This window comes from Eubalaena glacialis, chromosome 3 (assembly GCF_028564815.1).
Source record: "Eubalaena glacialis isolate mEubGla1 chromosome 3, mEubGla1.1.hap2.+ XY, whole genome shotgun sequence".
NCBI classification, from domain to species: domain Eukaryota; kingdom Metazoa; phylum Chordata; class Mammalia; order Artiodactyla; family Balaenidae; genus Eubalaena; species Eubalaena glacialis.
The window spans coordinates 80,281,135-80,420,904 of record NC_083718.1 but is presented as its reverse complement, the minus strand read 5'-3'; the positions used below and the strand labels follow the sequence as shown (position 1 = coordinate 80,420,904).

Here is a 139,770-nt window from a genome sequence, read left to right as displayed (position 1 = left end):
AAGCCTTATTATCTTCATATGGTTTTGCCTTCATCCCCTGATAAACTCATAGAGCCTTAGAGTTGAGAAGAATCTTAGAGGTTATCTATAACCAACCTTTACCCAGAGAGAGAATCACTTCTATAGTACTCCTGATCCTGACAATGGTCAGCCAGCTGCTGTGCAGGGTATTCAACTACTTCTAGGACAGCTCATTTCACCACTAGACACCCAAGTAATTAGAAAATTCAGCCACCTGCTCATTCAACAAATGTTTACTGATCATGTTCCCTGTTCAGGCATAGTGCTTGGCACACTGGAGGTTTAGCTGTACAGGGCTCCCCACAGGCCTTCTGCATTCCCGCCTTTCCTGTCTTTGTTCACTGGCCTCAAGTAACTTTCAGTTGAGTTTCTTCTTCTCTAACATGGAGATAATAATACCTATCTCGAAGGGTTTTTGTGAGGATCAACTGATATAACATGTGTAGAAATGCTCTGGAAACCAAGTGTAATATAGGTAAGGCTTTCCCCTCATCTCTCCAATTTGGGGGGGTGGTGGTGGAGATGATTCCACTATCATCTTTTAGATTATATTTTATACATACAAAAGAATAGTTGTTATATGTGTGTTATAAGATATAATGAATACCCACAAATCTACCATTTAACCCAATAACTAGAACATTACCAAGAGCATCCACTTTTCTTCCCCATCCCATCCCCAAACTCTCTCCAAAGTAACTACTACTAAATTTTGTGTTTATCATTCCTCTGCTTTTCAAAACGTTTTATCATATATACCCAAACAATATATTGTTTAATTTTGCTTGTTTCTGAAATTTATGAAAATGGTCTCAAATACTTGCAGTGTTCTGGGATTTCTTTTATCATTCAATAGTATGTTCCTAAGATTTAGTCAATCCAATTATACATACTTTGAAGCTTCATCTCCTTGACGTAGCCTCTTCAGATCACAAGAGCACAAAGCGATGCTTCCCACTCTGAGCGCCTCTAGTAGTCACTGTCTATTTTTAAAATGAGCTGAAATTGTAGCTTCACTTTTCCTATATCTTAAGTGGCATCACCCTAACTAGACATAAACTCCTTGGAAGGCAGGGAGGTGGCTTATCATGGTAGGAGAGCACTGAATGGGCGGCCTGGGTTCCAATTCCGGTGTCACCCTCACAGGCAGTGTCCTCGGCCTGGTTCCTTCCCCTTTCTGAGCCTCCACTTCTTTCTTTACTTTAACAGGAGGGTTTTTGCGAGGAACTCCTGAGACAGCGGATACAACGCGCTTCGTAAACTGCGAATTAATATTCACGTCACCGTTGGGCCCACAGTTTCCAGAGGGGCCTCTGCAAACAGGGCCAGGCCAGCGGCGCTCTGGCTGTGTCTGGGGACGGCCGTGTCACCCGCGAGGGCAGGGACCGGGATTCTTCCTTTCTTCGGGATACTCCAGGAAGCACCATGGCGGGCCGTACTGTTAACGGAAGCTAAACTTCTGTGAAAACTGCCAACAGGCGGGAGGGCGCTTCCTCCCCCTGGAATTGGGCAGGGCTCGAGGCAGTTGTATTCACGCATGCGCATCTCCTCCTCGAGGCCCTGGTGAGACCCAGCCAAAATTGGTTCGCTCCGCTCGGGTTTTTTCCATACAGGGGCTAAAATCTTTTCTGTACGCATGCGTCTTGTGTAGGCTGCGGTTGGCTGATGGTCCCATCCGTCATCGGATGAGCCAATGAAGTGAGCCTCAAGATCCACTTCCCGCCCTTCGGTGGGGAGCCCTGGGAGTGGATTTGGGTCTTTGTCCGCACTCATGGCCGTGCGGACCAAGCGGTTGAGAAAGCAGCCTGGGAGCGGGCAGGAAGCTTGGCTCACCCGCTGGCGACCGACTGTCTTATTTGCTGTCATAGCGGGGAGGGTGAATGAGAAAGTGAAAGGGTCGGTGTAAAGGGCGCCGGGGTCCCCAGGGGTCGTTGCTAGTCAGTCATTTGTTGAGCACCCACTGTATGCCAGACGCTGCCCTAGGCAGGCGCTTTGGAACGGTGATCTCTGCTTCCATGGGGGCTTACAGCCTAGTGGGACAGGTTAAACAAGTGCTTTTATTGCCTTACACCTCCCTTCTTCCCCTTCGCCTTAGATGGAGATTCTCCTCTTCGCGAATACTAAACCAATTCAAGGTCCCCACCCGGCACTGGGTGGCAGCGCTGGGATTGGGCACCAAGGCGCCGAGGCCAGCCTCCGCTTCCAGCCGAGGGCGGTGACTGGGGGTGAGGACTGGCGCTGCGGTCACGTGAGGGCGAAGTTTAGCGGGCGCGTGACCTCCGTGTAGGCGGGGCCCTTCCCCTCCCTCTTCCCCTCCCTCTTCCCCTCCCTCTTCCCCTTCCCCTTCCCTCTTGGGTCCTCGGCGTCGTCACCAGCTTTTATTGGGCACATGGCGGCTGATGCGCAGTAAATGGGAGTGACTCTGGGCGGCCACACTGCGAAGGCGGGGACCTCAAGCCAAACGAAGTGCCCGAATGAGGCCTAAGAGCTGTAAACAGGTGGAAACGGGGACGAAGCAAAGGGGGGTGGGGTGGGTAAATGCAAGTCAATCCAACTGGAAGCAGTAAAGCCTGGGCTCAAATGAACTATACCTATTTGGGAACTGCGCTGTGGAAAGAACCTGAGAGCCACCTTTTCCTTTTGGGCCTAGGGTTTACCAACTGAAATAGAGTAGGGCACTGGACGTGCCCCCTAGCCGGGCAATGACACTGAATGATTTAAGTTTGCAATCAGAAACAAGCAGTCTATTGGCTCAGTAGGAGCCACTTTGGAGCCTGGGGTGGGGTCGCCTTATGTCCCTTTCACATCCGCTTGCTGTTCCTGAAACAAGTTTCCACAATCACAAGGCTGGAAAAGTTAGCCCATGGGACTGAGGGGTGAGTCACAAGAACATGAGCTGCAGGGAACTGCTTGGCCTCCTTGGCTGGAACAATCAGATACCACCCTTTGCTTCCCACCTCCCAAGAGTCACCTCTTTGGGGATAGGAGCCCACTGGGTGCTAATTCTTCAGTGGAGTGATAACTAGGAGAAACTGGAATCCACGCTCCTCAGCCCCATTCGATCTGGTACTGGAAAGTAGAGAAGCTGCAGAAAGTTACCACGCCCATGAGGGGAAAAAAACCCTTTGTAGTTTGTAGCGCTCAGTTTATGAACTGCACTTTCACATGCATTATCTCATTTTAGTCTGACTGAACACATACTGTGTGCCAGGCACTGAGCCAGACACAAAAATGGGTGAGACAGTGAATTTTTAAGAAGAGCTTTCAGTCCAGTTGTACAGAGAAAATAGAAACTAGGACCTACAGTTTCAGGTAGAATGAGGTAGGAGCTATAAAAAAGGGGCAGATTCCTAAGACACTTCATAAGAGAAGGATATCATAGCCAGCTGGGTAGGATGGGGGAAATCAGGAAAAGTTTAATGGAAAGTTGTAGGAGTAAAAGCTTGAATGATAGGAGAGTTTTCAAAGAAATAGGCATGTAGAGCCCTATTTTTTGCCCCTATACTCAAGTAAGTTAATCTATTTTCATGTCTTTGACAAGTAGCAGTAATAAAAATAATAACTAACAGTGATTGAGCACTTATTATGGATCAGGAATGGTTTCAAGTGATTAATTTGTAACATTTATTTAAATCTCACAGCAACCCATTTTACACATGAAGTGACTGAGTCTTGAAGAAGTTAAGGTACTCTCTAGGCTGATGTCTCACAAGTCTTCTCTTGTCTCTGGCCTAGGCATTGGCCTGAGCCCCAGCTTCATTCTTCCAGCTGCCTACCAGGTAGTTCCTCTGGAATATCCTCCAGGTATCTAGTAAAGAAGTGTTATCTCTCCTTATCAGAAGAAAACCAGTGACCTCTAGGGTTGCACCGGGTCCACCACACCTGACTGTGCAGTTACCCCTGGGGAGCAAAACACTCCTCCCTACCTTCAATGCCCCAAAGAATGCATCAGTGAGCTTTCCCTTTTTCAAGGTTAGCACAAGCCTTGTGAGTCAAGGGACTTCCCTGGTGGTCCAGTGATTAAGACTCCGCACTTCCACTGCAGGGGGCGTGAGTTCGATCCCTGGTCAGGACCGGATGCGGTGTGGCCAAAAAAAAAAAGACTGATGAGTCGAGCAGGCCTTTAATGAAGTTAGGAGATCACAGATAAATACATTTCTGGTTTTTCTGATCTATACAACTCAAACTCTTATGCAGCTTGGGGCCCTCTATGAGTCTCTCCTTGCCCCGCCCTCCAGCCTTTTTCCATGGTCCTTGGAGTTCCCATGTCCCAAGGACGACGACTTCACAGGTGACCAACACTATGAATGGCTTCCCTCTTCATAAAAACCTTCTCTCTACCCATGGGGTGACCTCATCCTGCTGGCCTGGACAGGATGACCATCTATCAGTACCATATGAGGGCTTCCACGTACACCTCCAACTCAGTTCATCTGAAACGAAACTCATCTCCTTTGGACGTATCTGGTGGCCTTATCTGGCGCCACAGCACCACCATCCAGTCAGTAGTACAAGCACGAGTTTGAGAGTCGTTGACTCGCCTCCCTTTCCTTCGTCCTCTACCCTCACCAGGCAGTTTCCAAGTCCTGTTATTCTACTTCTTAAGTATTTACTAAATTCATCCTCTCACTTGCAAAGGACCCTGACTGGACCTCAATTCTGCCTGCCTTCCAACTGGTTCTCAGCATTACTGTCTGAGGGAGCTTATACGGGCAGGAAGCTTTCTGAAGTGCAAATCTGATCAAGTCCCTCCTCTATTTAAAATCCTTTGATGACCAAATATCTCCTGCAGAATAAAATCCAAATTACGGCAATCAAGGCCCTTCACAGTGAGGTTTCCGCCTACCTCTTCAGCTTTCTCTGCTATACCTTTGACCCATACCACAGTATTTGATTTCCTGAATGCACCATTTTCTCTCCATACTTTACACGCTATTCCGGCTACCAGGAATGACTTCCCTGCCCTCATTTGTACATGTCTTCCAAATCCAGCTCAAATACCTCCCCTAAGTAGCCTCCCCTGATCTGTACTGGCTCGGATCTCGGTGTGCCTCCTCCTCTGATCCCACAGCCCACTTACAGCCTTCCTACATGTCATTTAATGCAGCCTGCTGACTCAAGTGTCAACTGTTGCTTCACTTCTCTCTTGTCCCCGCTTAACTGTGAGTTGAGAGGCAGGAGCTGTCTTGTTCCTCTCTATATCTCCAATACCTAACAAAGAGTTTCACACACAGCAGGTGCTTAATAAATGTTTGTTGCATTTAAGACAGGAGGATGGCATGACTGAAGACTCAAAGGGTCTGTCAAGGAATGGACTGTACTGCCTGGTTGCCCTAGTGGCCAAGGGATGTGCAGTGGAGTTGCATGGACTACGCCTGGAAAAGAGGTTGTGTCCGTTCTTTGAAGGCCCTGGGAGCCCTGCCCAGGAGTTTGGGCTTATTTGGTGGGCAGTAGAGAACCATGAGGTGCTGGATGATCACTGCTATGCCAAAGATGGGAGGATGGATTAGAGAAGGCGAAGGCTTGGGTTAGAGAAAACAGGTAGCTATTAGCTCTGTCTTCCAGTTGATGAAACAGTGGCTTGGGGAGATGGTGACTACCCAAGGCCACACAGCTGGTAAGCAACGGAACTAGGAGTTGAACAAGTTCTGGACTATGCGAAGTCCAGAGATCTTTGTACCACACCACAGCGGGTATGCAGTAGATGGGGCTTCAAGGTTGTCCCAATGTGAATGGATACTCCATTAATCAGGATAGGATAGGTTATATTGCAGACACAATTCTGAAATCTCTGTGGCTTAACATAACACACTTATTTGCCATTCACACAAAGTCCACTGTGGCGCTGGACATCACCTTAAGGCAGCTTAGCCATCCAGGCTGCTTTGACATGCTTCCACAGTTGCCACGATAGGGAAAGAGCACTTGGAGAATCACATACCAGCTTGATTTTGGAAGTGACACACATTACTTCCAGTACGGTCCACTGGCCAGAACTAGTCTGATGACCTCACTTGACTACACAGGGACTGGGAAATACAGTCTTCTATGTGTCCAGGAAGCGGAAGAGGGCAGGAAATATTTGTGGGCAATAGTAATGCCTACCCAGGACATCAGGAGCCGATGCCTATAGAGAAGGAGGGGTGAGGCCAAACAGTCTTGAGTGTATGAGATGTGCAAAGGAGAGAGGTTTTGCTCAGGATTTGTGTTAGGTCAAGGCTGTTCTAGTCACAGGCAGCCAGCAGGGGAACCTCATCCGGAGGATAGTACCTTCTTAACCCTTTCCTGCTCAGCATCTTTCACCTCTGCTCCAGCTGAGGGAGAAGTGAAGCAAAATCTGTAATGACCCTGAGAGGGAGGCAGGACTGGTACAGATGACTGCAGTTTTCAGATGAGGAACCCAAGGAATGAAGACATTCTGTGATGTGCCTGCATACGCAGCAACCAAAGCATTAAAACCACGGTTTGTGGATTTTAGGCATTTGCAGGCCTGTCGCCACCATCCTACGTGGGCCCTTCATACTCCATCTCTGCCTCTGCAGCACCTAGCATGGGCCTAGTACAGAGGAGTGGCCAAACCCTGTTAGTAGTGAGCCAGGCCCTCCCTATGCACTTCCCTCCAGAGCCCCTGCATCTGCCCTACAGCACCGCTGTGCAGGGCACACGGCTATGGGAGCAAGAGCCACCAGCCCCTGCCAAACCTCTGCAGAAAGGCACCAGGTGGGGAAGCCCTTTGGGGTATGTGAGGAAGGCAGGGAGAGGCTCCTGGCACTGTTAGAGGGTGCTTCAAAAGGGAGGGGTAGGGCAGCTGCCCCTTCGGGAGGGAACTCTGGGGGGGCCGTGAAGGTGGAATCCATCTGTGCCTAACATAGTGCCTGGGCAAGTTTCTGCTGTGGAAAAGTTTTCCGTAGCTGAAGGTCCTCTATCACACTCCTCCTCCTCCACGCACACTCCATCTGTTCCTGACCTGGCCTTGAGTGGTATTTGTTTTTCTTGTGTCCCAGGATCCCTCCTCTGGCTTCTAACCAGACAACCCTCCTGAGTCCTGGGGCTGCTTCTGCTTCTGACAGAGCACCTGGAAGAAATTCTCACCTGAAAACCCCCTCTCAGACCTCTCGAGTGTCCGCCCGGCAGGCTAACCGCCCTTCTTTCCTGCTGAAGTGGAGCTCTGGACTCCCACCCTGGCAGGGCCACACAATCCTTCCTTCCCCTCCTCAGCCGACCGCACCAAAGAAACCAGAACCCAGGCCGAAGTATCAGAAACGTGTATTCTTTTTCTTTTAATAGTAAACCTCTTTACAACAAATATAGTGAAAGAGTTTTCAAACAAAACTCATAAGAATCTCGAGGACTTTGTCTTTTCTTATTGTGTAGAATACTAAGAAAGCATCACCATACAGCACAAAAAGAAATATTGAAAACAAATCAACAGTCACACACTTGGACTCGCCCTCCGCAGGACCCAGGATGAGCCCTAGGAGTGTGGGTGATTGTCGGGTTTGAGGATGGGGCACCTCCGGGCCTGTCTCCCCTCCCTCTCCCTCCCCCCTTCCCTCTGGGACTTGAATGGGGAAGACAGAGAGAATCCAGATTCTCCATATAACACTCCAGCCCCCCTCCCCCCCTACAAATCCCATTCCTTCTACCAACTGCTTAGGGGATGGAGAGGCGGCAAGAGGGGAGATGAAGCGTTCCCAGGCTCCATGTCTCCTCCCCTCTGTGAAAGCCTAATTTCACCCCCCAGCCCACCCCAGGGGATTCCAAAGAGTCAGTTAAAAATATATAGATATAGATATTTCTAGATACACTTTTACATCATTTCTGTCTCTCCAAACAAATAAATAATCAGCAAGAGAAGGTGCATTACTTCCTTCCTGTCCAAGGTGGGAAGGGCTGGATAAGGGTCAGGGGTCAGTCTCGCTGCATTGAGTGCACTGCTGGGGGGAGGGGAAATGGTGTGTTCCACTGGGGGGTGTGTATGTGTGGGAGGTCCTCTTGCCCACTATCCCTGAAAGCTGTGGGAAACCTGGGGAGTGGAGGGGCATTGGATGACTCCAGTGATTACTTTGGCAAATGCCCAGTTCTTCGGAGGAAGGAGTGGGTGGAGGCAAATTTGGCTTGTGAGAGGAAGAAGAAATGAAGTCCCCACTTGAGGTCTGGGTTCCCAGAGACCCATTCATCAGGCCGGCCAGGGGCCCCTACCCCCAAGAGAAACCTCGGGATACTGAATTGCAGAAATGTCACATATTCATTCACAGATCACCCCCTGCCCCCAGGGATAGAGAGAAAAGGACACACACACATCCACACATGGTAATCAAAAGCCAGGTTTGCCATTACAAGGCAGAGGGCAAAACTGGTGAATATTGCACCGTGAACTGCAGGGGCCCTTACCCCGACCCCATGTTTAATGGTGGCCAAGCCCAGCCTAGAAAGGTGGGCAGACTGATGGCGGGAATAGCCTGAGAAGGGAAGGCCAGTCATTCAACGTTTATTGAGCACCTATCATTCACCTTTCACCCAATCAGCATTTGTTGAGCGCTGGCTATGTGCCAGGCACTGGGCAAGACTCTGGGGATGCATGCATACATGCACAAGACTACACCCTGGCTTCTTTCAAGGTCCTGATCAAGCCTCATCGATTCTTGACACTCCCTCTAGGAACGTGCAGGAAGACTGAGCATGCTGTGTGCCCAATCAGCAGTTGGGGGGTAAGCTGTAAGGAAGGATCACAGCCCAGGTGAGCAAAAAGCTGCAGAGAGGAAGAGGAACTTGAGTATCATCCTGAAAGCAGGAGGGGGTGTGGGGGGAAGAGGGTACTCCAAGAAAGGGAGCTGGGTATAAAGGCCTGGGCACTGGGTGAACAATTGTGCGTGGAGCTGCGGGAGAGGTAGGGCTATAGGGAGAAGCCAAGAGGGCCAAGTGCCAGATCCCCAAGTGAAGTACAAACATATGAGAGCTGAGGGTGAGAACAGGGGATGCAGCAGGGAAGAAGAGAGTGGGGCTCAGGAAGGAGGGTCATGGAGCTGGAAGCCAGGGCTGTGTGGCTGCAAGAAGAGCCATCTGTCCCTCTGTAAACACACACTCAGGCACACACACACACACACACAGGCACACACACACACACACAGGCACACACACACACAGGCATACACCCTCAGAGCTCAGTTCACACAGATTCACACACACATGCCCAGACGGGCTCAGAGACACATAAAGGTACACCCATGCAACCATACACACACACACATAAATACAAAGGTACACTCAGACACATAAATACCAGATGCCCTCATAAACACACTCGGGTACCTGTGCGGTCACACGTACCCCTCTGCTCTGGTTTCCTTCCCTGCATCAAGTGTCGGAATACTGCAAGCGGCTGGATCGTAGAGGCAGGCAGAGTGTCTGTCGCCTACCACAAAACCGGGCCTTGTCTAACTCTACTTTCCCACCAGGATGAAACCCCAAGGGAGCACTGCACCCCTTGGGCAGAGGGGCTGGGCTTCTTATGTGAAGGAGTGGGGCAGGCCCCAGTCTGCCTGCCCATGTCACCCCAGGACAGGCCCCTTAGGGCAGGGGGTAGTAGTGGATTGCGGGCCGGGGGCCTGCCCCCTCCAGTTTGATCTGTGATCCAGCCTGGGGTCTCAGGACCCCACGCTTTGGCTGCCCCCACTGGGGAGGCAGTAGAGAGGGCGGACTTGGGTGGGGGGGAGGGGAGCAAGAACAACAGCAGAAAAATCTCATCTGTACAGTACGGGCCGTTTGAGTCATTATTATTACAATATACTTTGACAAAAATAGAATCTCATTTCATATCAATACAACAACAACAAAAAAAACAGTTTCCTGGACTGTTACACTGCTAACGTTTTCCAAAGGTTGCTATTTACAATTACAGTAGCCAAGACAGAAGGTGGGATGCGGCCTGGGGGTGGTGGGACAGGAGGTAGCGAGACAATGAGGGCGCCAAGAGCAGGGAGGTGGGGTCAGGAGCGGAAGGAGCTGGGAGGAGGGCTGGGGAGAGGGGCCAAGGAGGAAAGAAGGGAGGCAGGCCTTTTGCGGACCTTCTCCATCCCCTCTCCCACCCTCACACACCACCCCAGTGTCCACTCCTCTGGGTATGTGTACGTGCAAGGAAGAGCAAGTCCCCTCACTCACGCTAGTCCCTGGATGCAAGGGTTTCCAGTCCTCAGGCACCCCGGGATGCCTGAGGCCGTCTCCTGCTGAGCCACCTCACTCTCCCCAGTTCTCCCTGCGCTCTGTGGCCAGCTTTACAGGGCTGGTGGCAACTGAGGGATGGGGAGCTATTGCACTGTGTATCTTAGAGAAAGTGCTGGGGAAGGGAGGGGGCCCCCAATTCACCCCCTGCCCCAGCCCTTCTGCCCCTCCTCAGCCCTCTCCTCATGGCTCTCTTTCTCTCCAACTGTGCTTCATAGGGGCCCTACCTCAAGCCCCTCCCCTCCAGCCTCAATTCCCAGGCAGCCTTCCCAGCCCCAAACCTCAGCCAGCACCCGCACACCCTGGAGGTGCAGATCACACAAGAACCAGTTGAGAGTGTGTGGTGTGTGTGCAGGGGCCTCCGGGGCCCAGGCTTGGGTATTCTGCCCCATGTGCCTGTGGCCATAGGAACAGCCAAGAAGCAGAGACCTTCTTCAGAACCTCTGCCTCACTTTCCCCCTGAAACACAAAACCACCCATGAGGCCGACTTTGGGGTTTCAGTCTATTGTAAGGGGTTTTTGTTGTTTGGTAGTTTTTGGTTATTTCCCTCTGTCTGGGGGATGGGGTGGGAGGGCCCCGCATGCAGGGCTCGGCACCTGTCCTTTCCCAAGGCCTATCGGGCCCCCCACCCCCTCCTGCAGCATATGTGTACAACGTGCAAAGTGTCCCCCCCTTCCCGCAAAAAAGAGCCCCCCAGCCAGTGAAACTGGTGGGGGGTGCAGAAAGAGGGGATGGGAGCATCCCCCTCTCCAAAGCGAGAATCCAAATTAAAAAAAATATTATAATAATAATAATATAATAATAATTATACACAAATGTAACCGTCAACAGGACACGGAGCACAAGAAAGGAAGTGGGGGTCGAGCGGGAGGAGCCCAGGACAGGGAGGGGTGGGCGGTGAGATTGTCAACTCTTCATCAGGGAGGCTGAGAGGAGGGGAGTGGGAACCGTCACTTTAATGTCTGTGAAGAGAGGAGATGGAGAAGGGGGTGTGAGGGCGTGGCCCAGGCTGCGGGGTGTGTGCCCCCCACGTCCCTCTCCCAGTAGGGCCAGGATTCTAGTGGCAGGGCCAGCTCTGAGGGGGGGAAGTCATTGAGCAGAAGGACTGATGCTGCAGGGAGGGGAGATGGGCCCTTGGTGGGGGTGAAAGGGTGTCGGTGCTACCCCATAAGGGCTGATGGAAGGGCTAGCTGGCCACAGGGCCTCTTAGGTGGGACCTGAGACAGGCTGGGGGCATATGGGCCAGTCCCTGGGTGTAGCAGACAACGGCAGACCGGAGGGGTGATGCTACAGTACCCAAGTATCGAGCCGCATCCTCTTCACAGCTGAGCCCTCAGCCTCAGGCTCTGGGGCTGGGCGCAGCAGGCCCAGTGTGGGCCCGAAGTCTCCCCGTCCATCATCCCGGTCCCCCGTCTCATAGGAGGCCCCAGCCGGGCTGCTGAGACTGTCGCCAGGCTCAGGGCGGGTAGCCGGAAACACAGCTGGAGGGGGAGGCGCAGGGCTGCGCTCACGGCTTGGGGACACTGGTTCCGACTTGATGCTGATGTGGGGGTGGGTGGTGACCGTGAGGGCAGCACCCACGTGGGGCAAGGGGCTGCCGGGGCTGGAGACAGGCAGTGGGCATGAAGTACAGGGGACAGAAATAGAGGAGGTGAGGGACAGAAAAAGTGATGGGAGGTCACACGACAGGGAGTGAGAGAGGACAGAAAGTGAGAGGATGGGGGTTGGGGGTGGGGTGAGGCAAGTGGATGGAGACAGAGGCAGCAGGAGAGAGAGAGGGCCAAGTGAAGGGAAAAGAAGGAAAAGAAGTCACATGAGTTGTCTTTCCATCCCATGTCGTCTTCTGCAGAGCCGGGAGGGCCCCACACCCCACCCCAACCCCGGGCTGGCTCGGGGAAAGGCTCAGGATGGCTCTCCCAGGCCTCAACAGGGGACTCCAGGGCTGCCACTTAGTGGCTTACGTGCTGTCCAGTGATGACAGACAACCTCAAAGGGATCTCAGCTCTCAAGAGGCCCCTCCTCTTCCCACCCCTCAGCTCCCCCTTCCCCAACACTGGCGGGGGGCATCCCCCGGGACTCACATTAGGTTGCTGAGGGACACGGGGACCAGGTGGGGCTGCTGCTGAGGTGGCGGCTGGGGCTGCTGGGGCGGCTGGGGCTGCGGCTGGGGCTGCGGCGGCTGCGGCGGCTGCTGCGGCTGCTGCCAGGCGGTGACACTGCCTAGCGACAGCCCCCCAGGCGAACTGAAGGCCGGTAAGGAGGAGAGCTCTGCACTGGTCAACTGGTAATCTGCACGGGGTGGGGAAGAAAGTGCGGGTGAGCTTCTTGCAGTGGGAGAGAGGACCGAGGCTCCCATGGGGGAGCCGCCTCCAGGACTATCAGGATGGGGGGAGTTGTTAACAACAGATGTGAATAATCAAGTAAGCCCATACAAATTCAGTGAAGATGGCACTCAAAAAAACGCAAATCTTAATAACCACGAGGTGCTGTTTTTTAACAGGATGCAAAGAGAGGTGATTTTTTAAAATAGTGTTTAACTTTTTTTTTTTTTTAACCATGTGTAGGTATCACTTTTAGAATGTCAATTTTAAAAAAGAAGGCAAGGGACTTCCCTGGTGGTGCAGTGGTTAAGAATCCGTCTGCCAAGGCAGGGGACACGGGTTCGAGCCCTGGTCCGGGAAGATCCCACATGCCGCGGAGCAACTAAGCCCGTGCGCCACAACTACTGAGCCTGCGCTCCAGAGCCCGCGAGCCACAACTACTGAGCCCGCGCGCCACAACTACTGAAGCCCGCGCTCCGCAACAAGAGAAGCCACCACAATGAGAAGCCCGCGCACCGCAACAAAGAGTAGCCCCAGCTTGCCGCAACTAGAGAAAGCCCGCGCGCGGTAGCGAAGACCCAAAGCAGCCAAAATTAAAAATATAAATAAATAAATTTAAAAAAAATAAAAAAGAAGGGGAAAAAAGGTAGGTAGGGAAGGTCTAGTATACGTCTAATTGTCATCTCTTCAACTGCCAAGTCTTCAAGAGCCTTTCTGAGATTAGAGGGGAATGGTGGGAAATGCTAGGTGAATGGCGCATCTGAAGCAAATGACTGAAACTACCATTCCACCTTCCTCAAAGTCCCTGAGTCTCCTGAAGACTGTCAACACATAAAACAGGCAGAAATAGGTAGCAGCAAGCGTTCGGGCTGCTGTGCCCACAAACACAGAGGACGCACGTCTGCCACCCAGAAGGGCCTACAAGAGCAGAGGGGCTGTGAGAGAAACAGGCCTGCGGTGCAACTGGCCAAGGTTCTGGCGGATTTCCCCATGAGGTGGCACTTGTTGTTTTCCAAAATTTCTGTCTTAATGAAGAAACTGTGATGTTTGCACTGTCACAGAACAAACAGAACCATGAAATGTTTCACAATTTACACAGCTCTGTTATATAAGTTTCATGCCGCAGCCTGTTTGGGACAGTTTAGAAAATGCCTTCCCTGAGGAACACAGGCCGACTGCACCGTGGTGTGATGAGGAGGGCACACCCGCCAGTCTTCCCAACGCTACACCGCGTGGCTCCTACGTGAGGGGCCATTTGCTCCAGCCCTCTGTCTTTACGCAGGGAAGACAGGATTATCTGTGCAATAGAACAGTAAGGTGAAGGGCATGAGCGATGGGGTCAAACCTCCTGGCCACCTCCACTTACAGTCCATGCGACCTTCGGCGAGTTACTTAGTCTGTCCATAAACTGGAGGCAATAATCCTGCCTGCATCACTCAGCTGCTATGAGGACTGAGCACGTTAATACACATGAAGTATGTAGAACAGTGTCTGGCACGTGATAAATAATCAAAAGATTTACCTGCTGTTATTATTAATTTACAAATGAGGCGGCTGCAGCCTCAAGTTTGAGGAACTCTCCCCAGGTCACAGAGAAAGCCAATGGCAGAGCTAAGACAAGACCCCAGGCTTCTTTATTACCTTTAAATCTCACTCTATAGATGGTCCACGCTTGCCTCTGGTCTCATAACAATGTTAATTAGCCAGGAGTTTTGAGATGCTTACATTTAAAAAGCAGACCAAGGGCAGACAGGGGCCCCTACGACCAACTATTTACAACATTCATTTTACAAACAAGGAAACCAACCCTGAACAGTGCAGTGTTGCCCAATGTCCCCCAGCCAGTGAATGGCAGGGACTCAAACCCCAGTCTTGCACTTTCCCACCACACTCCAGCCCTGTCTACCTGGAGATTTGGCTCCCCAGCAGGCCCCTCGGTCTGCTCCTAGAGCGACCACAGCCAGACCTCTGCAGCCAGTGTCAACAAGGGGCCAGGTGCGTCCCTTATCCATATTACCACAGGCAGATCACCCCCAGCCGGAACCTGGACTGGGGCCAAGCACTGTAAACAGTGAACAACTAAACAGCAATGTGTTCATTGGGGATTTGTTTATATATGTAGGGTCACCTGAAAACACCTGCTGTTTAAACCGAGGTCTGCTTAACTACTCCTGCAGCAAGAGGAACTGGAGCCCTTGGTTTCTGAGAGGATGTGAGAAAGCCCAAACACTTCCCAGCAGGGCTCCAACGGCAGGCCCAGGGTCAGAATCTGCTTTCACACCAGACTGACAAATAGAGTCTGAAATCTGGCCTTGCTGAGCGCCTGTCCCAGGTTCACTGACACCCACTAACCTGCCTCCTGCTTCACAGAGACTGGTGGAGGACCTGAGAAGATGGCAGGAAACCACCACCATGGGATTCCCAAATAAACAGCAGCTCCTGAAAAGTGGCCTGTGCTGCCCTCTACCAACCGCCCCCACTGGCAGGGCTAGAAGGGCCTCAGAGACCTCCTGTCCCCCCACAACCCACAGATGAGAACTCCTACTGGCCCCCGAAGGTGCGGCCATCTGAAGCGGTCCTCTCTGAAGCTGCCCAAGGACATGATAACTTGGGAGTGGGTACACACATGGGAGCACACACAAGGGACGAGGGACTTCACAAGACACCCAGGTGATAAAATCTGGACACCGACCCACATGCCAGGGTCTGGCCTCTCAACACGAGGCAGTTCCTCCAGCTCTCTTACCTGCCCCGAAGGGCTTTCCCACACACAGGGTTGGGTTCTGGATTTTTACACACATGGAAGAGGTGGGATTTTGTGGGTATTTGTACTGGTGTCTGGGACCTACCTAGCATGGTTCAACTCTGGAATGTGGGCTTGGGGAGTGGGGAGAAGTTTAGGGGTCTTTTGGTCTAGTCTGATCTCACCACAGAACAGCCCTGATGCAAGCCATTCACAGGTGAGAAAAGCTGGGGAACATCAGAAGCCTCTTCAGTGGGAGAAACAGACCAGGTTCCCAGCCACATCGATGCTCTGAAACAAGGTGACAAGGCATTTCCGCACTGGGAAGTCCTTCCTGACACAGCAGCTTGGAATGCAGGCGAGAATGGCTGAAAATGTCACAGACTGTTCCTGGGAGGGTGTGAGTGGGTGACAGAGGCCAGGACAGCCCTGGGGACCCAGGACGGCCCAAGCACTGGGTGTCCTTTCTGAATTTTTCTACCCAGAGGTCTCTCCCATGTCTCCAAGTGACTCTTCACCTTCAGATCCCCTCCCCCACTTTCATCAGACCTCCTCCTCCCTTTCCCCCTCATCATTCGACCAAGCCAACATCAGGGTAAGAAACCCTCTTCTTCCTCCTCTGCCCCGCCCTGGAGTCCCTACTTGGCTTTCCCAGGAAGCTGGATAAATCTTCCTGACCATGCTTCCTCTCGGGCCTCCTCAGCCTCCCTGTCTCTCTCTGTCTTTGTCTCTCCCTCATTCCTTCACTCTTCTCTTCCAGGAAGCCTTGCTGACCTCGGCATGCTCCCCTCCCCACTCCCCGACCTTGGTCAGCCCGAGTCACCCAGCTGCTCAACCCACCTCAGATGGGAGCTCCCCAAGGACAGGGCTTTCCTTCTCCATTAGGTCCTATTTAAAAATAAGGGATACTCATACCCACTTAAATTTGATTTTCAGACAAAACAATGAATACTTTTTGCACAAGTATGTCTTTGAGACAGTTCCAGTAACACCATCACCATGTGAATGGCATCCGATGTTACTATTTACTAAATCTGGCAACCTTAATTAGGTAGGGGCTACCCCAAATCAATGGCCCTCCTCAGATTGGGGCATCCCCCAGAGAATACCTCGTGTTCCTTCTCTGGTCCCTCCTGTGCCCCAAGGCCAAGTGCACACAGCTACATGTCACATGAACACTCACCTGTGTTGTAGGCGGTGGGCATGGAAGAGAAGGGGAGGCCCTGGCTGAGTAAACTCGGTGTTGCCACGGAAACCACTGGGGTGGTGAGCGAGTGGGTAGACTGGGAGACCCCAAGGCGCTGGGCATTGTTCTGCAGGAGAAAACAGTCTGTCAAGAGGTGGCAAATGGGAGGGCTGCTTTACCCAGGCCCCCCATTCCAAGGACAAGCTGGGGTCCCTGAATCTCAAGGCCCAGGAGGGATGCCTTAGCATGGAGGCCCCGCAGATACACAAACACACACTGGTGCATTCACAGAGACACTGAGATCCATGAAGAGAGACATGCACACACAGATTCACTGATGCCTACACACATGCGAAAAGGAAGGTACATATGCTGGCCCTGTGGCCCCAACACCAGCCATGGCCCTGTCTCCATTCTTCTCCTGGTTAGTCCCCCTAGAGTCTACCCTCCACCCGTCACACTGCAGCACACGCCCTGGTAGAAGTGTGCTAGCATCTGTGAGGGGAATGCAGGGCTTGGCGTGGCGTGTGCCTGCGTGTACGCACACACGTGTGTAGGGCTGTCAGCTCCATCTGCCGCTGAGTCACTTGTTTATTCCAACTTCACGCTGGGGCCGTAACTGCCGCCGTGTTGGCCGCCAAAGCCTGCCTGCCTTTTCCAGTCTCTCTGGCCTCCCGTCAGGGAGTTCGGGAGGGAGGAGCCCCCGCCCCACCCCTGGCTGAGGGTGAGTATGTAAGCGTGTATATGTGTGACAGAGGAAGAGCGCTGCGTATGCCTCTGAGTGTCTGTAAGACAGGCTGCGTGCAGGAGGGAGCACCAGGAGACAGAGGGAAGCAGGGAAGCCCCCGACCAAGGACAACTCTGGCCTTGCCTTGGGCCTCAGCTTTCCCTAGAAAACTGATTTTCCTGTCCGGCTGGCATCCCTCCTAAGGACGTCTCTGTCCTGGGTGGGCATGAGTAGAGTCAGAGGGCAAGCGCAGTCCAACCCTCAGTCCAAGGGCCTAATCCAGGCACCCTGGGATACACTGAGATGGGACCTCTGAGGCCTGAGGCAGGCCCACTCCACTGGCGCACGTGTGCGTGCACGCGCACACATACACACACACACACAAAGGTGTGTCTGCATGAATGCAACATCCCATGAAAACATCCACGGACACTCAGGTACATACACATGCATATGAGCCCCTCGCCCCCACCCCGTTCATCTCTGCACCCCACTTGGCACTGAGCATAGCTCTTGGCAAATAACCAGATAAACAAACACCACACACTACACACACAGGCGAAAGGACAAAGGCACACACATACTCCATGCTGGGGGACCGCAGAGCAATGGGCTAACCCAGAATTTAAAGCCACAGCAAACATCTCATAGCCTCACTTACCAGATCTAAATGGTCCTCAGTCTGGGAGCAGAAATAAAACCAAGGGGATGGTTCAGTCTCTGGCCCCTGCCCTCCCCTCACGCCCCTGCTCCCACAGCCGTCTACCTCTTTGCATCGGAGCAGGATGGCTCTCCAGCCTAGAAGGGCAGAGCTCTTCACTCTCCTGACTGATTTCCAGAAGATGCTATAGCCCAATGCCCACCAGTTAGGAAATCCTCACAGTCTAATCCTCATCCCTCTGCTGTAGAGGCAAATCCCTCTGATCATCCTCCTATCATCATTAGGGAACCTTCTCTCCCACCTCCTGTCCCTTTTTACTGCCCTTGAGACTGGTACTTCTGTGTTCCAACCTCTTGTAAGGCCCTTCGGGAAGGAAGAGCTCATAAAAAGCCACGATTCCACAATCTCTCTAGGGAAGTCCTAACTGCTGGTTATCTCTCCTGCTAGAGGTCGGCTCTGTCCTCCCACCCTACTGCTCCCCACTCTCCCATTCCCCAGCCCCTGGCCCTCGGTCCAGACACCCAACTCACCAAATGATGCATTAACCCCTTTCCTCCCTGGGAAGTGATGACCCTCAGGTCAGGCTTGCGGCTGGGGGCTCCAAGCTGGGCGCTGTGGGTGGGTGGGGGCGGGGACTTGGCAGGGATGACCTTGTTTAGGCTGTTGCCGTTGGCCACGGGGAGGAGGCCAGGGGAAGCCCGGGCACTGACGTAGCCGTTCCCTGGAAAGGTGAAGAGATGAGGGTAAAAGGAAAAACATGGACCCACCACTTAGCCCTGTTAACTGCTCCCAAACCAATACTCCTGTCACCCAGAACTTCTCAAAGCCATGTTCAGACTTTGAGTGGCTACTGAGTTCTCTAATTTTCCCCTAAAACCACCCTGTCTTGGGAGTAAGGGGAGAACACTCCTTACTCCTCAATCATCGGGTTCATCCCCCTGCCTCTAAGCTACATGTGATGGGACTGGGTAGTAGGAGCTGGTCTCCAACGATAGGAAGTCCAGCACCTGCCCCCAACTGGGCCCATAATGACGCAGGTTGGAGAAGGGGGGTGGCAGCCTGGAAGTTGAGACTCAGTGTGGATCCTGGTCACGAGGGCAAATCAACCACTCAGACTGCTCCCCTCGCCTTGAGCTCGGGATGCTGTGATTTGGATAAGCACATGACAAGATGCCTGTAGCTCTGGGAAAAAGACGAGCCATTCACTTGCAGTGCTGGTGTTACTGGAACTGGGGGACTGATGACATAGCTGCCACCAAAATTAGACTGGTGATAACAAGCAGAATAACCATCTTTTACATTTGTTCCACACTCCATAACCAACACAGGGCCTTCACACGCGTATCATCGTATTTATCCTCACACTAACCCTGCAAGACGGACAGGACATGTATCATTAGCCCTATTTACAGATGAGGAAACACCTGCCAACCGCTGGTTGGGAGAGGTGCGATGACTTCTCCAGGGCCACACAACCACTTTCTACGTGTTGTGCTTGAGGGCCTAGAAGTATCACCGTTCCCTTAAGGTCTGCAGGCACTTCTCTGGCCCTTTCCTTGGAGAGGGAGGGGTATTCACCCATTCCCCCTATTTCCTGCCCCAGTACACAACTGCTGCCAAGGAGGTAGTACATGGTTCCTGGGGCCAAGCTGGGGAACTCTAAAACCCAGAGATGTGGGGGTGCCCAATGTCAGAAGTATCACCTCGCCCTCTGCCCTGAGAGCACACTGCTTCCCTGGAAGTGTGTGGCTGCCTCCATCCCAATTCCCGGATCACTCCGGGAATGGCAGGAATGTTGGGGTGACGTCAATGGTGACATTCGAAGTCATAGTCACCAGCCGGACAACGGCACAGGGCAGGAGGGGCTGTCAGCTGCTGGGGGGGCAGGGTGGCATGGAGCGAGCAGCCTTTCTTCTGTGATTCATAGACGTGTGCTTACAAGTGCACATCTAATGTCTGGATATTTCCGTAAGAGTGAGAAAGTGTCCGTACGTGCGTAAGTGCGTGTGAGTCTGTGCCTCTTATCTGTCGCCGATGTCAGATATTCCTATCTTCCAGATCCCAACCAGATGCCCCCCCCTACTGAACTGGAAAAATCTGGAACCTTTCCTCCAACTAGAAATGTTGGTCAGTTCTCAGAGTTTGCCCAGAATTCCCTGAGCCTACATCTCTGCCAATCATCCACACCAATCACTGCTACAGACAAAAAAATCCAGGGGCTTAAAAATCCTCAGACACTACATCCAGCTCAGGCCCTGGGATCTTCCTCTCCCCTAATCTAGGTCCCTCTCGGTCCCTGGAACACCTGAGGCCACCAAGCAGGCAGACCCTGGCCCTCCCCCAGGCAGAAGGGCAGCTTTACTCACCAACAGGGCTGGGGCAGGCTCCGTTAGCACTGTTGAGGTCTCCCCCCAGCATGGCTCCTGTACGAAAAAGAGAACCATAAGCCGACAGGACACCCTCTTCCAGAGTGAGTCCTGGGAACTGGACTCACTGGGAGCCACAGTCCTTTCCCTCTGGAACCACACACATGGGAGAGTGCTGTGGTGGGTGAAGGGAAATAGTCACTGTGGAAAACGGAATCCCAAAGTCTCACTACACCTCCCTGCCACGTCACCTACCCACCTATCAGATCACTTACCTGCGCTGGCTGGCCGCTGAGGCAGGCCGGGAGATACACTGTTCCTCTGTAGTGCTGGCTGCTGGGGGGACAGGAGCCGTGGGTCCGTGAGGGATGACGTCACCAGGGAAGGGGTGACCAGGGAGCCGCTGGGATTGCTGAACTGCAGTGAGCTCTGATTGGACACGGGCACCGTGACGGGCATGGCAAAGTTGGGGGCCGGGACAGCTGACTAGACAGAAGATGGAGAGGCAGGGTCAGGCCAGGGTGACCCCTTACCCTGGACTCACTTTGCCTGGGAGGGCAGGCCAGGGTTCCTCTAGTCTCTGGGCTGTGCGTCCTTGGGCCAGTAGCTCGATCTCTCTGCTCTGGAACCCCCTGGAGTCATGCCTGCCACTCCCACCAAGGAAGTATGCTGGTTGGAGTGCTTTGGGATCCAGCTCTGGCCCAGAGAATGAGAAGAAGGCTCTGCTCACTGCAGAGAGACCCGGGGACACCTGGAACCCCCCTAGCGGAGGTGGGTTAGTCCTCAGCCAGGCAGGACACACAGAGAGCAGGTTAGAGGCCCTGAGTACAGACCCAAACTCACACACACAGCTGTTAAGGATGAGCGCGTGGGTCGGGGCGTCACCTCACTTGTCGTCTCTCATCCGTCTGCCTGCTGCAGAGGGCGTTCACCCACCTCACTGCCTTCCCCTTCAGCAGGAGTCTCTGCCTCCCCTTGACAGTGCTATTGAGTATGTTGGGCTGGGGGTGTCAGAGCAGGCCCAAAGGGGCCTCTCCCCAAAACAAATCTGGACAAAGAGCACATTCTCTACTTTCCTGTCATCTAAGGATCTCAGGTCATCTACACACTTCTTGCTGGTGAGGGGGACACTCCAGGCCTCTCCTGGCTTATGCTCCATCCAAGATGAGTCTCAGCAAGGGTCATGGGTTTATCACGACCAACGTCAGAGGTTCCTCAGTGGTCACCAATAGCCCCAGCATGGCTCAGAGCAGAACATCCATCAGAGGCAGCCGAGGGCCGGGGCGGGGCGCGAAGCCACACCATGCACCACAGGGAGGCTCTCCTCCATGCGACTACTCACGGCCAGTCTATAACTCTGCATCATTTTATCAAACTCCTCGTCTATCTTTTTATATTTCTCCTCCGTCTGGGGGGTCAGGGCAAACACCTCGTCCACCTCAGGGCTCTCACAATCCCTGTGCTTCTTGTGCAGCGCCTGGGGGGGAAGGGGCCGGAAGGGGGGGCCAACAGAGAGAGAGTGAGTGGGGCTCACCCCATAGCGCCGGAAGAGCCCGTCGAGCTCCTCGCTGGCGCGCCGGTACTTGTCCTCCAGCAGGGGGCTCTGTTCCAGCGAGTCCTCCCCGTCGGGCTCCGGGCTGTCGCAGCCGTTGAAGCCCTTCTTCCTCAGGGTCTGTAACCGCACCACTACCGTCAGCAGGGGTGAGGGTCCTCCCAGCCCCGACCCCCCCGGGCATTCCTTCCAGCCCTTCCCTAAGACTCTCCTACTTCCTCACCACCTCATACCTCAGGGTTCCCAACATCTCCCCAGCCCCCTCCCTCAGGGTGACCCTCCCCTCCTAGGGCACTGTGTGACTGTGTGGCTGGTGGGGGGAGGCATCGGAATACAGGGTCACGTGGAAGGCGAGCCTAACCCAGGGAATACAGCCGGCACAGAGACACGTGCTTCCAAGGTGACAGGTGGGGTGGGGGGTTTCTGGGGGATGAGCTGAGGGGCTGGTGCCCTGAGGCAGCCTGTGCCTGTCCACCCTTAGGTGAGCCCCAGCCAGAAGGCATAGAGTGCTCTTCAGCGCAAGGTCGTCAGGGCTGACTTTGCCCGGCTCAATTCCTGGGCTCTGCTTAGAAGAAGAAGGGGAAAGAGAAATCGAAATGGAGACAGAGAGGTAGAAGAGTAAGAGGGAGAAAGACAAAACATTTCTTTGCATTTACTGAGTTCCTACCATGTACCACCTTGTACGCTGTCCTAGAGCAAAGGCCACAGCTTCTCCCATGCACCCACACAAAGTAGGGGATGCACACCTGGTGGTGTGGAGGAGACCCCAAAGCTGACCTCTCCATGCTCAAAACATCTTCACAGACACTTGTTTTGTCTTGAAGATGAATGTGAATTTTACATTCTAGTCTAGAGTAAATCTGTTTTCTCTAATATAAAAATAAAGGAATTTCTTCCACATCTGTGGAGTGAAAGTCTCGCTCCAGGAAGGCAGGCCTGTGGCTTCCCAGGCACCCTTCTTCATCGGCACAGGTCCCGTACCCCCAGTGTGAGAAGCAGACACTGGGCTGTCTCATTCAATCCACACAACACCCTTCAAAGCAGGCACTGGCCCCATTTCGTGGAGGTGGGCACCAAGGCTCTGGGAAGCTAAACCACCTGCCCAAGGCCACACAGCCAGTAAAGGCCAGAGCTGGATTCCAAAGCCCACGTCCTTTAATGGTTTACAATGTCAGCTCTCTTTGAAACAGAAAATAGAGCCACAGGGACCCACAAAGGGACAGAGACAGAGCAGCAGAGATGGAAACAAAGAGGGAGACAGAGAAAGGAAGAGTCAGATGCAGGAGCATATCAAAAGATGGAGAAGGAAGGAAAAGAGAGCGAAAGAGAGAATTTGAGAGCAGACAGAGCAGAGATGTCATGTTGCGCCTGACAGACATGAAGAAAGCGGCTCAGAGAGGGCTGGGGTGGGACTGGGCTGGGTGGGCAGCCCCATCTGACATCTACCTCACTGCCCTCCTTCCTTCTCGGGCCCGGGGTTTGTAGGAAAGGATGTGGGTTTATGTGTGTGTGTGCACAGGTGAGGGGGCTTCAAGGGGCAGGTGTACATGTGTGTGTGCACGGGCAGGTCCAAGCGTGCATGCTGCATGGGCACATGGTGTGCAGTTGCAGGCGGGGGTGGGGTCCGCGTGCGTGGGCCCACCTCGATGATGTCGGCGTTGGTGCGGCTCTCGTGCGGCTCATTGTACTCCGTGTACTTGAGCAGCACCTTGTCCATGTCCGTGCTGGCATACTGGAACAGCTTGTTGGAGTGGTTGAAGATGATGAGCGCGATCTCGCAGTCACAGAGCACGCTCAGCTCGTACGCCTTCTTCATCAGCCCGAACTTCCTCTTGGTGAATGTCACCTGTAGGTGGGCGTGTGGGCGGCCAGGTCTGGCTCAGTCAAGGTCTGCCCAGGAGTCCCACCTACAGGAAGCTGGACATAGCCAGCCCCTGCCTCACGGTAACCCTGTTCTCAGGAGCCCCTGGTCTGGGCAAGGAACAGGCCAGCACCCCTCTACCAACACGTGGCCAAGACACAGCCCAGGGCCAATTCACTGAAAGCAGAGAAATTCAGATGGACAGAACTCCACACCTCTGTGCTGGGGGCTATAAAGAGGTTAGGGAGGGAGAAAAGAGGAGCTTCCAGGCGCTTCCCTTGGGGTAGGAGGAGGGGAAAGATTCATCTTGGGAAAGGGGAAGTGCCTGGGTGCGGCCTGAGGTTTGCATATTGCATATGGTAGGGGCTCAGGTCTGCCTGGTTGCAGCAGCAGATGAGTCTTGGGGTTCTAGGACACAGGGTCCTAAGAGCTGCAGGGAGGTGGGGATTCCTCTTCTCCCAACTCAGCCCTTGCCCTTCCATAACAGACTCCAGAGCCCCCTTCTTCCGGGAAGCCTTCTTGGAGTGGCTGGAAGTGGAGTGGAGGCAGAGGCCAGCTCCCTGCCCTCATCCACTCCGTGAAGCTCCAGGATCCCCTCACCTGTCGGTTCCGCTCATCGGTGATTCGCTGGATCTGAATCTTTTTCCTCCCCATCTTTTCCGGGGATGCTCAGTGCCAGGGAGGGGAGGGGATCGCTGGGTGGCGGGTCTCGGCACACCTTACACTGTGCTCATGAACAGTCTCGGACCAGCACTCAGTTCATGGTCTGCAGGACACCTTCTGCACAGCCTCCTGGGTGGGGAGGGTCACAAGAGGACTGTCAGCCCTGGCAACCCTCATGCCTGCTCCTTTGGCACACGGGCCAGCCTCACAGCACCCCTGTGAGAGGCTGGTAGCATCTGTGCCCCATCCACAAACTAAGGAAATGGTGGTGACCTGAGGTGATGGCATGCCACAGCCAGGCACAAGATGGAATTCACTCAGGGCCCAGCACTCTGCTCCAGGCTCCTTCCACACCATCACTGCTGCCCTCAGGTTCTAGGTCAGACAGAACACAATCAGGGAGCTCCCTGGCTCCTAAGGGTCTGGGTTTTAGAGAACGTCCCACCCCCTCACTTCTCCCCAGAGCCCACCAGGAGTAGAGACACCTAGGCTCGCCAGCTGCCCCGCTGGCCTAGGATGGTGGTTCCCATACGGAGCCCGGTGCAGAGAACGTGCCGAGTGAACACCCGCTGAGGCTGTGAACAGCTAGCCTGGTGTACCTGCTGCCAGAATGGGAGTGTGTCTGCACCCCTGGCTCAAGAATATACCAGAGCAGGTCTAGAGCAGTGGTCCTCATACCAGACTCATGGAACCCTGGAGCCTGGAGTCCCAAAGTAGGGCTTGGGCTGCAGAACCCCTATCTCCCTTTAACCAGGGCTCCTCTACCCCAATCTGTTTTACTCAGTGGGCCTTGGCCTAAATTTCTGCTTTGAAGAAAGGATTCTGCTGCTTTAAATAAACAAACCAACCAACCAACCAACCACCCCTCTACACCAGAGGTCAGTAAATTTTTTCTTTAAAAAGCCAAATAGGGACTTCCCTGGCGGTCCAGTGGTAAAGAATTCGCCTTCCAATGCAGGGGACGCGGGTGTGATCCCTGGTTGGGGAACTAAGATCCCACATGCCGTGGGGCAACTAAGCCCTCGCACCACAACTACTGAGCTCGCGCACCTCAACTAGAGAGCCCGCGTGCTGCAATGAAGAGCCCACGTGCTCTGGAGCCCACGCGCCACAACGAAAGGCCCCACGTGCCGCAACTAAGACCCGTTGCAGCCAAAAAAAATAATAATAGATAAATAAATATTAAAAAAAAAAGAAGCCAAATAGTAAGTATTTCAGGTTTTGCAGGCCATACCGTCTCTGTTGTAACTGCTCAACTCTGCCACTGCAGCATGAAAGCAGCTGTAGACAACACATTTAAAAGAACGAGTGTGGCTGTGCCCCCAATAACACTAGATTTATAAGAACAGGCATGGCCAGATTTGGCCCATGGGTCACAGTTTGCCAACTCCTGCTCTAGAGGAGTGGGGCATGTCTAGAACCCAAGCTCAGTCTAAGAGCACTGCCTCCCAACCTTGCTCAACTCAGAGCATGTAGAGAAAATATAGAACCAGTGCCAGACAGGAAAGAGGCTGCTGGCAGCCAGGGGGACACAGGCACCAGGTGGAGGGATCCTTGTCTCAGTACACCTATAAACCCATCATGGCCCACTGGGTGAAGAGCTCCAATTAAAGAGCCAGGAAGGGAAATGGAGGCCCCGCACTGTACAGCGTGAGGTACCACAGGATGGAAGGAGGCACAGGGATGGCAGCCCAGCCTGAGCCAGAAAAGGTGCATGCTCTCAGGTGTGGGTAGCACCTAAACAGGCTGGGTGAGCCCCTGGGGACTGGAAGGGCCAAGGATGGAGGCACAAGATGACCCCAGGGCCCTTCTGGCTCTGTGATTGCAGAGATGGAATAGTGGGAGATGGTGGAAAGGGGCAGTAGGCATGGGGCCCACGCTTTCTAAAGCCACTCTGATAGGGTCCTGGGAGGAGCCCAGACCACAGAAGCCCAGCCCTCCTCTCCAGAGTTCCCCTTCCACAGAGTCCCTGCCAGAGAGCCCACTACAGAGTCCAGGAAGGTGGGCTCTCACCTCCCCCCAACCAACCTGGGCAGAGGGTGGGTGTTTGACGACAGAGACACCTGTAATTAGGAACCCCCTCCCCAGCCCCCATTTCCAGTGGCTGCTGAGTTTCTCTAGCCTTCACATATCCACTCAACCGTGGGCCCCAAGGTTCCATAGTAGATGCCAAAGTTCAGCCTTGGCATCTTGGCCATAGAGGGAAGCAGAGAGGGAAGGCAGGCAATCTATGGACTTGGGAGGAGCCAGGAATATCCCTCCCCACCCTTTCCCATTACCAGGACTTTCCCTCAGGCTTTCCCTAGCCCAGCTGGAAAGAGAGCTTCTGCTCTGTCCAGGTAGCTTCAGAAAACAATGTAGCCCCCTCCCCACTCCTAGAAGGACCCTCCACACCTCCCTCTCTCTCCCCAGGGAGAAATCTTCAAACCCTCTTCCCTTCTTCCTTATCCTCAAGGTGCTCCATGGGCCTCGGGCCTCCTACTGTCCACCCTCACACATGCCCTAGGACGTCACCATCACCAGCCCAGCCAACCCTGAGTTGGCTGAGCAGATATCTGGACCCAGAACCAGCTCCAGCCACTCCATCCCTCACCTGTGACCCCGATCTCTGCCAAACACGCCACTGCAAAGGCTCCAGCCCGAGGAGTTCGGCTGTCCCGCCTCCCAGTGTAATCCAAAGGCTGTATTTTCCAGAGTTGCAGTGGTACGGGTTTGGCAGAGAAGTGGGGGAGGGCACACTGAGGGCAAGGGAGGGCTAAGAAGAGGGCTTTTTAAATGGGATTCTCTGGCCTGGCCTTGAAAACCCCAATCTAGACTGGTAAATGCAGTCACTGTCACCCTCCTCTGGCTCACAGTATCCACCTTGCATCCCTCCCCCATTTTACTATCTCCTTCTCGCCACCTTTTGTTCATCAGCAAATTTTTGCTGAGAGGTAACCTCTACCAGTTTATGGCCAATGCTATCTCCTCCTTGAAGTTGGGAGAGATCCCTCTCTTTGCTCTCATGATCCTCAGAAAAGTCATTCCTACAATCTAACTTCATTCCTTTGGTTCTCCCAAGATTACTGACTCTCAGAGCATTTTGTTCTTTTCTTTCTAGCACTTATCATGATTGTAAATAATTACAATTCTGTGCTCTATTTAATGCCTGGCTCCCCTATGAGACTGAAGCTTCATGAGGGCAGGAACCACATCTGTATCCTTCACCACTCTATCCCCTGTAAAGAGGAGCTTGGGAAATGTTTGTTGAAAGGAAGAAAGGATTGTTTCATCGCTGTGACCCTGTGAGAAGTCCTTCTTGTGGTCTAACTTCTGTTGTAGGACCAGCTCCTCCCACTCTATCCTCTGTGGAGATAGAACTCTTCCTCTCCCAGCTGCGCCGGCAGCTTGCCTGTTTGGACGCCACCTACCCTCCAACTACCCCTGCTACTCCAGTCCTCAACCCTCCCTACCCTCAGGTTGGTTGGTACAGAGGGTGAGACTCTAAAGTCTTCTAAGGAGCAGCCCTCAGCACATGGAGATGGAGAGGACTGGGTTGCTTAGGCAACTGTCACCTGGCAACCAGCTCCCTGGCTGATCTCCTACACCACCACCCCCACCCCCGCCTCATGCTGGGGGAGCTGGGATGCTAGAGGGATCAGGGCTGAGAAGACAGGGAAGCCACAGAGACCCACTGAGCATCCTCTGACAGAGCAAAGTCAGGGTTAAAAAGACCAGGCCTCATCTATACCCAGTAGCCCAAAGCACTTTTTATGATTCCATGCTCCCACGGCGCCTTCCCCATTGCCACTCCTACCTCTGTGCCAACACTGCCAGAGGAGGAGATGCCCCTACCTTGGGCAGTCCTTCCTCCTATCTAACCAGGAGCCCTCCTACAAAGGAGGCTCAGTCTGTACTCATCTCTTTCCCCTTCTGCTATCCATTCTACACTGTTGCAGTCTTGGAAAGCTTGGGGGCAAGAACATGAACTCAGCCCTTACTTTGGAAAAAGAGGTGGCTGGGGCCTGGGTGGGCACAATGAACCCTAAACTGACCCTATCCAAGATATGGAGGCCTATCTTGTCCAAGCTTCCCTCCTATCCAATTAGGGAGATTTAAATGAACACTTGGACCTCCTTAATTAGCTCTCTTCCTAATTACCTAACCAACTGCCAGGAGCCAGAGGCCTGGGCATCTGTTATCCAGATGTGAGCCTTTTCTTCTTCGCCTGGGCCAGCCCCATTCCTCTTCCCCTTTCCAGCCTGCTCCTCCTCTAGGAGGCCCTCCCAGATGATTGACCTGGCTTTTGGCTGCTTCTCCTGGAGGCCAAAGGTTTGGGAGGGCTTAGGGCTGCCACAGAGATGGGGTTATCCAGGATGGCCTTCCTGCTCGGATGGCCCCAGGGCCCACCCAATCCTGACCTCAGGCCACAGCTGTGACTCCTTGGGCTGGCAGCATCTCTGTCACCAAAAGTACCCCCTCGAAGCCTCCAGCTGCTTCTGATTCTGATTCACCTACTCGGAGTAGTGCTGGCAGGACAGGATTGGGCAGGGTGGACCTCCTGCGGAGTAAGTGGGAGCAGACAGAGATAGGGCCTCCCCCAACAGAGACAGAAGGAGCAAAGAGGGAGGAGGATGGCAGCTGGGCTGAGCCCCAGGGAGACAGGCGCAGACCCACCGTCTGTGGAGAAGGGTGGTTGCAGAGAAGCCTTTGCAAATGAGACAGGACACAGGGCAGGAGGCTCATCTGACAACACTCTTGACAAGGAGTAGAGGCTGAGTGAGGGGACCAGAAACGGTGGGGGTTCCAGAAGGACGCCACGGACAACCGGTTTCCTCAGCTGGGCTACAGACCCAATAGGAACATGTGGGTTGTACTGACATGCAAATAAGGTGCAAATAACATATAAAACGTACCCTAAAGGGGATCTTGGTTTGGAGGGGGCATGGGAGAAGGAACAGGCTCCTGCCTCCCCCAGTGTAACACCACTTGGTACCTGAGCAATATTCAAACCATTCTCGGGTTTCAGAATGATGCTATCTCAGTTCCTGTGTGAGGGTGGCCTGGGGCCAGCGGGAGGAGTTGGGGGGAGCGGTCAGGGCAGCCTCCTGAAGCTGCAGTTGCAGCAGGGCTGCCCTTCCTGGGGGAGCTGCAGGAGAAGCGCCTTCCAGTAGCTAGCCTCCACCTCCTCTCTCCTGCTGTTGTCAGGGGACTACCTACCTCCCCTTCTCCCCTGCACCCTTCCACCCATTATCCATCCTCTGTCCCAGTGGCCCAGAGGTTCAGAGGAACTGCAGAGCATCTGCTTTCAGAGCTGCCGTACCAGCGCAGGTCAAAACAGAGCAGCTGCCCAGAGAGGCTGAGTGAGCAGCCCTCGTCACACAGCATCGGGCTTCAAACCCTGCTCTTCCACATAGTGAGAAACTCTCATTAAGCAGGCCCTTCATCCCTTCCTCCCAGGCTGCTCAGGGCTGTAGGCTGTGGACTGGAGGGGAAGGCAGGAGGTGCTGGAGACAGCTGTCATCCCTCCTCCCGCCCCTTCCCTGTAGCTGGGCTGCAGGGCATGAAATAAGCAGCAGGCGCTGGGGGAGGGGGTGACAATCCAATCCACCTGTCACCCCCACAGTCAGGCGGCCTCAAGCAGCCTGCTCACTAACGAGGGAGGAGGCGTGGGTGAGGCAGACACAGAGGGGGGTGGCAGAGGGGGACAGACACACAGACACAGGAAAAGAGACAGAGAAAAAGAGGTAGAGAGTCCAAGAGGAAGGCAGAGTGAGGGGCAGAGGCGGACAAGGAGAGGGCCAGAGGAGAGAGGGAGAGGCAGGAGACTAGACAGAGACAGAGATTGAGAGAGAAGTGGGTAGAGAACAAGAGGCAGGTTAAACAACTGCTTGCACGACGCTGATGCTAGGCCGAGCACGTGGGCGAAACTCGACAGGACTCCAACCCTGTCCTCTGAAATCCTGCAGTCCTGCCAAGAGACAGACAAGGGAAGGGCAGGGCCCACCTAGGACAGGGCAGGGAAAGGCAAGGAGGACCTCAGGGGCCAGGACTGAGTCCAGACCTGGCCGGGGATGGAGCATCTCGGCTCTTGAGGCTCTGGCTAGGTCCAGGCTCCAGGGCAAGCAGGCCCTGAGAGTGGGCAGAGGTGGGCACAAGGCCCAGCGGCCCTCTCAATGCCCTGGGTACTGCCTCCATTCCTGCCTCACCCCAGGGCTCACTAAACTTCCAAGCCACTCACTCTGAACCGCAGCCCTCTACGCAGAGACACATGCTGAGGAGCTCTGGAAGATGGGTGGGAAGGTAAACTCAGTGACCATCAAGAGGTGGGGCCCAGGCAAGAGAGTCCTGGGGTTCGCAGCCTCTGGAATCTACACAGAGAGCCCTTCCTTCACAAACACTGTACTAGCCCTGAAGTGGGGGGCGTCACCCTCCCCTCGAAGTCTGGGCAAAGGCAGTGCTGGGGTCTCACGCTGCCCCTCTCCCCCACCGCCCACAGTCCAATTCTCACACCCCCCAGCCTGCTCCCCACCCACTGCTCCCTGGCTCCTCCCTCTTCTCCATTCCCTCTGCCCCCTCTTTGCTCCCCCTCCCACAAGGCAGCCTCTTTTCATTCGCCCCGAAGTTCTTCTAGGGTCTGCTCTCAAAGGCACAGGCGGGTCCCCATCCCCATCCTCCTCCTCCCTTCAAAGTTCTGTTTGGCAGGCTCACTCCCCAAACCCCTGGTTCCCACCATCCTCCCCTCCCTCGGGGACTCCCCTCCCCCAGCCCAACAGCCTCAGGGTTGGGCAGGGGCTATTTTTAGTCTGGGCACTGAGCTAATTTTAACTCACCGACAAGGGACCTGGGGGTGGACTGTTGGGCTGGGGGGAGGGAGAGAGGGCCAGTCCAAGAAAGCTGGACCTGGGGCGGGGGTGGTCTCAGGTCCCAGGCACCCTAAGAACACAAGCGGAGGCCGGCACTGAAGCCTTCGCTTAAGGGACAGGAATCGACTTGCCAAGAGGAGCACCCAGTGTGGGGAGCAGGGCTAGGAGCCCTCCCTCCAGTTTCCGCTGGACAACTCTCCCGCGCCCCACCCTAGGCTTCCCGCCCTCTTCTCCTTGGCAAATCTCCTGGGATGCGGCCAGCCTGTTCTCTGCCCAGGAGATGCCTCTCCAGTGAGGGTCTGTCTCCTGAGCCGCCTCCACTGCTTCCCCACCCAGGCTTGTCCTTCCTGTAGTCTAGCTCTCATCCTTCCTGTAGCAGCACTGAGGCTGTATGGCCCCCTACAGAGGCAGCAGCCACACCCCCACCCCCGACCTCCAGCACTTCTCACCCCAGCTCTGGCCTTCCCCTGGTGGCCTCTAGGCTGGCTCCTAGGAACCACCCTTCGCCCACAAGTTCCCAGAGCCACCCCGCTGACCTCAGGAAGAATCTGGGGGTAACAGGAGATTGAGTCCTAGTAGAAAAGGGGTAGGTGAGGTAGGGTAATGAACAGCCCAGGGAAATACGGGGACTATGGGTAGGGATTCTGGATGCCTGGGTTCTAGTCCCTGCCCTGGCCCTAACTCACCGTGTGAACCTGAATAAGGCACTGCCCCCGCCAGAGTTCACCCCACTGGCCAGTACAATGGGTAGGTGGAGTGGACTAGGTACCCAAGTGCCCTTCCAGCCTAGACATTCTGTTCCTATGCTCTTTATAGAGGCTCAAAAGGAAGGGAGGTCAGGACTGTGTGATTCCATGGAGAGATAACAGAAGAGATGGTCCAGTTAGGTCCCCTGTCCTCCAGCTTAGGAGGGGAGGGCAATGTGGAGGCCAGAAGAGTGGAGGAACAGGCCTGATGAAGACGGAGGTGCTTTCGGAACGATAACCTCCACAACAGATGGCCAAGGGTTGACAGAGGCTCATGGTCAGCCAGGGCAGGTGCCAGGCAGGGCGCACAGGCCCTGGCAGCAGAGATTCTGCCAAGTCAGTCCCCTCACACACCTGGAATGCCTATCAGACCCAGGGCTTGGGATCCTGCTTCTGGTTAGAGTAGTGACTGGCCCAAGGTCACTGTCATGGTCATTAGTGGGGCCAGCTCTGGAACCTGAGCCTGAGCCTTGCTTCATGCTCCACCCAGCAGGCCAATCAGTAATGACTCACTACTGCTCATTTGCATGGGGATTTGCATAGTGTCTCTGACGTCATTCCATCAAGTTCTACTTCCCATTCTAGGACCTGGGACACCCCCACCCAGCATCCCTAGGCAGTTAGGGACCCCAAGTGGAGTTCTTGGCACCTCAGGTCTCCAGTCTCATCCTTCTTCTGCAGAAAACATTTCTGAATTGATCTAGTGGTACTGTCTAGAGGTCTCAGTCCAACTGGGTCCTCCACTCTTGTCCAGGTCCCCTGTCCAGGAAGGGATTTGAGGGGAGGAGGTGTAATTATGAGGAACAAGTAAGCACTGCAGCTAGAGGAATTTGATAAGATTCATGGGGTAAAGTGTGATGGCTCCAAAACTGCCTGGGGGTTCCTCAGGAGAAAAACCCTATTCCCCTCTTTAGTGCCAAGGTTGGGGCAGCAGTAGGATATGAGTGGACTGTCCTTACTTCCACCTCTATCCCCACTTCTAAATTCCACTCCCAAAAGTGCAAAACGAGAGGAAACAGCCTAGTACAGCAGGCGAGATAGATGTAAGACTACAGAGAGGACTTCCCAGGCTGAGTCTTTGAACTCAAAGTAGTCTCTGGGGCTAAAATTTGCTTTGTTAGAAGTTACCTGACTAAGCATGGGCAGCTGGTAACACTTGGGAGGGCATGGCGGCCCCAGCATTGTAGTCCAACTAATGGGAGCTAGAAGACAGCCAATCCCCTGCCTACCTTGAAGAGGTCAAACTGACCTCTGTTTGTCCAGTTATAATACCTATGCTTCTAGCTGTACCCTCTGAAACTATGAAGCCAAGCAGGCAGTGGTCTCCTATCCCGGGAAGTCCTTCCTGCTATCTAACCACCATTCCTCCCACTGCAGCCAACCCTTCCCTGCAACCTAAGCCCATTCCACTCATCTAGATGAGAGTGGTGGACAGGGGCCCCTGGCCATCCGAAGCCTCGGCTGAGAGGTGGGGCGGTTGGGACGGTTAGTGTGTCACCTTCCACCTCCCCACCCAACTTCCCTCTGGGGTCTCAGGAGACAGAAGTGAAAGTGGCAGCTGGGGCCTTGGGGGCGGGTCAGCTTGAGAGCCGTTGGGGTGAGCGTAATGCCACCAGTGCTGGGTCTGGGCTGCCTGCCATTGCAGCAGGCGGGCTGGTGGTTAGATCAGGAGAGGGACTGCCCATGGAAATGAGGGCTTGGGAAAACTGTGGAGCATGGGCCCCTGGCCGAAGGAAGAACAAGCTGAAGAGGAACAAGTGGAGAAAAACAGGCAGTAGACAGTCTCAGAAGGGCACTGTATTCCAGGGCAGTGGTCTGTCCCCTTGTTTAAAGCAGCAAGATCCTTTTTTCCCATCCACAGAACAGGGGCAAGGCTGCTCTAGCTGAAGCAGATGAAGGGGGTCCAGGTCCTGATTGCTGGAACGTGAGAGCAAGGAGAGAAGGGAGGAGGCCTGAGGCCTGGGCCCTCAGACTGGACAGCACCAATTCCGATGGAAGGGAAGGTGGAGGATGAGAATGTGAAGCGTTCACCTACAATTATAGACAGCACTGCCCCCCACAAAGAGGCCAATCCAATCACGGAAAGCAAATCCTCCTAGAGACATCATGACCTCGGGAAGCCACCGGGGATTTAAAGGGGCCGCTCAGGGTGGCAGCTGGATCTCCTTCTGACTCGAAGGACAGTCCTCTAAGCCCCTGGCAAGGGAGGGCTGGCAGTGCGGCTATGTGGGCCTGCTGAGGCGGCCAGCCAGGCAGCTCTTATAGGATTAGCTTGCTGCTTTCAGGAAAGGTGCCAGGTGAGGCTAAGATGCCCGGCCAGATGGAGCCGCCCCGACCCCGCCACACTAGCAGGCAGGGCGGGGAAGTACCTACACACACCTAGTACTCAGCATTCTCTGCCATTCCTATGGTCAGGATTTATCCTTCCTCTGAGTGGGAAGTCCTGCCTATTGTCTACTCTCAATCCCTCTGCTACATTTTACAACCAGGGCCCCACCCCAGGGAGCAGGTGAGGAGGCCAAGGGGTTCCTCATCTCTGCTCCCTGTCAGCTCCCCACCCTCTGGGCTGACAGGTGGGGGAGACAAGAGGGAACAGCTGGGCCAGGACACCTGTCCCCACCCAGTCAGCCTGGGCCCCACAGGCCTGCCATGGGGTATGCATAGGGGAGTCAGTAGAGAGGCAGGCAGCTGTGGGGGATGGAGAAAAGGGGCTCAGAGGTCAAAGAGAGATGTGCCTGGGGAGGCCTGAGGCAACCCTTTCAAGATCAGCCCTTCCTCCTGGTCTACCCCCAACCATTAACACACGCATGCTTTAAAGGTTTGAGGTCACCTGCTCCATCCCCTTGCCTCCGTGTTACTCGATCCAACTGGAGTGGGAAGACTCCACAGAGACCAACCCTCCTCTCCCCACCCACACCCACTCCCGCCCGTATGTCTTCCCTTGAGATTTGAGGATGAGCTCTCTCTTATTCCTTGTTCTCCCAACCCTCAATCCCAAGTATTTGCTGGCAGGGGTTGGGGCAGGGAGAACATGAGAGATAAGTAAGCAGGCAGCCAGAGGGATCTGGTAAGACTCTGGGGTGAAATGTGGAGTGGGTAGGTTCTGAGACAAGGAGGCAGCTGGTTGGGGAGGGCAGAGCTGGGCTCAGCTTCCCAAGCCCGTCCCAGGGTCCTCTCAGGGCCTCCTAAGTCCCCCTCACATCAAGTCCCTACCCAGGACACTGCGTGCCTCCACCCCACCTTCTGGACCGCTGCCTTAGCAGGCAAGTCCAGGGCCAGGTTGGAGCTGATGTCTGGAAGAAAGGATGCAGCCACTTTCCAAGCACCCACTCTGTGTTGAGTACCACACGTTTTCCCATGGAACCTCCTTCCTTTTCCAGGGGAGGCATCTCTGTTTCATAGAAATGGAAACCAACTCAGAGATGTGCAGGGACATGCCCAAGGTCACCAGGAATAAGTGGCAGAGGAGGGCTGACTGCTGAGCACAGCGCTTCCCCGCACAACTTGGACTGAGAGCAGGCAGGTTCTCCCTCCCAGCAGTAACAGCACATTCCTTCCAGGGCAGGTTCCCTAATATCTGGGCCTGGGAGGCTCAAGTCAGCCATGCCTCTTGCCTTTGCACAAGCCCAGGACTCTTGTGGCTCAAGTCTTTCCTGATCTAGTCTCTCTCCTCATCCATCTCATACGGCAGCTTTAGGGGGGTACTAACTGGTACCCAGGAAGGGTCTCTGAGTGTCACTTGTTCCTGCCTACATACCCCTGCTTTGGGGGCTTCCTCCCATGGCACTCAATCAGAAGACAATACCTACTCAGGGAACCAAAGCATGTTCCCCCCCATCTTGCCACCAGACCCTAATCCTCTGCACTCCTGCCAGGGAATCCTACTGGGCTCGTTCTTCCCTTCAATGTATCCTCCTCCTCTTCCCAGGTCTCCCTGGGCCTCCTTTTCCACTGCCCCTCCTGCAGGGCAGGATCCTTCCCTTAACCTTAGACAAAAGCCCTTAACACCTCCTAACTGGGAAAGCTTGAGCAAGTCACTTAAATCTCTGACTCAGTCTCCTCAATTACAAAAAACAGTGTGGAGAAAAATAAATGAGTCTTTCTATGTTTCCATGCCCAGCACAGAGCTTGGCACACAGGGACACAACAAATGGAAGTTTCCTTCCTCCAATCCCCAGGGACCTCAAAAGTTTTAGTTTTTGGTCTCCAAAGTATATTGGAAAATAGGGTAAGTGGGGTACTGCCCTTGGGTAAAAGTGCTCGTGACCAGGGGGCAAAAAAAGTTCCTTCTCTATATGCTTCCCTGGTCTCTCCAACTCCTAGGGGAGTGGCCAGAGCACCCAGCCAGAGGCACCAAGCCAAGGTCAGTGACCAGGCCTAGAGCCTGGAGCCTCCTGGGAGGGTGAGTTTAAATGAGTAAATATGGTCCCACCTGGGTGAGGCCAGCAACAGGCCAGAGCTCCATACAAGTCCTTCCCTTCCCAGCCTACAACAGAGGGGAGAGAGATCAGACAATAGGCACAACTGCCACCCCCCAACCCCAGGCTATCAGGGTCCTGTGCAGAGTCAGTGAATGCATCCCCCTGTCTCCACACCAGGCAGGACCAGCCAGAGAAGCATGGCTAGGCTCCCAGGAAGGAGAGGTTGTGGCCACAGCCTCAAGAAAAGGACAAATCAGATGCAAAGGGCCTTGGGGATCACCCAGGCCAGGAGTTGGCCCCAAAATGCTTGAGGGCTCAGATGTAACCTTGATACCTCAGAATGGCCTTGCTTATCTGGGTGAGTGGGGAGGGCAAAAGAGACCAGTGACAAACCACCAAAACACCCAGGTGCTCTGCTCACCACAAGGCTAGGTGAAACTCCTGTACATCTGGAAAGCAGACTTACCCAAGGACATGCGGTTCGAGTGAGGGGCCGAGGCAGGCTGAGCCAGGGGCACAGAGAGGGATAAATGGTGGCGGAGGTGGAGTGCTGCAAGGGGCAGTGAGGGGAGTCAGCCAGGGCTCCCCATCTCACACGCCATGCTCTAGGTCTAAACTCAATCCTTCCTGCTCCAGTCAACACTCCTCTCTTCAGAGTTTTGCATGCCTCGGCCTTCTTGCCTCCAGTCCCCTCACCCTGTCCCCAGTCTCCAATCTTTTAATTATCTTTGCCTTTCGCTACCCCCACCCCCTACAGGGTGCAGCTGCTCCATGGGTGTCTACACACTCGTGTGTATGTGCTGCACACCTCCATGCATGTGTGTCACTAAACGCTGTGGACCTGCCAGGTGCATCTGGGCATGCCAGTCTGCATAAGACCCCCACCCCACCCCCGTCAGGGGAAAGGAGCCCAAAGGCTAGCCATCCCACAGCTCTCAGGACAAACTCTCCTCAGGATACTTTCAGTCCCAGGCATGGGGGGAGAAGAGAAAATAAATATTACAGGAGCCAAACAGCACCATCCCCACTAGGCCAAAGTTCAAGGCCTTTCAGCAGAGCCACCAAGGGCCACTGGCGAAGAAAGTATTTTGAGATCCCATCCTTCCCAAGCCAAGTTAGAGCTCTCTCTCTCTCTGCCATCTACCTCCACTGATAAGTTCTTCCTGAAGTCTAAGCTCCATTCTGCCTGCTGCAGTTGTGGACAGACAGGGGGTCATCAACCACAGAAAGGTGTTCAGCTCCCAGAACAGAACTACCAGCACCTAACACCTCCCCCTCACCCCATGAGTAAGTCACCAAACTGGGACAGAAGGACAGACGGTTGGCCGGACTCCGGCCCCATGACTGGCTCATAAAAGTCACCAGAGATTACAGTGATGCTGAGGCTATGCTGGCCCTGCCACCATCTCCTCCTTCCCTCTAAAAGGGAGATAATTGCCTCAAATCAGTTGGCCTCAGAGAGCCTGGAGAGTCCCAGCTATGATCGCAAGGGGTGGGGAGAACCCGTCACCACAGTGCCACAAGACCCAGAGTCTGACCCTTGAGGATGGATTCTAGGCCCATGTCTGATCCTCATACCCACTTCCAGAACCCAGGTGAACACCAACTATGACTTGTTCCCAAGAGGTCAAGGCCTCTGTTACACATCCCCCACTGACTTCCCTTCTCCAGTAAGGCCACCACCCTCTGGACTAGAGGGGCACAGAAGCAGGGAGCCTGGCTCTAAATACAACTAGGGAAATGCTGGACCCACCCATTTGTTCCTGACTCCTCTTGCCCCCACAGAGGTACAGAAGTGGGTGGCAAAGTGTCCAACACAGGGCCCTCCCATACCAGGCCAGGGTAAGCATTGAGATTCTGGACCAAAGCCAACTGGGGAGGGCAAGGGGCCCAGCTGGCCAGAAGAAGAAGGTTGACAGGATGAGCAGAGGGGCAGGCCTCTCTGGGGGCACAAGGCCCAGGGATACTCACAGCAGAGAGACCTTCCCAGGGCAGGGTTGGAGAGGAGGGTGGGAGAGGCTAGGTCACAATCAATGAGGGCCTAAACCCAAGGTGTCCTCTTTCCTGTCCCCCTCAGAGGCCAGGAGGCCTCTCCCAGCTTCCTTGCTACTGGTCCTCCAGCCCCAACCTGGGGAGTCTACCCTCTGCCTTCTCCCCTCATCACACCTCCCAGGAAAGACCCAGGAAAGATTTAAAAAAAAAAAAAAAAAAAATCTTCTGGAGAGATTACGTAACAGCAGCCAGAAAGACTATCATATCTCCGAGCCTATGAGAAGAACCAGGAACCAAGAGGGGCAGAGCTGGGAAGCCCAGGCTCCTCCAGTCCAGGGACAGCAGGTACAGAGTAGGGTAGACAACGGGCAGTCCCCGCCACCCTCTCATGTCCTCCACTACTCTATTCCAGGCACTGGGCACAGCAGACAGAAGGTCTAGCCCAACCTCTCATGCCCATCCCCCAACACAAGGGTCCTGCTTCTCCACTTGGACCAGGGCCTCCAAGGGGAAGGATTGTGTCTTCCTTCCTATGGTCTCTCCCTGCTATGAAGCCATGCCTGAAAGAGTGGTGGTTGGACTAAAGCTCTGACACAGATTTGCTGTGTGACCTCAGATTAAAAAAAACCACCTCTCTGGCCTCTAAAGGTATATAAGTGAAAGCTCCCCCTTCTCCCAGAGAAACCAGAGACCCCGCCCTTTACAAATGCACATGCACATACATACATATACACACAAATACACTAACACACACAGGCTGTGTTGGGGGAGGGGTGGCAGGGAAGTTACAACAAAGAGAATATGACCACTGAGACCCAAGGGTCCAAATGTCTGCTGGGGAAAGTGGAGAAAGAGCTACACATAAGCTCTACTGAACCCCCAATCACTCCATATAAACGGGTCTTCAGCCACCCTCACACTGATCCCACCCCACCCCCATCTCCTGCCCAACACACTGGGAAACCACAGGAAGGAAATTCATTCCCAGGCAGGCCGTGGGAGCTGGGACAGCCAGGCTAAGTCCTGAGGCGGGTGTGACCCGGCGGCCACAGGCGGGTAGACATCTGTGAACACTGACATGTGCCTTTTTCAATGCTCTCCTTGACTACTAAGACTTCTCTGTTGGGGGTTTGGAGGGGAGCGGGAGGTGGACAGCTCCCTAACTTCAAAATACCCAATGTTCTGCTGCCCAGGGCGCCCCTGCTATCTCGAGGCCAGAGCAGCCCAAGGTCACCGCCCCAGACGGTAAACTTCCCATAGTCCAGGCTGGCCCCTGAATTGCCTAGGAGACCCACGGAGGGGATGGGGGAAGGGGCAGCAGAGGGCCACTCCCCCAAACCAAAGAAACCAGGCCTACAAGGAGACCTCAAAAGGGGGCTGGGCACTGAGAAGGGGGACACAGGATCCACCCACTGTACCCTCCCCCAACCCATCAACAATGGGCTGCTTAAGAGAAGGCAGAGAGAGTCCCCCACTCAAAGGACAAACCTGGGATAACCGAGTCAGTGGTTCCAAGGGTGCCCACACTCAGGAGCCCTCCTTTCACTGGGGAGAGACCTCAGGAGGCTACTGAGAGATAGGCTTCAATCACTAGGGGAAGGGAGACCCTGTAAGACCAAACCTGATAGGAAAGGGGCTAGCACTGGGGTGAGAGACTAGATGCATCTTAGCCTCCTTGGCCCTCCCTCCCCAAAAGCCCCCCAACACTCACTAGACCCCCACTCCCAGCCCAGTTCAGCCAGCCATAGGTGGAGAGAAGGACTGGAGAACTCTTGCCCAGATGTTGAACAGCTGCAAACTTCTGGCCGGGGGTTCTCCACCTGGGGCTGCTGACAAACCAGATCAGGGGTCTCGGGAGCGGGCTAGGAGGTCCCAAGGAAGGGTCCTGCGTGCCCACCTCCGTGGTGACTCCGTGTCCCAACTCCACAGGCGCCGGGCAAACCCGGGCCCCGGACACACACACACTCACACACCCCAACCCACCACCCTGGTGTCATCTGAACAACATCCCCCCTCCCTCCCCCGCTTCCCAAACAGCTGCGGCTCCCCCCGCCCCCACCCTCCCGCCGCCCTCCCAGGCCCCCTTCTGCACCATTTCGGGCCAAGGAGGAGGGAACAGGCGGCGCGAGGAGGGAGAGGGAGGGAGGGCCGGCTGTTAAAATGTCAGTCGCTCCCGGCTGTCACCAGAGACCCCCTCTGAGGATGGCGCCCCTTCCCTGACCACTCGGGGATCGCCCTAACCCCCGGACACCAACAGACTGGCGCGCCCCCAAGCCCCCGGTCCCCACCCCGACCCCAACACCCAAGGGGATTACAGCCCACTCCACTTGTCCCCCACAGCCGACTCCCTCACCCAAACAGTCCCCCATATAATCTCCCACCAACGCCACAAGAAAACAGCCCGCTCCGCGAGTTCCTCCCAGTCCAGAAGGCCACCCCATCCCACCCCTCAGGGGGACGGTCTAGACCACCCTCCACCCCAACCCCAGGACGGGGTGGGGGAGGGGGCCTCTTAAAGCGGCAGGCTCATTATTTTTCTATACTCACCGGCCCCACTGGGGGAAGGGGGGTGTCACGGCTGGGAGGGGGTAGCCCTCGCCCCTAGTCCGGGGGATCTTCAGCACCTGGAAGCCGCAGCTCCGGGCGGGGGGAATAATAAATGAGGCCGGCGTCCGCGCGGGCCCTGGGCGGCGCCGGGGGGCCTAGGCCCCCGTCGTGGGCACGGGGGCGGGCAGGCAGGCGGGGGACCCGGGCCGAGCGTCCGAGTCGCCTCGGCTGTTGTTGATATTTTGCTTCCTTCCTCCTTTAGGGCTCCAAAGGTAACTCCTCCAGCCCCCAAGAGTCAAGGCCGACGTAGGCACAGCTCAGCCTAGCTTGAGGGGTGGGGGGAACAGGGGTGATGGACAGGCGGGGGGCCAATGGGAGGAACCCGTGGGGGCGTGGGGGCGGGGCCGGAGTAGAGGCGGTCCCGGGGACGCGGCCCCGCCCCTCGCTTTCCTCGGGCCGGTCGAGCCGGGCCGGGTCGGCCCCCACCCCACCGCCCTTCCAAGCTAGGCTGCGGCGCCGGGAGCGGCAGATCCCTCCGCCAGCCGGGAGGGAGGGAAACAGCGACGGACAGAGGCAAAGTAGGCAGGCGAGACCCAGAGGCCCCTAAAGGGATCGGCCCGCGCCCGTGGTGCCCCCGCTTCGAGCTGGCTGGACGGCCGCCTAGCACTGCTGCCACCGTGCGCTCGAGGAGGTCCCTTCCCGGGAGCTTCCTCGGACTGCGTGCATACTCTTGCATACACACACACACGCTACCTCGACAGCTGCCCCCATCCCCCAAGGCCCAGGAGATTTGGGAGGTGGGAGTCTAAGTAGATAAATTAAGGGTAGACGCTAAGTGTTGAAAAGATTCCATCCCCCTCACTTAGGGTGTGCCGAAGCTCCAACTTAAAGGGACACGTTCATTTCTGGGGGGTTACCTGGAGAGCTCGCTTGCTCCCTCTACCTGTGACAGGCCCCCTCCCCTCCCGGAGCCCGGCTCGGCAGACGCCCAGCAATTTAAAGCGACAGCTCATAGTTCGTGGGTGACCTAATCCCCAGTGCCTGCGGCCCCAGAACTCTTACAGCCGAGGGGGGCAATTTAAAGGGGTGTGACCCTAATTTCCCCCAGCACAGGAAACGCCCAAAAGCATCTTATTAAAGAAGCAGTAGTAGCTGTTTTAAAAAGTTTTTAATTCCTGTTTGCTCCAGGGTGTGGTGAATCTTCTCGTGCCCTGCAACAAGAGTGTGGGTGCCATCCTACTGGACAACTGACCCATCAGACTTCCTCTCCCAGCATCCCTGTTACTCCAACGTCTGCTTCCTACCTTGAGCTTGAGGAAATGATGGAATCTGGCTTAGATCTCAAAGAACCTTGCAGAACAGAAGGGCCCTCAGTTCTTCACACACCCTGATTTCTATCTGGCTGGGTCTGATTTACTGGACAAAGACTCAATTCTAGGTTAAGGGCTGAAGAGACGAATATATCCCGGAAGAGGCAGCATGTTATGGTGATAAGAGGCATCAACTTTGGAGTAGTCAAGCTACCTTGGTTCAAATCCTTATTCCACCATTTATTAACTGGGAACACAGGCGCGTTACTTAACTTCCCTGTACCTCATGACCCTCATGGGTAAAATAGAGATGATGATAATAGTACGTAACTCATAAATTGGTGTGAAGATTAAATTAGTTCATACAAGTAGATTGCTTTGAACAGTACCTCATGCTGCATTATAATAATTCAAGGGCTGGACTGTCAAGACCCCCTTTAGTCCTATTATCTCATACAAGCATCAGCGGAGGGAAGTTCAGTGGAATTGCTTTGCAAATAGGTTGGGGGCTTATCGTGTATGCTGTAAGTCAGGAAGCCAGCAAGCTCCTATTTCCTTGGCCTCAGTTTCCAACTCTTCCACTTGGCCCCTCCTTCAGGAAACCTGATTTAAAGTGTCCCACTTTGTCCCCAAACATAGCTTCTTAGTTCCCCATTAGATTTGAGAGATGGGGCCCCAGCACCAGAAGATGTCAGTCTTCCCTACCAGGCAGGGCTAGCTTGCCTGAAGGACCTCAGTGTAGGCAGGGGGAGCCCATCTGCCCTGTCCCCAAGGACTCTGAGAAGAACAGAGCCTTGTGCCAGGCCTGGGGCTGTGGCAATAGCAGGATGGGAAAGTGCCCCCCCCTCCCTCAAGTGGGGAACCTCCCCTCACTTGTGGCCTCTATTTTTAGTGCTTCCCCAGGCTCTAGCTGGAGAAACCGTTTAGTCATCAGGGTGTTTATTTTCCGGCTGTTTCCGACGTCGGGAAAGCAGAATGTTGAGACTGGAGAGATCCAGGGCTGCTGGAAAAGACTTCTTAGGAACAGGCCTGGGAACTCAGCCTTCAAACCACTGGGTCCCAGATCACAGGAAAAAAAAGTGGGCAGGGGGCAGCCAAGCCCCCAGGACACTGAGAAAGCTGGGTTCTCAGCCTGCCTCCAGTTTTGAGGCTCTCAAGCTAGAGACCCCTCTGGCCCCAGCTCTATTGGAAGGATTCTCTCCAAAACCATTAGCAGCCCCAGAACAAATTATTTCCCAGGGCTGATTCCCAGAAACCCCCTCCCCAACATCCTACAGATCTGAGTGGTGAGCCTCCAGCCAACCACAGCTCCAGCCAATCTCAAGCCCAAGGTAGGTTTGCCAGGGCTGTGATTGGCCAGCTGGTCCTCCCTGCCTTGGAATGTTGGGTCCTAAATAAAGGAATGAGGAAGGAAGGTAGGTGAGTCACCTAGGAGGGTGTTAAAGGGCCAGGCAGAGCAGGAGGGAAAAAGGAGGGCAGGGAAAAGCTCAGTGGGGGAGATGGAGTGTCCTGGACCCTGAGATGCTGAAATGATAATCCACTAGAAAACAGAGTAGGAAAGAGTAGGAGAGGCTGACATTACAAGTAGAATAGAATTTACATATACATGTATTTATAGAGAGAACTTCATAGGAAAGGAAAAGTAACAAACATGAGGTCTTGATTTCCATGGAGAACTAAGAAAGGATCTAGGGAGTGTTGCTGGAAGTTAGATTATAATAAAGACTTCCTGAAAATGACTCACTACATCTTTTTCTTCTAGCCCCTGGACTACCCATCCCAGGATGTGCCAGGTGGAAAATGCCTAGGCAGGCTCAGATGTGGCTGGGTCTCATTTTTCCTTCTCTCCCTCTGACTACCAACTCAATCTTTCTTAGAGAAAAGTCAACTAATGTTGCTATAAAATCCCGTGAGTCGGACAGATGCCCACCAAAGTCCTAAAAAGTGTGTGTAAACTCCTCTGTACAGTATCATTTTCATCAATTTACATGGCAAAGGGACATCAATAGCTCCCTTTATTCACACCTCCCCAAGCATCCCTATCCAACTTAATTTGGAAAGGTCTTCCTCATCCACAAGGGCTGCTTCTCTCCTGACTGTTGTTTCACAACTATGGGAAGCCATTACCGCTGTTTCAGCCTCCAACTGGCTGCTTGGTTAACCCTCTTGCCTTCTCCACAGTCATTTGGACAATCTCCATCCTCACCTCCATCCATGTCATCCTTTCCATTGGGCTGATCATTCTTCCTCCCAGTTTTCCAGTAATCCCAGCAAAGGCCCCCAATCTCTCCCATCTTCCACCTCACTTGTGAAGGGAAGGGCCATCAGCACGGGTAATATACTGGTGATCCTTCTGTGTACATATTCTCCATGTGGACTTGTGTGTCTTCCTGTACCTCTGCTTCTGTATAGTGTTCTCCACTCTGTGTATCTACCTCATCAGTACACACTGCATTGTACTGATATTTTTGGTTTCTAATTTACTCTCCTTCACTAGATTTTGAGCTCCTTGAGGGCAGCAGTTTAACTCAACTTTGAGTCTTCAGGGCTTTTCAGGGCCTGGCAGGGAATGTGCTCAGCAAACGTCTGTTTCATGCATCTGTATATGTGTTTGTAGCTATATATCTGAGTTAAGATTATAAAAACGTTATTGAACACTTCTAATTGTCTATTGATAACTGTGCTAGTCCAGGGATGGGGCTCTGATCTGGGACCGAACAAGTCCCGCTTTGGGCGGGGGCAGGGTGCGGGGCGGAGTTGGGCAGAGAGGTGTGCAAGACTGCGTTGGCAGAGCTGTGCCCCAAGCTCAGTGCCAGGGTGCCTGGGGCCAGGCCCAGGGCAAAGGGCAGACGCCCCACCCTGGAACTGAAGGAGGTAGGGAAGGGGTGCCTAACCTGGGTCCTGGGTGAGTGCCCCCCCCCCAACACGAGTTCCCTGCCCCCGGCTGGGCAGGATGTGGTGGCAGCTGCAGGAGGGTGGGCAGGATGTGGGGGTGGGGGCAGCTGAAACGAAGCCTGACAGTCGTCTCCCCAGCTCCTCCCTTCTTCCCGCTCCCCACCCCCCACCGCCCCCTCCATGTCACGTGGTTCCAGCCCGGGCACCGACGGACTATTTCCCCCTTTCCGCGGAAGGACATAATTGACATTGCAAACTTGAGTCACCACCGACTTTAGCTATACCACGCCTTTTTGTTGCCCCATAGCGCAAGACGGAAAGTTTTTAAAATACACATTTCTTTAAAGCCTTGATCGCTAACCCTGGAGTGGACCCTTTAAATGCAAATGAACCGCCCTCCCGCTTTCGCCCCCCCCACCCCCACCCCCACCCCAACTTCGCTCCTCGTGCCCAGACTCCGCCAGCTGCCATTGACGTCACGCGTGCGTCAGCGTCGCCAGCCCAACCAGACGGCACGTGGGGGGAAGAAGGTGGCCTTAAAGGGCCAGACGCTCTCGGCCTGCCGGGTTAGTGCTGTGAGATTTGGCCTTGAAAAAGAGGAATGAAATGGGAGGTGGGGAACTCTGTTGGAACAGAAAGAAATGCAGGATAGACGTTAGGAAGGACTTCCCAGAGTAGGACGGACAGGCCTTTCCTCTAGATTCCCCAGAAGTTTGGGTATTTGCTCCTGGGAGAGAAACCCAGGAGGAGCAGAACAACTCTGAGGGTAAAGGAAACTTGGCATTTACGACTCGCGCAATTATAATTTCAGCCTTTCCTCTATCCCTGCCCAGCATGTCCACAGCGCAAGGACTTCGGTCACTTCGGGATCCTCAGCACCAACAAGGGCGTAGTAGATACTCAATTTAAGTATTTGTAGAATGAATGGAGTACAGTGCAAAGCCACCTTTTTTAGGAGGCTTTCCCTGATTGCCCCACCCAGCCACGCGTAGCACATACCCGAAGCTAAAGGCAATCTCACTCTCTTTTGAACACCCACGGCGTTTAATGAATTTACATCTTCCTTCCAGGCATTAGCGACCACAAGGGCAGTGGTTAAGAGCACAGAACTTGGAATCACATAAACGTAGGTTCCAGTTCCATTTATATAGTTTACAAGCTGAGTGACTTTGGACAAATCTCTTCATCTTGGTTCTAATAACTGTCAAATGGGGCTAATGCTACTTAGACCACAGATTTGTTATGAGGATTAAATGGGACAATTTTTGTGAAGTTCCTGTATGGTATCTAATGCACAGTAAGCACTCGATAATGGCGGAGAGCAGGTTTTAAGATGGCCATCTCCCCCACTAAACTTCGAGCCTCTTGAGAGCAAGGAGCTTGCGATACTAATTTATTCCCAGCACCAGCACAATGCAAGGCTTATAGTTGGTGCTTTTAAAATGTTTGTTGAATGAATAAACATGAATGAATGAGTATTTCAGTATTTCCTGAAATCTGACCTCCAAACCCACCCCTGAAGTTGTTACCAAAGGGAGAAAACATTACAAGTGCCCCCTCTGGCCCCAGGTTTTAAGCTCTGTGGTAGAGCCTCAAGGTAGAGTTGGGGTGAGGCCCTAATCTCTGCGGTTGAACCAAAAGTATTATGCAAACAAGCCACAAATGATTGGTCTGCAATGGAGACCTGAAGGGGCCCTCCCCACCTCTCCCCATCCCCAGCTGCTAGAACCCTGTCCCAGCAAATCCAGGCTGGGCATCTGCCAGGAACACAGGACACTAGGGAGCTAGAAGAAGAGAGCTTCTTGCCCCTTCAGAGTTTCTCAGCCCCAACACTAATCCATCTTTGGCCTTTTCTTCCCTGGAGCCTAGTCTGTCCCCCCATCAATTCGTTTCTCCATCTCTGCCTCCCATCCCCCACTCCAACCCTCATTCCCTCCACAGCTTTCCAACAGTTATAGTGGAGGGCGAGGGGGACACAAGACCTCCTATCACCTGATTCCAGCTCCTTGGCCAGAGGAGCAGTAGCCACCTTGTCCTGGTTCAGCCTGTCTTGAAGCTGCTTATCGATCTGATTTTCAATATCTGTCACCATCTCTGAAGTAGAAGGGCTGACAGACAACAGAAGGGACTTCCTGCCAGGGGAGGAGCTATGAGCAGAAGGCAGTGGGAGCCCTCTCCTTCCTTGAAGACCAGGAAGATGTGGTGAGACCCTCCTCTGGCTGAGAGCAAACCTGTCAACCCAAGGAACCCTGGGGGGTGCGGGTGGGTTTCCCCCACAGGAATCTCCCATCGGCCTTCATGCTGGCTCCACCCCCTGCAGGGGTAGGGTGCCGCCCAGGAGCACTCTGTGTTCCAGAAAACCCCAAAATAACCCGCCTTAGCTGTCCGGCTACTATTTCTGTCCATCTTGTTTAATTATTCAAACCCAAGTTGGGTAGTGAACTATAAAAAGCTCTCCTACTTGGGGACCCAGGAGAGCTGGGAGACTCGCCAGGTTGCAAAAGCAGCAGACCACAGGGTTTGGGTGAGGTCACTCAGTCCAGCCTCCTGCCTGAAAGTTCCATCTGCTGTTTGCTGGCTTCCTCTGCTAGAAGGCAGAATCCAGGCCTCCCTCCCTAAATCTCCCTCATGCTCTCATTTCAGCATCCCTCCAACCCTGCCGTGCCTGGGCTCCAACCCTGCCGTGCCTGGGCTCCAACCCTGCCGTGCCTGGGTTCCACCCCGTCTCCCTTTACTCTGCAAGTATTTCCTCTCAGCCATCTCTTTGCTGACTGCTCCCTAGTCCTGGTTCTTAACCCACAGGGAATATTGTCAAACCCAAGCCTAAGGGACTGAGGGAGGTGGGGTGGCAGGGAGTGTAGGTAAAGAGGTCAGGTCAGGTGGAAACAGACAGGGAGATGGACACCATGCCCTGGGAGGGCACTCTATCAGCTGGGGGCTGGGCAGCACTGTTCTGGGTGGGGCAGGTTCCTGCCCACTGCAGGCGCTGACCCTCTTCAGGAGCTTCTCCTGGGGACTCTGACATTGTAGCTGATCGGATGGAGGGAAGGCAGGAGGGAGGACTTTCTTTCTTTTCTGGACCTGGTCTTCTTCTAGTTGGCCAGAAGTCCAGTGTCAGTTTCCATTGAAACTGAAGCCCAGGGCAGGCTGAGTGCAGAAAGCAGGATTCCCCTGGGGGCCATTTCGGTGAAGCCCCTCCCACCACAGACCTTTCCTGGAAAGGTGGTAACAAGGGGTGTGGTCATGGTTGCTGGGGCAACATGGGGTCATCCCAGTGACCAGTCTTTGGAGGTGGGGAGTGAGGGGATTGGTGTTAGTGAAGGGGAGACAGGCAGTTAGTTACTCAGTCTGAGCAGGAGGGGCTGAAAGAGAGCCTAGGACAGCCACTGAGACCCCAGAGACAAACACACGTGGATGTGGAGTTATAGGATGACAAACGACAAGGGGCCTTGAGCCTCAAGAGGGGAACAGACCACATGGGGCAGATCCAGAGACCCAGGGCAGAGAAAGCACAGCAGTGGGGTGAGATGTCCAGTGTGGGAGGGGGAACCAGCAGCTTGGCAGAAGCTAGGGATAGGGAGGGTGGCAGGACTTTCCGAGAGTCAGTGTGGGACCTGTGTGTTAAAAAAGAACCTTGGGTTTCACACCTGGGCCTATCTGGGGGCTTGTTCCCACACATTCCCTTTCAGCAGCAGCAGCAACTCCTGGCAGGTCCAGCCTGGCTCTCCCTGCTGTGGCTGCTACTAGAGCTACAAGGGGAGGTTGCTGAGGTAGGGAGAAGAGGCACGCCGTTGCTAAGCAACCAGAGGCTGTGTACCTGGCGGCATAGGAGGGGGCCCTGGCACCGTTTGTAGGGGGCAGGGGAGGCAGGGAGACAGTAAAGGAACAGGGTGGACAAAGCTCAAGGCTCCCTCTCCCATCCTCCTCATGATGGTTACAGAGGAGAGATGTACTTGTCACTCCACGTGTTAATGAGTGTGTGTATGGTCCTTCTCCAGGATGCTATGATTGTGTGTGTGCTTGCCTGTGAGGTACTCATCAGACTATCTCTTTTTTCTTTTTAATTAATTAATTTATTTTTGGCTGTGTTGGGTCTTCGTTGCTGCGCACGGGCTTTCTCTAGCTGCGACGAGCGGAGGCTACTCTTTGTTGCGGTGCGGTGCGCGGGCTTCTCATTGCAGTGGCTCCTCCTGTTGCAGAGCACAGGCTCTAGGTGCACGGGCTTCAGTAGTTGTGGCTCCCAGGCTCTAGAGCGCAGGCTCAGTAGTTGTGGCGCACGGGCTTAGTTGCGGCATGTAGGATCTTCCCGGACCAGGGCTCGAACCTGTGTCCCCTGCATTGGTAGGTGGTTTCTTAACCACTGTGCCACCAGGGAAGCTCCAGACTATCTGTTGAGGGCTGTTGAGGGTGGGGACGGGAGGTAGGGGACAAAAGACCAGGTCAAGCATTTTTCATCAGGTGATAGAAGGGGTCAAGGATTTGCCCCATCCACTAAAAGGTAGGAGCTTCTGCAGAACTGCAAAGGCCGGAGGGTAGAAGCTTGGCAGGAGTTGGAATGCGAGGAGAGGCTGGCTGGAACCTGCACTGGCCTCCCAGTCAGGCGGAGGCTCTGCAGAGGAGAGGCAGCCTGGCAGCGGGATCCCTCACTCAACCTGGAAGTTTCAGTGTTCTCAAAGCTGAAGTTCCCCACGGTATTTCATTATTTTTATTCTATTACTTTAAATTTATTTTCAAGTTGGCTGGAGTTTGACAGAAGTAACCATCAATAGGAACGACTCTATTGTTTCTCCTTTGAGCCCTGTCACCCACCCAACCACACCTCTAACAGGTCTATCAGGAAGCAGCTCAGGCCTTCATGCAGTGTCGACACAGGGCCATCACCATTCTTCTGTCGCTTCCCCCATTGGCTCAGCCCCTGTCCCCAAAGAGCATCTTCATTCAACAAGTTTTACTGAGCACCTGTGACAGGGAGCTGGGGAAGTGATGAGGGGTGGGCACCGTGGTGGTCCATACCCAGCTCCCTGTGTGGAGTGCCAGCCTGCCCGCTGGTGTCTCGCCAAACTCTGGTTCTCCCATCGCTCTCCACTCACCCATGTTGCACATACTGGTTAATAACTGCTTGTGGTCTGTCCTGGCATGGTCCCCAAATTCCACAGGGAACGGGGTGTGCTTCAGCCCCCTCCTGCTCTCAGTAAGAGCTAGGAAATTGCTCCATCTCACACACTCCTGACTTGCCCCTGGAGGGCTTTGTTGCTGCGAAGACGCAGGGGCCAATGAGAGGCCACCTTAGTCCTGATCCATGAGAAAGTTAAAAAATTGAGGATAAAAAAGGTACAAGCTTGTTTTGTTTTCATTCCTGCTTGATGCCAGGCACTCTGAAAGTCATTAGAAGCACTATTCTCATCCTCCAATAGCCCATCTGACATAGAGTTATCATCCTCATGTTACAGATGATGAAACTGAAGCTCAGAGAGGTGAAGGAACGTGTTTGTATTCATACAACAGGTGACTGTGGGATTCCAACCCAGGCCTGTCTGTGCCCAGTCGGGTCAGGGACAAAACGGTTTCACTGTTGCCAAAGAAGAGAACCCTGACGACGTGGTTACAGGGACGCTGGAGGGGCCCAGGACTCCACATGGAAGGGAGACCCCAGGGCGTAGTTGGGACTGTATCCTCATGAATTCAGGACTGAAAGTGCCAATGAGGGAGAAAAGGGCACTCAGAGACCCAGCATGGTCACACAGGGACCTCAGAATTGCTCAGGTTTAGAGAAAGCCTGGGGAAAATGCTGAGTCAGGCAGGTCTGAGAGCCAATCCCAGCTCAGTCATTTCTAGCGGTGTGACCTTAGGTGAGTCACTGACCCTTTCTGAGCCTCAGTTTCCTCAGTGATAACGTGAGGGTGATACTCATAAAGTACTGCAGAGATTACAGTAGTTAGTGTAAATAACGTATGTATGGTGCCTTGCTACAAAGGCCCTCTCCTTCCATCCCCTACAGAATGAGAGGGTCACATGTAACCAAGGCCAGATTCCAGAGTGGTGCAAATCTGTTGGTATAGTACCAGGATGCTCAAAGCCTGGTAGAGGTTTGTGGACCATCTTAGAGGTTTCTCTCTTTCTCTCATGGCAGGGGGTGGGGGAAGGTCACGTCTGGAGCAAAAGTGTTGAGAAAGGGCCAAAAAAGGGTCCTCTGCTGGAGCAGGCTGAGTAATGGTGACAGATGACAGAGGGAACACAATTCCCAACTCCTGTTTTCTACCCGTTTCTCTCCTAAAACAGATATTTAAAGTGGAAATGAGAGAACTGAAGTTCTGGAAAGGTGAGAATCAAATCTACAGCCCATTCGTTCAGCAACTTCCTGTCTCCACGCCGTGAAGTTCAGCAGCGCAGCGGCGCAGAGGGAATTTGCACAGATGGTTGTGGTGGCATGGCCCCCGATCTGTGAGGAATTCTGGAGAATAGAAGGGGAGCCAAAGACTGGAGGTGAAAATAGGAGCTTCCAATTTTTAGGGAAAGACTTCCTTGGCGGTCCAGTGGTTAAGACTCCGTGCTCCCACTGCAGGGGGCTCAGGTTCGATCCCTGGTCGGGGAACTAAGACCCCACATGCCTCACAGCCAAAATAAATAAATAAATTAATAATAATAAGGAGGAGGGAAAGATAACCCCCACCACCATTTTGGAAGGTGAGAGAGGAGAGCAGGGGTCATCAGGAGCTAGCTGGGGTTTGCTAATCCCTGACCACTCAAGTGGGCACAGGCATCACCTGGGAGATGGTCAGAACTGCTGAGACTCTCGACCCACTCCAGACCTACTCATCACAACTTGCATTTTTTTTTTTCCTTTTTTTTTTTTTTTGGCCCCGCCGTGCGGCATGCGGGGTCTTAGTTCTCCAACCAGGGATCGAACCCATGCCGCCTCCATTGGGAGCATGGGGTCTTAACCACCGGACCACCAGGGAAGTCCCACAACTTGCATTTAACAAGATTCAGAGGTGATTCGAATGTACAGTCAAGACTGAGACGCGCTTATCACAAGAAAAAAAAAAAATTGGAACTACGTGTGGTGATGGATTGTGCTGGTCATTGCACAATATATACAAGTACAGAATCATCATTATGTTGTACACCTGAACCTAACATAATGTTATATACCAATTATACCTTAAAAAAAGAGAAAGAGAATAAAAAACAGACAAGAAGCACTGCTGTGACCTACTGTTGGACCCTCTATGAGGTGAGTGAATTTTTTTTTTTTTGGCCATGCAAGCGCAGCTTGTGGGATCTTAATTCCCCCACCAGGGATCGAACCAGTGCCCCCTGCAGTGGAAGGGTGGAGTCTTAACCCCTGGACTGCCAGGGAAGTCCCAAGGTGAGTGATTTTTAAATGTGGCATCAAAAGCTAGGAGTTCGTTCAAGGAAGGGCCCCTCCCTCCATGGAGTGTAGTGAGGAGAGGCTCTGCCTGGGACCCAGCGGCTTGTTTCACTTGTTTTAAACAGTGGGCTTCCAAGAATACTTTTCCTTTGAAGAGGCAGGCCACAGCTAAAAGATGTTTGAAAATCTTCTATGCCCTGTTATGGAATATCTATGCTATGGAATGCTGCACAGCCTTACAAAACATGGAATGGATCTGAGCCCACTGACACACATCAGTCTCAGAAATTGCTCAGTGAAAAAAGCAAGTCTCAGAGCAATCTATATAATAGTAGGTCATTTATGCAAGTAAGCATAATATACATAGGTATATGTATATTAATTATCTAATGGTTAGTGGCTTTTTCATTCAGGGTCTCACACTGTCACACTCTGATAGGGGTTAAGGTGAAAGCTTCCTCACATGTCTGGCACATGGGGTGGGAACACTTAATCAGGGTGGGAACACTCAAGCAGGGGTCCGGAAAAGCTATGATCTATTCCCTCTGTAGTCTATCTTTGTGGTCTCTCCAGCATGGGGGCTTCAGGGTAGCCAGACTTCTTACAATGTGGCTTACGGCTCTAGAAGTATGTGTCCTAACACAGACAGCCAAGGGGAATCAATACTGCTTCTTATGACAAGCCTTGGGTGTCACCTAGCACCACTTTTGTCACACCTTAGTGAGACAGGCCCAGAGGCCTGCCCAGGCTGTGGGGTAGAGGACAGAGCCTCCACCTGAGGGGGTGTGGTAAGGTTTTGGAAGAGCATGTGGGATGGGAAATGTTGTCATGGCCATTTTTGGAAAATACATTCTGCCACAAAAAGTTCATATACATAAATGCAAATAATATATAGAAAGAAGGTCTGGAGGGATCCATACCAAACTATCAATAAACCTTTCCTCTGGGGAAAATAGGTTGCAGATATGTTTTAGCTTACCTTCATATCTATTACTTGAGTCTTTTACATTGAGATACAATATACATTATTTTATTTGTTTAATGAAAAGGAAACTGAAGAGAAGAAAGAAGTAAAACTTTGCTGTAAGCCTTTTATAATAAAATTATTTAATAGATTGGTATTTCTGGGGAATGTTGTATAATGCATCTGAATTTCATGAAAGCATTTAATTAAGTTGATTATAATATATTTAAACAAGATGCAGAAATGTGGACAGCATTATTATTTTATTTTATTTTATTTATTTTTATTGGGGTATAGCTGTTTTACAATGTTGTGTTAGTTTGGACAACATTATTATTATTTTTCTGTCTTTATTAAGATATAATTGACATATAACATTGTATAAATTTAAGGTGTACAATGTGATGATTTGATACATGTATGTATTGCAAAATGATTACCACAACAGGGTTAGTTAACACCTCCATAAACCTCACATAATTATCGTGTGTGTGTGTGTGTGTGTGTGTGTATGTGGTGAGAACATTTAGCAACTTTCAAGTATAGAATACAGTATTGTTAACTGTAGTCACCATGCTGTACATTAGATCCCAGAATTTATTCCTCTTATAACTAGAGGTCTGTACCCTTTGACCAACATCTCCCATCTCCCCACCCCCCATGGATAGGATCATTCATTCATTTAACAAATATTTATTGAATACCTATGTGTGTTAACTGAACAGCTATTCCCAGAACATTTTTGTTCTGAGTCCATTTTGAGGGACATCTCTGGTAGTTCCATCCATTGTCTCACCCTTTTTCACATATTTATCTGGAAAGAGAAAAGCCAGGCTTGGTAAGGAGTGGCATGTTGGTGTAAAAATACTTCAATATATTAGGTAAGAATAGTGAAAATATTCAGCCTCACTCTTCCAGTTATCTATTGCTATGTAACAAACCACCCTACAACTTAGTGGCTTAGGGGACTTCCTGATGGCGCAGTGGTTAAGAATCCGCCTGCCAATGCAGGGGACATGAGTTTGCGCCCTGGTCCGGGAAGATCCCACATGCCACAGAGCAACTAAGCCCGTGCACCACAACTACTGAGCCTGTGCTCTAGAGCCCGTGAGCCACAACTAGTGAGCCTGCATGCCGCAACTACTGAAGCCCACGTGCCTAGAGCCCGTGCTCCGCAACAAGAGAAGCCACTGCAATGAGAAGCCAGCACACCGCAACGAAGAGTAGCCCCCGCTCACTGCAACTAGAGAAAGCCCACACAACAAAGACCCAATGCAGCCAAAAATAAATAATTAAAATAAATAAATTCTTAAAAAAAACAAAAAACAAAACGTAGTGGCTTAAAACATCATCATCATCACAATCATCACCATCATCACCATCATCATTATCATTATGGTTCTGGGCTTGCCTGAGCTCAACCAAGCAGTTCTGTCTTAGGGTCCCTCATGGGGTTGCAGACAGACAATGGCTGGAGTCCTCCCAAAGGCTTCCTCACATGTTTAGTTGTCAGCTAGGACCTCAGCTGGGAACGTCAACTGGAACCTACACTTGACTCCTCTGTGTCACCTTGGCTTCCTCACAGCATGGCAGTAGCCTACCAAGAACAAATGTTCCAACAGGACTGCACGGAAGCCATATCATTTGTGACTAGCTTTAGAGGTCCCAGAGCCTCACTTTCAGTGTAGTTCTAGGCCTGCCCGGATTCAGGGGAAGGGAACATAGATGCCAGCTCTCAATGGGAGGAGTGCCAATGCCATGATAAGGAGAGCATGGGGGCTGGGAGAGTTTGTTATGGCCATCTTAGAAAATATAATCTGCTATATTCAGTAATTATCAAAAAATGAAAACTAAACAATGACGCTTGTAGTTTTCAAACGAACAATGGATTCGGTTAACACAGAGTCAAAGCCAAGTCCTTCTGTATCAGGCCAGATGGGCTAAGTTGTGCTGCGGTGATGACCACCCCCCAAATCTCAGTAGCTGAAGATAGTAAGTCTCAGTGGCAGACAGTGCCTGGCTGTCTCTCCAGGGTGCCACCAGCTGGTGACTCAGCTCATGACACTTGTCACACATAGGATAGTAAGGGGAGGTTCTGCTCCATGTAGTCACTCAGTAGTGACCCAGGCTGGTGGAGGCTCTACCACCTTGTAGCTGCACTCTCTGGACCACAGATACCAATGAGGGAAAGAAAGACCAGAAAATCACATGTGGGATTTTTGTTGCCTGTGAACCTGAAAGTGACACACTACACTTCCTCTCACATTTCATTGGTCCAAACTGTTCATATAGTCCTGTCTAGCTGCAAGGGGCTGGGGAATGTAGCAGAGTAATTGGGGTTTTCGGTGAGCGTTTAGTGGTCTCTGCCACATCTTGTGTAACCCCAACAAGGCCATACACGATCTGTCCTTCCACCTTATCTCTCAAACCTTTTCTCCAGATATCCACATGGCTTACCTCTTCACCTCCTTCAAGTCATTGCCGAGATGTCTCCTCCTCAGTGAAGCCTCTCCTGATCACCCTACTGAAAATCGTAACCCACCCCTTATTCCTCTCCTTCACCCGTGCTGTTCCTTATTCTGCTTTTTCCAAAGTGCTTATTACTTCTTTTTTTTCTTTAAATTTCTTTATTTTTGGCTGCGTTGGGTCTTCATTGCTGCGCGCAGGCTTTCTCTAGTTGTGGCGAGCAGGGGTTACTTTTAGTTGCAGTGTGTGGGCTTCTCATTGCGGTGGCTTCTCTTGTTGCGGAGCACAGGATCTAGGTGTGCGGGGTTCAGCAGTTGTGGCACACGGGCTCAGTAGTTGTGGTGCACAGGCTTAGTTGCTCTGTGACATGTGAGATCTTCCCAGACCAGGGCTCGAACCTGTGTCCCCTGCATTGGCAGGCACTGCGCCACCAGGGAAGTCCCTACTTCTTTTTTTTTTCAATTGAAGTATAGTTGATTTACAATATTGTGTTAGTTTCAGCAAAGTGACTCGGTTATATATGTATATATCTATGTTCTTTTTTCAATTCTTTTCCATTATAGTTTATTAAAAGCTATTGAATATAGTTCCTCGTGCTATACAGTAAATCCTTGTTGTTCAAAGCGCTTGTTACTTCTAACATACTAAAGTATCTGTCTTTCTTTGCCTTGTCAACACTATGAGGGCATCAATCTATGTCTGCTTTGTTTAATGACAGAACCCAAGTACCTAGGATAGTGCCTGGCACAGAGACGGCACTTAATAAATATTTGTTGAAGGACTGAATTTTTAAAAATACTTGCTGTCGGCAAGGTCGTGGTAAGACTAACACTTCTATGCCCTCTTAGTGGGACTATAAATAGGTGTAATAGAGTTTTAAATAAACTTTTAATTTTGGAATAGTTTTAAATTTACAGAAGAGTTGCAAAAACAGTACAGAGAGTTCCTGTATATCCCTAAGGTAACATCTTACATTGTTGTGGTACATTTGTCAAAACTAAGAAACCAATATTAACATATTATTAACTAAACTCTAGACTTTATTCATTTTCACCAGTTTTCCCATTGGTGTCCTTTTTCCTGTCCCAAGATTCAGTCCAGGGTACCACATTGCATTTGGCAATCTGTATTTTTTAAATGTGTGTTCCTTGCAGAGGAAGGGGCCTTCTTATGCTACACTGGGAGTGGTCGGAAGGCAACTGAGAGGTTTCGCAAGCCCCACGAGGGCAGATTTGTGTTGATTTGCAAGAGTCAGGCTGGGCTTCATTCTGGATCAAGGAGTACTGGCCCCATAGGGTGTACCAGTTTTCTCTCACCTTCTGTGCCCTCTTTCTTTGTTAATTGATACAGATTTTCTGGAGGACGTTAGGTCATATGTAAAAAGTGCCTTTAAAAGGTGCCTACCCTTTGACACAGCAACTTCCCTTCTAAGAGTATAGTCCAAGGAAATAAACCCAGACACAAAGATTTAGGTACAAAGATGAATCAGGAAGGAATCTTTGTAAATAATAAAACATGACGCTGAGGAATTTCAGCAAGCAGGGATTTGTTGGGAGATGCTGATAGCACTCAGGGCTGTAAGGAGTGAGATGACTTGACCTGGGAAAGATGACACGCTGACCCCTCTAGGGATCTCAGTGCCAGAAACTGGTGGCTGTCTCTCGAGGGTGCTGCCAGCTGGTGACTCAGCTTCAACTGGCTTTCCTTCCTGGGTGCCGCCCTCAGAATTCAAATTCCGATTGCAGAAGGGAAGGGAGTCTGTGTCTATTCTATAGCCTTGAGCCCAGTGTCCTGGTCAGGGGGAGGCAGATTCTGCTAACCATTAATCCCACCAGTCATTTGGAGGAAGATAGGATCAGTTCCTTAAAGGAAAAGACTCAGGACTTCCCTGGCAGTCCAGTGGTTAAGACTCTGGCTTCCCCTGCAGGGGGCACAGGTTCGATCCCTGGTCAGGGTACTAAGATCCCGCTTGCCGCATGGCTTGGCCAAAAAAAAAAAAAAGACCCAGAGAGAACAATGCCAACAGAGCCCCCTACAAGGGATTTGCAACATAACATTCTTCTATATATCAAAACTTAACCCTCTAGATGGTTATTTTATAGTGGATGGATTAAGTATAGATGGTTATTTTACAGTGGATGGATTAAGTAAATTATAGTATATCCCATTTAATATGGTGAATTGTTTACAGTATTAAATGGAAAAAGCAGGTTACAAAATAAGATGCATAGTGTGATTCTAATTACAAATATGATTAGAAGAAAATACATCAAAATGTTACAAGTAGCTATCATTTGGTGATGGTATCATGAATTATTTTAACCTTTTTTTGCTTTTTAAATATTTTCTAAATTTTCTACAATGAATATGTATTATAATCTGGAAAAACCTAATTTTTTAAAATTTCATGCTCTTTGATCTAGTAATTTCTGTCCTAGTATTCTAAGGAGATAATTAGAAATGTAAATAAAGATCTTATACCCAGAGATATCCATTGCAGAATTATATAAATTAATGAAAATGGAAAACTGTCCAATATTATGGGAATGTTAAACACATGAACTATATGGGCTATTTATAGACATTAATAATGTTTTTGAAGAAATTTTTAAGACATAGAGAATGTTTTTCACAGCTAAATGAATAAAGCAGACTCTAAAATTGCATGTATAGTGTGATCTCAGCTACTCCATTCAGTCCCTCTGGTTTAATTCAACAGTACCAATGTGGGACTTCCCTGGTGACTCAGTGCTTAAGACTCTGGGCTCCCAATGCAGGGGGACTGGGTTTGATCCCTGCTCAGCGTATTAGATCCCACATGCATGCTGCAACTAAGAGTTCGCATGCCACAACTAAGGAGCCCACAAGCAGCAACTGAGGAGCCGGCCTGCCACAACTAAGACCCGGAGCAACCAAATAAATAAATAAATAAATGTTTTTAAACACCCCCCAGAAACCCCAGTGCTAATGCATTCTTTTTTTTTTTTTTTTTAATAAAGTTATTTATTTATTTTTAGCTGCGTTGGGTCTCCCTTACTGTATGCGGGCTTTCTCTAGTTGCGGCGAGCGAGAACTACTCTGTTGCGGTGTGTGGTCTTCTCATTGCGGTGGCTTCTCTTGCTGTGGAGCACAGGCTCTAGGCATGCGGGCTTCAGTAGTTGTGGTGCACAGGCTCAGTAGTTGTGGCTCATGGGCTCTAGAGTGCAGGCTCAGTAGTTATGGTGCACAGGCTTAGTTGCTCCACAGCATGTGGGCTCTTCCTGGACCAGGGCTCGAACCCGTGTCCCCTGCATTGGCAGGCGGATTCTTTTTTTTTTTTTTTAATAAATTTATTTATTTATTTATTTTTGGCTGCACTGGTCTTTGTTGCTGCACACGGGCTTTCTCTAGTTGTGGTGAGCGGGGGCTACTCTTCGTTGCGGTGCGCAGGCTTCTCATTGCTGTGGCTTCTCTTGCTGTGGAGCACGGGCTCTAGGTGCACAGGCTTCAGCAGTTGTGGCGCGCAGGCTTCAGTAGTTGTGGCTTGCAGGCTCTAGAGCACAGGCTCAGTAGTTGTGGTGCACGGGCTTAGTTGCTCCGCGGCATATGGGATCTTCCCGGACCGGGTCTCAAACCCATGTCCCCTGCATTGGCAGGCGGATTCTTAACCACTGCGCCACCAGGGAAGTCCCTGCTGATGCATTCTTATGTCACATGACTAAAAGTATTCCCTGTAGAACAGTTCTTCTCAAACTGTCTGTAATGAAGGGTGACATCTTAAAATTTCCCATCTGTTATGGACTGATATTTTCGTGAAATACAATAAAAACTAGTTATTAGAAAAATGAAATGAAAAGACTTATAAAATATAAACTCAATCTTTTATTAGATTCAGGGGTAAAACTGCTGGCTGTGAGTTTCTAAATGCTTGCTCTCAATTTCGGCATGTGTCCCAGTAGCGGACCAGGAACAGCTTGTGGTGCCTAATCCCAGCAGCACTGCTGTAGAACAAGGGACACGCCACTCCTCCATGATGTTCACACCTCAGTTCTAGAGCCATAGCGTGCGTTGGCTTTCCTTTTCATAGGACTAGTATAAGCTCACTGTAAGAACAGCACAGAAAGATACTTCCTCCTCCCCAAAGGTGACCACTGCCACATTTCTTGTGTATCTTTCCAAACAACATGTACCATTGACAGCTTTTCACATCATTGCACTCAGATCTAGCTCATCATTTCTGTTGGCTGCATAATGTACCATTGTGTGGCTGCCCTTCTAAGATCATCACCGTTACAAATAATACTGCAACAAACACTCCAGAGCTCTTTGCTCCCTTATCCAGGTGTCTCCACAGGAAAAACTCCTTACTGGGTATGTATGCTTACATTAAAAAAAATAAATATAATTCACATACCATAAAATTCACCCTTTTAAGTTGTACAATCAGGTGGTTTTTTACTATATTCACAGAGTTGTGCAGCCATCACCACTATTTAATTAATATTTTCAACATCCCCCAAAGAAACCCCATATCCATGAGCAGCCACTTTCCATTCTCCCCTTTCCCCAGGCCCTGGCAACCACTAATCTACTTTCTGTTCCGGACATTTCATATAAATGAAATCATACAATATATGACCTTTTGTATTTGGCTTTCACTTAGCATAATGTTTTCAAGGTTCTTCCACGTCGTAGCATATATCAGTACTTCATTTTGATGACTGAATAATATTCCATTGTATGGATATATCACCTTTTGTTTATCTATTCATCAGTTGATGAACATTTGGATTACTTCCACTTTTTGGCTACTATGAATCATGATGCTATGAACATTTATGTACAGATTTTTGTGTGGACATATGCTTTCAATTTTCTTGGGTATATACCTAGGAGTGAAATTGCTGGCTCATATGGTAACTCTATGTTTAAAATTTTGAGGAACTGCCAACTTGTTTTGCAAAGTGGCTCCACTATTTTACAAGCTCCTTAGCAATATATGACTTGTAGTTTCTCCACATCCTCACCACTTGTTATTACCTATTTTACTTTAGCCATCCTAGCGGGAGTGAAGTGGTATCTCATGATTTTGACTTGCATTTTGTTAATGACTAATGATGTTGAGCATCATTTCATGTGCTTATTAGCCATCTGTATATCTTCTTTGGAGAAATGGCTTTTCAAATTCTTTGCCCATTTAGTTGGGCTTTTTATTTTTGAGTTGTAAGAGTTGTTTTTTTAAAAAATTTCTTCCTCCCTCCCTCCCTCCCTCTCTCCCTCCCTCCCTTCCTCCCTCTCTCTCCCTCTCTCCCTCCCTCTCCCTCCCTCTCTCCTTCCCTCTCTGTGTTGGGTTTTTGTTGCCGCGTGCACCGACTTTCTCTAGTTAGGGCAAGTGGGGGCTACTCTTTGTTGCGGTGCATGGGCTTCTCATTGTGGTGGCTTCTCTCGTTGCGGAGCACGGGCTCTAGGCATGCGGGCTTCAGTAGTTGTGGCCCACGGGCTTAGTTGCTCTGCGGCATGTGGGATCTTCCCAGACCAGGGCTCAAACGTGTCCCCTGCATTGGCAGGCGGATTCTTAACCACTGTGCCACCAGGGAAGTCCCGTAAGAGTTCTTTATACATTGTAGATATAAATCCCTTGTCAGATATATGGTTTGAAAATAGCGTCTCCCATTTTGTGGGTTGTCTTTTTATTTTCTTGAAAGTGTCCTTTGAAGCACAGTTTTGAATTTTGATGAAGTTCAATTTATCTATCCATACTTTTTCTTTTGTGGCTTGTGCTTTCAGTGTCTAAAGAAACCATTGCTTAATCCAAAGTCATGAAAATTTATATCTGTGCTTCTTCTAAGAGTTTTATAGTTTTAGCTCTTATGTCTAGGTTTATGATCTGTTTTAATTTTTGTTTATGGTGTGAGGTAGGGGTCCGACTTCATTCTTTTGTATGTGGATATCCAGTTGTCCCAGCACCATTTGTTGAAAAGACTACTCTTTCCCCCATTGCATTGTCCTGGCACCCCGCACTTATATTTCTGATGTTGCCAAATTGTCCTCCGAAGAGGTTGCACTGGTATATAGCCCCAACCATTGGAGCTAAGTGTCTGTATCTCAGATTGGGCATCAACAGTTAGGAAAAGACTTGATGAACTGAAGCTCATCAGGGACCATCACTAGGGTCGAGTCGGGTGAGCCTGGAAGAAGAGAGTGGCATGAGAGTGTGGGGTGAAGGAAGTGGAAATGCTTCAGAGAAGAGAAAAATGCAAGGGAATATAATCTGAGCGGATGGGCCTGAGTTTAAAGACTTTTTGCCCCTTACCAGCTGTGTAGCATTGGGTAGTTATCTAATCCTCTGAATCACAGTTTCATCATCTGTTATACAAAAATGGTGATTGCTTACCTTTGTAGAGTTGTTGTGAGGAGTAAGTGTATGTAAATATCCCAGCAATAACAGTAGCTGTTGTGACTTTTCTACATGTGGTGCCTGCAGCTGAGATCATGTGATTGTGGGGGGGGGCACCACAGTGGGATAGTGTTGGAGCCATTTGGTGAGTGTGAGACTTTTAATGATGACTGATCATGTGTAGAAACTCGGATCCACTGGTACGTGTCACTGTCACCCAGAGCGAGGCGGTACTTGAAGTCTTTGCTGTGACATGTTAAGGGGAGAGAGGATGTGACTGAGATTGAATGTGACAGCAAGACAGATCCTGAGTGACAGAATGGAACAGAGTGCAGGGAGATGGGCTGCACCGGGCAAACTTGTGTGCGCCCGCCCAATAGGAGCTGCTTGGGAGTTCAGATGTCAGGACAGGTATCTGTATAGACTGTCCCCTCCTCCAGACTCCCCTCTGTGCTTCCTGAAACCTGGGAGGAAAGGAGGGCGGCTTTCCTCATGGACATGGGATTTTGATCAGAGTGTAGAACCCACGATACTAAGGAGCTGCGGCTCAAGCACCTTTGGTGTCATCACCCAAGGCTCAGGAAAAGAATTTGCTGCAAATGTGTGCAAAATGGGTGGAGTAGAAGCCGGACTGGTTTCTCCTCCTCTTGGCTTTAGTCTTCAGAGTGGCCGATAAAAGCAGAATCGAAACCTAAGCATTCCTGCCTACCCTCTGTCCCCTGGGGGAGGGAAGAGAGGAATAAACGCCACATCTCATTAAGCATTGATGAGCTCAGGCAGGCAGAGTGGGCCCACAGCCGAGGCAGGCAGGAGGCTGGGGGAGGCTGCAGGAAGGACTCCCCAGCTCACCAGGGAACATCTGTCCCAGAACTTGGAGGCCTGCTCTGCAGGAAGTGAAATAAGGGGTTAACAACAGATGTGGGGGTAACAGCTGCTTTTATTAAAATGAAATCAGAAGGGCCACAGGGACAGGAAGCTGGGTAGATGTGGGGACAAGAGAGAGACAGTGGCAGAGACAAGACGGCAGATCTATGGAAACTGCCTAGAAGAGTCAGCTCTAAGGTGCAAGAATCCTGAGGGTGAGAGAGAAAAGGGGAAGACTGCTCTTTGTACCGTATGAAGCTGAAGTAATGAGATCTTAAACACGAGTGACCCAAGGTGACTTTATATACAAGGTATAAAAGATTGGCACGAATATTAGTTTGAACAGGGAAATGGGAACTCTTTCTCTGAGCTCAAAAAGAAAGCCATGATTAAGGCTGCACAGAGTATAGGGGTAGGAGAGAATAAATAGCCTAGTGACCCGCATGTAAAACAGACTGTAAACAAGGGAATGAGATTTGAGGTTAACGGAGGGTCATCTTGCCTAGGCCGCCTTGGACGACGACCGTGTCACAATGCCACGTGGGCATTCACGAGCGCTGCCCACCCGGTGTGAGGGTGACGGGCTGGAGGGTGTGAGGCATCACAGCAGCAGAGTGGCCTGGGCTTTAGCAGGGCAGGAACACACACTGCTGATGAAGTGGGAGTGGGGACAGGGAGCCTAGCCCTGGCTTTGGGGTCTGCGAAGAGAAGGGAGGCAGCAGGAAATCAGGCTGCTGGGGCAGTGCTCACGGTATTGGGAGGGCAGCAGCGGACGCGAGAGCAATAGCTTTCTCAGGTCAAAGCGCAGAGGCCCCAGGTTCATTCCCTACCATCTGGCTGGAAAACCGTGGGGTTCTGGGACTTCAAAGCCACACAGCCAGACTCAGAGACAGGGCTCGCTTGAGCCAATTAGAGTCCCTGCCTGTGGCCAGGTAGACAAACTACCCCCAGCTGGGGAAAGGGTGAGACTCCTTGAGCCCTGCCCAGTCCTGAGCTCTGGGTGTCTGCAGGGAAGTGGAATAGTGCATTAGTGTTAAGAAAAGCATCCAGCGAGGTAAGAAAGGCTTGGGTAGTACCCACTGCCTCTGTCACTTCCGCAAGAATTTCTTGTTGAGGAGGAAGATGAGAAGGTTGACATTGACCTTGGCCTTGTTGAAGAGTTTCATGACAGCCACACCCTCGTACTGGAGCTGCAGGAGGTCCTAGGAGGGAGGGAAGGGGCAGGGAGGCAAGTTTGAGGGTTTCTCACGGTGGCCCATACAGCTAGTCTATAAAACACTAACATCTTGGAGCCTTACACAGTCATCCAGTGGCACTGGCCACTGAAGTGGGCATTGAAACCCCCTTCACAGATGAGGAAACCAAGGCCAAGAGACAGGTACAGTGACTTGACCAAATGTCAATTCAAGCAGAGCCAGGGCTTGAAATCATTTAAAAGACAAAACAGCAGAGCAAAAAGATTTGGATTTAAAATCACTGCTTCCCTGAACACCGGCTTATGACTTAGGCCGGCTTCTTAACCTTTTAGTCTCAGAGCCTATAAAATAGGGATAATGCTTGAGAGCTTCGGAGAGGATTAAATGAGGTAATGTGTAAAGTCCCTGACATGTGATAGGGCTTCAAATATTAATCCTGCTCTGACATCACCAGCCCACTCCACTCTCCTGATGCTTGGCAGTGGGGTCTGTGTCAGGGCACGGGGACAGAGAGGCTTGGGCTACACAGACCATCACCCTTCTCTTCAGGAACAGACGACATGGATTGGGTGGGGAACAGAGCTGATGTCATCCGCGGCCCAGGGAAGCCAGGCCAGGCTGCCATCTTTAGGCTAGCACCGAAAGGCCATCGGGTGTCTTGAGGGCTCATGGGAGTGTCCCCTCACCTGATAGTGAAGCTGAAATCGCTCCATGTCCACACCCAGGAACCTGGCATTTACTTCGAACTTTCCTGCCTCATCTCCAGGGGTGATGTCAAAGATCACATTTCTGAAGCTATCAAGAACAGGATTCAAAACAGGGCCCCAGTGCCTCTTTCCTGGGCCAGAGCCGCACTCTTCCACCCACTGCTGCTCATCCCAGGCAGGGCTGTGAGTCACCCAGAGCCAGGCTTCGCCTCTATCGCTCTCTTTCTCCTCCCACTTTTACCTCTGCTCACACGTCAGCTCTTTTCTCTGCCCAGCCCTAATCAACTGTTCTCTCCTGCAGGACACTTTCCCAGCATCTTCTGCCTTGGGGTGTCTAGAACTGTGCCAGACCACACCCACTGCCCTTAACTCTCTGTCTGGAAATGTCGTGTCTTCCCCATTGTTCTAGCAGCTCCTTCAAGGCAGGGACCATGCATCTCCTTCCCTCCCACCTGATGCCCAGCCCAGAGCCCCACCCCCAGGTTAGGACATGGGAAAGGTCTGACATTCTGCCCTCCAAAGACACATACTGAGAGGTGGGAAGATCTTCAATTTCCACCAGGACACCCTTCTCCAGGAGCTGGGCAGCAGTGTAATGGAGAGATGGCTGCTTCTTCCCTTTCCCAGAACTCCTGATGAAGAAAAGGCCCCAGAGAATTCATCTAACAAACCTTTCAACACCAAAGACACTAGTTCTCTCTGTGGCTGGTAGGAAGGAAATTAGACCCCGAGGAAGACTTCTCACTGGTGGAAGACGAAGGAGGGGGTTGCACTTGAACCCAAGACTTTGCGAGTGAAACTCAAAGACCAGAGTCAGGAAGGGACCATGCTGTTCTGGGGTGAGATGTCCCTATCAAAGCTGGTAAAGAGTGGGGCAAAGGTCGACATGAGCAGGAGGAGAGGTCACAGGTAAGCTTCAAAGTGTAGGAAGGGAGCACCTACTTGGAGCTGGGGGCCAGGTGGTCCAGGCAGGCCCGGATGTACTGGCTGTAGTAGTCGCCCTGCTCCTCATAAAAGGTGGTCTTAGTGCTCAGGGCCTGGAACGTGGCCTGGAGCTTCACCAGCTCTGCCTTCCGCCGCTGCCGGTGCCTGCGCTGGTTGCGGATGTCCTGTGGTTGGGGGCACCAGGGGAGGGGTGAGTTGACCCTTCCTGGCAGGAGAGCCTCAGGGTCTGATTCAGGCCCAAGAACAACTCACTGTAAGGATCGTCAGGAAGAGCAGGAAGAGGAAGATTCCAAGGTTGTTCTCCCTAGGAGGAGGGCAATCTCAAGGACCCTATCCCAAACCCGTGAAGGACGTTTCCAGGGCCTCTCCCCCATTGAGGAGTAACTGTTCCATGGCTCCTTGTTTTTTAGTGAAAGACAGTTTCAAGAATACTCCCTTTCCTGACTAATTTTGAGACCTTTCCTTCAAAAAGGACCCTTGGAGATCGCTTGCCTTCCCCTGGCTGGTGACAATTTTGGGTAGGCACTCACCGGGGAGAGGCCTGCCCTTGAGGTGCCAGCACTATGGACATGCATGCACACACACACTCTCACTCCCTCTCTCTCTCTCTTTCTCGCCCTCCCACTCCCTCCAGGCCCAGGCCGTTACCTTGGCCAGTTCGTCTACCAGCCCCTGGTAGCCGTCGCTGGCGCTGACCAAACCCAGGCCCTCGAGTCGGCACAGGTTCCGCAGGACACGCCGTTGCTTCTCTGCCAATGGCAGGAGGGAGTGGGCTGTCAGTGAGCGGTGTCGTCGCAGCGACTCTGGGGTCTGGGCTTCACAGGCCTGGCGTCGGCACATCAGCCGCTTGTGGGCTGCTTCCTGGGGGGCAGAGATGCTGAGGGGTCTAGCAGGCCCTACCATCCTGCCCCCAAGCCATGGGTCCAGAGGGGGAGGGGCGGGGTGAGGTGGCTTGTGAAGAACATCAAAGTATATAACCTCACAGATGCTGAAGGGCCTCGTGGGTCACTTAAGAGGAAGAGTGGCCAAGGGGGACCCACTAGGAGTACAGCATAAAGGATTCCGGTAGACAGTGGCTGCGACTTCCCAACAACGGAGCTTTGTTATGGCTCCAGGGTATCTGGGGTTCTCTCCCTCCTTCTGTCTTGTGTTTTGGGACAGGCCTCTACTGGTTGTCCCCCCCTGTTCTCTGGGAAGCCCCTGGCTGAGTCTGTACTCCAGCTGGCCCAACTTGCCCCTGGCCACCCACCACTCACCACCCTCTCCTGCCTCCAGGCCCTCAAGCAGCCCACTCCCTACGCTGAGCACCAGCCCTTCGGTGCTCTTCAAGGGAGCCTGCCCAGACTGCCTCTCTGCACACCCCGCAACTCCTAGCACTGACAGCAGGGGCTGGGCTCCCTGCACGGCTCACTCTTATTTCAGTGGGGAGTAGGGAGGGAGGTGGAGTCTTGGCACTCTGCAGCCTGAGGGTCTCTGGGGGCCAAGGGCAAAGGCCTCAGACCCCCAGAGCTCGCATTACTGGTGAGCACAGGTGTCTGCACGGGAAAGGCATCAGCCATGCTGGTGGGGGGCGAACGAGACAGTACCCGTGGGCCAGCCTGCCGCTCACCTGCTCTCTGGAGGCTGAGAGGGACAGGATCTCCTTGAGGGAATCCCCAGAGTGGAACTGCATGATGTCAGCCAGCATCTGCTTGGTGCTGCAGGAGGAGGGGAGCAATGGGGGAGAGGTGAGGGACAGGGGGAGGGTCTGGACATGGGGCTGGCTAGGGAGCTGAGAGTAAGTGGACCTTGCCCTGCATCATGGCTGCCAGGGATGCTCGGGTGGTAAGGAGAGAGGGTGCGATGGGGATAGGTGTTGTGAGGAGAACATAACCAGGAGGAAGACCCAGGAGGTGGGTTGATGGGTCTGTGATGCAGAACTACCATGGTTCCGAACACACTGTGCTCTCTTACACCTCTGTGTCCTCTGCCTACAATGCCTCCCACAAATGGTCTTCCTTTGAGTCCTTTGGCTGAAGGACACACTTCCTCCTCTGTGAGACCTTTCCCTACTTAGGTGTCCCTCTGAGCTCTCACGCACCTGACACCCACCTCCCTCTTGGTGGCTCTCTGATGTGTGCTCACCCCTAGCCTCGCCCCACTGTAAGGGCTTTGATGGCAGGACAGAGCTGAACACCCAGCTCACTGGTTTACCAGGTAAATGGGTGAGCAGAGGGGCTGCCTTGCTGGCAGGGGGATCAAAGTGGCAACCTGGCTCCTCTTCTGCCTGGATGACCAGCCCAGGCCTGCTGGGGGTCCTCCCTCACTTTTGCAGAACTGGGGATGAAAAGTTCCATGCCCATCTCCTGACCATCACTCGTAAGGACAGGGAATTAGAACACGAGCTCCTCCACCGACTGGCTGTGGGACTTTAGGCAAGTCACTTAATCCAAGTTTCTTTCCTCCACTGGAAGGCAGGGAAACCATCATCTATCTACCTCACCGTTTGTCCCTTAGGTTAAATGATGTATAAGAAAGCATTTGGTAAAGAGCACAACAATATGCAAACAACCGTGTTGCCAATGTCCTAACTATTCCTTTGCCTTCAGCCACAAGACAGAGCAAAAAGCTGAGGCTGCCAGAAGGAAAACAGCTGAGACTGCAGCAAGGGGAAGGCCAGTTAGGCTTCAAGGAGAACTTTCTGAAGGATAAGAGAGCCCAGGAAGAAGGTGGGATGGCCACTCCAGAGTAGCCATCTTACTGGCCTGGGGAGGTTCAGGGGGCTGAGGCTGCTCTCTCACCTCAGAAGCAGGCTCCGGGCATTGGTGTCGTCAGCATCTGTCTCTAGCCCTTCAAACTTGTTGGTCAGTGTCAGGGACACTTCTAGCTTGCTCAGATCCACATTCCCATCCGCAGCTACGTTCTCCCCTGAGGCAGGTGAGGAAGGAGAGAGGCTAGCACACTTATACACGCACAGATGGGGCCATGGTAAATAAATACACTGCTCCATGAGCCCCTCTTCCAGGAAGCTTTCCCACACTGCCCTGCGGCACCACCCTGTACCCTCAGCCCTGAGCACCAGCAGAAGGGCCGTTACCCACAGAGCTCACCCTTGCATTACTGGGGCTGTGCCTCCCCAAGCCTGGAGCTCCCGGCTGTCTCCCATCTGTCACCACCTCCACCCTGCCCTTCCACCCCTGTAAGCCAGCTTCCTTCCATTCCACAGCTCCTGAAATCCCCTCTCATCAGAGACACATTTTAAGACCCAAGACAGGCCGTATCCCTCCACGGCTCTCTCGCATGATTTAACTGGCCATTTACATGATGGTACGGGGTCCCCTACTGTCTGTCCACTTTCTCCATATCAGTCTGTCCATCCCAGGACCAGAGGGAGAGTGGGAAAGCGTGTAACCATCTTCCTGGCACACGTCCCCAACTGAACAAAAACTTGAGGGGGCACGTTCCCATGCCCTTCTCACCTGACTGCCCGCCCCTGCCTGAAGGCCCCCGCCGCCCACCCCAGCTGTCAAGGATGGCACGCACCGATGAGGTCAGGGACGGTGGGCAGCTCCCCAAGGTCCTCCAGGAGCTCGTGCAGGGGGTCGCAGTGATCAGGGGCGATCCAGTCCTGGTGTTCTAGCAACAGCTATAGGATGGAGGGAGAAAAAGAGATGCAGAGTTTGAACCAGGCCTTCCAGGACCAGCCCACCTACCCAGTGCCCCCAGGTTGCCGCCCCTCACCCTGTGCGTGTTGACCAGCTCCCCCACGGTGATGTACACCACAGGTTTGGCCAGAGCCACCATGTCTGAGTACTCATCCATCGCAAAGCGCTCTTCTGGCTCTGGCACGTGGCAGGCTCGGCAGATGAACCTCCTACCTCCAGAGGAAGATCATGTGAGAGGGTGGGGCGGGCCGGCACCCGCCACATTTCTGTTCCCATCAGCCTTCCGCTGGCCCTCTCCAGTGACTGCTCAAGCCAACTCTGACTCTCCAGTCTCGGCTCCGGCCCTTCTGTGCTGCTCTACCTTCTCTCCCAGTGGTCCCCTCAAGCCAACTTCCTTCAATAGTCCTCTTTTCTCTCCACTGGGGAGTCCTTCCAACAATCTATCCTCCAACCCACTAACCATACTCTTCACCTCTATGCCTCCCCTCCTCATGGAGTTGAGAGGGGAAGTGGTACGTGAAAGAAGATGGGAAAAGGAGGCGGGGACAGGGAGGAATAGGATGCCAGGACCCAAGACCTGAACTTGAGGTGTGTCTCCTCCAGATAGTCATTCAAGACCCGTAGGTGCTGGCTCTCCCTGGAGAAGGCCTTGCCAGCTGCAGCGTGCTGCAGGAGTTGAGCCACAGCCCCCAGGGCGTGGCGCTGGGGGGTGGCCAGGGCGCCGCCTGCTGCCATGGCCACAATGTCGAAGGCGTCGGGGGCCACTATAGCCGGGTTCAGGAAGCGGTAGTACAGGAGGTTCCCTACGACCTGAGGGCACAGGATTGTAGAAGCACCTGGGGTCCGCCTCCACAGCCCCAGCCCCGCTCTCCCAGCTCACCTGGCTGGAAGGACCACCTGGGTCAACCCCGTTATTGTACAGAAGAGTGAACAGACCCAGAGCAGGCCGGGAACTTGCTCAAGGTCACGCAGCAAGCTTGAGCAATAGCTGGGACTGGAACCCAGATCTGACAAGTCCAGGGTTGGCCACTGTTAACTTATGTCCTGGGTGTCTTTCCATCTGCTACCTGAGCCCTGCTGGTGAGCCAGGCTCAATTGACAGGGTGGAGAATATTTTCCTTCTTGGATTTTTACAGCATAGGGCTTTCTGTCCTTTTGTGTCAGTCTGGGGGTTCACAGGCACCATCGGGGCAAAGGAGAGCGCAAGAGGTGGGGGATGGGAGACAACACTTGCCTTATAGACCTCATTCTCTGTGGCGTCGGGGAACTTCTCTGCCAGAGTTGTCTTCAGGACCTTGGCCACATATCGCATCCCATACCTGGGGGCAAAGCAATAGGTGCGCTATGGCCCTGCCCACCCACCCCAGAGTGAGGGCCTGAGTGCCTGCCTCTCCTTCCCCGGGCTCAGCCACCCCAGAGCTGAGCTCAAGCACTGGCCCTCCCCTATCCACAGCCAGCTCCCTGCTGCCTTCCTCCAAACATCTCTGGGCCTTGTCCCTCCCTCCTGCCCTTATGTCAGCACCCAGGACCAGGGCCCAGTCAGCCACTAAGCTCTCACGCAGCCTCCAGCCTGGCCTGAGAGCCTCTTCTTTGGTCCCCTTTAGTCTCCCCTGGGAAACACCCCAGATCCCAATATTCATCCCGCATTCCCCACAGAGGCACCTTTAGCCTGTACCTTAGGTGTCTGACACCCACAGCCAGAATCCCATCCCAGGACAGCCTGGGAGGCTCTGAGGCTGTTATCACAGAGCATCTATGAAGGGCCTGGTCTGGGCTAGAGGCAGGGGCCGAGGGCACAATGAACTGGAGTAGAAGCATCCAGTCCTGATTCCACCACTAACCAGAGATGTCAGCTTAGGCTGTTTTGCTCCCCTTATAAGTTTGTTCCCTCATCTGAAAAATGGGAATGTTCATTCTTGTCCTCTCTATCTCATAGGGTTTTTATGAGGATCAAGTGAAATTATGTCTGTGAAAGTAATGGTAGAGTGCTATTCAAACATGCTAGACTTAATTATTATTCCTATTATGGGTGTGCCACCTACAAATTTAATTAAATACCTTTAAAAGCTATTTCCACCTCCTAGGGTGTCAGGGACAGAAGTTTACAGCTCACTGTGTACTTTCCTTTATTAGTCCTAGGACAACCTTTTCTGAATCCTAATTTTAAATCCTTAATCCAGTCCTCCAGGTTTGGGGAGCAGGGTACTGAACTCTGTGGGCTCCCCTCTGCAGCATCCCCACCTTGCCCCGTGCACCACTGAGCCCCAGAAAGGCTGGTTGGCTGAGTGATGATCTAGATGAGGCCCACCTTCTCACCGTCTTCAATCATCTGTTTTTCAAAAAATAATTATTGACTATATTTTAAGAAAGGAAAAGACTTTTATCAAGTGTTTACTGGTTTGAAGTTTTCATATTTTTGAGTTTGTGGACTGAAGAGTTTTATATTGTCCACCATTTACACTCAGACAATAATATGTCCCCATAATCACTTGAGGTTCCCTTCTCTGGCCCAGTGATGTCCTGACTGCCCACACAGACCTGCGTGCTGTATGCCAGCGCAAGTCTCTAGCCGGGGCTTTGGGCATTCTCCACCCATCTCCTGAAGCCCTTGAGCACCTCGAGACCAGTTTCCCTTCCTGCTTCCATCCTTCAGTATTGCTCTGCTCTCCCCATCGTGGCCTGGCCCTCTTGAGATCCTGTGGCTAGGCTGGTGTGCGGCTGGTGCACATACGGAATTTGGTCCACAGATGAGATGATGGCTGCAAGGAACTTATCGGTCATGGCAAGGAGGTTGCGGAGGGAGATGTCCAGTCGTCTCTGGATCTCGGGGTGGCTCAAGGCCTGCTCTGGGGTGATGTCATAGGGGAGGTGGCTATGGGCAGAGAGAGACAAGGTATCAGCCAGAAGCCCCTCCCATGGCCTCCCCTCCCTGAGGCTCTACCCCCTAAATTCATCTAACAACAAGATCTCATACATACACGCTGAGGGCAGCCCAGCATATGCTTAAGGGGATTAGGCCAGAATAAGAGAAAGGACTCGGAGAGGACTAGAGTGATGTGGGTGGAAGAAGAAAGAGATGGAGCACCCAGGGGGAGGTGGAAGAGTGTAGGAGGAAATGGAGGACCTGGAGTCTGTGGAAAGATCCTAAGGGGAACCAGAGGAGACCAGGGGCACCCTGCATATCTTTGGTAGTTGTGGTGGTGGGGAAGGCTGGGCCAGGCCTTGCAGTACCCCCATCCTATTTGCCTGCGTGCCACCCAGAGAAGCCACCAGCGCTGCCTACTCTCCTCAGCAGCTCCATTTCCCTAGTACCTATGCATCTGAGTTAATGCCTCCAATCTATAAGGCCAACTTATTTCTCCCACTATCTCATTTGCCTATTCATCTATAAATTTGAATATTCAACTATACTCCTATCAATAAGGAGTCCATATCCCAACTCCCAGTAAATCTGACATATCATTTGCAAGCACTGACATGGCAATTAAACACATTTGCATATTCATCTGTGCTCATTCTATGTTAAGCGCACCAGGTCTGGTGTCATTTACAGCAGTTCCATGTTAATTACCAGAGGGGGTCTAAAGGCTACCATATTTCATCCAATAGGGCTGGTGTCATATTTGCATAAATCAGCATGCTCATTTATATGCCACCTTCAAAGCACACTCAAGCTTCCCCAGTGAGGCCCCAGACTGAGCTGATCAAAGAGAGCTCTCCCTCTGCCCGTCTGCTCACCTGCGCTGCCCTGTCTGGGCCTCGGTCTGGTTGATCCAGCTCTTGTAGAGGTGGACAGGGTCTGTGTGGATGCTGAGCATCTTGTCCTCCAGCACATCCTGGATCACCTTGCCCAGGATCTCCCGCAGGGCACTCTGCCCCCTCCCGTTACGATAGAATCTCACCACCAGCCTCACCACCGTTGGGTTGCCTGTCACCATGTCCTGGGGCTGCTCCACCTTCGACCTATGGGTCAAGAGGTAATTGAAACTGGTCTCCTGCCTCTGTGTAAAATAGCTGCTTTTCCTTTTGAGATTTTTGGCTCTTTAAAGCCTGCTCTGCTATCCCTCCTGTTAAGGAATGTCTTGTTACCTCTGTCTCGGCCTTTGTGCTAACATGTCAGCGCATGTCCTCCCTGCACGCTGTCCCAGGAGATGGCTTGTCTCCATGGGAGGCAGAGAAAAGAGGTCTTCTGATTCCATTTCTACCTTCAAACCTCAATAAATTGTCACCTTGTAAAGGAGCCAATAGTGGCATCTCTTCACCCATTCTCTTCCCATTCCTTTGCATCTGGAAAACCTACTTGATTTCCTCCTGGAGTGCTGTCTTGAACAACTGGAGCAGGAGATAGGCCTCTCGGCGGTTGGAGGCATAGTTGTATAGACTGAAAATCACTGATTCCATGAACTTGGTGGTTTTGTTCTGTGGCATCTGAAAGATCAGCTTGGCCAGGTAGATGGGTTGAGTCTGTACGCAATGGGGGAGATAGGAATAGCGGATAATGCACCTTGAGGACTAGTGATCAGATAAAGAAAGGCTTGTGCTGATTGGAACTTGGAATAGAGAACACTGTCACACTTTCTGGGGGGTACTGGGAACATTCCAGACAAATGAACAGAGGTAGTCTCTTTCCCTGGGTACAAGGCATTAGGATTGTAGGAAAGAACACCTTACTTGCAGGTAAAGGCACAGACATGAAGGCCTCAAGGTCCCAGACCCTCAGGAGATAGTGGAGATATCTCCTTCCAAAGTCCTCTGCTCACCTGGAGCAGGTAGAAGAGGTGTTGGTAAGCTTCTAGTTTCTGCCGTTTCTCTTTGCTCAGCGACTTTAATCCCTTCTGCTTGTCTAGAACCATCATATCTGACAGCTGTTCCTTATTCTTCTTGGTCAGCTTCTTGCAGTGGGAGACCACTTCCTGCAGGGGCGGGGGAGCGTGTGATACAACCAACCCAGGCCAGCACAGAGCACAGAACATATGGTCTAGAATCAGTGCCTTGAAGAGCCAGGGCTTTCTGCTGTTCAAGGTATTCAAGGAATGAGCCAAGGGAGATAAATAGTTCTAGGGTGAGAAAGGGCCTCCTACTGCCCCGAGACTCCATCTGGCACCTCTGCTGTCACAGGGTGAGTCCCCAAAGAGAAGTGGGTTACCAGACTGAGGCACCATGTCTATTCGTTTCTGCTATTATTTCTTATTAGACTGTTGTACAGATTTGAGGTGGAGATATCACTATATCACTTCCACCCCGTCACTGCATATTTGTATGGTAATTTACAGTTTAAGGAGCTTTCATATCTATTTTTACATTTGGCCTGGTGAGGTAGGCACTCTCATTATTCCCACTTTACTAATGAGGAAACAGACCTAGAGGTTAAACAACCAGCCCGCAGTCCCATCACTAGGAATCAGCAGAGCCAGCCATTCCAATTTTATGTCCAGTGTTCTTTCTGCTATATCATGTGCCCCAACAAATTACTAGAAGGGCAGAGGACCACTGTACAAGGACCTGAGCCATGTGATAAAATCCAGACCTTTAAAAAATATTTGATTAGCAACCAGAGAATGGCCAGCATCACCTCTCCAGAGGCAGCTAGATTTGGGAGAAGGGTGGGCCAGTGGGCCCCTCACCTGCAGGGTGATCCGATTCTTCACCAGCAGGCCAATCTTGATGTCCATGAGATTGAGGTCCTGCTCCAGCTGCTGATTGGACCGGATCTTCCTGACCACCTCTTCCTGGAGCTTCAGCAGCTCTGCCTCAGCCAAGATGTCCTGGTGGCTTTGATTCAAGAGGTGGGCAAATCTGCGTACCACGCTGAGAGGGGGATGGGGCGCGCGGACTGGCGGGAAGGGAAGAGGTGCCGGGATTAAACATGCCTTCACTAGAGGCTTCCTCGCCAGCCCCCTTCCCCAGTAATCCCTCCCTCAGTGTCCATTCTGCTGGAGGCTAGCAGGTCCCCAACCCCAGTCCTTTTCTAATTAGTTCTGCCTGCAGTTGGAGGGCAGTGGGCAGCCTCCCAGCCAGTCCTGTCCCTGAGCTCCTTATCTTATAACTAGGGATGACACAAGAGCTGTCCTTCCCCTGCCTGGATTTACCCCCAACCTGGGCCTATCTCGGTGACCTCCCACACCAAAGTCAGAGCCCTAGCATCCTCTGATGATCCGTTTAGGCCCCCCTATTCTGATTCACTCCCCACTCCTGCTGGGCCAACTTACTCATCCTTCATCCCAAGTTCACTTCCACCTGTCAGCCTCCATTCAGCCCTGCCTGACCCTCACACAACCCTCCTCCGTCAGGAGTGTCTGCATCGGGGGAGCACAGATAGAAGGAATGTTCAATGGATTTTATAATATAGGGAGGTCAGAGTTAGATGGATTCTCCTGAATCTCTTTTGGAATGATATTTGAGCAAAGAGAAGCCTATGAGCTAAGCTACCGGGAATAACAACAAAATATCAACTAAGACATATAATGTTCACTATGGAACAGAAACTGTTCTAAGTGCTTTAACATACTTAAAACAACCCTGTGAGGTCAGCACACTGTAACTTACTGAGGAAATCACTCCGGCACAGAAAGGGTAAGTAAGTTGCCCTAGGTTACACAGCTAGTAAGAAATGAAGGAGTCAGATTTGGAGGATAAACAAAAGTAGGCCTGGTCCTTAAAGGCAGTCCAGTAAGGGAAGCAGACAAATAAACCACAATTCACTACAGTCTGGTTAGTGCTCTGAGAGGGGCAAGCATGGGGACCTTTGGGAAAGTGAAAGCGGGCCACCAAAGGCCACCTGCGGAGTAAAGAAAGGCTTCCGGGAGGAGGTGAGACCCAACCTGATGTCTGTGAAAAGGAGGTGAGAGGGAGTGCACTTGGCTGTTTTAGGAAGTGCTAGAAGTCCATCATGTCTGTAACACAGTGCGGAGGGCGCAGGTGCTGAGGGACAGGGCTGGGGGTCAGTGAGGTCAGAGGTGCAGGGAGAGGTTGGATCAAAGAGTCTTGGAAGCTGTGCTTAGGATACTGGACTTTATCCCCAGGGCAATGGGGTGTCGCTGACAGGTTTTCAGAAGGAGAGTGACAAGATCACGAGGTTTAATGGACTAATCTGGCTACTGTGTGGAAGACAGATCTTTGAGGATTGAAGAATGGATGAACCAATGGAAGACAGTTGATGGCATCTTGGATTCACGAGATATAGCACCTTAACTCATTTAATCCTCACAACAACCATACCTGATCATTATGTCCATTTTATAAATGATAAAATGGAGGCAATACAGAAGTTTAGTAACTTGCCTAGGGCCACAAGGCTAGTAAGTGGCAGTGCCCTGAGTGGAGCTGGGGCTAATGAAATTGGGAGACAGACCTGGGAAAAACAAGTTCTTCCAGAAAAACTATAAACTAAAGAGAAGAAAAAGAGATCAAGGATGGTCAGGGCAGTGGTATTAATGTAATAGCAAGAGAAAAAACAGAAAGGGCCAGGCTGGGGAGAGGTAAGGAGGGAAAAGCAGCTAGCTGCCCGGAAGCAGATGGCTAGAGAGGGGCCGGTGGTACCCCTGCCGGCAGGACAGGGTGGGAAGATGGACTAAGGAGGTGAAGGACATGATTCCTGAACAGTGTACTCAACCTGGAAGCCCACAGGTGTGGCCTCAGGCCCAGGAAGGAAAGGGGCCTACCTCTTCGGAAACCCACGGGCCGGAGGCAAACCTGGAGATAGACCACTAGTCCACGTCACCAAAAGGAGGGGGGCCTCCAAGGCTGGGTTTCTGGGCTTTAAGAACAGGAGCCAAGAGCAGCCTAGAAGGACCTCTTTAAGGCTTTAGAGGTATGCCCAACTACTGGGAGCCATGGGGCAGGAAGATGGAGCTCCCTCAAGCGCTCCTCCTCAAGTTCCCCAGCACTGCAGAGAGGACCCCAGGTACCTCGCCTGGCTTCCTGTGTGTTGGGCCACAGAGGGCGGGAAGTGGAGGAATCATGGGTCAGGGAAGAGGGCAAAGTGGGGGAAGGCTGGAACTCTAGGGAGAGGAGAAAGATCCTTTTCTTTCTTACTTTTTGTTTTTTTTTGCTTGTGTGGTAGCAACAGGAAGATAATCTAAGATTGGTACAGAGGTACAGACAGAACCTTGTTAGAGGGGCTTTTCCTGTGATGAGGCTATTTCTTACTGGGGTGGGGCAGGGGGGCTTTTGTTACCACCTCTGTTCCACATTCCTGCACAGACAACTTGTACCTTCCCCTTACCCGCTGTGTGGCCCCAGGAGGGATATCTAGACCTCCCTTCCTATCCCTCCCATCAAACTGGGGTATCTGCAAAGGCAGGAGCACATCTCCTCATTCCTCCACCCACCCTGGGTCCTAAGACAAGCTCAAGGTTGGGGATATCAGCTGTTGGTGAGAGAAAAAGGCTTAAGAAGGCCAGACAACTTCTCTAAGGTCCCAGTTTGTGAGCTGTGGGGTCATGTGACTTTCTACCTTGCTAACTGTTGAAAGCCAGGAAACTCGCAAAGACAGACACGTGCACAGACAGAGGAGGGAAGCCAGGCAGTTTACCTAACATCCTGTAGTCATCCCGGGCTTTCCTGGCTCGGAAAAATGCCTGGATCTTCACGATGGAGTTAACCTGCCAGGAACACAGATGGGAAAAGGGTTGCTGGCTGCCTGTGCTCTGGTCTCATGGATAAAGGTTGGATATGGGGACAGGGAGAGTGGGATGACACTCACATTCTTCTGGAAGTAGCCCAGACGCCTCCGGTATCGCCTCCGAGCTGCCCACATCCGGGCCCAAGCCTGGATCTGGGGGCAGAGACACACTGCCTCAGAGCTCCAAGCTCAGGGCCCGCCCTCCAGGCCAATCCAGCCATCTCTAGAGGTCATAGGAGGTGAGGGGACTAAAAACTGTTCTCAGAGAGTCCTTCAAGAGAGACAGGAACCCACCCAAATCATGATAGCTACCTTGATTACAGCATTCGTGTTTGCTTTTAAATACTGCAACCGTTCCAGGTAAATCTTCCGCTGCCTGTAACCCCGCCAATGAGCCTGAGATCAGAAGGGAAAAAGCGGTAACCCCAGCCGGTCCCTGTTGGCCTGACGAGCTTGTGGGAAAAGCCTCGTCCTGGGATCTCCAGGGAAGGGGCGGGGGGTGTGGGGAGGCAGGAAAGTAGAGGGGGAAGGAAGGGGAAACTGGCCCTGTTCTCAAAGAACTTCCAACTTCATGGGGAAGACCAAACGTCTGCATGTAGCCAATCATACCCTCTGCCACACTCCCTGGTCCCACACACACACACACACACACACACACTCACGCGTGCACCATGCAATCAAACATACACACTCATGCTAAGCAACACCTCCTCATAGAAACAACTGTTAAGATAAAAGCGTAAAAGATATTAATAAAGCATACATCTACTCACCAGCTTCACCACAGCATGTACCATAACCCCCCCAACATACTAATCCACCCACATAAAGACTACCCACACTCTGTCACACACTCCATGGTCTGGAGAGGCACATGGTGGCACGGGTGGAAAGTGTATGCAGGCACAGAGCTGTGTGCCCACCATCTTTGCCAATGGCCATCTGGACAGCAGGTCATTCATGCTCTCATAACTAACCCTCCTCTTTACAACTCTACCATTCAGCTCTGAACCCCAGCTCTAAGCAAATCTTCCCTCCAAGGCCCCCAGTAATTCAGCTGTCAGGCTGATGCCCCTCCCCACTGCTAGTCTGCTGCAAAGGGTCTAAATGACCATCTCCTCCATAAATCACATCCCCTTCGGTCCCTAAGACACAAATCTCATGGCTCCCTTCTGTTTTGGTCTCCTTCCTAGGGGCCTCTTCCCTTTCACCCCAAGCTTGCGTGAGATTAATTTTCCTAAAGTACCACTTAGACCATGTTTCTTCCAGCCCCAAAGTTTCCAGAAGTTCTCAACCATCTGACCCCACACTCCTATCTGTCTACTGATCCCTACTTCCTTAAGGATTTTAACCACCTCAGACATTTCACTTTCTTCTAAACATGCCTTATGATCTTCTGCCCCTGAACCTTTGTCTATGCCCACCCTCACCTCAGCCCCGTCTCTACCTACTGAAATCCAATCTTTTAGGGAACACGTTAAACATCTCCTGAGAGCTCAGGCCCTGGAGAACACTCTGCCGCTGACATTGCCATGGCTTGGTGCGTTAAGAGCATCCCCTTTCAGACAACTGTCCCTCCCAGCCCCTTCTAAAGCCAGCTCTCTTGGCCAGGCTTTCCCCTAAGACTTACACTGTCCTTCTGTTGGGAAAGGATATAAAAGAGACAGCTTGGCCCCATGATAGCAGCTGTCCATCTTGGAGCCTAGAGGCCAGGAAGCCCCAAGTCTGTGCCTTTCCTCAGCACTCCTTCCCCTCCTACTCCAGGTACTGCCTGACATGTTGTCAGTTGCTGTGGGGAAAGGCAGAGGGGTCTCCTCTCTGCTCTTACCACCTACCCACCCCCACGTGGCTGCTCCTTAAAGAGAAGGCCTCCCAATCTGGATTGGTCAGAATTCAGGACCCTGACTGGGGTCCCGGCCAGGGTCAGACCTCTCAGGAGAGATTAAAGTCTCAACACACCCAAGCTGCTTCGTTTCTGAGTCTCACTCCCCCTAGCTGGAGAGCAGGTAGCCTGGGGCTCTGGGCCCCCTCTCTCTTTCTCTGTCTCCCTGGACCCAGGCCAGAGGCGGCACAGATCCAGGATCAGTAGCAAACTCGCCTTCCGACACTGTGCCCTCTCCCGCTGTTGGCGTGGCTTTTCTGCTCCTTAGAGTTGGTGTGAAATTCCAGGCTGTGCTCAGGAGGGAGGAATCCCTATGATTTAGACCACTAAATGCTGATTATTACGGTTCTGTTTTGAATTCTGGGACCAGTGCCCCGAAATTTAACGTCTCATAATGGCTCCCACCAATAGGGTACGTACTGCACTAAGTGCTACATGTAATTTTCCTACTTTACCCTCACAATCAACATGAGGCGAGCACCACCATTATGAATGAGGAAACTGAGTGCTGGAGAGGCTTAAGTAAGGTGCCCAGAAGTAGTAGCACCAAGAGGCAAACTGCAGCCTCTTGACTCCAAAGCCTGAGTTCTCAATGACCACCACATGTCCCAGATCATAATCGAGGGCCATTGGCCAGTCTCAGTCTGTGCTTCTGTCTCCCTTGGGGTTCTCTGGTATTATCTCTGCGTCCCTACTATCACAATATCTCACATCCACTGTACTCCAGTTCCTGCGATGGGAGAGATGTGATCGCTCACCTGTGTCTCTCACACCCATCTCTCACCCTTGCCCAGTGCCAAGTGGCATCCTTCGCAGATACTGGGCATTTGGAGGTGTTCATTAAATAAAGTCTCTTAACACTGCCAACATTGCCACGAGGCCCTCCAGGTCACATCTGCCTGAGGAGCTCTGTTTGCTCAGCTCCCACTGTTCCTGGCTTGTAAAGTGCCTGGGCCCGAGGCCTCTCTTCCCAGTTGGCCTCGTGCCCCAGTTACTTGGGGGTTGGTCTCAGAGGCCACACTGGACCATCCACAGGTTGGGAGAATAAAAATGGAAAGGCTGGCTGGAGAGAAAAGGTAGAGTTCTTTCCCTAAGGGATTCCACCCCTTTTCTGTTTAACCACCACCACCTCTTCACTACTCCTTTTCTAGGCAGGAAGTCCTCCTGGGGTCTATACACTGAGGTCTCACTAAATCTTTTACTCTCCCCCTGGAGAAGCTAAAAAGCAGCTCTCATACCCTCTGGATGGTGATGATGATGACAGTAACTAGCATTTATACCATGTTCTTGCCTATCTGCCAGGTACTGTTTAGATGTACTTTAGATATTACCTCAGAACAACCCTATAAGGTGGGTGCTACAATTTCCAGATTCCTAGTTTTCAGATGAGGAAACTGGGAGAGAGTAAGTAACTTGTTGAGGTCATGCAGCTAACCTGGTGGAACGGGGATTCAAACCCAAGTAGTCTGGGCTCCAGAATCCATGCTCTTAACCACTACTGTTCAGAGGCCAAAAGATCATCCCAACTCCACTCAGCAAAAAGTAAGTAGGGAGGAAACCCTGAAGCTCAGATATGTCCAGGCCCTGAAGCCTCAGATGGCCAGAGCCTGCTACCTGGATTTTGATGATTGCTGGGAGCCAGGTCCTCAGAAAGTGGGAACGTTCAGCAAACTTCTGCCGAACCAGGAAGCCGCGGAGGCGGGCCTGGAGCCGGATAATGAAGCCCACATTGGCCTTCCAGAGCTGTTGGCGGTCGTGGGCAGCGGTGATCTTGGTGACGGCCAACTGCGGAAGTAGGAGAGAGAGCCTTTGGTGTCCTGGTGGGTGGGAGCCTCTCCCACAGGAAACTTCCCATCCATGAGGCCCCTCCTTTGCAGGGGCCCACCAACCTGGATCTCCTCCCGAGTCAGGTGGGAGGTGTTGAGGTGGCAGCCGGGGGGTCGCTCCCAGGTCCCCTGGAAGGTCTGCAGATGGAAGTAGTAGGCGGTACCATCCTTCATGTCATGTTGAACCCAGAGCGCTGTATCCCCTAAGCAGAAACCAAGTAAGCAGAGAAGGCTCAGAGGAGGCTAGAGGTGGCTGAGGCATGAAGAGAAGGGAGGGGCATGGTAAGGCCACTACCTGGGCGCCGCTTCTTTGCCATGGCATCTTCCAGGACTCGCTGGTACCCATCAGCACAGTCAGGAACCACCCATCGGAGGCCCACGGAGGGGTTCCTTAACACCCGTTCTGTCTGGGCTGCCTTGCCCTCCTTGATGGCCTGATTGATGGCGGCCACACCAAGAGCCACTAATAGGGGCATTGGGAGGAAGTGGTCAATCTTTCCCTGAGCCCCTCCCAGAGGCCCTGTCCTGTCTGTTGGGAAGGGATCCAGAGAAGAAGGACACAAAACCACTCTGCCTGATGGAAGGGACAAGGACATCCCAGGATGGACACAGATGAAAAGAAGCAGCATGCAGCTGTGCTTGGAGGAAAAGGTAGCAATCAAGGAAGGCTTCCTGGAGGAAGGCCGTGTAGGGCTGGGCTGGGGCTTGGTAAAAGGAAAGTCAGCTTGTACAGAAGCTCCAGGGCAGGATATGGTCAGAGAGCCTCAAGACAGTCTTTTAGGAGGAGAATAAAGTCCAAGAAGTGGGGGGAGTTGATGCAGTCCCTGCCTTCCAGTCACTCACAGACAGATGGACAGATGGACTCCAGACACTGAAAACTAACACCATCAGCACCCCACACCAGAAATAACACCAGTGTCTATTTGTACTGACCTTGCCTAGTTTTCCTCAAAGCCAACCCCTCTTCGCCAACTTCAAGACTAAACATTCTCTAACCAAAGCTGATTGTAGGAACCCAGACTCAAGCTACCAGTAGAAAATGGGATGGGTTTTTGACCCCCACATGGTTTCACATGCTCACATTGCAGGAGGAAAGTGTACACAGGAAGGCACAGAAGGAGGCAGTGGGTGGACTATGGGCTCTCGACTCCTGAGGATTTCCTGCCCAGCTGACTGCTAGGAAATCCATCCTACGGTCAAAGCAGCAGCCCTGTTCTCATTCTGGCCTGCCTCCCCAAAGAGGTTGAAATGGAGAAGGAGGTGACTGGGGAGGATCCCGCCGAGCCCACATCTCCTCGCCTCCCCCAACCCCTCTCCCCTCCACTCCTGCCCCCACCCCCGCCCATTTACTCCTCTGAGCTGTGTTTGTGTCCTGGTTGGCTCTAACCACTTCCTGGCGGATCTCTTCCAGCCATAGCACAGCTCCAGGATCCCCTGTCACCTGGTAAATTGAGAGAGATGGGACAAGATGAGAGCCCAGGCTGGTCTCCCCAAGCCCAGCTGCCCAGGGGAGCCAAACTGCAGGCCCACATTGGAAGCCACAGGGTAGCAGTCTCCACTCCCCTCTGCCTACCCTGCGTGGGCATGGCCTTGTGGCTCCCTTGGACAGCTGCCAGTTCACAAGGTTCTTTCCTACCCTGCTTTCAGGCCAAGCACCAACTCGGCTTGGCCACAGCACCCCCAGAACCCTCTTAAACCCTCAGCATCCACCACCCTCTCAACAGCTCACTCCCCTGCCCTTGTGCCTCAGTCATGTCCAGGGAGAGCCCACGCCGGAGGCCCTACTTACCTGCCCCTCCTCCCCATTCCCCTACGCCTCAACTTATGGCTTCTTGGGCCCATCTGACCCTGACCTCCACCCTCTCCTTCCCATTCCTCTCCACGCTCCTCTGCCGCACAAGGCAGTGGGAAGATTGCATGTGACCACGGGTCAAGTGAGCCTGTGCCTGCCACGCTGTCAGGCTTGTTCCCTCCCTTGCTTTAGCCAATCCCAACCCCAGACTCTAGTCCCTCCCAGCTCTCCTCATTAATAGAGTGAACGTTCTAAACTAACATTTTATTGAGCACTGTGTTCCAGGCAGTGTTCCAAAGCACTTTCTTATGAACTAAAACTTGCAAAGCACATAAGACAATGCTCGGGAACAGAGTTAGAACTCCATCAACCTTAGCTAGTACTCCTGTCATATTACCTCACTTAAACCCTATAACTCTGAGACAAGTTCACTATTATCACAAGCTTGTAGGTGAGGGAACTGAGGCCCAGAGAGGGTAAGTAACACGTGCAGGGTCAGGTGCCAGGATGCAACCTGGAGTTGGATGCAACCTGGACAAGGATGCAGGAGTCCTTGTCCTCAGCCACTCTCTACGCTGCTGCCTGCTCTGGATGTTACAGGTTTAAAACCCTGCCACATTCTTCAACTCACTTGGTTTTTACCCTCATTCCAGTAGGTAGGTAGGACCAGGGCATGTAATATTTTACAGATGTATAAGGAGAGCTCAGGGATGTTAGGGAATCGCTGTAAGTCACATGGTCACTGAGTGTCAGAGCAGGGAATCCAGTCTGGGTTTTCTGGCTCCCAGACCTGTGCTCTTCCCACGCACAAGGCCCCCACCATTCGCTCTGTGCTGGCAACCAGAACTCTGCCCTTCTTCCCCCAAGGCCAGATCAGAACCCCCACTGCCTCGCATCCCCAGAAGGGACAGTGTCCATCAGACTGGCTTTCCCAGGGTGCATACTGGGCACAGCTCTACCCATAGGGGATATTCTTCCTGCTCTGGTGACCAACCCAGCCAGCCCAAGCCTCACCTGGGCCTTCTGCTTTTTGGCCGCCACGAGGAGGAGATGGTACCGAGGGGCAACAGGAAGGCTGACATCGTCCAGGCCAGCCGCAGGAAGCAGAAGGGAGGAGAGGGTCTTTTCAGGGTTGTTCTGCTCCAGAGCCTCATTGATGAGGCTGACCGCAAGGACCTCTGGGAAAGAGAGATCTAGGTGGGCAGAGGGCCCAGACTTACGGCTAAGGGATGGGGCTGTCCGCATTGGGCCATCTTCCCCCAGTCCTGGACTCCACTCACGATTGGTCTCTTCCTGGATCTGGGCGTTGACCTGACTCACGGTGGCCTGAAGATCATTCCAGCTCAGGAAGGCCCCATCCATTCCACGCACCTGTTGCAGCTTCACCAGAGTATCAAAGTACCTGGCAGCAAGGTGAGCGAGAATGAGGGGGGTAGTATGTGCATCATCAGCCAGAGGTCAGGGGAAACTTCTGGACTACTTTCCTCACTTGACATCCAGGACGTCACATTCTCCTGGTTCTCGTCTCGCCTTACAGGTTGTCCTTTCTAAGTCTCCTCTGCTGGTTCCTCCTTCACCTCTAAATGTCAGAGCATCCCAAGACTCAGTCTTCAGGCCTCTTCTCTCTCCATGCTCACATCCTAAGTGATCTCACCTAATCTCATGGCTTGAAACACCACGTTCTAATGACTCCAAAAAGTACACCAATAGCCCATTCATAAATGTCAGCTGCCTGCTCAGCATCTCCACGTGAACGCCAAAAATCACCGCAAGCCCAGCAGCAAACATCTAAACTCCCGATCCCCCCCATTCAACCTGCGTTTCCCACAGTCTTTCCCATCTTGGTAAATGTTTACTCCAACTTCTCAGGCCAAAAGTCTTGGGAGTCATACCCGTCTCCAGTCTCTCTCACACCCCATATCCACCACATAACCAAATCCTGTCAGTTCAGCTATCAGAATATATCCAAAATCTGGCTCCTTTTCACCACCTCAACTGCTACCCCCCTAGGCCAAGCCTCCATCAACTCTCACCCAGGTTACTCCAATAGACATTTAACAGGTTTCCCCGCTTCTTCCCTTCTAACCCTGTAGTCGATTCTCGGCACAGCAGCCAGAGTGATCCGGTTAAAAGTAGGTCAGATCACCTCCCTCCTCGCTCAAATCCCCCCTGCCCCGTGGCTTCCTTCCTCACTCAGAGTAAAAGCCAGAGGCCTACATGATCCAGCCTCTGCAACTTCTTCTCCCATTATTCTCCCTCCCTCCCTCCACTCTGCCTCGTGGCTTCCTTGTGTTCTTTGAACACACCAAGGACACTTCTTTTTCAGGGTCTGTGCCCCAGATAGCTCATGGCCATCACTTATGCCCTTTAGGTCTCTCTCAAAATGACCCCCCTACCAAAGAAGGCTTCCATAACCATACTATGTAGCAGAGACAAACTGCCCTTACCATGTCCTCACCCTTTATCTGCTTTGCCCTGTTTTTTTAACCACCATAGCTCTTCTAATCATTTGACATGTTTGTTTTTTGTCTGTCTCCCTCTACTAGCACATAAGTTAGATGAGAGCAGGGAACTCTGTTTTGTTCACTGTTGTTTCCCAGCACCTAGAATAGTACCTGGCAGGACTTACCTGGTGGAGCAGTGGTTAAGACTCCACGCTCCCAATGCAGGGGGACTGGGTTCAATCCCTGGTCAGGGAACTAGATCCCATATGCATGCTGCAACTAAGAGTTTGCATGCCACAACTAAGGAGGCTGCTGGCCACAACTAAGGAGCATACGTGCCACAACTAAGGAGCCCGCGAGCCACAACTAAGACCCAGTGCAACTAAATAAATAAATAATTGAAGAAAAAAAAATAGTATCTGGCACATGAGTGGGTACTCAAACCTTTGTGATAAAAGATTAAATAAATGGAGGAAAGGGGAATGACTGTGAACCCACCCACTCCCAGGAGAAACACAGGCCAGGGAACTGCAAATAGACCCAGAGGGTGGGCCTGTGCCGGAGAACAGGGCATCATGCAGAAGACTAGTCTCCGAGCACAAGAACTTGGACTCTTGGCTACATTTCCTCCATCACCCACCCATCCCCTCTCTCAACACGCGGCTAAACCTTAACCTTTCTCACCGTTGAGCATTCTCTCCTTCCACCTCGGCCAGCCCTGTGGCGGGGTTCACCAGACTGCTCCAGAAGCTGCTGGCATCCCTAGCCTCCAGAGCTCGGTTGATCAGGACCACGGCTGAGAGCATCTCCACAGCCACGAAGAGCTCCTCCTGGCCAAGCTCCTACAACAGAGGGAGGGCTGATTCCCTAGCGGGCTGGTGAAGGGCCTCGGGGGTCTGCCTGCCATCCTGCCCCCAAGACTCTCCCACATCCCAGAGTCTCTGTCTCAAAACACCTATGGCCTAATCCATTCACTAATAATTAATCATACTTAATACTTGAGAATGCTTACTATGTGCTCAATGTATAAGTACTTCGTGCACAATATCAGTTAATTTTCATAACAAGCCAAAGAGGTAAGTATTGTTAATATCCCTATTTCACAGATGAACCCATAGTCAAGAAATATAAGTTAAAGCTAACTGCCGGATACCAGAGCCCACATTCAACCAGTGAGTTCTACCTGCTCCTTTCTGGTCCCTACCACACACCAAGAACTGCACTAGGCCCTGGGCACACTGAGAGCAAGATTATGTGGGCTCCTCATGCTGTACTACACACCCAAGGGCCACTTCCCTGCGCAGTCTTCTCCTCCTTCTCAAATATCTGCTTGTGCTGTTCCCTGTCTGGAGCACCCTTCCTGTCCTCTACAAATAGAATGCTGCAAATAATAATAATAATAATAATGATGATGATGATGATGGCTAAAAATTTCACGCCAGGCTCACTTCTAAGCACATATGTTAACTCATTTAATCCTTACAACAATCCTATGAAATAAGTATATTATTGTTCCCATTTTGTATATGAATTGAGGGGCAGAGGAGGTAAATAGTTTGCCCAAGGTCACGTAGCTAGGAAGCAGTAGAGCTGAAATTTAACTCAAGCATTCTGGCTCTGAAGTCCACATTAGTCGCTATGCTTTACTTCTTAGGACTTATTTTATGCTTCCTTGTACTATAGTCTCATACATTGAGACCATGCACTTCCTGAGTGTCATGCCTGGAGTCGATGCTCTATAAATGCCTGCTGTGGTTAGGATTCTTTATTGAGTCTCCTCTCTTCCGAGAAGCCTTCCCAGACTTACCCTGAGCTCTGCCCCTTCCATTTCCCTAGTGTGAAGTCATCTCCCATTTACATCATCTACTCCTCCCTGTGTCTCTGCCTGGACCCTCGGGTGTATTCTAACTCCTCCAACAGGCTGGGAAGTCCCTACAGGAGGGCCCTATCACCTCACCGTCAGAGAAGCTGTATGGACAGGGGGAGGTGGGACAGCAGAGTGGTTAAAAGCATAGGCTTCAAGTATATTCAGCTTTGCATGCACTCCCAGCACTGCCAGCCACAGCTGTTTTGGGCAAGTTACTTAACTTCTGTATCCGTTTCCTCATCTCTAAAATGGAAATAATACTACATACCTCATAGGGTTCTTTTAGGATTAAATGAGTGTTTAAAGCAGTGTTTGCTCAAAGGTATTTGCTATTATAATACACTCAGAATGGCAAGGATGGTAGCCCACCTCCCACCCCTAATCTCTTGCCAGCATCTAAGGGTGCCCTCATGGGTGCTCTGGACTGACTGCTCTGATCCCTCCAGCTCCTTGGGAACCCAAGAGCTGGATCCTCATTTCTAGGGCTTACCCCCTGCTGCTGCCGCTGGAGCACTGCCAGCTCCTGCTGGTACACAGCTGATGCAAAGGGGTACACTGGAGGCAGCTGGGCTTCCGGGCACATCAGCTCCTTCACGGTGTCAGCTGCCACGCCCCTCTGGATGGCTTTGTTGATCCTCTGCACAGCCTGGAGCACTGCAGGGGAGGAGGGAGAGGCTGTACAGGCTGGGTATCCAGTGCTATTTCCACTCTCCTGGCTAACTAGGTTCTGCTGGTGCTCTCTGAGGGGAAATGGCTTTGAACCTCTGCTAGGTTCAAAATGCGTTTCTAAATGTTCAGGAGGGAAAGGGGTTGGGTCGCTTTAAGAAGAGGCTCTGGAAGAAGCAATTTGTCAGGCCTAGAAGTTGAGTAGCTCAGCAGGTGGCTGTCATAGCAGACGTGAATTCCTAGGGTGGTGAGCATAAGATTGACAGGAGGCTATGTAGCACAACTAAGATGAGGTTAGTCAAGGGGCTCCAGGGACCAAATCTTGAGGACAGCGCAGAGGAATAGGGAACTAGCTCCAAGGTGGAGCCATTTGGGCTGCAAAAGGCGAGAGTAAGCTAAAAAGGGGCCCTGGTGTATCTATGTAGTTTTAGTTTTCAAATGCTGGGGCTTATAAAATGCCAAGCAGATATGGGCATTGACATCAAGGAGCACAAAATCCACTGGGGAAAAATAAGGATACAAAATTACCTACACTGCATTGCTGTCACTGCTATGAGAGAGGTACTTCCCCTCCCCGCAAATCCACTGGCAGCGCGGGGGAGGAGGGATTCTAGGGGGAGAGAGTAGGAAGATCTCACAGAGGAGGAGGCATTTGAGGCAGCTCTGCAGGATATTTTCATCTGCTTTCCACTGGTGAAAACGTGGGAGAACTGTAATCCAGAGGACCAGAGGCCTGGCAGTGGGCAAAGCTGTGGGCAGTCAAGGAAGAACAGGTCATCTGACTCAACTGGGCTGGTGGGATGTGAAGAGAAGGGTTGGGGGAGACATTTGGAAGGTCTCACCTACCATGCTGAGGAGATGGGACTAAAGTCTAGGAGAAATATGGAAGAACCCATGAAGGTCTGAAGATGTTCAACAAAGAAGCTAAGATCAGATCTGTGCTTGAGCGATCACTCTGGCAACAGCAAGGAACTGAGCGATAAGCAGGCAGTTAGCCAGGAGCGGCCTGGGGGCTCCATGAGATAGCCACGGAGAGCCCTGCCAGACAAAGGTGAAGGGTGACTGAGCAAGTCCAGTCGGAGGCAAGAATTCGTGCCAGGTGTTGTGTCCACAGGCTGCTGCGTGGCGCCTCGGCACTCTATTTCTCTTCACGCCTGCTATCCAGATTGATCCCCTTGGAGGGAGACAATCGCTAACACACATTCTTTTAATAAAGAATTATATTTGTATATCATGTTTTTAAGGGAAACTGAGCTGGATCATGAGTTTCTCTCTCATCTGGGCCATCACTATATTTCAGAAGCCAAAGGAACTCAACCAAGTTGAGACGGTCAAAATACAGGGGAGGTGCCTAGAAGGAAACTGCCTGCCCTAGAAGTCCAGCCTGGTGCAGTACTGACTGTCATTATCTACAGGGCCTTAATGAACTTACCTGTAGCATCCCCCCAGGCGACCAGGAATAGGGCACACTAGGTGGGGAGCTGGAAAATCGGGCAGCAGTCTACCTTGCTCTACACAGAAGCTGGCAAAGGAGTTACATGCTCTCCCAAGAGCCAGTGATACACCCAGACCAGGTCTCAGTCTGGAGATGACTTACTGGCTTGCTCCTGATCACCCTTTATGTTGGCTGCAGCCACACCAGCTTGGACCTCCTCCTTTTCCAGAAGCTCCACCAGGCCCAGCTCCTGGAAGAGGGAAGAGATGCAGTAGAAGAGAGTCCTCCTGGGACCATGAACATACTTCAGGAGCTGCCAGCATGAGCCCCAGGTCCACCCAGTCGCCCACCCTCAATCCCACCTCTTCCCTTTAGGCAGACTAGCCTGGCCCACCCATCCCTCAGAACTCATCTCTAACCTCTGGCTCTTTCTTACCCAGCAAGCATCTGAAATAACAACACGGGCAACACAAATATAGTGTCAGGGGGAAAGTCAACAGCATTGAAAATAAGATTGCTAACTTGAGGCCTCAATTCAGCAATGGGGGAGCATATCACTGCCTACTGGACTGCCCCTGGGTCCCCCCCAGTCAGTACGAGAGATTCTCAGAAGGCAGAAGCTGATCAGTCTGGTCCATTAGGCTTTGGGGTAATTTAACCATTTAAACATGTAGTCAGCACTTACTGAATACAAAGAATTGACAGTGGTGAGGCCCTCCCCCATCCTAGAGTCAGATAGAGGAGGTAGCAGGTCATAGACAGAGCCTGACCTGTGCTTTCTGCTCTCTGTCTGAGCTCAGCTGTTCCAGGTACCAGTATGCAAAGTCTCTCCTCACTCCTTGCAGGGCCAGGACAGGGTCTTGAAGGGCCTCAAGCAAGGCCTCAGGGCTCTGTCTTTCCAGGGCATCATCAACAACTTCTAGAGCCCCATGGACTGAAAAGACCAAGACTCCATAATGGATAGTGAGAAAGCCCACCCCTTAACATCCCCAGTTCAGCCCTCTTCCTGCCTGCCCAGGGTTACCCTCACCCCTGCCCCCTGAGCTCCTAGGGCCCAGCCCAAATTCTTCAGCTTGATCTTCACAGCCTTCCCATCTCACCACCCATACCCTGAGGATATCCTGACCTAAAAAGGCAGAGGCACACTCCATCCCGGGCTTTCAAGCAGCCTCTCCTGCCCTGATCCCCTACCCCCATCCATTCTCCAAACTCTCTTCTTGAAGGACCCCAGACCAACTGCCCCCAGGACCAAGAGCTGAAAAGCCTGCCCCTTTGCCTCTGTCCACTCTATGGATGTCCATTCAAACAGAAGCCCCCTTGACAGCGACCACTTCTCCAGACATTAACAGACGTAAAACAGAGCACACACAGCCTTGACTTTGATCTTCCCTTGAAATAAGTGTTGGCCCAAGTGAGGTCATGGGCCTTCTGGCCTGAGAGAAGCCAAGCCCAAAACTCCCTAAGCGGGGGCTTACCCTTCAAACCCCTCCTGGCCTTTCTCTCTTACCATTGACGTGGTTGATGTTGCCCTGGATTTCAGCCTGAGTTAGGTAGCAGTCATAGATGTCCTGGCTTTCTCCATCATTCTGCAAAAACTACATTGAGAGGGGAACCTGGGAAAACCAATTCAATCTTTCTTACTCCTCCCTCCCTGTCTATAACTATTTCTTCTTCTGGGGGTCTTTCCAAGGCCAAAGGTCAGTCTGGTTGGAAGGAATCTGAGGAAATCGTGGGATCTAACCCCCTGGCACTGACACAGTTAAGTTGAACTACCCTTTGGAATCTCCAGTCTAATCTCATCCAGTTCTACATTCCAATCCCTCAGCCCTGCCCCAGAACATTTTCCCCTATCTTCTCTTTTGAATTCCCATTATTCTCCTGAGTTCCTCTCTTGTTTCTCAAAAATAACTGACAAGTTGGTTTCTCTAGGCAACTTTGGATTCCGAAGACAGGACAAATAGGAGTCCTGGTTTCACTCGCGATTTTCCAGGCCACCCAGCTTTTCGGCCCCTGCCATCCAAGGCTCCTTACGTGGTTCCTGGCATTGGCAGCCTTCTCCATCTTGGCCTGGGCCAGCAGCTCCTGGTAGATGGCTGCCAGAGGCTCTCGAAGATTCCCCAGCAGAGCACTGGGATTCTGCAAGGCAGCCAGGGTGTCCTTGACCACTCCTCGCTCCACTGCCTCATTGATGGCAAGAACAGCTGCATGGACTAGGAGGGGACATGAAAACAAGGTCAGGATGCCAGAGCAAACCCCAGTCCAGCTACAGCATAACCAGCTGCAGACCACTCTGACATCATCCCCTTTTTCCATCCATAAGGGCCAGGCAAGCCAGGTAGGCTGTTGGCCCTGCCTATGATGAGAAGTATCCAGGATTTATGCAGGGGCTATAAGGTTCAGAGTCCTCCCATACTCACTGAACTACCCCAGCAGGGGAGCCTGGTCTCTACCTGCAGCCTCATCCACTGAGAGTTCATTGGCCAGGATGCCCCCGATCTTGCTGAAGGCAGGCAGCTGGAGGCCATATTTAGCTAGTTCAGAGGCCATGTTGCTGAGTTCCTCAGCTGCAATAATAGCACAGATGCCCTTCATCAGGCCCGGAACCCCCAAGACCTGCCCAGACTGTGGTGGTTGGGGAAGGAGCTGGGCTTACCTGTGAATTTCACTTTCCCATATAGATCATGTATCTGAGGGGCCAATCCCAGCCGGAAGAGGAAGAGACTAGGAAAGAATGGAAGGCATTGGGGCCTATTCATTTTCACATGCTGCCTATAATAGGTTTGCAGGAGATACTATGGGGACCTGGAGATGAAGACCATACAGCACCTGCCCACAAGTCATCCCCCATTCACAGGGAGAGATGTTATTGTAAGTCGGCACAAGGCAATGCTATAGCAGAAAAATAAGATGCTGTAGGAGCTCTGGGGGGATTGCGAAGGCTTCACAGAGAAGGACACATTGCAGTTGCAGGTCACTGGATGGAGATGGAGGATGGAAAGGGCATAGCAAGCAGAGACCCGCTAAGCTAAGGCACAGAGTCCTCAAAGGATATGGGAAATGAAGTCAGGAAGAGATGACATGATGGACATAGGAACTGGTCAATTACTTTCTATGATTTAGCCAACTGGTTGCTGATGGCTGGCTGTGAGTAGGACTAAATAGCCTTCTCCATTCACACTGACGGCATGTGACACTCCTGATGCATCCTAATCTGACTTCCTTGCACCCCAGTCACAAGCTGAACACTCTTCCCTGCCCGCTCTTTCCCTTCATCCACACAGATCACACATAAATGTGCCCTCCAGCATGCACATAAATCTAAACAAAACTATGTAGATCAAAAATGTCACTCTGAGAAGTGTTCCCTGTGGTCTATCTTCCATCCTCCCTGCTGCAATGTTTGTTGCTGTTGACCGTTGGTTGCATCCACCTAGAGGAACCTGGATGACAAAAGTCTTGGTATCTCACCTGAGTGCATGGATGCAGTAGACCACCCGGGGCATGTTCTTCTTGTCATAAATGTCCGTGGTCTCTGGGAAGAAGGTCTAGAGGGGAAACCAGCCAATTACTGCCATTGAAGACTTTGAAGCAGCACCAGATATGGAGAGAGGGGCTGAGGAATGGGTCTTCCTCTCTGACCTGGGGTGTATACTCCTTTGCTGCCTGGGGCTTCTGGGTCAATCTCCCCAACTCTTTACAGTCAGCACTGCATCCACGCACTCAGTGTAAAAGAAAGGCACTGGGGACACTTACTAAGCCAAGACCCAGCCACGGACACACAGCCCCAGATTAACCAAACACCAGACAAGGCTATCAAGGCTATAGGACGCAGGCCACATGCTCCAAGAGAAACAGGGCCCCTGTTCATCCTACAGACACAGCCAGCCTGTGCCCCTCACCTTGGACTCTTGCCAGAAAGGTGGCATGCTGGGAGCTGGCCATGACTCCACAAGGGGCCTAATGAAACACACAGTGCCAAGGACCGCAAAGGGTCAGGGCATGCCATCTCTGTCTTCAAGCCAGAGGTCTCTGATCAGTGGGGGCCCCTCTAAGAACTGAGTAACCCTAGGCATGATTTCTCATGCCACCTGGCGACTGTAATGAGGTTTAACCTCAATACCTATTGGTTACCTTAGATACATAAGAAAGGACCAAATCTAGAGACTTAAAAGTGTTCTAGCCTCACTGAGAACACATGGCCTCTATTGATCTGCCTCTCACCAAAGCATCTGTCTTAACTGTTATTTCCTTGTCTTATAATTGCCTTCTACAGTGAAGAAAAACACTACAGAATCTTATGCCTTAATTTGTATAGTTCTTTATAATTCACAAAAGGAATTCACACAGATCATGTGATCTTCCTGACAACCTTATAAGGAAGACAGGGGAGGGATTACTATCCCCATTTTACAGATGAGAAACAAACTGAGAGTAAAAGAGTGAGAGGACATGCAGCATGTGTCCAGCTGGGGTCCTGGCCTAGGCTTCCAAGTCTACCGCCTTGGGATGTGGTGTGTCCTTGCTTCACGCTATGAAATTCTGGTGGAAAGATGGCTGGCCAACGTGAGGCCCACCTCCTGTGTTATATAGGGGCCTCACTGACTAATGGGAACAATGCATCCTGTGCCAGGTTGCCTTCACCTCCCTTCACTTCCCTTACCCACAAGGAAGTGAAGACAGAGACCAAGTAACATGGTTCAAAGACATACAGCCTCAGGGAACTTAAACTCTTAGATTAAGTTCATTTAGAAGACACATGGAGATGAGCACTAAAGAGTGCCAGGGAGATAAAGCATGTGTGTGGTGGAGGTGCGGGTGCTGGCGAAGAGCAAAGATGAACCCCAGTCTTGAGACCCGATGTTACCACAGGCAGACCGATGTGGGCTACTGCAGACAGCCAAAAGTTGATGTTGTCCGTGTGACGGAAATGCAAGCCAGTTGCCTAAAAGGGAAGGAAAGAGAAGAGAATCTATTTCCACAGTTCTCAGGGTTCCCTCTGGGTAGAGCCCAGACCACAGCTTGAAGATTCAAGGGGTGGGGGCAGAGGACCCTGTCCTATGGATTTCCCATCCCCCCCAGGACAGAGACACAAAGACAGAGAGAAACCACCAGGGACGGATGACCCAGTGGGTTATTTGGGAAGGATGGCACAGGGATGGGATTAGCAAGCTAGTAAGGCTTCCTGGAAAAGGGGAGTCCGGAGCTGGGATGGGAAGGAGAGGCGGGTTGGGTTGACTAGAGCACAGGGAAGGGGCAGCATGTCCTGGAAGTAACTTCAAGGTGGCAAAGCTCACAAGCCTCTGAGTGTAGACTGTGGGTAGAAAAGTCTGCTTGGAAGTTCTCATATCAGAGGTATCTCAAAGCCCACCTAGCAAATGCCCCTTGCTGCTAAGCATAGTACACACCGCCTGGCTGCAACACATCAATTGAAACCCTTTGTTCCAGTGCAATGATTACTAGCACCCTTTTTATCCTCGATAGTACCCAGGTTTGGACAATAAATTATATGGTCACCCCACTCTCACAACTTTGAGAACAGATAGTTTGAGAGGAAGAAGGTAGAAAGTAGAGACCTCTGCTCCCCACCTGGTACCGTAGCTGCTCCACGTCATAGATCTTCTTCAAGGGAACCACAGAGGGTGCAAAACAGTGGCCCAGCTTGGCCAGCAGCACTCCGTTCCGGAGGCTCTCCTCCAGCTCCACCGGGGACGGAAGCTCCTCCTTCAGGCAGGCCTCCATCCAGCTGAGAGCATGAGAGCAGCTTCTCACCCCCTCTGGCAGGCCACAGCACTTCATTCCAACCACAAGACCTTCCCTCCCTCCCTCTCTCCCCCTAAGCAGCCTCTCACTCTCTCCTGCCTCCTGTTCCTGCCCTACTCCCAACTCCCCTCTCTGCCCATTGCCTGGCTGTTCCCACCTTCTCCCAAGCTGCCCCAAACACTGGGATTGGTCTATCCTCAGCCCCCACCCACCCTATACATCTTCCCTGACAGATACTGAAGCTGCCCATCATCAGTGAGGCTTAAACAGGCTCTTACCTGTTACATGATATAACCTCTCACTCAGTCTGGTTATGCATTTGGCTATTGAACCAAATTGTACCTGCTTACTTCTCTTATTCTGCATGTTCTGAGAACCCAGGTATACAAAGGTCATGTCTACACAGCCCATAACCCAGCTTTGATGATGATGAGGGGAGTAGGGAAGCCCCAGGGTTGAAGCGAGGGGAGCAGCACAAAGGGACAGAAAGGTCACAGCCCTTCAAATCAGAAGACCTGCTTTCCACACCATCTCCCCCACTTCACCTCTCTGGGGCTCAGCTGCATAATCTGCAAAATGAAGATACCACCTGTACTTCCTGCTTCAGTGGGCAGCTGCCAGGATTAAATGAGTTAATGAATGTGAAAACACTTTGAATATAAATGTAAAGTATTATTATGGCTGATGATTGTATGAGGGAGAGAATAAGGGCTTCTCCACATGTTGGGGTCTATAGGAAAGATCTGTTTTCAAAGAGAGAGCCAGTCACACCGCCCTTCATGCCTTCCCTGACACAGACACCCTGGTTTTCTATCTACCCCATCCTACCTACTTTCTTTGGAGAACATTAAAAATATGCTATTGATTAAAAGGAAAGAATTAAGCATTTATCCTGTCTTTAGAGCCAACATCCATTCACAGGGAATATGGGGTACAGAGGAACAAGTTGAGGGACACAGGAAGTGAATAGACAAAGCCAGAATGTAGGATGTTCTACAGGACAAATGACCCGGTTTCTTCAACAAGTCAATGACATAAAGAACTGTTTATGTCAGTTCTAGATGAAAGAAGACTTAGTAGTACATAACAACCAAATGTAATATGTGAACTCTTTCAGATCCTTAACTGAATAAGCCAACTGTAAAAATAGATGATGTTTTTGGACTATCAGGAAAATTTGAAAATGGCCTCGGTGCTGATCTTCCAAGGATTAATGGATAACTTAGGTGGGTATTATAATGGTATTGTGGTTATGTAAGCAAATGTCCATATATAGAGATATGTATTAAAGTATGTAAGGGGATAAAAGGACGCGATGTTGTCTCTGTTCACAGATGGCATGATCGTCTTTGTAGAAAATCTGAAAGCACGATACCAGAAAACTCGTGGCATTAATAAGTGATTATAGCAAGGTTGCAAAAGACAAGGTTAATATATAAAAGTCAATTGCGGGACTTCCCTGGTGGCCCAGTGGTTAAGACTCTGTGCTCCCAATGCAGGGGGCCTGGGTTTGATCCCTGGTCAGGGACCTAGATCCCACATGCATGCCGCAACTAAGGAGCCCGCGAGCCACAACTACGAAGCCCGCCAGCCACAACTAAGGAGTCCGCCGGCTACAACTAAGGAGCACATGTGCTACAACTAAGAAGCCGGCAAGCCGCAGCTAGGAAGCCCGCGAGCCGCAACTAAGGAGCCCACCTGCCGCAACTAAGACCTGGCACCACCAAATAAATAAATAAATAAAATATAATAAATATAAAAATAATAAAATAAAATATTATAAAGCAGAAACTAACACACCATTGTAAAACAACTATACTCCAATAAAGATGTTTAATAAATAAATAAATAAAATAAAATAAAAGTCAACTGCTTTCCAATTCATCAGCAACAAACAAGTGGAATTTGAATTAAAAACACAATACCATTTACATTAGCACCCCAAAAATGAAATACTTAGGTATAAATCTAACAAAATATGTACAAGATCTACATGAGGAAAGCTACAAAACTCTGATGAATGAAATCAAAGAAGAACTAAATAAATGGAGAGATAGTCCATATTCATGGATAGGAAGACTCAATATTGTCAAGATGTTAGTTCTTCCCAACCTGAGCTATAGATTCAATGCAGTCCTAATCAAAACCCCAGCAAGCTATTTTGTGGATCTCCACACACTGATTCTAAAGTTTACATGGGGGCTTCCCTGGTGGCGCAGTGGTTGGGAATCCGCCTGCCAATGCAGAAGACACGGGTTCGGGCCCTGGTCCGGGAGGATCCCACATGCCGCGGAGCAGCTAGGCCTGTGCGCCACAGCTGCTGAGCCTGTGCTCTGGAGCCCGCGATCCACAACTACTGAAGCCCTTGCGCCTGGAGCCCGTGCTCTGCAACGGGGTGGGGGGGGTGGGGGGGGTGGGGGGGGTGCGGGGGGGCCACCGCAGTGAGAAGCCTGCGCACCTCGGTGAAGAGTGGCCCCCGCTCGCGGCAACTAGAGAGAGCCTGCGCGGAGCAACGAAGACCCAACTCAGCCAAAAATAAATTAAAAAAAAATAATAATAAATAAATAAAAATAAAGTTTACATGGAGGCACACCCGGCTAACTCAGTCAGTGGAGCATGAGACTCTTTTTTTTTTTTTTTTTTTCATAGACTTCTTGTTGATGATGTGAAAGTTTTTTTTTTTTTTGTTTTGTTTTTTAAACATCTTTATTGAAGTATAATTGCTTTACAATGGTGTGTTACTTTCTGCTTTATAACAAAGTGAATCAGTTATACATATGTTCCCATATCTCTTCCCTCTTGCATCTCCCTCCCTCCCACCCTCCCTATCCCACCCCTCTAGGTGGTCACAAAGCACCGAGCTGATCTCCCTGTGCTAGAGCATGAGACTCTTAAACTTTACATGGAGAGACAAAATACCCAGAATAGCCAACATGATATTGAAGGAGAAGAGCAAAGCTGGTACACTAACACTACCTGACTTAGCCACAGTAATCAAGACAGTGTGGTATTGGTGAAAGAATAGGCAAATAGGTCCGTGGAACAGAACAGAGACCCACATAAATATAGTCAGTTGATCTTTGACAAAGGAGCAAAGGCAATACAATGGAGCAGAGATAGTCTCCTCAACAAATGGTGCTGGAATAACTAGACATCCACATGCAAAAAATGAACCTAGACCAAATTGTTTCCTTGAGGGGGGCGGGGGTCTACGCCGCTTGAGCTCAAGCAGGCGAGGCGACAGTACGGCGCCAGTCCTCGGCACCGCGCCCTTCTTTCTCGGTTGCTGGGCTGCGTGACTCTCCTCCCGTCGAAGGGAGCCTGGTTCTGGGCGGGCGGAGAGCTTGAGCCCACTAGGAATGGCAGCCCCATCTATGAAAGAAAGGCAGGCTTGCTGGGGAGCCCGGGATGAGTACTGGAAGTGTTCAGATGAGAACACAGAGGACGCTTCTCAGTGCAAGAAGTTAAGAAGCTCATTTGAATCAAGTTGTCCCCAACAGTGGATAATCGATCAGCTGAGGTGGTTTTACCTTAATATTCGTTTAAAAAGAGCAGAATATTAAATCATGCATTTATAGCCCTCCTGGGGGTAAAATCAGTTAAAGAAAAAAAAACTTTTATGAAACTGAAATTTGTTAAAAGGAAAAGGACAGAATTATACACTATAAAAAAGAATGCTCCCAACATCTCAAATTTATCAAACAAGAGTGACTTATAACAGGACACATTTTACTGAAAAGAATTCTACATTATTGATTTCTAAAAATACAACAGTGTGAAAGATAATAAGAATAGGAGAACAGAAAAAAAAAAAAAAAAAAAAAATGAACCTAGACCTAGACCTTACACCCTTCACAAAAATCAACTCAAAATGGAGCATCAACTTCAAAGTAAAACGCAAAACTGTAAAACTCCTAGAAGGCAACATATGGGGAAACCTAGATGACCTTGGGTATGGCAATGACTTTTTAGATACAACACCAAAGGCACAATCCTTGAAAGAAATAATTAATAAGCTAGATTTCACTAAAATTAAAACTTCTGCTCTACAAAAGGCAATGTCAAGAAAATAATAAGACAAGCCACTGACTGGGAGAAAATATTTGCAAAAGACACATCTGAGGGAATTCCCTGGCGGTCCAGCGGTTAGGACTCGGCACTTTCACTGCCAGGGACCAGGTTCAATCCCTGGTCAGAGAACTAAGATCCCGCAAGCCACATGGCATGGCCAAAAATAAATAAAATAAAATAAAATAAAATAATTATAAAAAAAGACACATCTGATAAAAGATTGTTACCCAAGATATACAAAGAACTCTTAAAACTCAACAGTAAGAAAACAAACAGTCTGATTAAAAAATGGGACAAAGACCTTAACAGACACCTCACCAAAGAAAGATATACAAAGAAGATATACAGATGGCAAATAAGCATCTGAAAAGATGCTTCACATCATATGTCATCAGGGAAATGTGAATTAAAACAATGGTGAGATACCAATATACATCTATTAGAATTGTCAAAATCTGGAACACTGATAACACCAAATGCTGCTGAGGATGTGGAGCAACAGGAATTCTCATTCGTTGCTGGTGGGAATACAAAATTGTACAGCCACTTTGGAAAGCCGTTTGGTGGTTTCTTACAAAGCTAAACATACTCTTACCATATGATCCAGCAATTGTGCTCTTTGGTATTCAGCCAAAGGAGTCGAAAACTTACATCTACATAAAAACCTGCACAAGGATGTTTATAGCAGCTCTATTCATAACTGCCAAAACTTGGAAGCGACCACGATTACCCTCAATAGGTGAATGGATTAATAAACTGTGGTACATCTAGACAATGGAATATTATTCAGCACTAGTAAAAAATGAGCTAGGAAGCAATGAAAAGACATGGAGGAAATTTAAATGCATATTACTAAGTAAAAGAAGCCCATCTGAAAAGCCTACATATTGTATTATCCCAGGTATGTGAAATTCTGGAAAAGGCAAAAGTATGGAGACAGTAGAAAGATGAGTGGTTGCCAGAAGTTGGGGGTGGCGGTGGGGCAGAGGGAATGAATAAATGAAACACAGAGACTTTTTAGGGTAGTGAAACTACTCTATGATACTATAATGATGGATGGCTATATGTCATTATACATTTGTCCAAACTCATAGACTACAGTATACAACATGAAGAGTGAACTCTAAGGCAAACTATGGACTTTGGAGGATTACGTGTCCAAGTAGGTTCACCAATTGTAACAAACATACCACTCTTGTGGGGGCTGTTGATAATGGGGGAGGCTATGTATGTTTGTGGGGAGGAAGCATATGGAAAACCCCTGTATCTTTCTCTTAATTTTGCTGCGAACCTAAAACTGCTCTAAAAAATAGTCTGAAAGAAAAAAAAAAAAAGATGCTATCTCAACTTTCCCTTTCCCATAGAATGAACTCTTGTCTTTTTGTATTTGCTTTGAGGGCAGGTGCCTGGGGTGGGCAGGGTGGGAAAGGGAGACCAGAGAGAGGCGGTCCCTCTGCTCACCGCTTGGCTTCCTCCAGCCGGCACAGGTACTCATAGGCGACATTCTGCCGCCTCTGCTCATCCATTTCCTCAGCTGTGAGGCGTTCATCTGAGGAACCAAGGAGGGGAGCATTAGACAGAGGGCTGTAGCAAGTTTCTTCTTAACAGACTTTCTAAGGCAACTCTGTTCAGAAACCGGAGGCATCTCCCACATGTCTGTCCCCCTATTCCCAGGACACTGGCTCAAATCTTCTCTCCCATCCAGTAAAGCTATCCTAGTCAGCACCCTGTTAAAGGGAGGCCTCCGCACCCTTTAAGAGGGGATCCTTCCTGTATTGGAGGTACTCCTTCCCTTTCCCCTCTAGCCATCTTCCTGACCTCCCGCTTCCAAAACCTACTTCACGGCTCTTCCCTCAGTACCTCCTAGTAGGAATGTCCAGATCCCTCCTTGGCTGGGAACTTAGCTCCTCATTTTATCCCTAATTAGATTCTGAGTTCTCCAAGAACTGTACTTGTGTCATCCTCCTCAGGTACTCTCCCAGAGGCTAGGTTAACAGGACCAACTAGAACTCATCATTCAGCAGCCATTCATTCATTCAATACCTCCTATATGTCAGGCACTGGACTAGCGGACCCCTACTCTAAATACAAAGATTATTATTAGAAGAGAAAAACATGGGAGTAAAAAACTTCAACCTCATGTGAGAAGTGCGATCATAGTTCATGAATAGTCTATGGACGTAGACATAGAGAACGGACATGTGGACACAGGGCGGGAAGGGGAAGGTGGGAAGAACTGGGAGATTATGATGGACATATATACACTACCATGTGTAAAATAGATAGCTAGTGGGGACAAGGTATAAAGCACAGGAAGCTCAGCTCGGTGCTCTGTGATGACCTAGATGGGTGGGATGTGGGGGGGGGGGAGGGGGGAGGTCCAAGAGGGAGGGGATATAGGTATACATATAGCTGATTCACTTCACTGTACAGCAGAAACTAACAAAACATTGTAAAGCAATTATACTCCAATAAATAAATAAAAATAGTCTACGGAAGCAGCAGAGGAAGCAAAGGATTCTACCTGTGAGTAGAATCTTAAAGAATGAACAGGCAGAAAGGGAGAAAAGGCAGTTCAACAGAGGGAACCACGTGAAAAAAAGCCACTCACTTGGGTTTAAGTGGAAGGACAGAGAATTTTAAAAGATCACAAAGGTGTATTTACTCTCCCTTTTGGTATAGGTCACCTGAGGAGTAAAATAGTCTCCAAGCTAAATAAAATGCAGACAGTCTCTGACTCCCAAACTCAAGAACAGGAAATCCCTTAAATGAGACAGCATTCATATTCTGCCTTAGCCACAGCCTCCTTTTATCCTTTTCCCCCCTCTTCTCCCCTATCTCTCTAGTCTCCTTAGGGAAGACAATACAAAAGCAGACAAAATGAGAGAAAGCTACACACATACACCAAGAAAATAAAGTCAGAGAGCTTGAAAACAGAGACAGAGCTTAGCAAATGTCTTTGACTCAGCACTTAATGTCGTTCCCACTCTTTATCTCTTTTCATTATGTTGCATATCCTGCAATATGATTGGGGGAGGGGCAGGGCTTCTTTGAATTGTCAGTTAAGCAAGTTAAAACACACACACACACACACACACACACACACACACACACACACACCCTTCCATGTTCAAATTTGAAAGCACTGGCTAATCGCAGGAAATCCATCAGTTCCTGAGGGGGGTGTACAAGAAACAAGTGTTGGTTGCTAAGCACGGAAAATAAACCAGTAAGTGAGTGACATCACTTCAGAGTTATGAATTGAGGACTGTGAGAGATGGGCGGGACTTTGTACATACACACAGAGTCTTAAAAAAAAAAAATCAGTTTTCCTATCCTTTTCAGATCTGGAACTAGCTTTCCTTCAACAGATCGGTGGACGTGGACTTCGCTTTTTGAATCCTAATGGAGAGGAAGGGAAAGGAGTAGATTTTGCTTTTCTTTCAGAAGATCAGATGGAAACCTTTCTGCGGTCCCATTTTTCGGACCCCAGTCTCTCTCTCTAAAGCAGTGTTTTTGAAAGTGTGGTACTTGGACTACCCGCATCACAGTTACGTGGGGTGACGTAAGAAGCACAGCGGTGCTTGTTATAAATGCAGATTATGGGCCCAAGTCAAGACCTATTGTTGCTAAAGTTCTGGGATAGGATTCAGGAATCTGCATTTTAAATTAGCTCCCCAGGTAATTCCGACACCGTAAAGTTTGAAAGGCTTTGTCTCAAAGAAGCATCAAAAAGTCAAGGAAGCCCCCCCAGGCCTTGTTAGGCGTCCCGTCCCCTGGTAGCGCTTGGCAAGTATGGTAGCCATCAGTAACTGCTGAATTTTTAAGGGGCCATCCAGACCACCTACATTCTCCCAGCCCCGGAGCCCCAGAATTTGGGAATAAGGGAGAAAACTCTTTGTAAGCTTTGAAGCGCGACAGAGAAGTCGGAGCGTTTCGCAGCTCACAGCTTTACTCCGGCCCGCAGGAGTCCGCACTGAGTGCTCCCTGCCCACTGAGCACAGCCCGGCCGCCCCTTGCTTGCTTGGTTGGCTCTGCGCCCAACCCCAGCCCCAACCTCTCCCAGGACCGCCGAGTCCCCGACCAGTGGCATCACTGCCGGACCCTTCTCGGCCCCTCTGGCACTCACAGGTCGCCCGGCCCGGGCCCGTTCCTCTCCCCTCCATGTTCCTCCTTCTTCCAGGTTTGAATCTCCCGCCGCCCGGCCACCGCCCCTCATCGTAGCCACAGGCGGACAGGACACGTCCGGTCTGTGCCGCAGGGGCCTCTGGGATTTGTAGTTCCAGGCTTGGGAGGTGCCCCGCCAGGTGGGGCGAAGGGTACCATCCAAGGCGGGGAGGGGCGCTCCCGTTCCTGTGGTATTTTGGGTCACTGTTTCTCCAGGGCTCCTTCGCTGCTAAACCGTCTTATTTGAAGTAGCCCCTGCGCCTTCCCCTGCCTCTTATCATTTCCCCCTAGTATTCCCATTAACCCCCCCCTCCACTTCCTATAGTGTTCTTTGGTCCCTTTAACTTGAGGGCCTACTATATATACATATAATGGAATATTAGCCATAAAAAGGAATAAAATATTGCCATTTGTAGCAATGTGGATGGACCTAGAGAATATTATGCTTAGTGAAACCAGACAGAGAAAGGCAAATACTATATGGTATCACTTATACATGGAATCTAAACAATAATACAACTGAATGTATATACAAAACAGAAACAGACTCACAGACATAGAAAACACACTTGTGGTTACCAAAGGGGAGAGGGATGCAGAGAGGGACAAATTAAGGGTATGAGATGAACAGATACAAACTACATAAAATAGATAAACAATGAGGATTTACTGTATAGCACAGGGAATTATACCCAATATCTTGTAATAACCTGTAATAGGATATAATCTGAAAAAGCACTGCATCACTATGCTGTACACCTGAAACTAACACAATATTGTAAATCAACGATACTCAATTAAAAAAAAAATTCAAAGGACTGGATGAAGTTTTTGAGGAAGAGCATGTAAAGTAAGAAACGAGCAAAGGGCAGAGTGTTGGGGAACACTAGCATTTAAGAGGTGGACAGAGGGCAAGCAAAGGAGATGGAGAAGGAGTTGTCAGCACAGGACAAGGACAGCCAGGACACAGTGGGTCGTGGAACCAAGTGAGGAGAGAGTTGCAAGGATATGTCAGATACAGCAGGGAATCAAACAAGAAAAATGATTCAGAAATGATCACTAGATCATTGAGAGGTCATTGGAACCTTGGTGAGAGCGGTTTCAGTCCCTGCTGCCTCCCCAAATCCTCCTCTCCTCTTAAGAGAGGCTACTCAGTGAACAACAGACTGAGCTGCATATTTGGCTCTGGCTATGCTATGGTAGCATCCTGAAGGCCCAGCCTGTGGGCAGAGGCTGCAGGCTGCTAGGAGAGCCGGCCTCGGGCATGGGCACCATCTGTGGCACACAGCACCAGGCCTGCACACAGCAGGCACTCAGCAGAGGCTGCTTGGCAAATGCAGGTGAGCCCACGTACTTCCTTATAATTTTGTTTCTGGCCATGGCCTCTACTTAAAAGAGGCCTTTCTCCCAGATAAATGAGGACATTTGCTTTCTGATGCAGGCCACCCTTGGTGAGTTAGGGCAGTAGGTGCCTGTTGTCCTGGGGCCTGCTGTCCTCTCATTAAGCAGAACCTGGAGGTTGCAGATCAGTGGAGCTGGAAAAAGGAGTCCGGGGGCAGAGAGGCTCTTCTGATCTCCAGGCCCTTCCTGACCATCAACCTTTCACCCTGTTTGCAAATGTGAAACTACCACACAGAAGCACAGTGTATAAGAGTGTGCATGTGTTTGTGTGTGTATGTGTGAAAGGGTTCACTTCTGGGACAACCCAAGCCTCATTAAAGCTCGCAATCACGGTTAGTGGAAGGGACCTTAGGCTAGTTAGCCCAGAATCAGAAAACCTGGGCTCTAATCCCAGCTACATGAGTGCTCTGTGACCTCAGGCAAGTTACATCTGCTCTTCTGAGGTCCCTTCCTCAGTGAAATGAGGGAATGGGATAGATGATCTTTGAAACTGTGACTAGTAACAAGCCCTTGATGCTTTGATTCTTGCCTGAAGTGAAGGATTGATGCGTGTGTCTGCAAGGGTAGGGAGAGGTGGGGCAGGAAGGGCAATGGAATCCAGGTATCTGTGCCCAAGCACCAGCAGGGTTCAGCACTAAGATAGGGCATTTGAGCTGTCAATCAAAGAATTCCCTAGGAGTGGAGGGCGGTACCTGGTTGTCTGGGAACCCCAGGGGCTCTGAGCTAAGAGATAAGGGAGGTAACCCTAGCCTGAGGGACCATTCCAGAAAGCCAGCTACAGAGAAGATCAAAGGAGGTAAGGCGTTTTGTGTCTGGGGCCCCAAGACCTGGTGGGGGCAGCCGGGAATGCCTCAGGAATGCGGGCCTCAAAGAGACAGGATTCCTGGCTGTTCTTAGGAGCAGGGGGAGTTTCTTTAAAAAGAAAATGTATCACTTCTGCCTGCCTCCTAAAGAAAAAAAATGGCGAGAAGAAGAAGCAAATGGGAGGGGCTGAGAGCTCAGCTACTGGATCTTTTCCACTCCTTTTCCTGTCTCTTGGGAAGAGAGTTCATGAAAAGGCTTTGCCTTTCTGGGGGAGAGATACTAATGGGAAACACATGCTGATGAGAGAAATGTATTTGGGTTTAAGAGTGCCCTGGAGACCGGAGCAGGATGTTGGGGGGCTGAAACTAGCAAGCAGACAGAAAGCCAAGGAGGTAGGGGAGAAAGAGGTTCCCCTTGAGATAGGGAGTAAGCAGTAAATGGAGAGACAGTAGCCCTGCTCCTGGAAGTTGGCTCCTTGCCAATTCCATGGCCTATGCAGCTTTGTGCCACCAGTGCCTTGTGTGGCTCCCGGCACACAGCAGGAGCTCACTGTTTGGTGAGCTGACTTGAACTATACCTTGAGATTAGATAGCAGGAGAACCCAGGTATAAGTGGATGTCTCTGGAGGCACAGGGTGAAGGAGATGGTGGAGAAGAGGCCCTGTATATGCTCTGTTCGTTCATCCATTCATTTATTCATTCAAGAAACCTTTTTTATTGTGGTAAAATCTATATAAACAATAATAATAATCTAATGATCTATAAAACTTTTTCATCTCATTCAATAAGCATATATTGAGAATCTACTATGTGCCAGACCCTTCAAGTTGCTCCAAATCTAGTAGGGGAGATAGACAGGAAAGTCAATAACCCTAAACCCAGTGTGATAAATGCCATAAAGGACATAAGGTGCTATGGGAGTACAGAAGAGGGACCCAGTTGGTTGAGGGGAGGGGCTTTCTGAAGGAAGCTTGAAGTGAGCCTTGGAGGATGAAAAATTAGTCTGGACATTAGAGTGAGAGTTAATATGGTGTTCAACGGGTTAGATGAAGCAAAGTGAGATGGCAGAGAGAAATCCGTGAAACCCTGAGGGTCACACCAGGGCAGAGGTAGAGCTGAATTGCCTAGAGGGATAGTGCTTTGGAGGAAGCCAAGGATGACATACTGACCCCTCTGCTCCCTATCGTCAGCACTATGTCTTCCCTCAACCCTGAGGATACCCCGCAAGAGCCCTCACCCTCGCCTTCAAGCTCCAAGAAGAAAAAGAAGAAAAGAAAGTGGCCACGGCAAGAGGCCAGCATCCAAGCCCTCACCAGGGCTGGCCACAGGGCCCTATTGGCTGGTCAGAATCACAAGGCCTTGACCAGCTTCCAGAGGGCCTTCCTCCTGGCTTCCAAGTCACCACAAACCAGGGACATCCCTGTTCTCCGGGCCTGTGCCTTCAACCTGGGGGCTGCCTACGTGGAGACTGGGGACCCAGCCAGAGGGCTTGAGCTGCTCCTACGAGCTCAACCTCAAGAGACAGCCCAGGGCGGGTGTCATGGCGACCAGTGTTTCAACGTGGCTTTGGCTTACCACGCCCTGGGCGACCTGCCTCAGGCTTTGGCCTGGTATCACAAGGCCCTGGGCCACTACCAGCCACTAGGTGACCAGGGGCAAGCCCAGGCAAAAATGGGAGCCTGCTACCAGGCTCTGGGACAGCCTGAGCTAGCAGCCCACTGCCTGCAGGAAGCAAGCCGGGCCTACGCCCAAGCAGGGCAGCCCCGGGCTGCAGCCCTGGCACTGGGGGCTGCAGCGGGCTGTATGCTGAAGAGTGGGCAGCATGGGGTGGGTGATGTGGTGCAGGTGCTGGAGGAGAGCCGGAGGCTTGCTGAGAGGAGCACTGAGCGAGGACTGCTGGGTGAGGCCTTTGGGCAGAGAAGGTGTAGGATCTGGGGAGATTAAGACTTGGTGATACTCTGAGAAGTGGGGTGGAAGCAGAGGCATTTCTGAGGGCTGGGGGAACCCTGGGAGAGTGGGACAGAGGCTGCAGCAGTACAGCTTCAGCTGCATCTGACCTGGCTATCACTGACCTTGGCCATGCCCTCTAGGGCAACTCTATAATGACCTAGGCCTGGGCTATTCCCAGCTCCAGCTGTTCCCGCTAGCAGCAGAGGCCTTCCGGCAAGCCCTGCCCCTGTGCCGGGGGCCAGGAGAGGAGGCCACGGTACTAAGAAACCTTGGGATGACCCACAATGCCCTCGGCAACTATCAGGAAGCCCGGGAGTTTCACCAGAAGGCTGCCGACACGCACGGTGGGTACCAGGGGCTGGGGAATGGGATTGGGGCCAAGGGACTAAGAGGGGGTTCCAGCTGGGGCCCGGAGGCTGAAGAGTAGATGGACGTTTAGAGCTAATTATGGGACTGGGAAGTCCAGAACAGGGGAGTGAGGGTGTGCAGGGGGTGCAGGAGATGGGATAGCCAGACAGGACAGAGGGTCATGGGCCCAGAGGCTAAGGCCTGGGGTTGGGAAGGCAACAATGGGCAGAGGGAAGAGCCCTGGCTGGTAGAGGAGGCCTGAAGTGGAGCCAGTGCTTCCTCTAAATGATTGTGTGACATTTAGCAAGTCATTTTTGCTTTCTGAGATACAGGTTCTACATGTATAAAAATGGAGCTATTAATACGTGCCTTGCCTGACTCCCTGGATTTATACATGGCTCAAACTAGCATGGGGGAGGCATTCAGGCCAAAGCTCAGGACTGAGGAGAGGCTGGGTTTCACGCGTTCAGGCCTCTGTGGTGCATCTGGAGGTGTGCCAGGGCTGAGCACAAGGACTCCTGGCAGGCATCCCTTTGTCTTTGGGGGGTAGGGTCCTGATGCCCCAGCAGCCAAAGTCCTCTCTTAAGATGGGGCGGGCTCTGTCACCAGGCTCTGTGGGGCAGCGATGGGAGCAGGGCCGGAGCTTTGGAAGCCTGGCATTTGCACTGAGCCAGCTGGGAGACCACAAGGCTGCCAGAGACAACTATCTACATGCTCTGCAGGCTGCCCGGGACACTGGTGAGGGTGAGGGGGTTTGCAGGTGGCTTGGGGTGGGGCAAAGGCTGAGGATCCTTGGGGCTGGTGGGGAGGCAGATGGGGGACTGGGGGTGGGGAGTACCTCTGGAGGGGTAGGGAGCTGTGGGAGGACCTCTCAGGCTGTCTTCCCCAGGGGACGTGAAGGGGCAATGGCAGGCCTGTGAGGGTCTGGGGGCTGCTGCAGCCAGACTGGGGCAGCACGACCAGGCTTTGAAGTACTATAAGGAAGCGCTGGCCCGGTGTCAGGTGAGACCCTCCATCCTGGAATCTAACTCTTCCCCAGTATCCCTCCAGCTGCTCTCCTGCTATCCTTTCTTTGGCTGACATTCCTGGCTTCTCCCCACCATTCATTCACTCGTCCAATGTGCATTGAGCACATTGTGTGCTAGGTCCTGGGACACTATTGAGAGGAAGAGTCCATCTCTGTCCACAATTCTGGGCAGGTGGTGGCAGGACCCTGGCAAAGGCATGGGGCTGGGCTAGAAAAGAGGGGAGACAAAGTCCCCTTCCCTCCCCTTTTCCTGTTTCTTTCTTCCCCGATCCCCAGAGGACTACAAAGCCCAGGCTTCCTCCGTTACCCCGTTATCCACTCTCTCCCCAGAAGGAGCCAGATTCTGTGCGAGAGCGGCTGGTGGCCAAGCTGACAGACGCCATAAGGACCCACTTGGCCCGGGGTGGGCTGCTCCCGACCCACACCCTGGTGAGATAACACCTGAGACAAGGAGCGGGGGGTGGGGAGAGGTTACCCAGAGAAAGGGGTGGTGGTGAGCAGAGCTGATGTCCTCGGGGCTGCTGCTGCACTTGACTGCTCATCTGTGTTCATCTGCCCTGGGGCCTGCATATGGGACATATATCACTTTCCAGAGGCCACCTGGGGGTGGGGAGGTGGGCGGGGGATTGTGGCACGTCTCCAACACTAGGGCTGTGCCAGGGCCTTGGCTGAGTGGTAACTAGCTCAGTGGGTGAAAGCCAAGGGGTGCCTTCAAAGATACTGAGCCAAACCTGTGAGCAGGTGGAAAGGTTTGTCCTTGGCTGCAGTTCCCCAAAGGGCCACAGGATGGGAGCAGTGCTCCAAGGACGTTCCTCTCTCCCCTCCCTCCTTCGCTAGGGGGCATTTCTCTGTGCGTCTCTAGCGGTGCCCCTCCTTCTCTGACTCCTCCTCCCCCTCTCGCTACCTCCCAGCTCTCTCAGCAGGTCAATGTCTCTCCAGCTGCCTCCTCCCTTACACTCTGAGATTTCTCAGGCAACCTCCTATGCCAGGAATTGAAATTATACTTTACTATTTGTTATATTTATTTACTAGGTTTTATGTTCTCTCTTATTTGAAAGACTAGGACACCATATTTATAATTTGCAAGTAAAATTAAATTAGCCTGGTATAAGCAGAGGACTGGATTGGGGGTCAGAAGACCTGGGTTCCATCTGAAGTTGGCCACCAACTTTGTGTGACTTTGTCCCGGAGGACCCAGGCAGGATGAGGTGGTCATTAAGCTCTGGCCAGGTCTGATAGTCCATGAGCCCGAGTTCTAACTTGAGAGTAACTAGCAGGGACCTTAACACAACAAAGGGCCTTGCCCTGTAATTTCATCCTCAGACACAAGGCACAGCCCAGCTGTCTCTAGCACTTCTCTGTCTCTCTGGGGCCATTGTGTGTGGAGAGAACATACATGCACACCACAACCACAGCTGGGATGGCCATTTTTCTCAAACTGATTCCCTTTACTCCCCTTCATTCCCAGACCTCAGCTCCAGGGGGGCCCCAGGCTCCAGGTGGGGCCTGCCCCGTGGTGGGGACCCCAGCCAGGGTGGAAAAAGGCACAGCAGGAGTGCGGCACAGGTGAGTGAGTAGGGCAGGCAGGAACAGAGCTTCAGGTGTGGGTATGGCCTCTGGAGGGTGTTGGGAGGTGTCACAGCCTGGCAGTGGCCGGTGGGATCTGGGGAGGAGGGGATCTGGCCGGAGTGCCACTCTGCCCCCTGTTCCCTGCCCCTACAGATCTTCCAACAGGTGGGAAGATGAGTTAGAGGAGGGCCACGAGGGGAAAGAGGAAGAGTCGGCGAATGTTCTCATGACGTCTTGGGCACCAAGACTGGAGCGTGAGTCTAAGTAGGCTGTTTCCAGCTGTGCATCACCTTCCCGCAAATGGGAGACTCTCATTTCCTTTATCCCCACGCCTCACCCTGTCATTTCCCTGCCTCAGGTCTGATACTGAGGCCGCCCCACACACACATTATATTCCCAACCCCAGGACCAGCCCTCCCCACTTTCTGCTTGTCTCTCAAGGCCCTGGCCCATTTCCCCTAAACCCTTTCCTGAATTGCCTCTTCCTCCCTGCTTCCGAGGCTTTCCTAACATCTAGAACTTTGTATCTTAGGGCACCAAGGCTTTCACACTTACTACATGCCAGGCACTGGATGCTTTTCTTACCTTAGCTTACTGTTTACTAGTCTCTTCCCCCAAAGGCTTGGCACTCTGAGGACAGAGTTCCTTGCTACTTGGTGACTTGAATTCACTGATGTCTTCTTTTCAGCATGTTTTCTTCCAGGCATCAGTGATACTGGTGAATCATCCCCAACTTTAGTCGGCCCAGGTTTGTCAAGCACCTGCCGTGTACAGGTGTGTACAGTGTACAGTGACCAATACATCCCCTGATACCCACCCTCCTTGTTCTTCTCCCAAAGATGTCTCGTTTCCACCATGATGGTTCTTGGTGCAGAGAGGCCTGTGATGAATGTGTTTGGTCCTCTCCATTCAGGTCCAAGACCCAGGGCCCATCTCTCACTTGGAGGCCAAGGCCCCCTCAGAATGGAGAACCCTGGCCTTCTGGTCACCAATGGCCCCCACAGCAAGAGGTGGGTCCCTGGGGGAAGGGAAGAGACCTGGAGAATAGAAAAAAGAAGTAGGAGAGGGTATGGCTTTGGATGACTTTAATGGAACATGATCACTGTTAAATGGGGGAAGATGTGGTCTGGTGCTTAGGGATATGGTGCTTTGAGCCTCCTTGTCTTTGCCCTTTAGCAATCTGAACAGCCCTCACCCGGCTCTGGAGGCCCAGGGTGTCCCCTGCCTCCTGCACAGCCTGAGTGTAGGCCTCAGCGAAAGGGAGAGTCCTGCGGAATTGGGGGACAGGCGGCTTAAGCCTACTCCCTCCTGCCCTGGAGCCTGCGAGCAGAGGTGAGGGTCAGAGAGGGTAACAGAAACTGGAGCCAGGGCAAGCTGCCTTCTGTTGGCTCCCTAGTCACTCCCATTGGCAAGCCCCTCTCTGCCTCCTTCAGGTCATCCAAACAGCCCAGGGAAACCCCCAGCAGGAACCCTCAGAGGAGATCCACTGAGTCTGGCTTCTGCAGGATCATGTGACCCTCCCCTGCTGGCCACAGCATGTCCCCTGCAGTACCTCCTCAACATACACACTTCAGGGGCTTCTGGGGCTGAGCCCCTTCCCAGTCATTCCCAGTGAGCACTGTATGGACACGGAATACAACGTCAGAAAGTGGGCTCCGGAGCAGGCTGGACAAGGGCTTTGCAGTCTCAGCACTGAGGCGGTCTGTGTGCTCCTCGTTGGGATTTTTGGACTCAATAAGCAAAAGAAAAATGGAAAACGGATGGTGAATTTCCCCCCTTTCCTTCTGGATTCAAACCTCACAATTGCTAAGGCCCTTGCCAGTTCTTAAAACTATGACATCTTGGTTAAGAGGCTTTGGGGTCACTGACTCCATTTTCTCATGTGGGAAATGGTGATCTAATGCTACAGAAGATACGCCTTAACCAACCAATGGATGCATTCCTCTTCCTCCAAGAAACATAGCAGATGCTGGATGCAGGCCCCTCAGGCCTGTAGCAAAACTGCTGCCAGCAGCTGCAACAACAGTATTACGTAACACTGATCACTTAGCACATACCACACACTGTTCTAAGTGCTTCACAAGTGTCTTCTCCTTTAATCCTCACAGCAGATGAATCCCCTTTCACAGATGAGGAAAACAAGGCACAAAAGTTAACTGGTTTGCCACCCAGGTCACACAACTAGTAAGTGAAGCTGCGATTCAAACCTAGGCAGTGAGTTGAGTACCTTCTAGAATGCTGTGCAGTCAGTTCTACTCCCCCAGTTAAGCCATTGCTTACTGAGTTGGTTGTGTTTGATACCAAATGTGTTTATTCCAGTTGTGTTATTGTAATTTGTAATTTAATTAAATTGATGAACTAAGAGTGTGAAAACAAGCAGTTTCTATGAAAACTAAGTTGAATCCTTAGAAGACGTGATTCAGGTGAGTCACCTTAAAAACTGCTGTTGAATTAGATGTAAGCAGAGAGACTATTACAAATTGGGGGAAAATCATAAAAATCTAGATGAATTTTGCACTCAGTTTGCTTCAAATATACAATTAATTTTTTTTCCACCTTAAGGACACAAACTGCAAATTGCAGGTGATATGTAAGTGGTGAAGTTTATGAGATAAAGAAAATGGAGAACTACAATCTTTGGCTGTATCCTCAAAGACAAGACCCTGGTCACACTTTGACAGATGGCAAATGAATGGGTTTTTTTGGCCGTGCCGTGCGGCTTGTGGGATCTTAGTTCCCCCACCAGGGATTGAACCCTGGCCCTCGGCAGGGAAAGCGTGGAGTCCTAACCACTGGACCGCTGGTGAATTCCCTGTATTTTTTGTTTTAAGTTGAAATAAAATCATCTACTCCCAGTCATGTCAGATAAGAGCATGTACTGTACTGTGAAGTACTTCACAATGAAATTTTGAGGATGCATTAAAATATTTGTAGAGGACCTACTATGTTCCAGGCACAGAACTAGGTACAGGGGACACAGCTGTTAATCTTCCTTATCTAAATGGAGCTTATTATCTTGTCAGGCATTCAAGATGTCTTGGTTGGGATGCAGATTCATTGACTGTAACAAAAACCAATAGAACATTGCCTTTAAATAGAGAAGGAAGGAAGGAGAATGGATTTTGAGGGACAAGTAGCAGCATCTGCCACACGAGAGTATTGCTACTGGGTCAGGCCAACCCAATATCAACCATCATTGGCTCCACCATTTCATAGCTATAGTATCTTAGGAAAATTACTCGACTTCTCTCTGCTACTCAATTTCTCATCTCTAACATGAGGATAAAAATACATCATAGGATGGACAGGATTAAATTAGATAATATATGCAAAGCATCTGGAACTCAGCAGGTGCTCAATCCACATGCCCTTCTTAAACTGGTTTTGAAGGCATTTTCCAAAGAAAACTCCAAAATCTGAAAGGCAGCAAGGTGAACTAGGGCACTTGGGCACTGCCTTCCTGAGGATAGCCCTCATTTGGCTGTCTCATAAATTCTGAGTGTGTCATAATTTTATAGTTACGTCTCATCAGAATGAAGTCAGCAGTTGACAACCCTTTAGTTACATAGTTCTGCATTTGGAGAGGCATTTCAGCATAGAATAATGCTTAAGACTACATACTCTAGAGGCTTCCTTGGTGGCGCAGTGGTTAAGAATCCACCTGCCAATGCAGGGGACACGGGTTCGAGCCCTGGTCCGGGAAGATCCCACATGCCTGCCGCGGAACAACTAAGCCTGTGCGCCACAACTACTGAGCCTGTGCTCTAGAGCCCACACACCACAACTACTGAAGCCCGTGCGCCTAGAGCCCATGCTCTGCAACAAGAGAAGCCAATGTAATGAGAAGCCCGTGCACCGCAACGAAGAGTAGTCCCCGCTCGCTGCAACTAGAGAAAGCCCACGCGCAGCAACGAAGACCCAACGCAGCCAAAAATAAATAAGTTCATTAATTAAAAAAATAAATAAAAATAAAAACACTGAAGATCACTGCATACACAGCAGCCCTTACAAAAAAAAGACTACATACTCTAGGTCAAGCTGCTTGGATCCTAGCTCCACTGACAGCTACCACTGTATCATTGGACATGTCATTCAACATCTTTGAGCCTCAGTTTTCTCATCTGTAAAATGGGGATAATAACAGTTGTGAGGATGAAATGAGATGATTCATGTCAGCACTGGGCACTGGGTTATCTATGTCAAAGAAGCATGCTTCACATTGTGTTTTAGAAATGAATCTTCAGAATTACCAAATTAATTTTCTCAAGTAGGCCTGTAGGGAGTCTTGACTAATATATAAAAGTGAAACTACTTATATACCGGTGAAGTTATAAAACAAAGTTAATGAGGTCTTGTATAAGATTATCCAATTGTAATGTAAACCCTACATTTCAATTTAGATGAGTAAACTCAATGAGTAAACCACAAACAAAGTCTAACAAAAACAATTTTCCACCACAATCACAGTCTGATACATTCAATTTCCCACAACAAACATGTAAAACAAACATAGATGAAGGCCAAGGGTACAACCCCTAGGAGATGTTAAACCTCTTATAATTAAAAAGGAGACTATCAGAAGAGTAGTTAAAAGCAGGAGGGGTTCTTGTTTTCTCAGTGAACTAGCTGGGAATGAAATTCACGATACAGAAAAAGAATATAGTAGCATAAAAACAAGACCTTCAATCCTGTAATAAACCATAATGGAAAACAGAAAAAAAAAAACCAAAACACAAAAACCCAAGACCTTCATTCCACCTGGATAATTATCTTTATCTTAGTGCTTTAATGTAACTGGTCTGTTATTCCCCAAACTTCTCTCTTAACCCGGCAGGAGTGTGTTTGCATTCTTAAAAGCTCTTGGGTTACAAGTTTAGTCTTCCTCTCCAGGTTTTTCTTGAAATATTATCGTGACCTGGAGTCTAGGGTTTCAACTACATTTTTAATCTTGGCATACTCAACCTATTTAAGGTTTATAGTTTTCTATTTCCACAGCTATTACCCGATAAAGAGGGATAAGTATTATGTATGATTAGGGAAGTACAGCGTGCTAGCCTGGTAAACAGAGATAGGGGAAGCTAATTTGGTGGGGAGAGGGGTCCTAAGTTATATGAAATGCTTAGCAGTGTGAATAAGAACATTAATTTATTGAGCCCTATGTACCAGGCGCTGTCGACGGCTTTGCATGGATTACCACCCCATGAAGTATGTACTCGTATCCCCATTTTATAGACAGGAGACTGAAACCTGGAGAGCCAAGTTCACTCAGTCACTAAGTGGTAGGGGAGGAACCCGGGCTAACTGCTATGCTATACAGCTTCCTGAAAGAGCTACGAAAAACAAGAATTATTATCAAAGGGCGGTTGGAAGCAAAGCACTTCGGGCCATCTGTGAGGCAACATGAAAATGCTCCCGCGAAGGGCTGGCATCTAGGCAAGGCGCCCGGACGAGGTGGGGCCGGGGCGGGAGGGCACCCGGGGCGCTAGCGCGCACAGTAACGCGCGGAGGAGCGGTGGAGCGCCACTACCGGTCCCGCCACCCCCATGACAGCTTCCGTCAGCGGTGCGCGCGGCACCAGCCCCTCGGGGGCGGGGCGAGGGGCCGCGCATGCGGCGGGGCGGGGCGGGGCGGGGCGGGGCGGGGCGGGGCCGGGCCGCGCGCTCTGAGAGCTGAATGTCCGGGCTGCGGGCGCTCCTGGGGCTCGGGCTGCTGGTTGCGGGCTCGCGCCTATCGCTCCTCAGAGTCCAGGCCGGCGCCTGTCGCGCGGGAGCCACCTGGTGGGGGTCGCAGCGGCTGATCTCGGGTGCCCGCGGGGACTCAGCGGTCATGGCGAGCTCAGCAGTGAAGTACCTGAGGTTGGACGGGCACGTGCTCTCTGGGCGGGCACGCGGGGAGCGGGACTTGGGTGGAAGGAACCCCCTCCCAGGGGCGGGACCTGGGCCGCGCCGCCTGCGCGACGGAACACCTGAGGGGCGGGGACTCAGGTTGTGGGTTTCCTCAGCCAGGAGGAGGCCCAGGCCGTGGACCAGGAGCTGTTTAACGAGTACCAGTTCAGCGTGGACCAACTTATGGAGCTGGCGGGGCTGAGCTGTGCCACAGCCATTGCCAAGGTCAGTGGCACAACTCTCCACCCAAGGGGCAAGTCACTGTGCAAGCCACCTGGCCTAGGCACAATGAAGTGGGAGGGACGGCCAGGCCGAGACTGGGCTGTCACTGCCCAAAGCCCCTCTGAATCCCCTTTGACTCTGCCTTCAGGCATATCCCCCCACGTCCTTGTCCAGGAGCCCCCCTACTGTCCTGGTCATCTGTGGCCCCGGGAATAACGGAGGAGATGGCCTGGTCTGTGCTCGACACCTCAAACTCTTTGTGAGTATGCGGGGAAGGGCTGTCGGGGAGAGTATGAGGTTTCCAGGACCTGGGCTTGAATCACCCCTTTCCTTTCCTCATAGGGCTACCAGCCAACCATCTATTATCCTAAAAGGCCTAACAAGCCACTCTTCACTGCACTGGTGACCCAGTGCCAGAAAATGGACATCCCTTTCCTTGGTGAAATGCCCCCAGAGGTAGGTGGTTCCAGTTCACTGCCCTCCTCAATACTGCTGCCTGTGTTCTGCTCTTCCCTCACCTTTCCAGGCTGAGCTCATTTGCTTATCTTCCTCTCTAGAGGATTAACTCTTAGAGGGCAGGAATAGTGCCTGACACAGAAGATGCCTAAAGCGTGCTATCTGAATGGAAGTGGTGTAAGAGCCTTCTCCATAAGGCGTGCTCCATGAGTTCCCAACACTACCTTCTCTACAGCTTCATTTCCCCTTAATTTCCCCTGGTCACTTTTTTTTTTTAAATTAATTAATTTATTCATTTATTTTTGGCTGCATTGGGTCTTCGTTGCCGCGTGCAGGCTTTCTCTAGTTGCGGCGAGCGGGGGCTACTCTGCGTTGCGGTGCGCGGGCTTCTCTTGTTGCAGAGCACGGGTTCTAGGCCCACGGGCTTCAGTAGTTGTGGCTCGTGGACTCTAGAGCGCAGGCTCAGTAGTTGTGGCGCACGGGCTTAGTTGATCCGTGGCATGTGGGATCTTCCCGGACCAGGGCTCGAACCCGTGTCCCCTGCATTGGCAGGTGGATTCTTAACCACTGTGCCACCAGGGAAGCCCCACTCCTGTAACTCTGCAGCCAGTTCCTCTTCGCCTAGCTTGCAGTAAACACATCATCTGCATCTCTTGGGAGCTGAAGTGACTGCCTCGTCCTAAACCCTTTCTTCAGATGCTTCAGATCTTGGATTTAGGAGTGGGAAACTTGAGAACTTCTTTTTAAAATTCCTTAACACATTTTACAGATGAAGAGACTGAGATGCAAGAGAAGGGAAGTGATTTGTCCAAAGTCACAGAACCAGATCATGGCAGAGCCAAGACCAGAACCTGTCCCTCCTGACTCCAAGTCTCAGGCTGTCCTACACTGTAGCCTCCCCAGTGGTTGGCAGGCACTCAGAACAGAAAATGTGACTGGACTCAGCTTGGCCTCAATCAGTGACCCACTTGCACTTAACTCTAGGCCTCAGAATGCCATCGGAATGAGATAAAATTATATTTGTGCCTATGTGAATGGTCTGTGGGTACAAAGGACAGCCGTCTCCTGTTAAGGGTTCTTTGTGCAGCTGCCGGCTCTGACATCCTTTCCTTTTTCTGCTCTGCCACAGCCTATGCTGATTGATGAACTATACGAGCTGGTGGTGGATGCCATCTTTGGCTTCAGCTTCAAGGGTGATGTTCGGGAGCCATTCCACAGCATCCTGAGTGTCCTGAATGGACTCACCGTGCCCATTGCCAGCATCGACATTCCCTCAGGTGCTGGGTCCAAGGAGGTTGGGGGGATTGGGGCCCTGCCCTGCCTTGAGGTAGGTACTAGGAGTCCTGGTTCTTGACTCAAGGTTCAGACCAAGTGTAGAGGCGCATACCACAGCCAAAGTAGGGCTGGGGAGCAAAGAGTTCAGGAATGCCCTTTACAGTGACTGTCAGAGACCAGAGCCCAGGAGTACATGGACACGATTTCCTCAGGTGGGGACCCAGGGGGCTTCCCACTCTTTTAGGACTAGAGTAGAACAAGGTGTGGAAGGGGACTGGACATCTGGTCTTTTCTGCTCTTTCTGAATACCACCTTCTTTTCAGGATGGGATGTGGAGAAGGGAAACTCTGGAGGGATCCAGCCAGACTTGCTCATCTCCCTGACAGCACCCAAAAAGTCTGCAACCCAGTTTACTGGTCGCTACCACTACCTGGGGGGTCGTTTCGTGCCTCCTGCTCTGGAAAAGAAGTACCAGCTGAACCTGCCACCCTACCCTGACACCGAGTGTGTCTATCGTCTGCAGTGAGGGAAGGTGGGTGGGCATTCTTCCCAATAGATTTAGTTCATCTCTCCCAGAACTGTGGAGTCCTGGGAGCTCTTCTGGCAATAAAGGTTAAGAGATGGCAGGAGCCAGAGAGCAACACTGGAGATGTGGTGCCCTCTCTCTGGGGGAACAATATGCAAGAGGGGTTGCTATGACATTTGGGGGCAATGACAATTGACTTTCAGATGCTAAAAAAGGCTCCCAAGTGAGGTGTGCTGTCCTTTACACACACACAATTCTTATCAGGGATGCAGACAGGGAGCTGGGTGAGGTTTCTCCTTCCACTTAACAGCATAGCAAGACTACAGGAAGTTAACAGAAGAATTTCTTCAGAGGCCTCCAAGGAAACTAACTTGTATTCAGGACCTTCTCAGGCTGAGAATGGAGATGACGGTCAGGACTTATATATAGGCTAGGAGACCAAGCTGATGTTTGTTCAATTTGGTATAGTTAGAAACTGGCAACCTATGGGCTGAATTTGCATGTTTTTTATTAGCCTTCACAAAATTAAAAAATCAGTACATTTCCCATAGGTCTACATTTTCAGCTTCTTTTAGCCAAGATGCCCCTTCAGAGGCTGTCTGCATTCCCGTTCCCACAGCCCCCAGCATCCTTGTCCCTTAGCTGCCCGGTCCCTGCAGGTGCTTGAGTTCACCATCTCTGGGTTAGACGCTGTAAGGGGGAATGTGCCTGCTCCCTCAAGTCAGACACGGCACTACCGCTCTCCTCTCAGCGGACTACTGTTCCAGAGCTGTTTCCTCCTTGGGAGGGACTCCTCACTGAGAGGGTGCACAAGACCTGCACCAACTCAGGTCCCTGAGGCTTCAACTCCTGAAGAGGAATCGGTCGGGCTGCATCTTGACCTGGCCTTCAGTTTCTCTTCTTCTGTTTCTTCTTTTTTGCTCTCTGGTCAGTGTGGTCTCCAGGTCTTTCCTCCTCTGGTTGCTTCTGCGTCTTCTTACCTCTGCCACTTGAGCCCGTGTATGCCTTGCTCTCTGCTGTCCTAGTCCTGCCATCTTCCTCATCTCCTTCATCCCTTACATGCAAGACGTCCTCCTCCTCCTGATGCCGCTGTCTTTTCTTCTTGCTTCTCCTACTTTTCCGATCACTGCATGATCTGCTTTCTGCTTCTCTGGTCCCACCATCTACAACAGCCTCCTCCACGTTCAAGTCTTCTTCCTCATGCTGCCTCCTCTTCTTCTTCCTTTTCCTGAGGGACTGATCAGTTTGTTCTCTGTTTTTCAGTTCCCCAAGCCCACTTGTTCCTGTGGTCTCTTCTTCCTCATGCCTTACAGCTGTTCCCTCTCTCTCATCTGTGACACTTTCTTCTTGATGCCGTCTTTTCTTCTTCTTGCTTTTCCTGACACTCTGGTCAGTGTGTTCTGGGTACTCTTCTGTATTCCTTTCAGTTGCCATAGCCTCTTCCTCCTCTTTCTGCTTCCTTTTCTTTTTCTTTTTTTGTGGGGGCTTGCTCTCAGACTGCAGTTGAGGGACCCCAGGGTCCTGGCCTTTGAGACAAGCCAGGAAGGCCTGCTCCTGGGCCTCTAACCGAGCAAGCTTAGCCTTCATCGTGATCCCAAGACGGGCAGCCCTGAAATAGATGGGGCCCAAGTCAGAGGGAGGGTATTGGGGAAAATAGGCCTAATCTCTGAGACTGCAGGGAAAGTTCATAAGGGAGGAGCTGCCTGTCTTCAGGCAGCTTCAGAAATGGGCAGAGAATAGGAATCACTTTCTCTGGGGTGAAAAGAGTGGTACAGGGGTGGGCTTGTGATGGGGAGAAAAGAAGGGAGCCCAAGAAGCTAACCTCTACTTACTTGTGTGCTATTCGCCCCTCACAGGCTTGGAGCAGCATCTCATCAGTCAGACTGTTGGGGAAAGGCAGGAATCAGGAATTACAAACAGATCTGGTGGAAAGGCTTGACCTCTCCTCCCCTCTAAAACATTCCTTCAGCACTGAGTTCCTATTCAGGACCTGGCACTTTTCTAGGTGTAGGGGATACAAAGATGAGTACAACACATTTCCACCCTGAAGAAGCCCACAGTCAAGCATTACACTTGGTCCTTTCTTTTGAGATTGGAAGGCATCTCCTCCCACATGCCCCTAGCACTAAAAAGAAGTCTCACATCTTTGGAGGCTTGGGCCCCTGGCTGTCGTCATCACTGCAGCTTTCCAAGTCCTTGTCTGGCTTCTCCCCACTTGAAGTCAGTGTGGCCGTCTAGAAGGAGGAATCATGGGGGTGGACAAGGCCCACTCAGCACCACCACCATTGCTCTTCCCTCCTGGAAAGGGAAGAGCAGTGGTGCCACTGCCACCCCGAACAGCCACTGGCACAAATTTGTCAGCCCCCAACATCGCTCCTTGCAGCCCCACACAGAGGTGTGCCAAACTGCATACATCAACTTGGGCAGGAGGTGGGCTGCAGTTGGGGGTGGGTGGGGTGGGGGCAGTCCTGGCCTCCCTGGCTCACAGCCAGCTAGTGGGCAGAACAGGAAGGGAGGAAGAAGTTCTCTGGGTCATCAGGTCTTCACAGTGGGACAAGTGCCCCCTGGCGGTCATCCCATGATGCCAATAACGGACAATAAAGATGCTACTTTTCATGCCCCCTCCCCCCATACCTATGCACAGTACTTTAACCAGGTTAAGAACCTACTTTGGGCTAAGAGGTTGGGGACAGAGTGGAATAAGGATGAGATGGTTCCAGCCCAGATGGAATCTACATGGTTGAGGGGTAAAGGAATATGGCAGAACATAGAAAATGATGATGAAAGTGTTGTCTGTGCTAGAGGAAGGGTACCCTACTCAGGCTTCAGGGTTTGGGGAATAGTTTCTACAAGGAGCTGAGCTCTGGAAGACAAGAAAAAGGTCAGCAGGTAAAGGGGCAAAGGAAGCAGAATGTCCCAGGCAGAGGGAATAGCATGTGCAAAAACTTGAAAGTGAAAAAACATGGTACCTTGAAAAGATTCAGATTCCATCTGGCTAAAGTGTAGAGGTCCTGAGAAGTGGCGAGAGACAGGCTAAGAAAGAAGGCAGGGACAAGGCATGAAGGGCCATGTGAGCCAGTCTGACACATCTGGACTGTGTCATCCTAGGTCTAGGAGGAACCAGTGACAATGAAATTTGTGTTTTTCAGATAACACTGGATGCTTTGTGGAGGATGAACTAATCGCGGTGGGGTTTGAGACTAGAGTGAGGAGTCTAGTTATGAGGCTGTGAAAGAAATGAGGCACGAGAGGATGATGGTCTGAACTGGGGCAGAAGATGGCCACAGAGATGAATGAGAAGGATTTGCTAGATAATACATAGAGCCCTTAAGGACATAATAGAGGATCGTTAAATGTTAGCTCCCTTCTATTGGCGGGCTAGAAAAGGGGAGTCTGAACACCTGGGTTCTAGTCCTGTCTGCCATTACTAGCCAGCTGTGGGCTCTTCAGCGAGCCACTTTCCCCCCTTTTGGCCACATCTGCAAAATAAGGACAATGGGTCAGATAATCTCGCAGGTCTCCTCTGACTTTTAAGTCCTCTGAATTAGACATCCCCTCCCTGCCCTGCTCTGACAGCTCCTGACTGTGCCCCACCTCCCACTCCCTGTTGCTGCCCCCTCAGCAGATGGCAGGGATCCATTCAACCTGAAGATTTCAATTCTTGCTGAGGGTCTGGGCAGCCTAGGTAAGAAACAGTGAGGTTGGTCACAGGATCCCACTGTTAGGACAGTCCTGAGAAGAGGTAGGACGTACAAGGCAATTGTTCAGGCCCCAGGGGAGACCAGGGAAGGAAAAAAGGATGGGCCCTCTCACCCCCAGCCTCTAATACCTTCACAAACTTCTGATACAGCAGGTTGGGCTTGGCGTGATCATGACGGGTGGTCTCCTTAGACAGGCACCTTATCTGTACGCCATCCTGTGGGGACATATCCGTGAGTGGGTGACATGCCATGTCTCCCTCACCCCCACATGTCCCAGGCCCTCGTGGTTCATGTGCCTACTATTAGAGCTTATACCTGCCCAGTTTTCACTACCAAGCTGGCCGCAGTCTTGTTGAAGAGATCATTCCACCAGTAGTTTGTGAACTCTTTGGCAGGGTCGTGTCCCACCTGCCAGAGGAAGAAGTATGAACTCAGGACCTGTCATTCCCCTCCCTCCCCCTATCCTCAAGGACCCCGTCTCCCATCCACACTGACCTCCCTCAGCCTGCCCAGTCTTACCCCATGAGTGTCCTGCTTCAGCGTTACCCTGAGGGCCTGGGTGATGCCATTCTCCTTCCGGCCCAGGCCTTTGCCTGCAAACACAGTGAATGATTTGGCTTATTCCACTCCTGCCCCAAGCCCTCACAAGGCACCCCCAGCACATGCCACTCCTTGCCATTCCACATACCTAACTGTGGGCATGCTCCGTCCATCTTGGAAGCCCTCCCAGTTGCACTCTTTCTAGCACCTCTCCATGCAGTCCTCCCATCTTTGAGCCCAAACTATCTTTCCTTCATAATTCTCTCAGGACAGAAGTCGTGTCTCTTCCTCCCCCTCCCAGTCCTCCGAACCACTTCTTTCTCACTACCCACCATCATATTTCTTCCCTTCTTCCCTTTTCTGGAAATGTCAGCAATTTTCTTCTGCAAATTTCCCTTTAAACTAACTTTCCTCCTCCAATTGAATGGACTACATAGGGGTTAATCCAGGGTGATGCCTCTTCCCTGGGCAGAGGGTAGTGAGGGAGTTGGGGGGATGTGAAAGGGGCCCCATGGGAATCACCTTGAGTCCATCCATGCTTTAGCAGCTGCTCCTCAGCAAACTTCATCCCACGACTCTTGACCTCTGGGGTGACACTCATGGTGAGAAAAGAGTCACTGTCCTCAGGCCCTCACCAGAGAAGAGAAGGGGTCACTATCTTCCCTTTAAGAGGAAAAAAAGAAAGTGCCCAAATCATCCATCAAATCCATCCTGACTGCTCTTATAAGAATTCTTTCCTGAAGCTGGAGCAGAGACAGAGGAAAGAGGCCTGGTCCTTGGGGAGCTCCCTGTCCGACCACTGAGAGGTCAATGTCAACATGTTGAAAGCCAAGGAGACCTGGTATTAATAATAACACCCAAATGTATGGAGAACTCACTACATGCCAGGCTGTGCTAAGATTTTACATGGATCATTTCGTGTACTCTTCCCAGCCCGGGAAGATTTCCTGAACTTTACATTCAGGAAAGTATTATATCCCTGTTTTGCAAATTAGGAAACTAAAGCCTAAAGAGGTTAGGTGACTTGCTCCAGGTCACACAGCTGATACATGTAGAACTCAAACCCAGGCAGCTTGTCTGCAGAGTCCCCACTCTTTACCACTGCCTGATAACATCTCCCACGATTTATTACCACGTAAAAACAAAGCAAGGAGGTGCTTGTTAACCTGAGTTATAAGACAACAGTACTTAATAGAGCCCATATCCTATGCCTGTGCCCCAGCATTTACACTGTCCTCTCAATGTGAAGGCTACATGCCTCTTCCCCACGGTCTTTCAGTCTTGTTGGAGCACCCCTTTTGAAACTGTCCAGCTTAGCAAGGGCACTATTATTGAGCATTTAAAGCGTAACAGAGGGGTTACACATATTGCTATACTGTCTCATTTAATCCTGACAGTCCTGTGAGATACACCTTATCCTTATTTTACAAAGGGTTTTTTGCCTGGGGTTACACAGCTGGTAAGAGATGGAGCTGGAATATGAGCTCAGGTTGCCTGACTCCAGAGTGGCCCACTTTCTATCACATTCCCAACTACAGTCATCCCTCAGTATCAGCGGGGGATTTGTTCCAGGACCTGCTATGTATAGCAAAACCCATGGATGCTCAAGTCCCATACTAGCCTTCCGCATCCCAGGATTCAACTAACCACTGATTATGTAGTACTGTAATATTTATTGAAAAAAATCCACGTGTAAGTGGACCCATGCAGTTCAAATCTGTGTTGTTTGTCAACTGTAGTTGCATTTCTTTAGAGTCGTTCAGGTGTTCCTCATTTTGGACTCCACAATGGCACTGTCCAACTTATATACCAAATTTGCCTCTGAAACGGTTAAGATGGCTTATTACACAAGACATTCAAAACTAAGACTATCACTGCTGACTTGAGTCACTAAAGTTAACTTGTACTAAGATCATTTATTACAGGCATTGCAGACCATTTTAAAAGCTGATTAATGGCACTCCTGGAGTAACCCTCTGACCTCCCCAAGTGACAACTCCAAAGGCTAAAACTTTCAGTTGTGTTTAAGAATGTCTAGTGAGTATGCTAATAAAAAAAAAAAAGTCAGACACATCAAGTCACCCCTCCTAAACATTACATATTAGGCTTAACAACGATGACCAGTCTGGTTAGGTATGAAGAGTAGCAAATTTAGGATGAATCACATTTCTGTTCACAATTCTACTGTGAAGGATGATTACTTGAAAACCTAATTGACACCTTGAGAGTCCCAACAGAAAAGCACTGAGTGAAGAAATGGCCCTATCTTGCTTCTTGATAATGCAAGAGAAGTAAAATTCAAACACTGAGGCCTTTGAGGCCACCTCAAACCTCTGCTTCTTATCAGAAGTTATTTCTAACCTATTAGCCCCCAGATTTCAATAACAACCACCAACACGTGCATTTACTCAATGCCAGCCTGCTGCTAATTGCTGCACACACATTATCTCATTTAATCCTCCCAACAACCCTATTAGGAGGTTTTTTGTGTGTGTGTGTGTGTGTGTAATTGACAAATGGCGCTGAGAAGTTTAGTTACTTGTCCAAATCAAACAGCTGGCAAGTAGCGGATCCAGGATCTCAGGCATTCCAGAACTGGTGTTCTTAATCACCACATTCCTCAGTCTCATAGACGTTTGTACTTTGCGCTGTAAAACCTACCACTGCCTGTCCCTTGTCGCAGTAATTCGAAACTATACGCCCTGGTTTTATTACCCAACCCCGGTGTACTTAATGCAACTCCAAGAATCGAGAATGCGTTCAGTCGTCATTCGTTGAATTGAGTGACATAGATGGTAATTGCTTTAACCGACCTAGAATGGATAACTGGACAGAAGCAACTAGATCCCAGGCTGTGCGCCGCAGTCTTTGTGAAGGCTTCTAGCACACTTTCAGGAACTGTTTTCTTTCCAGTCAACCTGAGTTTTCTGGAGGAAGGGCCCAGGGCCACCTTTCTTACAGCGATTCCAAAGAACCGGCAACCCTTTCCCTAGGCCTCCTTCCTCTTGAGGTCTAAACTCCAGCCCTCCTCCCGCAGTTTCACTTGGGTAAAACTACTCTCCTGCTCTCACATTTGCTCCTGAGCCCGGGCTCCGACAGCCACCGTTCGGGGGACTGTAGGCTCTTACCGTTAGTGCAAGGTCCTCTCCGCAGAAACATGTGCCAGACGTGATCTGTGCGCCGCCATCTTCCCGGAAGTGCCGTTTCGGTCATTCTAGGCTGTCGAAACCATAGAGACGCACGCCGGAACCGAACTCTCGGTTGTCCCCGGAGGAACTGTGTTGTGCCCATTTCAGGGGATCCGGAAAGTGTTATGTTTACTTCCTCCCTGCAGGTCTGAACGGCCGTGGGACTTCGGTCCTATCCAGCTCTATTGGGATGCCGAGAACAGCTTTGGGTCCGACACTGACTAGTTCCAGGCACAAATATGAGGAAGGAAAACTTTAGGGGAAACCATCGAGAGTGGACTGAGAGATTCGTGGAGGCAGAGAAGGGGGTAGCACCTCTGAGGTGATTTGCGGGGATAAATACTCAGCCTGCAGGGACAGTTATTTATAAAATCCTAGAGATGAGAGGTTTCAGTAGGTTCATCAAACACTTTTTGACTCACCGCTCTGTGCCAGGACCTGCCCCTTTTGGTACTGGTGATACAAAGATGCATAAGAGAGAGCCCTGACTTCGGGGTGCACCTAGTCTAGCCCAGGGAAAATCGGGACCTCGAGTGGGACTGGAGAGAGAGGGAGGATCCCGGAATCCATGCCAGGTTGAGGAGTTTGGACTTGCCTTTTAAGTATTAGGGTCCATTGAGCAGGGGAGGGAAAGAACATATTGCAAACAAATCAACAAGAGAGGCTGCGCGCGCTCTCATCCCCACAAACTGTTCCTAGGCTTCACTGAGCCACCCAAGAACTAAAACCTGAAAAAAAAAAAATCCCTTGTTGCGTCCCTGTATCAGTATTTACGGTAACTTAGAGCCCGACCCACCCCACCCCCACCCCCAAGGAACTTCAAAAAGAAAAACTGCCGTGTCACAGTAAAGTTTTGTCATAATTGCTCAGTGTGTCATACTCCCTCATCCCCACAAGATTTTTTTTTTTTTTACATAAAATTAATTTTACTTTTAAAATATGCTACTTGGGAAGGAAAAATAAAGGGGGAATTCCCTGGCGGTCCAGAGGTTAGGACTCCGCGCTTTCACTGCCAGGGGTCGGGTTCGATCCCTGGTCGGGGAACTAAGATGCAGCAAGCCAGAGCAGCGCGGCAAAAAAAAAAAAAAAGAGAGAGAGAGAGAGAAAATTCCACAGATAGGTCTTCAGTTACCACCATTTTCCCACTCCATCTCCCCTATCTATCTATCAATCTACCTATCTATCTAATATATTATACTGTGGGCATAAAAGAGGTTTGAAAACTCCTGAATAGGGCAACCTCAAGGGCCCTTTCTAGCCCACAATTTCTGTGCGGCATACTTTGCCAGCCACTCCAAAAACCTAATGGCCGTAATTCCTTGACTCAAGATTCTTCCTCTGCCCTAGGACCTTGAACTCCTGTTCTGCCTGACTCACTCATTTGATAAACATTTATTAAGGGTCTTCTGTAGGCCAAGGGCTAGGGGTCCAGCCCTTGTCCTGTTGGGCCTCACCGTCCTGTGGGAGTGTAACAAGTTACCAGGCATTTATATGAGTGAGTGATGAGAGCTGCGGCAAGGTCAGGACACAGTGCCACAGGGGTAAGAGGAGAAGCCAGGGCCCCTGAGGGCTTCCTGAAGGAGCCTCTCCCAGGCTGTAAGCCTGTCCCTGGGGGCTACGTGGGACTGCAAAAGAAGAAATGGGCCTCCAGGAGTTCCAAGTTTCATGGGGTCTCACACTCCTCACAAGAGTTGTGAGAAATAAAAGCCATTGTAAGAGAACAAGAATACATGGCTACTTATAAAGTGAGCTTAGGGTCTTTCTACTCCGCCATCTTGGCCGCTCTCAGTTCTGCATGCTGGGAAGGCCAAGATCAAGGGACTGGGACGATCACCTTCTGGTGAGGGCCCTCTTCCTGATTCATATCCGGTACTTTCTTGCTGTGTTCTCTCGTGGTGGAAGGGGCCGTGACTACTTATAAGGAAATAATCTAAAATGCAGACATAGCAAGATCAATAGAAATATTTATTACAGGAATATTTATAAAATGGAAAAATTGTAAAGAACCTAAATATCCCACAACAGGAGAATGGCTAAATAAATTATAGTGTAACCGTACAATGCACTAATATGTAGCTTTAAAAGGAGTCTTAATAACTTGGGGGATATGTCTATGATATGATTGAAATGAAAAAAGCAGGTACAAACTGGTTCCTGCATAGTAAGAGCCCATCTATGTTAAAAATTCATAGGCAATGGCATCAAAAGGAATAAAGCACTTAGGAATTTAACACAATATAACAGAAGAAGAGCAAGAGTTGTACACTGAAAGTTACAAAATGTCATCGAAAGAAACTAAAGAAGAGCTACATGAATGGAAAGATACATGTGTTCATGGGTTGGAAGACTTAATAATATCACAATACTCTCCAAATTGGTCTACAGATTCAACACAATCTCTATCAAAATCCTAGCTGGCTTTTTTTTGCATAAATTGACAAGCTGATTTGGAAATTCAAATGGTAATGCAAGGAGTCCTTTTTCTCGAAAAAGAACAAAGTTGAACGACTAACACTTCTCAATTTCCAAACTTACCACAAAGCTATAGTAATCAAGACTGTGGTTCTGGCATAGGCTAGATATAAAGCTCAATAGAATAGAAATGAGAGTCCAGAAATAAACCCATACATTTATGGGCAATTGATTTTCAACAAGAATGCCAAGACAATTCAATGAGGAGAGAATAGTCTTTTCGACAAATTATGCTAAGACAACTGGATAGCCACATGCAAAAAAAAATGAAGTTGGACCCCACCTCGCATCATATGCAAAAATTAACTCAAGATGAATCAAAAACCTAAATGTAAGAGCAAAACCTCTAAAGCTCTTAAAAGAAAACATAGATGTAAACTTTCATAACCTTGGATTAAACAATAGTTTATTAGCTATGAGTCCAAATGTACAAGCAACCAAAGGAAAAAAACAGATAAATTGGGCTTCATCAAAATTAAAACGTTTGTGCTCCAAAGGACACCATCAAGAAGTAAAAAGACAATTACAGAATGGAAGAAAATATTTGCAAATCATATTTCTGATAAGGTTCTAATATCCAAAAAAATACATAAAGAACTCTTACAGGGACTTCCCTGGTGGTGCAGTGGTTAAGAATCCGCCTGCCAACGCAGGGGACACTGGTTCAATCCCTGGTATGGGAAGATCCCACAGGCCGCGGAGCAACTAAGCCCGTGCGCCACAACTGCTGAGCCTGCGCTCTAGAGCCCGCGAGCCACAACTACTGAACCCGCGTGCCACAACTACTGAAGCCTGCGCACCTAGAGCCCATGCTCCGCAGCAAAAGCCACCACAATGAGAAGCCCACGCACCGCAACGAAGAGTAGCCCCCGTTCACCGCAACTAGAGAAAGCCCTTGCACAGCAACAGAGACCCAATGCAGCCAAAAATAAATAAATAAATAAATAAAATTTTTAAAAAGAACACTTACAACTCAATAATAAAAAGACAACACAATTTTAAAATGGGTAAAAGATTTGGATTGACATTTCTCCAAAGAAGATATACAAATGGTTAATAAGCACATGAAAAGATGCCCAACATCATTAGTCATCAGGGAAATGCAAGTGAAAACCACAATACAATATCATTTCACACCTTCTAGGATAACTAGTATTTAAAAAATGAGCAATAACAAGTGTTGGTGAAGATGTGGAGAAATGAGAACGCTCATACATTGCTGGTGGGAAGGTAAAATAGTGTGGCTGCCTTGGAAAACAGTTTGAAAAATTCCTCAAAAAGTTAAGCATAGAATTACTGTATGACCCAACAATCCCACTCCTAGGTATATACCCAAGAGAATTGAAAATATATGTCTATACAAAAACCTGTACACAAAATTTCATAGAAGCACTATCTATAGTAATAGCTAAAAAGTGGAAACAATCCAAATGTCCATCAGCTAATGAATGGGTAAACAAAACATGGTAGATCCACAATGGAATATGATTAGGTCATCAGAGGAAATGTGGTATTGATACATTCTACAACATGGATAAACTTTGAAAATATGTTAAGTGAAAGAAACCAGACACAAAAGGCCACATACTGTATGATTCCATTTACATGCAATGTCCAGAGTAGGCAAATCCATTGACATAGGTCAGCTGGGAACAGGAAAATGGAGAGTGGCTACTAATGGGTGGGTGGAGGGTTTCTTTTTGGGCTGATGACATGTTCTGGAATCAGTGGTGTTGGTTAAACTTGTGAACATACTAATACTCACTGAATTGTACACTTTAAAAGGGTGAATTTTATGGTATGTGAATTATATCTCAAAAACCCCAAAAAACCACAGGCACAGTAAAAGAACAAGAGAAGAACACTAACATGTTAGAGGCAGTCATTCTGAGATGAAGGAATTATGAGTAAGTGCATACCCTTCTTTATATATTCTCTCTGAATTTTAGGTTTTTCTACAATTAACATATTTTATCAGGAAAAATAACTTTAAAACAGCAAATGAATACAAATCAGAGTTCCTCAGTGCTGAGGAACTTGGTGCAGAAATGAGGAGAAATATGATGGGCAACAGGCAGACCTTCAGGAGGAGGTGAATGTGGCCCTGAGATGACCAACTCTTTTTTTTTTTAACTTTTTAAAAATACCTTTATTTATTTATTATTTATTTATTTTTGGCTGCGTTGGGTCTTTGCTGCTGTGCACGGACTTTCCCTAGTTGCGGCAAGTGGGGGCTACTGTTCGTTGCAGTGCGCGGTCTTCTCATTGCGGTGGCTTCTCTTGTTGCAAAGCACGGGCTCTAGGTGTGCTGGCTTCAGTAGTTGTGGCATACGGGCTCGGTAGTTGTGGCTCGTGGGCTCTAGAGCTCAGGCTCCGTAGTTGTGGCACACGGGCTTAGTTGCTCCGCGGCATGTGGAGTCCTCCCATACCAGGGATTGAACCCGCGTCCCCGGCATTGGCAGGCAGATTCTTAACCACTGCACCACCAGGGAAGTCCGAGATGACCAACTCTTGAATTCCTTTCTAAATTTCTGGAGCAGAATGAAATCCTAAAAATTAGGTATTGGGTTATCTTTCTATACTCTAAGTCCACACACAGTGTCATAAAAATCATACTATGCTAACAAATCCCTCTGGTGCATAAACTTGTGTAACATTTTCCTCCACCTCTTCTCAGTTGTTTATTCATGTATTTATTCTATTACTGGAATCTGAGAATGAGGGAAGAGAAAAGAGCCTGTGGTTGCAACTACAATTGTGGGGATTTTTTTTTTTTTGCCACACCATGTGGCATGCGGGATCTTAGTTCCCTGACCAGGGATCCATCCCATGTCCCCTGCAGTGGAAGCATGGAATCTTAACCACTGGACCACCAGGGAAGTACCAAATGTTGGGATTTTTGAAAGCTTATATCACAAATATTGGCAATGTTTACCTAATATAATGTTATTTTTCTTTCTGTTGGGAAAAAAAAAAAAGGTGCACCTATGTGTCTTAGGGTTTTTTCTTAGACTGATATTATTTCTTAATCCTCAGACCTAGGCAGTTTGTAATTTTCCTACTTCATTAACCATTTAAGTTCATAACAACAAAAATATTACAATCCCTTGTGCAGAGTGCTTTGCTATTTAAAAATAGTGGGTTTTGGGGACTTCCCTGGTGGTCCAATGGCTAAGACTCGGTGCTCCCAATGCAGGGGGCCCGAGTTCGACCCCTGGTCAGGGAACTAGATCCCACATGTACGCCGCAACTAAGAAGTCGGTATGCCGACAACAAAGATCCCTCATGCCACAAATAAGACCCAGAGCAGCCTAAATAAATAAATAAATAAAAATGATTCAAAAAAAAATTAAAATAGTGGGTTTTATTTAAAACAGTGGTTCACAGTTTAAAATATCATTTTCACAAACATCATTTTATTTGATTCTCAGCCTAATCCCAAATTGTATATAATCTTCCCTATTTGTAGGTAAGTAACCTGAGGGCCAGTCAGCACAGAAAACAGAAATGAAATGGTCTCAGCCACAGACGGCTGTTCTTTGATGCAATCTGGTGTGGGTTTCTGCTTAACAAACATTTATTTCTCTTTGAAGCATCATTGCCATCTGCCCCTTGGTACCATGCTTCTCCCCAATTTGGGTCAAGACCTGTCTCTGAGCTCTGCATCACTGTCCCTCTAGTTCTTGTCTCTGTCTTTCCCTGACCTCAGTGTCTCCTTCTGTGAAGGGGCTTGGAAACCCCAGTGTGTGTACATGCTGGTTGTGGTGGTGGGGTGGTGAGAATGGATGAGGGAGGGAACTGCAAAAGGGGCCCTCTTTCCTCTGTAGTGCTTGCTGCCACTTCTAGAGTCAGCCTAGAGAAGTGAAGTTTTCAAGGCAGCAGACATTTCCACTTGGCTTGTTTTTTATATTTAAAAAAATAAAATACTTCCAGGGACTTCCCTGGTGGTCCAGTGGTTAAGAATCGGTCTTGCAACGCAGGGGACGCCGGTTCCACCCCTGGTGGGGGAACTAACATCCCACATGCCGTGGGGCAACTAAGCCGGGCGCCGCAACTAGAGAGCCCACATGTCCCAACTACAGAGTCCACACGCCGTGGAGCCCTCGTGCCACAACTAGAGAAGCCCGCGCACCGCAGTGAAGAGCCCGCGTGCCACAATGAAAGATCCCGCGTGCCACAACTAAGACCTCATGCAACCAATCAATCAATCAGTATTTTTTTTTAAATGAAATATTTCCAGATACATCAGTAAAAATGCCATGGAAAAATTTCTGAACGGGGGCAGTATGAAAGACACCAATATGAGTGGAAGTAGAGGTGGGAAAAAGGACCCTGCTGGAAAGAAAAGCAGCAGGGTATCCCACCTCATTCTTTCTCTTGGCACTGCTGCCACAAATACGAAGGAAAACGCTTTGAGGTATTGGGACTCTCTCCCTCTGAACTGAAGCTTAGCTCAGCATTGTCAAAGCGAGTCTGAAGGGCGCTCTGAGTCTGGAGGACGCACCCAGAACTTTCAGGTCTCTGCTATAGCATTCCCATCTCTGAACGTCGTCCGCAGTAAACAAGCGGTGATCCTCCAACAGTGCATAGGACTCGAGCTGTATGCGGAGCCCAGCACTCTGCAGGGCCCGTCAGCGCCGGTAACGCTGCCTTCTCGCGCCACCTGCTGGCTGTCAGATGTATTGCATATTAAATCATGAAAAATTCATACACATAATAAATACATAAATGCCTTGAAAGTTTGGAAGGACAGACAACAAAATGTTAAAATTTATTTTCTCTGTGTGGTAGGATTAAGTTTCATTTTAAAAAAATACTTGCTTATTTATTTGGTTGCGCTGGGTCTTTAGTTGCGGCTCTTGGGCTCCTTAGTTGCGGCATGCATGTGGGATCTCGTTCCCTGACCAGGGATCAAACCCAGGTCCCCTTCGTTGAGAGCGTGGAGTCTTAACCACTGAGCCACCAGAGAAGTCCTGGGATTTTCCTTTTTAAATTTTTTTTGTTTGTTAAAATGTCTACAATTAAATGTATCATTGTGGAATCAGTTTTTAAGAAAGCAATAAAAGTTGCCCTCCAATTTAAAAATTATTATTCTATGACTCATTCTGGCTTCATTTTTACATTTAAATATTCGAGCTTCCAGGAATTTATTTAGTTTAAGGAATGAATTATGAATCATATTTTTTTCCCAAGATGGCTAACTGGTTGTCCAACCTCTAGCAGTCTCCAACAATAGGCATCTCGTTAAATAAATTATGCTACAGCCACCCACTGGAATACTATGCAGACATGGAAAACAATGAAGAAGCTTTATGTCATGTGCTGATAGGACTGATGTTCACAACATATTATTAGGTTAAAAAAAACAACAACAAAGTAGGGAGCAGTTTGTATATGATCCCAATTAGATTAAAAAAAAAGAATATGTGCATGATGTATGTTTCTATTTATTTGAATTCTTGTAGATTCTTAAAAACTTTATGGGCAGGTACAGAAGAAGCTTAACAATGGTTTAATTGTTCCAGGAGGAAGTAAGAAGAAGGAAGGAAGAAAGGAAGGAAGGATTTTACTTTTCATTTTATCCCTTTGTTAGTGGTTTAATTCTTTTTCATTATGTTCATGTATTAATTTTGTTAGGTTTTGTGATAAATAAAAATAAGTGGGACATTGATTTGTATGTGTTTATGGTTTTAAAAAATCACATGATCCCTTAGGATCAATCAGTCAGTATCTGTGTTTTGATTGATTCTGTTCCCTGTGACACTACTTCCCCTCACCAACAGTAAGGGCTAAAATATATTGAGTGCATTCTATGGGTCAGGCACAGTTCTAATTATTGATGTCATTATCCTCATTTTCAGAGGAAAACAATGAAGTAAAGAGAAGTTTGCCTAATGTTATCCAGTTAGTAGGTTGCCTGAGATTTATCTCCAGACACTCAAATTCCAGAGCCTGTGGAACTTAACCATTATGTCCTGCCCTTTGGTTAAGCTTGCAGAAATTAAAGAAAGAAAGAAAACGTCAATTTTATTTATTTATTCAGTAAACATTTTCTGAATGCTAGTATATGCCAGGTGAGAAAACTGTTAAATTGTTTCTTGGGAGGCTTCCTGGAGGAAGAACAATGGATGCATTATAAAGTCTCTGATGTAGCTAATGAAATTGAGTTGCTGTAACAATGGTGGCCCATTGGAGCAGCAGCCTTCGTATCCTTAACTACAAGAAGGCACTGTAGAGGACTCTTGCTGAGAATGGCCACTTCCTCCTAGTGCCATTGCTGGTCCTCTGCAGGCTGGAGATACAAAGTATCCTCCCCTCAAGGAGGTTCAGTCTCTCAGGGCACTCATGTGTTAGTTCTACAAGTGGATCTGCTATTCCAGTGAAGCAGAAAGCACTAGGATGTTGCTTTCAATATAGGGAAGTTGAGAAGTGGAAAAACAATTCTCAAAGTTGTTTTTTTTTTAATTTTTGGCTGTGTTGGGCCTTCGTTTCTGTGCGAGGGCTCTCTCTAGTTGCGGCAAGCGGGGGCCACTCCTCATCGCGGTGCGCGGGCCTCTCACTATCGTGGCCTCTCCTGTTGCGGAGCACAGGCTCCAGACACGCAGGCTCAGTAATTGTGGCACACGGGCCCAGTTGCTCCGCGGCACGTGGGATCCTCCCAGACCAGGGCCCGAACCCGCGTCCCCTGCATTGGCAGGCAGACTCCCAACCACTGCGCCACCAGGGAAGCCCTCAAAGTTATTTTTTAACTCACGTCAAAGATTTATTTAACTCATTAATGGCAGAACTAGGAAGAAGACAAAAGAGCTGCTTTGAAGAGCATTTGAGAAACAGGGATTTATATAGTCAATAAAAAAAGGAATGCCAAAATAAGATTGCTAATTTGGATATGATTGGTCAAGTTTCCAGGACAATAAAACCAAAACACCTTTGTGGTTAACTTCTCTGTTGGGCAATAAAACCCTATCATTTTATCAACTTCTGCAAGTTAACCACTAACCATACAGACTGTAAATGTTTCATCTCTTTTTGGTTGTAGATTATTTATCAAATATACTATAACAACAAAGTTACATTCTCCAGGAGAGTCAGCTGAGTGTCAAGCAAGCTTTTAGACAATGCTCTAGAGCGACACCAAACCAAACCAAACCAAACAACTCCCCCCCAAAACAAAACCCCCAACAACCAACAAAAAAAGGAATTCTCATTTTACCTTTTCTAAGTTTGGAGGAATTATTCTTCCACAGAAGGGAAGAACTCATCTAGCTTTGGAGATGAGCTCCCTGGGTTACTCACTAACAATTAACTAACTTTCTCTAGACATCAGTTCCTTTGTCCATAAAATGGGAATGTTAATACTGTGAGAGTATTTATGTTTCCCATGTGAGAGAATGTAGAGCTATAAGTTAGGGCTCACTTTTTAAAATTATTCATATTCTGGCCTGAGAATGGTTGATTAATACTTGCAAATCTTCTTACTTCTGGGCTTAAGTTTGACTAACGTGAGACTGGGAGTGAGAGTCTGTACAAAGTAAGGTCAGATCCAACTTAGACTGCCTTGAACGAGAACAGAAGCAGGGATTTGAGAGAGCAAGCCTTGAGGCCTGGGAGTGTGAGAAGGGCTGATAAAATGAGGACTCGGGAATCTCAAGGTATTTGCAGAGGTAGATGAACAAAAACACAATTTTATTTTATTTTATTTATTTTTTATTTTTTATTTTTTTTGCATTTATGTTCATGAATGAAATTGGTCTGAAATTTTTTTTTTTTTTTTGGAACTATCTTGTTTGATTTTGGTATCCAGATTCTATGTTAGCCTTTATTATGTATTTATTTATTTGTTTTTGGCTGTGTTGGGTCTTCGCTTCTGTGCGAGGGCCCTCTCCAGCTGCGGCAAGCGGGGGCCACCCCCCATCGCGGCGCGCTGGCCCCCACTATCGCGGCCCCCCCCGCTGCGCAGCACAGGCTCCAGACGCGCAGGCCCAGCAGCCGCGGCCCACGGGCCCAGCCGCTCCGCGGCATGCGGGATCCCCCCAGACCAGGGCTCGAACCCGTGTGCCCTGCATCGGCAGGCAGATTCTCAACCACTGCGCCACCAGGGAAGCCACAATTTTATTTTTTAAAATTGATTTTATTGAAGTATAATTGATTTGCAGTGCTGTGTTAGTTTCTGCTGTACAGCAAAGTGATTCAGTTATACATATATATGCATTCTTTTTCATATTTTTTATATGGTTTATCACAGGATATTGAATATAGTTCCCTGTGCTCTACAGTAGGACCTTGCTGTTTATCCATCCTATATATAACAGTTTGTGTATGCTAATCCCAAACTCCCAATCCTCTCCCCAACCATCCTCCACCTTGGCAATCACAAGTCTGTTCTCTATGTCTGTGAGTCTGTTTCTGTTTCATAGATAAGTTCATTTGTGTCATGTTTTAGATTCCACATATAAGTGATATCATATGGTATTTGTCTTTCTCTTTCTGACTTACTTCACTTAGTATGATAATCTCTAGTTGTATCCATGTTGCTGCAAATGGCATTATTTCATTCTTTTTTATGGCTGAGTAGTATTCCATTATATATATGTACCACATCTTCTTTATCCATTCATCTGTAAATGGACATTTAGGTTGCTTCCATGTCTTGGCTATTGTGAATCGTGCTGTTATGAACATAGGAGTGCAGGTATCTTTTCGAATTATAGTTTCCTCCAGATATTTGCCCAGGAGTGGGATTGCTGGATCATATGGCAACTCTATTTTTAGCTTTTGAGGAACGTCCATACTGTTTTCCATAGTAGCTGCACCCCAAAAGAACAATTTAAATGGCCCACTTGAATATAGCCATGAACTGACTGTGACAAACAGAGACATGATTAGTAATATGTAAAATATAATTGTTAAATCTTAGTAACCATGAAAACAACTTCTAGACATTTGTCTTTTATTGTTCTCTGCACTTTCCAACATTTAGTTTTACCCTCATCTACCTCTGCGATAGGACAGGTGTTATCCCACTAGCCTGAGCACTTCATAAGGTCAAGACCTTCCTAAGTTCATTTACTGCATTGCTCACACAGTTCTCTACACCCTGAGGCCCTTCAGAAAAGGGGGACTTCAGAAAAAGCACTACCCTGGCCACACCCCTCAGCCACCACGCCCTCAGGATAGAGATGGTTGAGGAACCTGAACATTTGCCAGGTTGAGATGAGGACAAGCAGATATCCCCACTGTTGTCTTTCAAGACCTTTCAGAGCCAGGAAGAGGCTGCCCATAGAGCCAGCCAGCTCCTTCCTCTGGACATCTTTGCTTCTAGTTTCCAGGTTCTGATCAGTACTGAAGTGGGCGCTGTGGGTCCCACTTCTCAAGAGCCCCAAATCAAGGGGCTGGAGTGACGAACAGGGAACTGAGTTCTGTCAGGACTCCTGGGCTGGGTGGGGCAGCTTGAGATGGGGCATGGTCAGGGCTCCACGTGGCATCTTAGGCATGGTGGTGACATCCTCCTGTTCTCCACAGAGATGGAAATAGAGTAAGATGGAAATACAGAGAGGGACACCCTCACTGTTTAGAAAGAGACCCCAGCCCCATGAGGGCGCCCCCCATTCTTGGAGGGTGTGGCTAGTTCAAGGATGTTCAAGGATGAGGGGGTCTAACGGATCTCAGCTCTTTCCCATCTCGTTCTCCCCTTCTCTAGCAGTTTTCCAATTTGAACTAACCATTATAACAATGAACCTCATACACAGCGTGCTTTTCACCGGGTAGAAGGCTGCTCCATCATCCTCACACCAGCCAGTCCCATTGGGCAGGTGTGGTGCCCATTCGATAATTAGAGAGACTGAAGCTCCAGGAGGTTGCTATAGGGTCTCATAGGAAGTCAGCATCTGGCTGGAACGGGATTCCTGATTCATGGTCCAGTGTTCTTCCCATTAGCCCATGTGGCCTCATGCCCCCTCCAGACTGGCAGCCCACCCCACACCCAAGGGCCTGGGTCACATATTCCCCTTCCTTCCCACCCTTGACTCTGTCTACAGGACAAAGGCTGTTCAGGGTACAGTGAGGCATCCTGAGCGGAAAACATGTCTTTCCACAAGGCTGACTCCCCCAGGCTCTCCCCCCACATGGTCCTGCAGTGCAGCCAGGATGCAGCCCCACAAAAGGCCTGAGGCTGGGTTAGAAGAAAGAGGAGGCCTGAGGGCTCCCAGGGAGGAGGAGAAAGGTGAGACCCAGCAGAGGAGGAGCGAGAGAAGGCCCTGCA

The 139,770-nt window shown here is 50.5% G+C and overlaps 6 protein-coding genes across 7 annotated transcripts; 3 read left to right on the top strand and 3 right to left on the bottom strand.

Annotated features, from left to right (window-relative positions):
* Positions 1-9,771: 9,771 nt before the first annotated feature.
* On the bottom strand, positions 9,772-41,208 carry MEF2D (myocyte enhancer factor 2D). Of its 2 annotated transcripts, XM_061183296.1 has the most exons (12): positions 40,875-41,208; positions 24,597-24,698; positions 24,261-24,452; positions 23,442-23,645; positions 21,782-21,919; positions 20,523-20,733; positions 20,248-20,304; positions 18,412-18,602; positions 16,491-16,620; positions 12,325-12,532; positions 11,540-11,846; positions 9,772-11,205 (listed from the first exon to the last, which is right to left on the bottom strand). In XM_061183296.1, exons 3-12 carry the CDS (start codon positions 24,312-24,314, stop codon positions 11,194-11,196), a joined length of 1,512 nt encoding a protein of 503 aa, XP_061039279.1. In that variant the 5' UTR covers positions 24,315-24,452; positions 24,597-24,698; positions 40,875-41,208; the 3' UTR covers positions 9,772-11,193. The 2 variants fall into 2 exon arrangements, with proteins under 2 accessions (XP_061039279.1, XP_061039277.1); XM_061183294.1 differs by lacking the exon at positions 24,597-24,698.
* A 22,582-nt stretch (positions 41,209-63,790) lies between these two features.
* On the bottom strand, positions 63,791-104,161 carry IQGAP3 (IQ motif containing GTPase activating protein 3). The gene is made up of 38 exons (XM_061185899.1): positions 104,109-104,161; positions 101,441-101,528; positions 95,735-95,891; positions 95,013-95,090; positions 93,617-93,693; positions 92,802-92,869; positions 92,599-92,712; positions 92,180-92,358; positions 91,656-91,734; positions 90,919-91,082; positions 90,311-90,398; positions 88,538-88,701; positions 86,865-87,022; positions 85,017-85,138; positions 84,751-84,914; positions 83,295-83,385; positions 82,240-82,407; positions 82,008-82,147; positions 81,733-81,903; positions 78,549-78,632; positions 78,318-78,389; positions 78,147-78,216; positions 75,238-75,446; positions 74,374-74,526; positions 73,914-74,077; positions 73,352-73,576; positions 72,345-72,485; positions 70,848-70,932; positions 70,191-70,423; positions 69,690-69,822; positions 69,492-69,594; positions 68,750-68,876; positions 67,579-67,666; positions 66,618-66,830; positions 65,967-66,133; positions 65,555-65,656; positions 65,004-65,112; positions 63,791-64,323 (listed from the first exon to the last, which is right to left on the bottom strand). Exons 1-38 carry the CDS (start codon positions 104,143-104,145, stop codon positions 64,210-64,212), a joined length of 4,899 nt encoding a protein of 1,632 aa, XP_061041882.1. The 5' UTR covers positions 104,146-104,161; the 3' UTR covers positions 63,791-64,209.
* On the top strand, positions 99,226-99,471 carry LOC133088887 (cytochrome c oxidase assembly factor 6 homolog). Its single transcript, XM_061187013.1, has one exon. It carries the CDS (start codon positions 99,268-99,270, stop codon positions 99,469-99,471), a length of 204 nt encoding a protein of 67 aa, XP_061042996.1. The 5' UTR covers positions 99,226-99,267.
* Positions 104,162-107,544: 3,383 nt separating the features above from the next.
* TTC24 (tetratricopeptide repeat domain 24) lies at positions 107,545-112,759 on the top strand. Its single transcript, XM_061185898.1, has 10 exons — positions 107,545-108,250; positions 108,441-108,644; positions 109,258-109,386; positions 109,538-109,650; positions 110,006-110,104; positions 111,144-111,241; positions 111,398-111,498; positions 112,158-112,254; positions 112,421-112,576; positions 112,678-112,759. Exons 1-10 carry the CDS (start codon positions 107,545-107,547, stop codon positions 112,757-112,759), a joined length of 1,785 nt encoding a protein of 594 aa, XP_061041881.1.
* A 4,134-nt stretch (positions 112,760-116,893) lies between these two features.
* Positions 116,894-119,725, top strand: NAXE (NAD(P)HX epimerase). Its single transcript, XM_061183293.1, has 6 exons — positions 116,894-117,099; positions 117,246-117,354; positions 117,500-117,610; positions 117,694-117,807; positions 118,937-119,084; positions 119,406-119,725. The coding sequence occupies exons 1-6, from the start codon at positions 116,918-116,920 to the stop codon at positions 119,606-119,608; spliced, it is 867 nt and encodes a 288-aa protein (XP_061039276.1). The 5' UTR covers positions 116,894-116,917; the 3' UTR covers positions 119,609-119,725.
* Positions 119,726-120,091: 366 nt separating this feature from the next.
* Positions 120,092-127,054, bottom strand: LOC133086764 (G patch domain-containing protein 4). The gene is made up of 8 exons (XM_061183292.1): positions 126,978-127,054; positions 124,372-124,512; positions 123,829-123,902; positions 123,625-123,717; positions 123,438-123,524; positions 121,751-121,842; positions 121,441-121,491; positions 120,092-121,217 (listed from the first exon to the last, which is right to left on the bottom strand). The coding sequence occupies exons 2-8, from the start codon at positions 124,448-124,450 to the stop codon at positions 120,497-120,499; spliced, it is 1,197 nt and encodes a 398-aa protein (XP_061039275.1). The 5' UTR covers positions 124,451-124,512; positions 126,978-127,054; the 3' UTR covers positions 120,092-120,496.
* Positions 127,055-139,770: the final 12,716 nt, after the last annotated feature.

Excerpts from the sequence above, each read along its gene's own strand:
- LOC133086764 (XM_061183292.1), bottom strand. The coding sequence starts at position 124,450 with ATGAGTGTCACCCCAGAGGTCAAGAGTCGTGGGATGAAGTTTGCTGAG. Across the intron at positions 121,843-123,437 it reads TGTATCAGAAGTTTGTGAAG|ACGGCCACACTGACTTCAAG; the intron begins GTATTAGAGGCT and ends TCCTCCTTCTAG. Across the intron at positions 121,492-121,750 it reads GGGCCCAAGCCTCCAAAGAT|TCTGACTGATGAGATGCTGC; the intron begins GTGAGACTTCTT and ends TTTCCCCAACAG.
- LOC133088887 (XM_061187013.1), top strand. The coding sequence starts at position 99,268 with ATGGCAGCCCCATCTATGAAAGAAAGGCAGGCTTGCTGGGGAGCCCGG.
- NAXE (XM_061183293.1), top strand. The coding sequence starts at position 116,918 with ATGTCCGGGCTGCGGGCGCTCCTGGGGCTCGGGCTGCTGGTTGCGGGC. Across the intron at positions 117,611-117,693 it reads CTCGACACCTCAAACTCTTT|GGCTACCAGCCAACCATCTA; the intron begins GTGAGTATGCGG and ends CTTTCCTCATAG. Across the intron at positions 117,808-118,936 it reads TTGGTGAAATGCCCCCAGAG|CCTATGCTGATTGATGAACT; the intron begins GTAGGTGGTTCC and ends GCTCTGCCACAG.
- IQGAP3 (XM_061185899.1), bottom strand. The coding sequence starts at position 104,145 with ATGGAGGGGAGAGGAACGGGCCCGGGCCGGGCGACCT. Across the intron at positions 92,870-93,616 it reads TACTGCATCCATGCACTCAG|TCTCTTCCTCTTCCGGCTGG; the intron begins GTGAGATACCAA and ends ATTCTTTCCTAG. Across the intron at positions 85,139-86,864 it reads GAAGGAGAGAATGCTCAACG|GTACTTTGATACTCTGGTGA; the intron begins GTGAGAAAGGTT and ends CCTTGCTGCCAG.
- MEF2D (XM_061183296.1), bottom strand. The coding sequence starts at position 24,314 with ATGGGGAGGAAAAAGATTCAGATCCAGCGAATCACCGATGAGCGGAAC. Across the intron at positions 16,621-18,411 it reads AGGGGTTAATGCATCATTTG|AACAATGCCCAGCGCCTTGG; the intron begins GTGAGTTGGGTG and ends TTTCTCCTGCAG. Across the intron at positions 12,533-16,490 it reads GCCCACCGCCTACAACACAG|ATTACCAGTTGACCAGTGCA; the intron begins GTGAGTGTTCAT and ends CACCCCGTGCAG.
- TTC24 (XM_061185898.1), top strand. The coding sequence starts at position 107,545 with ATGTCTTCCCTCAACCCTGAGGATACCCCGCAAGAGCCCTCACCCTCG. Across the intron at positions 108,645-109,257 it reads GAAGGCTGCCGACACGCACG|GCTCTGTGGGGCAGCGATGG; the intron begins GTGGGTACCAGG and ends CTCTGTCACCAG. Across the intron at positions 112,255-112,420 it reads AATGGCCCCCACAGCAAGAG|CAATCTGAACAGCCCTCACC; the intron begins GTGGGTCCCTGG and ends TTTGCCCTTTAG.